The sequence below is a fragment of the Amphiura filiformis genome, chromosome 5 (assembly GCF_039555335.1).
Source record: "Amphiura filiformis chromosome 5, Afil_fr2py, whole genome shotgun sequence".
Classification (NCBI taxonomy): domain Eukaryota; kingdom Metazoa; phylum Echinodermata; class Ophiuroidea; order Amphilepidida; family Amphiuridae; genus Amphiura; species Amphiura filiformis.
Window position 1 is genome coordinate 78088303 of NC_092632.1, and position 144179 is coordinate 78232481.

At 36.8% G+C, this 144179-nt stretch overlaps 5 protein-coding genes across 7 annotated transcripts; 3 read left to right on the forward strand and 2 right to left on the reverse strand.

Annotated features, from left to right (window-relative positions):
* The first annotated feature begins 6507 nt into the window (after window positions 1–6507).
* LOC140153767 (putative lipid scramblase CLPTM1) lies at window positions 6508–29071 on the forward strand. Its single transcript, XM_072176620.1, has 14 exons — window positions 6508–6633; window positions 8699–8917; window positions 9370–9528; window positions 10874–10991; window positions 11549–11634; window positions 14151–14271; window positions 15549–15648; window positions 15963–16104; window positions 16998–17091; window positions 19323–19513; window positions 19906–20001; window positions 22818–22953; window positions 24251–24418; window positions 24904–29071. Exons 1-14 carry the CDS (start codon window positions 6550–6552, stop codon window positions 25155–25157), a joined length of 1968 nt encoding a protein of 655 aa, XP_072032721.1. The 5' UTR covers window positions 6508–6549; the 3' UTR covers window positions 25158–29071.
* An 8922-nt stretch (window positions 29072–37993) lies between these two features.
* On the reverse strand, window positions 37994–72226 carry LOC140153770 (3'(2'),5'-bisphosphate nucleotidase 1-like). 3 transcript variants are annotated; one of them, XM_072176623.1, is made up of 8 exons: window positions 71935–72226; window positions 55777–55881; window positions 53178–53285; window positions 52237–52285; window positions 46092–46205; window positions 41357–41550; window positions 40403–40508; window positions 37994–39428 (listed from the first exon to the last, which is right to left on the reverse strand). In XM_072176623.1, the coding sequence occupies exons 1-8, from the start codon at window positions 72067–72069 to the stop codon at window positions 39280–39282; spliced, it is 960 nt and encodes a 319-aa protein (XP_072032724.1). In that variant the 5' UTR covers window positions 72070–72226; the 3' UTR covers window positions 37994–39279. The 3 variants fall into 3 exon arrangements, with proteins under 3 accessions (XP_072032724.1, XP_072032723.1, XP_072032726.1); XM_072176622.1 differs by having other exon boundaries at window positions 41357–41553; XM_072176625.1 differs by having other exon boundaries at window positions 41357–41526; window positions 71935–72223.
* A 93-nt stretch (window positions 72227–72319) lies between these two features.
* LOC140153769 (protein FAM98A-like) lies at window positions 72320–91833 on the forward strand. Its single transcript, XM_072176621.1, is given in 13 exon segments — window positions 72320–72512; window positions 76013–76161; window positions 76574–76708; window positions 77908–77984; window positions 80239–80430; window positions 81204–81231; window positions 81234–81319; window positions 82970–83044; window positions 83046–83070; window positions 84200–84282; window positions 87182–87314; window positions 88817–88834; window positions 91146–91833. Coding segments are annotated over 13 exon segments (1434 nt in total). The 5' UTR covers window positions 72320–72456; the 3' UTR covers window positions 91523–91833.
* Window positions 91834–97613: 5780 nt separating this feature from the next.
* Window positions 97614–103299, reverse strand: LOC140153771 (uncharacterized). The gene is made up of 5 exons (XM_072176626.1): window positions 103053–103299; window positions 101877–101964; window positions 100825–100951; window positions 99714–99875; window positions 97614–98156 (listed from the first exon to the last, which is right to left on the reverse strand). The coding sequence occupies exons 1-5, from the start codon at window positions 103109–103111 to the stop codon at window positions 98089–98091; spliced, it is 504 nt and encodes a 167-aa protein (XP_072032727.1). The 5' UTR covers window positions 103112–103299; the 3' UTR covers window positions 97614–98088.
* A 14495-nt stretch (window positions 103300–117794) lies between these two features.
* LOC140153783 (uncharacterized) lies at window positions 117795–118852 on the forward strand (the record flags this gene model as incomplete). The annotated part of the gene is given in 1 exon segment (XM_072176637.1): window positions 117795–118852. A coding segment is annotated over 1 exon segment (960 nt), but the record flags the coding sequence as incomplete, so codon positions are not given.
* Window positions 118853–144179: the final 25327 nt, after the last annotated feature.

Below are 144179 nucleotides of genomic sequence, written 5' to 3' on the forward strand. Positions count from 1 at the left end.
CCTGAAGATGAAAACAGTCTGTCTCTTATAACTTTTCCATATATTGTGTTTTTTGTTAATATCTCAAAAAAAGTGTTGATGGAGTTGGGCCCTTCTTCCACTCAGGTATTCAATTATATTTATGAAAGTAAAAGTAAAGTATACGTAGTCGACAAGTCGTAGGCTTATATTATTGAATGCAACATATCATATTACGGCAGTACATGTAAGCCGCAAGAGACGCAGAATCGCAAATTAACACACCAAGAACGCCAGAATGTTAATTTCTCAAACTGAAGGACGGCTGTATGCAAGTAGACCTAAAGTTAATTCTTTATTACTTCCGTGGTCCGAGCTCTGCGCCAAGCGTACATGTAGATGAGCGTACACACAGACATGACAGAAGAAATAAACAATCACGCTGATTGGCTGATCAACGGACTTGACAACAAGCCGGTTGACCCTATATTCAGGCTGGACACATCACACGTCACTGTGTGATGTGTCCAGTTCATCGCCGAACTTACAGATAAGATGGACAGTTTAGCATAACGGTCTGCCTATTTACGCTTCCTGAAAACACTCTTGCACATAACATACAAAACCACAAATTCACTAACTTCAACTTGCACTACCGACACAATGAAAAATATTTTAATTATTACCGATCCTTTAGAATACTTGCAAATATTGGCAGTTTCATAAAATCCTGCTGCTGAAAATCGTAAATTCCACAATCTTCTGTCAGATCCAGGTCAGTAATCACAGATGGGCGAATCTACCAGCGTGACAAGACCAGAGATAATAAAGGATGAGAGGCCACGCCGCACAAATAGCCTGATTCGCAAGCCGCCGCCGCTGGCCAGATCTTCACGGTCGTGTATGATGAGTAGAGACCATAGAGCCCTACATGTATATAGGGCTCTGTGGAAGATACGGTTCCTAATTTTGAAGCCATGGATAATATTCATTTATACGAGAACCATATTTTTGTACCAATCACAGAACAGAATTTCACCTACTCACAGCTGTCAATCATTCTTGTGAAACGTAAGCTCCGCCTAGTATCAAGGTCTTCTTCTGCGCATTGGTTGTGCGCATTAACTAGCCTCCAGCACAAATCCTGTGCACACGATGGTTAGATGGGCAGTTTACATGTACACAATAGGAACTGCGATGCATCCTAAACTGGATCGTTTCCGTGTATTCGCATTGCATGGTGGGTAATCGCCTGCCAGTTTGCGTAGCTCCACGTTCACAACAGTTTTAATTCAACACAGGTAAATCCATATAAAAATTAACATGGACACAAAATTGACATAGCTTATGTAATTCAAATAATAAAATAATAAAATGTAATATTATCATGATAGATGCACGTTTTATTAAAACTTGAAAAGATTATTTATAAGTCCAATAATTTGTTTGTGTTAATTATTGCACGAGTCACAAAATGGCAAACCATCACACATTTTCTGCATGACATTAGTAACTCACTGTAACTGTCCTCAAACTAGCGCCAGTGTGTCTCAGGCCTGATAACGACCCCAGGTAATTGTATGCAGAAAGTTTTCTTGCGAACAGCTGCAGGTGACAATTAAACAATGAACACGGCTTGTTTATGTACATGCGTGTGGAGGCTTGTACGTCAGCTGACGTGTTTTGGACATGTTCCGGCGTAAAAAGTGTCGTTTTTCTTCATGAAAAATACCAGCGATGACCAGTTTTTTGCGGGCAATTCGATTTACAGGTATGTCGGTTCGTCATAGGGTAGAAATGATAGCTGTACAATTTGTTAACATACAGTTTAACATAGGCCTAAACATTAAATGGGCACAAATCGACCTTCCGTATTATGCACAAGTATGTGGATGTGGCAGGCATAGCCTATAGTTTAGGTATGCTATAGGTGAATTCAAATTTGCCATCAAACTGCATCATTTTACATATCAAATTGAAGCCCTTGAGTAAAGAAAGCCAAAACTGAAAACATTTTTGTCATTTCTATTTCCGTAACAAAGTTACATCTTGTCAAAGATTGACTTTCATCAAAAAGATTCTGCTAGCAAAATTCCCCAAAACGGCAGTTAGGGGTGTTTCTAGATCTTAGTCTCATGGCGATAGCAGCTTTTTTAATGGAACTGCTATCAAAATCCTCTAAAATTCCATGTGCAACTTGATTATCACCATAAAAAATCATATATTTGGGTCAAGTGAAGTATAGAACACATATTTATGTAGGTTTCCTTCACCGACCTATCCTCGAAAAAAAAATCAAATTTCTATGTAAATATGCGTTGTGTTTGGGCCCCGGTCTCGGCGAATTTCGCTGACTAGCAAATGTGTTAACTAAGGTTTGCCTGGGATACCTATATAGTTGACCCATTGTCGTCGGGCGCCGCACGTAGTAGGCGATTTTGTCACTTCTACGCCGATCGCAATTCACCAGCGCTGCACCGGACCACGGAAGTAATAAAAATTAACTTTATATAGCCTTTCACGCTCACATGCACATGTTCACTAGTATTAGTACTAGTATAGGTATACTAGGTGAATTCAAATTTGACATCAAATTGCATCGTTTTATATATCAAATTAAAGCCCTTGAGTAAACTAAGCCAAAACTGAAAACCTTTTTTTCATAGCACTTTCCGTAGCAAAGTTACATCTTGTCAAAGATTGACTTTCATCAAAAAGATTCAGCTGGCAAAATTCCAAAAAAAAAGCATTTCGGTGGTGTCCCTAGATCTTAGTCCCATGGCGATAGCAGCTTTTTTAATGGAACTGCTATCAAAATCCCTCTAAAATTCCATGTGCGACTTGATTATCACCATAAAAAATCATATGTAAATGTAAATATGCATTGTGTTGGGGCCCCGGTCTCGGCGAATTCGCTGACTAGTAAATGTGTTAACTAAGGTTTGCCTAGGTTACATGTACCTAACTAGTAATAGTATTTTAATAAGCTTATCATCTTTGCATGCATGATGTATGTACATGTATGATACACAATGTTTACATGAGTGTAAAACACTCCAATTCTATTATTGTAAGATACCTTAATAAAACAAAACTTCAACTCACCACTTTGGGTCCTTAAAGTGGTTATAACAATGCAAACTCGTGTTTGCAGTGAGTAGTACACTTCAACTCGAAATCATTCCATGTGTGGGCTGACATAACAATCTGTACTTGGGTGAAGGATTAATTCCCGTCATTAAGCAGGAGCACCACTTAGTGGCCTCAACATAATCAGGAGTGTGAAAGTGCATAGGACAGGGAGGTAAATAAGGGTAATTTACTGGGTGGGCAATTTAATTTATTTTTGCCCTCAAATTAGGGAAAATAATTTACTGGGTGGGCAGCGATAATTAATGGCATCCAGGCGTTTGGATTTTTGAAAATGTAGGCCTGGTTTTATGTGGAAGTTGGTTTTGATTTTTAAAAAAAGTGGACTTTACCCTCCCCCTATAAAATGCATCTTATATAGACATTAGCATATTTGCAACTGGATATCTACACTAATTATCACTCACCATTACTCCTAGTTAGGGAAAGAGCAGTAAAGTTAGGTGGGAAGGGTAATGCTTTAATTTATTTGGTATTAACAGTGAAATAATGTTTTGACTTTTACTCTGTAACTTCTTGTCACAGACACACATCACTCACAGAATTAAAGAAATGTAAATTTAATTATACCTGTTTTGGACGAGTGAAATTATGAAAATGTGTTTCAAACATGAACAAAACTATACATGTATTTCTAAAATTGATAGAAGATTATTGCCAAACCAGTATTTGACCAGGTATTACTAGTAATTTTAATGGTTACAAGTATTTCCCAGTAATTTCCGTATCAGAGATGCGACTTTTCCTATTCATGGCTGAATTCCTTCTTTATTAAGTGTAAATGTTTGCACTTTTAATTAATTTCAGCCCATTATTTGGGACTTTTTATCCAAATTCACACATTATTCAACAGGTGTTTTTCACAAAGTTTCAGGGTTTTTGAGTGGCTCAAAGTGGCGTTCCAGCGGTATATGTTGGTATTCCCCGGTATTTTCCACCGAAAACCGGTAAATGAATTTACTAGAATTTGGCAATTTGCATGGACAACCCTGAATTATATATTGACCTATTTCCCAACTTTATTTTATTTTGCCAATTCTTATCATTCTTATAACATATATTAGGCTCCAAAAAAAATGTTGCACAAAATAATAAGGACCGATGTAAAATCACAGTCGACGCGAAAGGTGTAAAAAGTTATAAAATGTAAAATAAAAGTTTAGCGTGGAAAAAATTAAAGTTTAGAGTGATTGCAGGAAATCATTTTCGTAATACTAAATATGAGTTTCAAAATAATGTTTCAAGTCTATTTAATAAAAGCATGGCTTATTCAAGAATATCCAAATTTATGGGCTCGTAAGAATTCTGCCAGGTTTTGTGTTAAAATTGCTCAAAATAATAGGCCTATGTGTGATAATTATTCTTAGTCCTAAGGTGTAAACATGGTAAATGAATTGGCAGATGTTAAGAAAATATACATCACAATCAAAATGCAAGTTGATTTCAAGAGATGCACATTAGTACTCAGTTTTATGATAATTATTATATGGTGCCCAATTTTTTGTGGGCAAGATAATTTACTTGGTGGGCACTTTTGGGCAATGGGCAAGGTGAATTTACTGGGTGGGCAAAATAATTTACTGGGTGGGCATTTGTCCACCCAGTTAACATGTTATTTACCTCCCTGGCATAGTAAGGAACAATGCCGAACTACGTCACGCTATTAAGCTACTTGCGGTTCCGCCATTACGCACTATGTGGGGAGAGCCTCGAACTGGCAGCATACATGAATGGGAATTGAACTAGTCATAACGCTCTGTGTAAGGTTACATAATTCTTCCTTTCATGTATGCTGCCAGTTCGAGGCTCTCCCGCACATAGTGCATAATGGCGGAACCGTAAGTAGCTTAATTGTTCAAGGCTACATCATTTTTAACGCATAGTCTCCTCCACCTTCGCAACACGGTACGTGGAGTGACTGGAATCACACTGACGGCGGAGGAGAATACTAACTGGTCAGACAATTTAATTCTATCAAGCATATAATACCTGAACAATCACCGTCATTTGATCGATTTACTACAGAATATATTGTATACACAAAATATAATTTTAAAATTGTAAACCTGTTAACTTATATATTTGTGTACTAAAGTATAAGGACACGTGAATAAAATCATGTAGAAGACAAAATGGCCGCTAATCCGCCTATTGTCTAGACTTAGACTACATCTTCCGGTTTGTTATGTAATACTAGGATGTCTATCCCTTTGTATCGATCCCTGACATAATTTATCATAATGTCATAATGGTACTTCAATATTGAACAATTCTAATTTTAGAAAGCCCGAGTTAAAAATCGACTATGTACTTTGAATTTTAAACGGGACTTTAACGGGCAAAGTCCCTATAAACACACACACACTGTCAATCATACTTGTTTATCAATCCAATTAAACCGCAAGCAAGTACAAGACGCGCTCATGCACCTACTGCAAGTTTAATGTTCCTGCCAACACAAAGGGCGGTATAGTTGTGTACCATGTAGTTATTAATAGTAATGGCAGGTGCCCGGAGGATTTAAACCATAACAATATATGGGCGACCAATCACAAGCCAGATCCATTTAAAGATGCATTACATCATGGCCAAAATAACTCTCCATAGAGTCCCGTGTTAAGAATCTTAACCGCAACCCAAAGTAAGTTTAAGTCCACTTGGGAAGCTAACAAACAGAGGGAGTACGGTGACTGAAAAGATCAGATGTGAAAATCTATCAATTGTGCACAAATTAATTGAATCAGAGTTTTAAAGCTTTTAAGCTTAAAAATGCAACAGCCAGAGTATGCACAATTGGCAAGTGGACTACGGAGAAGTCTAGCCTAATAGTAGTAGGCCTACCACGGATACCAGGTATAGGCCTACTTTGATATAAAATTGGATCGATTGAGCCCAAATTTGTGATGCGATCAAGCAAATTCAGTCGGAACGCGGAAATATTGATTTTGAGATATAGCCAAACAAAGGAAATATTTCCTTTTGTTTCCTATTGTTTTGGAAACACTTTATTAAATTGCTCATATCTTTGGAATTGGTTGTTCAATTTCAATGGAGTTTTCTGCAAAATCCAGCTTTGTAAATGCTTTTTGTTATCCTATGAGAAACTGAAAATTTAATATTTCCGAGTTCCGAGTGATTTTGCTTGATCGCGTCACATTTGTTGGTCGAGCTATGAGTTTAAAAATATTGGACCGTTGGACGAGACATAGTCGAGTCCAATATTTTAAAAATCATAGCGAGACCAATAAACATTGGGCGTAAAGCATCCAATTTTATCATTATTATGTTTTGGATCCAATATTTTCACACACTTGGACTCATCAAAACATAATGTTTTTTAGTATGGGAGTTTTGTGAACTCTCATTGATTTTACTCCGTGATTTATTGGTGTGCTCCTACACAAAAAGAGGAATTTCATAAATTTTCATTAAAAAATTGAAATGAACATGGCCGACAATAGTAGTGCCGGTGATGCAGCTGCAGCTGTAAATCAAAGCGGAGATATACAGGCTCAAAATGGACAAGTAAGTAATTTAGGTCATCACTGACCAACTATTATTCTTGAACATGATCCAGGCTAGATAGAAAGGCTTTTTCGCGTAAGTCAAAGATGCCTTTTAAGCTTACTGCTCGCGATCAAAAATGCAATGAATCATTCATTCATCACGGAATCGTGACGCGATGACACAGCATCAGCCATGCAGCACAATGAAAAATTGAAATGAGTGGTATTTCACATGTTCATCAGGCGATAAATGAAGTAACAAATCATTTTGGCCTTTGATACATGGATATAGTTGATGTGAAATCCGATTCAATGATTGGCCCGCCGATAGTTGATGTACAATTTACAAATTACAATGTAGGGGTTCATTCATATATTTTCATGACTGAACGGTTGTTCATACATACATGCTATGTAACGGCGCGCGTGGGTGGCCCGGATGTGCGATCACGGGGTAGGGAAAACGAAGGAAATTTATGGTTTTTAATGATGTTACTTGGCATTTTTTGTTATTATTTTGATGAAATAAGAAGCACAAAATGTTCTGGTATGTATGAGCGGGTTCATTCATATATTTTCATGACTAAACGGTTGTTTATGCCCTCGGGCCGCAAGAGGCCCATTCTGGCATAAACAACCGTTTAGTCATGAAAATATATGAATGAACCCCTAATTTATGCCGGAGGGGCCGCTTATGCCCGAGGACATAAACAACCGCTTAGTCATGAAAATATATGAATGAACGGTTATGAACCCCGTTCATACATACAAGAACATTTTATAATTCTTATTTCATCAAAATATAACAAAAAATTACAAGTAACATTAATAAAAGTCATGATTTTCCTTCATTTTTCCTACCCGGCGATCGCACATCCGGGACACCGGGCATAAACGCTGTTTATGCCCGGCTCTCGACCAATCTCGCGTGCCGTTACATAGCGTGTATGTATGAACTACCGGTACGGTACCTTATTTTTTTATCGGAATGATTTGCAAATTTTCATCGATACCACATTACTAATCATAGACTAGTCTACATACTGTACAGCAAATTAAAATATTGTGTAATAATTTTAGTCTGCAATTTCAGTGCAGAATTTTGTTTCCTCTATGGTGATGCCTGCTGTGATATTACTCGAGTAAACACTCTACATTTTGTACATGTAGCAACAGATTTGCTCACGGACGGATGCCCTCACCTCGCATTCAAGTGTTCGTTCATATTGGGGGGGGGGCAGTTAGAAAATCATTATGGCTAGTGCTGAAAGCAGCCTCTTGTTTTATCGGATTTTTCATTGAAAATGAAATAAATTTGGAAAACTGATGCAGCATACAACTTCTTACAGTTCTTAGGTACGTGTACATACTCATATATTATGACATATTGTATTGAATCTGTTGAGTTATGCTGCGGAAAAGTTTGTTTCCGCAATCCATTGAATTGTGTGGAACGGTCTCGCTATCGGGGAAATGACTGTAGGCCTATGTTAGCAATCCCCACTGTATCGCGATAGACACCCATATGATAAAGGACGCAAAGGTGGAGTGTTCCTCACTACATGTAGTTCGAAATACCACATGCATGATGCATACATGCACAGATGCATGTAACTTTGACTCTGTGCATGTAGAATTTATTTTTATTGGATAGTCGATTAGTCATATATATCAGGGCCTCGGACTCGTTGAAGCTCAGAAGAATCAAAGTTGATTCGCCTCACCCAATTCTGCAAGAATCAATTCTGCCGGAGCTCTGTTGTTCTAGATGTTCTCTGGTGCAATCTGAACCTTATTTGGAGCTTCTTTTTCATAAAATGTATGACCAATATTTCAAAAATGTCAGGCCTTGTCTTTTGAAATTCTAGGAGTGCTAAATAGAAATACTTGTTGGATAAAGTTGTACATTTTAATTACTGTTGCCTCTATTGAACAACCAGGGACACAATGACTTAGTATGCAGTTTTTGTCACACAAATCAATTCTGATTCAGGTATATCTGTCATCCAGTTTTGATGATTCGCGTCCAAATCGTGCCCCTGATTAATTACAAATTTATTGTCGTTTTATTTTGTATCACACAGGCAGTAGCAGGTGACGGGACTAATCAACAGCCACAGCAACCCCCAAGGCAAGGAACATGGCAGGTGCTAAAGGGGGTGGCATTTCGAATGTTTGTCATCTACATGATCATGAGTTTCTTCAGAGGGCGCTCTTCGGATAAGACGGCAGATACGACAGAATCACAGAGTGTTAACAGCGGGAAATTTGCTGAAAATCTCTTTGCAAAAGGCACACAACTGGTAAGGAACTAAAAAAGCTAAAAAAGATTTTATTCCTGTTTATTCTCAAAATTCTTAAGCATTGGACCCTACAATGTAAATGTAGTCAGAAATGATAAAAGCTATGACTCGATCTGATCCAAACAGACCAAAGTTGGCAATAATGAAATTGACATGTTACAATGTATTGTAGGCAAAATAAGGAGCACAAAATAGTACAGATATCAGGAAGTGGACAAGTGCATAATTTGTCCTCCAGAAGTTTCACAATATGAAAAGTGTTGCTATGTCTAATTATTTTATTTCAGTTAACGAAATGAAAACAATATAAATGCATGTTCTCATCAGCATAGAAATCTCATTCACTTTTTGTTGTTGTTGTTGTTGTTGTTTTTGTTGTTGTTGTTGTTGTTGTTGTTGTTGTTGTTGTTGTTGTAGCACCATAACAAAACTCTTTTTTTTCCTTGCTGCAGGATATGCGTATTTATATTTCAGAGGATGAATTTTTCTCTGATTTCAACAACTCCAAAAGTCTATTCTGGGAATTAAACCATGTGGAATATGGCGACTGGGAAATGGGTGAATTAGGGGATGGAACGTTTACACATACAGCTCATATAGAAGCTACAGAGGTATGTAATGTATAATTTGGTGGGGATAGCTAAATGGCGAGTTGTACTTTGGCGAGTTGTGGGGTGAGTTGTAGGGTGACTTGTGAAGCGAGTTGTGATTGCTGTTGTCTGCTGAATATCTGTTTTACTATCCTCTATCATAGGGGATGAAAACATTGATTCCTTTTGTTTATTCTCTAATATGAGGGTGAGTCCATTGGTTCATATTCACAGGAGCAAGGGAAAATTTGTCCCCTGATGAACTTGAAATGCTCCTGGTTTTCATTATAAATTTCATGGCTAGAGGAGTATTCTTTGTTGAACATTGATCTTGGTTAATCTAATGCAATCAATTTCAGAAAAGAATATTGTTCATGTTTGTCCTTGAGTAGCTCTGATTGCTTCGAAATTGCTCCATGTCCAAAAATGAACATCACTGAACAGTGAACCAGGGGCTTTAGTAAAAGTACATGTAGTCCCTGGTTTTGAAACCAGATGGGATGGCATCAGAGAATGAATGAGCGTAACAATGACCTGACTCGGGAGGGTAGAAAGTAAATCAGTGAGCAATATGATGTTTTCATGGGGTTATTGATTGTTGGACTGTGTTCAGAACAAATCACAGAAGAAAAAAACAAATAATCAGAGCACCTGTGTTTCCAGAAGCATGTATATTAGGCAGCAGTTAAAATATTCAAAAACTATAGTTTGATCAGCTTGTAATTGGCTGGCCTTATAAATATCCCGGATTAATATCAAGATATTTTATTTGGAGAATTGTCTTGTGACATCTCGCCATAAGTATTACAAATTATTATTTGAAGTCCTATACTTTGTCTACTTTCTTTAACACGCAAAATATAGAGGATGCAGATCAATTATATCCTTCTTAATGTGGGTCTACTCTAGCCGTGTAGGGAGTGTTTTACACACCCAAATTTTTAAATACACACCCTGTTTATGCCCACATGGCCTATACTTTGTACACAAATCTTAAATTTACACACCCCGGTTTTTGAATTTACACACCCAAACCTTCAAATCTTGCCTAAGACCCCGACATGTATCTCTGTTTACCATGGAAGTTGGCAGGGCCTAGATTTCAACGAGAATCACAGAATCGATTCTCGTAATGATTCTCATAAGATTAGGTTAGTAGAATCAACTTCTCTCATTGTATCATACAGTAAGTGCAGTGACTCTGATGGATTTTGATTCTCGCAAACCAAGACGAAATCTAGGCCCTGGTTGGGTTTGAAATTGATTAATTTCTTACCTTTATTTATTCTTTATTTATTTATTTACTTTTTAAGGTCATGCACTCATGCTTTAATTTATTTGCTTATATGTCAATTTGTTTGCACAGGGTATGATGAACAATGGGTCAATCTACATGCATGTATATTTTACAAAACATGGTTACTCACCAGACCCGTCTAAAAGAGGAAGATTCGCTAGAAAACACACAGTGAAAGCCACTAAAAGTAAGTACTCTCATTTACATGCAAAGTTTTAGACTGAGTTTTTTATTTTTACTTTTTAACCAATATCATACTTGCCAACTGGGATTGCCCTGTTTTCTGTGTCCCAAAACACTGTTTTTCAGGAAAATGAAGGTTAGGTTATCTATTTTTTCGGGTTTGGAGTGTCCCTGGACCCAAAGCTAAATGCTAGGATCATTTAAAAAGTTAAGTGTTTTAATATGCAAAGTGATAATTTGTGTTCATGTCATCATACTCTTGACCCCCGACCATGACAAGTGAGAGCTTCGCTTCGCATAAGATTGTCCCTGTTTTTGATTTTCCAATGTTGGCAAGTATGCAATATTGTCACATTAAAATGATTTTTTATTCTCTTGTCTCTTTCTTGAAATTTAATTTATGAAATATTAAGCTACTTATTGATTGTGATGTTGAAAGTATTTACAATTTGGTGGAGTCTAAAAGTTAACATAATATTTATATTTAAGGCAGCAGGGTAGGCCCATTACAGTCTGATGTACATATTTATTAAATGTTTGTTTATTTAATTTCATTTACAGTGATCAATAGGTTTAAGAAGAGAAAGTTTTCCAGGACAAAGAATTTATTAACAGGTGCAACAGATGCTACTCCTGAAATGTTAAAGGTATGTGTATAGTGAAGCTGATTTCATGTGTAGAGGTTAAGTTAGTGTGTAGAATATTGGCAATGGGCCATTTCAGTTAGTATTCCATACCCCTATGGAAGATGTGACCTTAATCTCCCCACGGGGTGTAAATTTCAAATGGAGTTGCCCAGTCAGGCAACCCCATTTGAAAATTCACACTCCCTGTGTGGACGCAGGGCTTGAAAACATGTTAATTTCCCGGGAAGTGAGCTAAATTTCCCACAATTTATAGCAGTATATAGCACATTTTTATAAATATGCAAGCTTGTTCATGCAATAAATCTTGTAAACTGCTTGAGAGCATTAATGTGAAAGGGAAAAACAACCCTATTGTGACGCTGGTATTGAATTGCCGCTGGTGATTCATAAATTTCAGTCATTAGGAACACGATACAACGTCTCAGTAGGACCCCTGTTGGTGGTAAGAATGCATACCTGCCAACTACTCCGATTTTCGCGGAGTTACTCCGATTTCGAGTTTTAAACCCCGAAAATCGGAGTACTCGATTTTCTGGAAAAAAAATTTAAATTTTTTTTTTTTTTTTTTTTTTTTTTAATAATTTTTTTGAATTTTTTTCCAAAGTTTTGGCGACTTTGAGAACCACTGGACCTATTCTGAAGTGCTAGGATCATTCACAGTTAATTTGAAAACAATTGAAAAAATTACAAAAAATAACAGTTTGTTATCCTTAATATGTAAACCACTAACTAATGTTTACCTCTTCATCTAGCATATATTATAAAATGCATGGAAAAGCAATGCATGTATAATATTGTGCTAGATGAAGAGGTAAACATTAGTTAGTGGTTTCCATATTAAAGATAACAAACTGTAATTTTTTTGTAATGTTTTCCAATCATCTGTGAATGATCCTAGCACTTCAGAATACGTCTAGTGTTTCTCCAAAGTCAACAAAAACTTTGACATGTTTGTTGTTAAATGTTTTTTTTTTCTGAATTTTTAACTTTGTATTGTGCATCATATCAGTGTCCCATCAGTCACGTAGGCCCTGTTATAAAGCAAAAAAATTGCTTCAACGAATGATCGTTATGTACAAAAGTATAGGAAACTGCATTTTTAAAAGCACATTTTCTATGTGAAGGAAGCATATTTTTCAAACTTGTAAAAACAAGTCCCAGAATGTTTTTTCAAAGGTTGCAGTCATCAAATATGTGTTGAAATTGTTGCCAGATATGGAGTATAAATCCCTCCTCAAATGCAACTGTCAGAATAGGTCTAGAGGTTCTCAAGTTGCCAAAAACTTTGAAAAAATTGATTAAAAAAAAAAAATTTCACCTTTGTATTGTGCATCATATCAATGTCTTATCAGTCACATAGGCCTTGTCATAAAGCCAAAAATCGCTTCAACAAATGATCGTTATGTACAAAAGTATAGGAAACTGCATTTTTAAAAGCACATTTTCTGTGTGAAGGAAGCATATTTTTCAAACTTATAAAAACAGGTCCCAGAATGTTTTTTCACATTTTTTTCAAAGGTTGTAATTATCAAATATGTGTTGAAATTGTTGCTAGATATGGAGTATAAATCCCTCCTCAAAGTGTATAAAAGCCTAGGGCTTCATTTTCACCTTGTTGTTTTTCTATAAAATGTGTCTAATGTGAAGGGGCTTATAAGAGTTTTTACAGTGTAGAAACCCTCTAGCTTTGGGGGGCTTCGCCCCCTCAACCCCCACCGGGGCTTGGCCCCTGGACCCCACCAAGGGCCCTTAAGCGGGCCCCTGGACCCCCAGCCGTCAGAGGCGATACTACGGGCGCTTCGCGCCCTACGTTCGCCATGTACTCTGTTTTCTAGGTTTTCAATGTTGGCAGGTATGAGAATGTCAAGCAAGTTTCTCTAAATGATTATTAAACAGCATATGTAATTTGTTGCAACAAAAGACCACCTTATGGCAGCAGTGACAGTTCTGAGATAATGGTGATTGGGAGACTGCCCAGATGGTAAAATTCACATGAGCACATAGATAGTCTTACAATCAGGGTCTGATTATCCCTTAAGTCACCCAATATGCCCTACATAGTAGGACTACAACTGCTCAGTTAGGCTCTCACGTCCACATTTGTTTTTTCAAGTGATGCATGTAAAAAAATAACTTGATTTTCTTTTCTACATATATCTTCACAACACAAACCTTTATCTTTAAATATGAGTGGTATCATTTTAAAGCACAATTTATTTTTTATCAATTACAAGATTGGGCTTGGAGGTACCAATTGATTGTGGCATACACTGTATATGCTTTGTAAAAGGTGCAGAAATGGGATACATTGATAACATGTGACATGAATGAATAATGAGCAATACTCATTAAGACCATAAGGGATCTTTCAACATACAGGTTTGTAGAAAGGTATCAACTATAAGCTTAATGCAGGACTCGCATATCTTCATTTTCTATGACATTACAAAGCTGATTCTAGTACTATTGGATATTTATTCTATAATTGGACATATTTATGTATTTGATTTGTACAGATTGCAGAGAATGAAGGTTCAGTAGAGATATTATCCCATTGGCATCCTAATTTAACAGTCAATTTAGTAGATGATCATACACCATGGCGGGAAGGAAGTGTACCACAACCATTGGATCAATGTAAGTAACAAATACTGAACTAGCGGTATTCTGGACAAGGCCTTTTCTGAGACCCAGTATGTAGTCGCAAGTCTTTGTTTCTGTTGCTACGAACATTGCATTTTTCTTTTCCCTGTTGTGAATTACAGTTGTCTGCTGTGATATTTGGTACTCGAATGTGTTTTTTATTAATATCAGGAGAAAGGCTTGTGCGACTGTTAAAAATGATCAATTTCGATAATTTTTTTTAAAATAGATTATTTTCTATGTATTGAACATCGTGTGACTTATAGATTTCAATGAGCATCAGTTGTTGCATAGAATCCCACTATTAAACATTGCTGTGCATTTTAAGTGGATAAAGGTGTGTTTAACAGTTGTTTCATTTGTTATTCTGGTTGTCGTTTCAACTAATAATCACCTATATGGATCCAACTATTTTAAAAACGTATTTTCAACACATATCAGTCGAAAACATTACTTAAAAATTTTTATTTGCTTAGAAAAATAATAAATTATTTTCCATGGAATCAAACTGTTGATACTATTGATTACAGTGTTTTTTTAAATAGTCAAGTACCCAATTTTAAAAAAAAAGATTATTTAGATTAATCAAAATATCACCAAAGCCTGTTTGAAAAATTTTTACACAAAGAATAATCCTAAATGTGTGTACTTTCAGTGGATAAGAAATAAGTTTTGGCAATTCAATAGTTTGTCCCACATAGGCACAGGTTTCTTGGCGTTTAGAAGGACAAAAGTCATATGGCCCAAGACAGTGTTAGTTACTTCAAAAAGGTTTAACCCTTTTACATAATAATAATAACAGCACTTAATATAGCGCTTTTCCAACCTGATCAAAGCACTTTACAAAGATACAAAATATATACAAAAACATATAATACCTGAGAAAGGCTTAAAAACAGCAACAATCAGTACAAGTGAGTTTTTAGGTTACTCTTGAAACTATCTACAATGGGGGAAACTCTGATGTTTAAAGGGATGTTGTTCCACAGTTTGGGTCCCTGTACACTGAAAGACCTATCACCAATTAATCTGTTGCTCCTGGGGACAACTAGACAAGTTGCATCTAACGCCGAGCGTAAACCCTCTCTGGTTGGGATATAGATCGTCAAACAATCAGACAGGTAGATTGGTAACAGATCATTCAGTGACTTGTAGATGTATATTATACATTGTATAAGAGGATTTTGAACATGATGCGTTTTTCGATGGGTAGCCAGTGGAGGGAGTCAAGAAGCTTGGATATTAGAGTATTTTTTCTTGTTTAATTTCAGATGTTGTGTTCCATGCATCAGGAGGCTACTTTCCTATCGTGTACATTAATGATTACTGGAATCTTGCAAGTGAATATACGCCTATAAATGACACTACTCCGTAAGTAGAGATAAAGCTGTAAAACATGAAAATACAAGGCTGATGTAGAATGTTTTACTACAATTAGTTGCATCGCAAACATGCTATGCATTATATAAATTTGATTTGCAGAAGTACATATTTGTGTCGCAAACTGCGATGCGAACACGGCTATCATGAGCCCTGCATGCGATAAAAGGCACATACCTTTGTAAGATACGTTTAAGTTGGTAATACACCCCCTGATAAATTTTGTGACTAATTTTGCTTTTTTCTCAAAAAATAACTACACACTGGTAACAAATTCATTATTATCTTTTCATTATAATTTACAGGCAACTCCTTCTGACGCTCACGTACACTCCTATCTCATTGCTTAAGCTCCAATTCTATGCAGCACAGAATATGCGCAATCAGTGGACAATGTTGCTAGGGGACGAAGCGCCGGATGACGACGAGGAACAAGATACACTCAAGGTGAGGTCAGATTGGCCACAATTCTTGTGACCACAGGTGCGGCAAGCACCCTGTCAAGGTGGCGACATGGGGCTGCTCATGTAGCCCAATTTCAATGTTCAAGCAAAAGGAGCCTTGCATATTTGGGTGGTGTTACTAATTCTAGCTGAGAAGTCACCCAATTGGGTGGATAACCACTCCCTTTACACACTGATTATCTATCAAGTTCAAGCGGCCATAAAACACTTGACAATTTTAATTTTGTAGAGAAACAAAATGCTGCGAAAATTGGCAGAATGAAGAGAAATTATTATTGAAAACGGCAACACCTTAATAAGTAGCCAAATGGTTAACAAGATGTGGCAACATTTCACAAGTTCTGATGCAAAGCGTGATAAACAAGAGCTTTTAATCAACAAAAAATCCAATGTTTACAATTACCGAATAGGGTACAACTTGCTAGACTTGAGTCCAGTCCTCGTTTACGTTTAGGGTTAGGGTAGGGCAGTCTTGTAACAAGACTAGTAGAGTTGCACCCTCCCTATTCAGTAATCGCTCCAATCCAATGTATATTTTTGAAAGTATGATCAAAACAGCACATATTTTCTTATTATGTATTTTTGCTAAACAAATTAATCTGCAAGAAATTTTTGGTACATAAACATTATGTAGCCAGAGGTTTGCAGTGGTATAAAAATCTCAACTTTTTTTGAAAAAAGTTGGGGGGGGGGGGAGATGAGGCTGTGGATCACGAAATGCCCTTTTAAGGGTTTAATTCAGTTTAAATGTGGGGTGCACATAATTGGACATAGAGAACGTTAACTGTTTAGACAGAATTGATAAAACTATATCATGGCCTAGTAGATTTTTATGTTGTCTTAATGTTTGAAATTTAAATATATTTTTATCCACAGCGTGCCATGTTGGAAACCAACCCATATTTACTTGGCCTCACATTTGTTGTATCAATTGTGCACAGTGTGTTTGAATTTTTGGCATTTAAAAATGGTAAGTAGTTCAAGCTATTAGTAGTACACATGGCACCCAACTCATTGTCATTATTACCAATTTGTATTCAGTTATGCAGGTGGTGAGAATTGCAATATATATTCATGTGAATGTTTATTGGTTTTTCAAAATGTATGAATAATTTCCATAAATTATGTGTTTTTCACGTAACAGAGTCAATATATATCTGAAAGTATTGTAAAATTGCTGTTTTTCCTTGCATGCAAGTTACTCCAAATTCCAGACAAATGTGGAACCAATTTTTCCAAATAATTTGTTGTTGTTAAAGACTTAAACGTATTTCACATATTGTTTTATACACCTTTATTGGGGCCTTACTGCAAATGTAACAAGTTATCCCATTTTGAAATTAAGGTCCAAAAATAAATTGATTATACTGATTCTTTTATACACAGCCACAAGTGGCTCCTGTAAACTGTATGAGTCTAGGACAGTATGTTTATTAGGTTTCTCTCGATATTGATTTCTTTTATTATGTATTAGTTATTTACCTTAAAAATGTAAGTAATGACTTTAATTTGGACTGGCCTTGAAACTAGTGTCTTGTACATTCTGCCTGTTTACACTTTTGCCTATTGAAACATGTGTAGTAAAACACTATTTGGACCTCCTCAGATAGTTGGAAAAGGTTTAGACTTCTCCGTAGTCCACTTGCCAATTGTGCACTACTCTGGCTATTACATTTAAGCTTAAAACTCTGATTTAATTAATGAGTGCACAATTGATAGATTTTCACAACTGATCTTTTCAGTCACCGTACGCCCTCTGTTTGTAATAGCTTCCCAAGTGGACTACTGACTTTGCCTTGAGAGTTAGGCCAATTTCTGGCCTAACTAAAATTGGTGATGATGTAATGCATCTTTAAAAATGAATCTGGCTTGTGATTGGTCGCCCAGATCTCGTTATTCTTTAAATCCTCCCGACGTGTCCTGGTACCATTATAACTATACATGGTATACAACTATCTAGGGAATGCGGCGCTTTTGTGCTGGTGGATGAACGTATGCATCTAGCGCGTATTGTACCACCACGCTTAGTCTTGTGGTTAGTTTTTATTGATAAACAAGTATGATTGACAGTGTGTGAGTCCCGGGGTAAAGTTCTGCGTGAAAGTCCATAGTCGGTTTTTCGGATAATAAACTGGCAGATTCTAAAATTAGAATTGTTCAGTATTGAAGTGTCATTATAATTATGGCATTATGATATGTTGCATTCAATAATATAAGCCTACGTAGGGCCTATACTTTACTTTTACTGTCACAAATATAATTATATAGCCTAAACTTTTTCATAACCATTTTATACTATAGTATTTTGATGTAGGCCTACTAAATATCAGTATAATTTCGAGTTCAACTGAATGCGTTCATCATGATTAATAACATTTTTATTTATCAAAAATCGACTATGGCATAGTCTAGAAAAGGTTATGATGTACAATCTAAGTTCTTAACAAAGGTTTACAATTGTATCCCATTTTAAAAAACTTCCCCGCTCGATCAGAAACAATATTTACAAAAACTAGTTCAGCAATCGGGGGCATTAGCCAGGGGGGCAGGGCATTAGCCAGGGGGTGGCCAGGTGTCATTTGGACACCCTGTTTTCAATTTGGACACCCTAAAATTCTGATTTTTATAATGGAGTGAATAGGAAGTGGACACCCAGATTTTGTAGAATAAGGTATTTTTGACCATTTTGGACACCCTAAAGACACCCCTCTGGCTAATGCCTGGGGGGCTTAGTATATAGTACTGGCTGTATTCATTGTGTGTACACATTGTCATAACATTGACATGGATTGTCTTTAAGGGTAGACGAGGTATTGTTGGTCGAAGCAACCTAAAAATCGATTTTCATTATCTAGATGAATATATTATTGAAAATTAACACCTTGATGTTTTGCAAAAGTTCATTCTACAAATCGTATACTTTGCAAACTTGCTTAATTTATTGTTGTTAATGAGTTATGTACGTTTTACAAAAGTGTTGTTGTTTCAGCCCTCTTTACAACATAACTCAAGAACCACAGGACCTATAAAAGTATATCTGTGATATTTTAATTCTTCTACACGCTCGCTATGAATTGAGCAATGCAGTTTTTGCCAAAGCTCACTACCATTCGTAAGATGCTGTGAACTACCAAATCACAACCGTTTAAAATAAATAATAACCTTAATAACATGACATCCATCCATGTCCCTTACTTGTAGATATTCAATTCTGGAACAACCGTAAGTCATTAGAAGGCCTCTCTGTACGGTCAGTATTCTTTGGTGTGTTCCAGTCTCTCGTGGTGCTATTGTACATATTGGACAACGAAACCAATTTTGTGGTCAAAGTTAGTGTGTTTATAGGTCTACTTATTGACTGCTGGAAAATTACCAAGGTTACTACTATACAAGTAAGTGCAATTATAGTTGATTTTTAATTCAGTGAATCAATAATATTTATAACATTCAGCCAAAGCCAGAGGCTACTAAATTAAAGAGATGTCAAATGAAAATGATAGGACGGGATATAGGAAGAGGAAGAAGCAGGAGGAATACCGGAGCACCCAGTGAAAAACCTGCAAGGACGAGCATGGATCGGCAACCAAACTCACATGTGGCAATGCGTGGAATTGAACCCGGACCGCAGCAGTGAGAAGCGAGTGAGAAGACCTCCATTGCTCTAACCTGTCCTCTCGTTTTGTATCTTAAGTTGCCTTTGGTTCCACTGTCTTTATCAAGTTGTGTGAAGTGATCATTCTTTATTTGATTTAATAAAACGAAGCTGTTTTTGATTGTTTTGTAGTTTGATCGAGATAATATGATTTTGGGGATTATACCAAAACTAAAATTTCAAGACAAAGCCTCCTACACAGAGTCAGCTACCAAGCATTATGACATGGTGAGTAATTTAGAAATCTGTACCAATACAATTTCATTTGATTTGCTTTATACTTGCTTATTTCGAGTGGTTTTCCCAAACCACAACAGCTTTCCATATCCTCCTGTCCTGCATCGCCGTTCCCAGGTCAGATGCTTCCAGTCCGGTGTCTTGCTTGAGTACAGCTACATATGTAAGGGGTGGTCTACCAGGGTTTCTTGTTCCATGTTTGGGTGCCCAGTTTATCAGGTTGGCGACAGGTTCACACTTGCTGCTCCTGAAGCAGTTGCCAGCGAAGCGAGTTCCCCTTTCTCTGATATTCTCTGAGAGTCTTGGAAGGTCTCCATACAGATCTTTGTTGCTAATGTGCTGCTTCCAATGGATGGATGTTGTATACTGCCTTGAGCATTCGGGTGTAACAGCCGTCCAGCTCTTTGGATAGTTTGGGAGTTATGGTCCAAGCTTCATACCCGTATGTTAATACAGACTCCACTGGTGCACTGAAGACCCGCAGTTTGAGGTAGAGCAGACTTCCAGATCTTGCTTAGGCTGTTGCATGCTCTCCAAGCTGCTGCCTTGCGTGTTTTGACATCATTTAATATAGGTCATTTGGTTGCAAGCTTCAAATGCAGGGGTGTGCCCGTACAGGGATTCAAATTAGAGGAGAACTCGAGAACCGGTTCTCCTGAAGGTTCTCGCTGGGAAGCTTCCTAGTCTCAGATCGCATGTTGTGTTATATTTTACCTTTCTGCAACAGAAATATGATTTAATAATCTCATTAATCCAAAAATGTAACTCTGAAATGTTGGGAAAAAGGCAAAGTGTGATTCATTTTAGCTGTCAATTTATTGTACGATCACGAACAGAAATCCATGGCCCATGCATGCATGTACTTTCAATGTTTGTATAGATGTGACTTTGCTAGCGTAGTAATGAAAGCGTCTCCTTTGGTTGTATTCGCCGTAGAAGTGATGATGTAACAGGATTGCTACCATAACAATTATAGATGAATACAATTTCTGAATATATCGCCCTGCACTACAACGCTTAGAACCGAAGGTTCTCGCAAAAGCCCTTTGCAAGAACCTAAACAGGTTCATATTGCAAACAATATAACATACTGTGTTGCATTGCATTCATATGATTTATGCATGGGGAAAGGGCTAAGGTGGATGCCGTCGCTTATTGTATTCCATAGGTTTCTGAAAGAGAAACATGGGAGGAAGTTGAAGTTGAAGTTGTTGTCATTCATTGTGATTTTGTTCAGCTTAATATTAACAATTATAATTATTTCCTAGTAGTATTATATTTCAACCGGGGTTGATGATCAAAATTATCGTTTAGATGCCGAGTTATTTTTACTAGAAATTTCGAAGTCAACATATCATTTAAGAAAATGTTTATTTGAGCTATCATAATAATCATTCAAAGAATTTTTGGTTCTGATTTGAGACAGGACTATAGTTTGATCAGCTCATAATCGGCGAGAATTGTTAAGCTTATACCATTACGACGCAAAGAAATCCCATGTTAAGACTGATATAGTTAAGGGCTGGGGTATGAACGTTTGGACAGTATTTATTGTGGGACATTAGAGCACATCAGACATATCGAATTGCATTCTAAATACGAAGAATGTCATTCTGATATCAAACAATTTTGATTTTTGAAATTCGCAATTTAATACACATTTTGGCAAATCATTAAAATTGATATTTTTGATATTTAACAGTACTTGAAGTAAACTTTATAAATCTGATGATTTATACTTAAAGTGTATGTAGGTGGGATGAAAAGCCGACGATCAATTGAAAATTTTGATTTTTCGTATTGAAGATATGGATTTTTTCCCAAAACACCAAAAAAAATTAGGTCTTTGGGGAAAAAATCCATATCTTCAATATGAAAGGTCAAAATTTTCAATTGACCGTCGGCTTTTCCTCCCTGCTACATACACTTTAAGAATATGTCATTAGATTTATATAATTTACTTTGAGGACTGTTATATATCAAAAATTTGAAAAATATCAAATTTTTATAATTTGTCATAAAATTTGTATTATATTGTGATTTTGAAAAATGAAAATTATTTGATATCAGAAAGACACGCTTCAGATTTAGAATGCAATTCGATAGGTCTGAGGTGCTCTCATGTCCCATAAAAAATACTGTCGAAACGCAATAAACGCTCATTTTAGATCCCTTAAGAGTGATAAAGTAGACTGAAGTATGACTTGAATTAATCATTTGTGATGCTTCTGGCGAGGTGTCAGAAGACAGTTCTCGGAAATACAATATATTGATATTAATCCGTCATGTTATAAGGCCCGCCGATTACGAGCTGATCAATCTATAGTGTGGTTTTTTGTGGAAGGATTTTTCTTTTGTTTTTCATTCATGTAAAGGAAAAAAGGAGAAATGTAATTCATTTCATGTTTTATTAATGTAGGCCTTGTCTGATTTGGTTATTCCAGTTGAAATCTACATCCCCTATGGAAGACATGACCTTAATCTCTACACAGGGGTGTTGATAGAGTCACCCATTCAGGTAACCCAATTTGAAATTCATAACCTCCATGTGTGGGAGGGAGATTAAGGTCATGTCTTCCATAGGGTGAATGTATTTCAACTGGAATAGCCCATTAGCCTTATCGAAACATGGCATACACAATAGGAGGGCAGTATTCAATATGGGTAAAACTCGCCAAATTCAAAAGCCTTTCCCATTTCATGCAGCGCCATCCTATTGTGTCCGCCATATCTCGAAAAGGCTTATAGCATCTTTGTACGTACTGTGGTATATGCAATAATAATATTTTGTATGATTATGATTTCAGTTGGCATTCAAGTACCTGTCATGGTTGTTATTCCCACTTCTGATTACTTATGGCATCTACTCAGTCATATACCAGGAGCACAAAGGATGGTACTCTTGGGTTCTTAATATGCTCTATGGGTTCTTACTAACATTTGGTGAGTATAAATAAAAGCACAGTGAATTATAGTGCGCTACGCACAGGCACAACGCCTAGACGTTGATCCACAAGCCTCGGCACACTTTACAGGTGACACACAAGGCTAAAAAAAATAATTGTTTGTTTGTCCTCCACAGCTTTGAAAGAGGACGTGCGGGTGGGCTGATTTTTTTTTTTTGTAATTTTTTTTTTGATTTGGCGTATTCCTGGACCTAGCTAGAGCTAAATGCTACAATCAGTCATGGTGACCTAAAAAACCCAACATTATGTGTCTTTAATATGCAGTTAAAGTTATAATTTGTGTTCATGTCATAGTCTTTTAATGATTTCAAATCTAATGTATTTTGAAGTCACTAAAAATAATAGACTATGACATGAACACAAGTTATAACTTTACATATTGAAGACACAAAATGTTTTTGGGGGGCTTTTTTTACTTTCAACCATGAAAGATCTTAGTATTTAGCTCTAGCTTAAGGCCAGAGATACTCCAAATCTGAAAAAAATTTAATTTTACTTATTTTTATTGGAAAAAAAAATTTGAAAAAAAAAATTGGTCAGGCCTTAATCTGAGGAGCGGGCGGTGAAGGACAAACAAACAACTTTTTTTTTTTTGGCCCGAGGGACACACAAGGGACGGGTGGGTCGCTTGTTTGCTTGAATGTTTAATGAATGTATACAGACCATTTTATATGATACCTGTAAATTGAAGAGTACTGTGTACTTGCTATGTACTTTGTCCAAAATGAATGCGGTTGAAATATTTTCTTTTTACAGGCAGCCATTCAATCATACTGTTTAAAATTATTTGAAGTCCAATTTTATTTGTGCCATTCTCATACAACAATAAGAAGATATAGAAAACAAACACGCACGCAAATAATTTAATGTCGTAAAAGAAAATTCAATACATGAATTTTCGGGCCTTGCCCTTCATCAGGTGACAGTATGTGTTGTGAGGCCTACATGATAGAAACATGTAAAACATGCCCTCACATTTTGAAGAGCTTTTCCATTAAAATCTAAGGAGAGAATGGTCAACTATGGAGAGTTAAAAATCACTCGCCTATATCTGATTCAAGGAGAGCAGTAGAGAGCGATTGTTTTTGCTCTCCTCAAAAGGCAGTCCCTGTTGGTGGCATCCCTGAATTTCGAGGCTTTTTACTTTATTAGTACTGATTTGTCCCCCTTCTTGTTTTGTACATGAGCTCTCCAAGTTTTTTACCAGATTTTTGTCAGATTTTTGACCCAAGTTTTTTACCATGAAATGTTTGGATACTTTTGTTTTATCTCAGGTTTTATAATGATGACACCGCAGTTATTCATCAACTACAAGTTAAAGTCTGTAGCGCATCTTCCATGGCGTATGTTGACCTACAAGGCCCTGAATACCTTCATCGATGACATTTTCGCCTTTGTCATCAAAATGCCCACCTTGTATCGTATAGGATGCTTAAGAGATGGTGAGTACTGAAAAGGATTTTTGTTTTGTGGTAAAATTTATCAAAAGGATCTTGTTTTTGAGCCTTTGAAGTAAAATGCTTGTTGACATAATTACTTCTTGATCAGTCAGACCAAACTGGTCTTGTTCAGGTGGACTTTGATTTCATATTGAATGACATTAATGTGTTTCCAAAATTATTTGAAATGTGCCAAGTTTCCTATGTTTAAAAAAAATTCTAGTTTGTCAATTTTGACATATACTTCTTCACCAAAAAAAACAACAACAAAAAAACATCTCTGTTTGAATTTGAAACTAGAGTATAGATAAATTTGATTCATAAATTATTAGAATACTGATTCATTTTAAATTTACAACAGGTTTTTAATTTTATACAAACATTTTTGTGTAAATGTGAGATAAAGTAACATAAGTAGATCAAGAATCATGCATTTTGTTGAATGCCCCCAAATAATGTAATTTTGTCAATTGTTTTTTTTTTTGCAGATGTCATCTTTATGATATTTCTCTACCAAAAATACATATACCCTGTGGACTATAAACGAGTGAACGAGTTTGGTACGACAGGGGAGATGCATATAGGAACCAAAGATGATGAGCAGAAGGGAGATGGCGATGCTAGTCCACCCGCTGTTACAGATGGTGATGCTACTCCACCAGCCGTTACAGACAGCAAGACGCAAGAAGAGGTTCAGACGCCCGTAGAACCCAAATCGGCTGCCGACAAAAAGGAGGATTGATTAATTAGTCCGAGTCGTTTAAAACTGTTTTTTCAATTAAATGTGTGCATGAACCGGTTAGCTCTTGGCTGTTACTCATTAATCTCATATAGTCATGTTGCTACATAGCACAGGTGATGTTACTTTGTATAGTGTACTAGAACTTTGTATTTGGGTATGATGGTTTATAACAGCCATGATATAGGGGTTAGTATAACTATACATAAATTCACTTGTTGAACTGTGCCCTGTAAGGATGATCAGTATCTTAAATTTGCAGCACATTATACCATGAACTTTATCGTCAAAGCTTTTTAAATGGACTGTACAGTAGTACAAAGGTGACTCGTGAAGGAGTAAAATATAAACAACTCTTTGAAGAGTACTATATGGTTCTTTGAAGGAGTAACATTGTAATATGCATGTATGCATCTTTTTAATTGGTGTTCAATACAGTATTTATTGTTTCAATACAGTATTTATTGGGTAGGGCAAAATGTGCAGTAAAGAGCACAATAATTGTATTGTGGCCCCTAAGTAGTTTGTGAAATGTACCCCTGCGAATGTGCCCCATAATATACATCCAGTTGATAAAAAGTAGGGAGAAAAGTTGCTAAGATTTAACACTCTGAAATTATAGCAAAATTTAGACCTAACATGTAAGTAAACAGCTTTTGTGTTCGTCTGTGCTCTCTATCAAATGGTTACAGGTCAACGGTCCGAAGGGTTGTTAGTCTGAAAATTCAAAAACTTAGTTATAAACCTGAACCCTAAACATAACCCTTACCCAAAACTCTAATCCTAATACTTACTTACACTTACCCTAGCCTGACACTAACCCTAATGTTAACCTTAACCCCTAACATAGAATGCTCTTAACCGGTGTATGACCAGATGGTCATTTAGTTATAGGACATAGTGGTGTATGATGACCAAATGGAATGGTTTATGAAAGAGGTCTTCCTTTTAACCCTTAATGGACTAATGACCCTTTGGACTAATGGACTGTTTCCTATCAGACTAATTTCTTTGGCAGAGTTGTATCGCGAGTATAAGAGCAATGTATCAGAATTGTTTGGAACTAATTTTGTGCAGTTGTGTCCAGCTTAAATTTTTTTTTTTTTGGTGACATTTTTAGAACATTCATTCTGTCAAAAAGGTATGGTAGGACACGGGGTATCGGAAGTCGTACTATGGATTGCGACAAAAGTCTTGCGCGAATATTTGCTCAAGTCCAGCACTCTTTTGGAAGCTGTTTTCAGTTGTAACTATCCAGTGCAGCACAATAAACGTGATTCAATCTATACTCTATTTCACTACCTCCTGTTCTGTGTTAGCTTATCGTTACTTGGTGCGTATATATACTTTTGCGTACGCAATCAAAGTGTCGCATACAGGTTTGTAGATGGAATTCCACAGTATTGGTATTATTTCTAGGCGTGCCACTGCATGCAGTTTTCTTCATTCCCCTTTGCATATCAGTTTGCTGAATCATTTTCCTAACTGACAATTAATTGTATCAGAACAAAGATTTTTGTTTTCCTGCCAAGTTATATGACATTCTCAAATTTTGCATGGTAAAAAGAAAGTCAATGAAGTCGGAAAGTCTGATCAAATTAATTTCCAGTGTGAAAGGTATTTGGTAATTTGGTGATGGCTTGATATCACAAAGACTTCTCACTGTATCCTAAGGATCCAATCTGATTGTATGATGGTGGTAGGATTAGTGACTGGGAGCAAGTGTTGCAAGTTTCATTTATTCAAACTGGGTCCATGTGTCTCGTATAACATTCAATTCCGGGTTAAAACAGTTTGAAATTATTGTTTGATAGGTTTTTGTAAAATGTCACTTAATAGTGAATTGAATTAATGTGTTTTTGTAAGAAGTCCAGTGCACAATTTTCTTAAGGTTGTGGATTTATTTGTGTCGTGTTTTTAAGTGTTTTAAGGTATGAAATTAATTGAAGGGATATTTAAAGCGTGTGTGAAGATTTGTCAATTGGGGTTTCAGGTTTATCATAATTATATGAGGTTTCTAGATGTAACCTAAGAGAAGTTGATTGCTCGGCTATAGAAAGATATATGTCCATCGCCTGCTGTATATAATGATTGTCAGCGATTCCTATTCGCTGTCGTAGTGCACGTTAGTAACCATTGGTTACTGCTCCAAGCTAGGCTCATACACCTGTTCCGAATTTTGATATGCCATAGGCTTTGCGTTGTGATCATTTTGATCAGTGGTTCGTAACAAAGAAAGCGTGATCCAGTTGACAGTCATATTCTAATGTGCACTACGACAGCGATATACAGGGTATATTCCGAGTATGAGTGAACTCATGCGTATCATTCACATATCTGCATACAGCAGCTCATTGTCTTTGTGCTACTGAGCCATCAAGTAAGAGGGGCTATCAAAAAGTTTTTGAAATCGTCTTATGTACACTATGGTGCAAAAATGGTCTCATAAGTATGTTTACTTTTTTTACAGGCGCTAGATGTCAGTACCTGCCTATGTAACCGCATTACCAGCAAAATGGAGAAAATTAAGGCATGTAGCATGATTAAGTTCCATTTTAAGGGTTAATCCAGAAAATCCTTTTCCAAAAAGCAACAGTGACATATCACAATCACCACCGAAGGTAACTTTCATTTCATCATCGATTTCTAGGCACTGCAACCCTTCAAAAGCAGGATCTTAATAATGCTGCTTGCCTCAATTTTCTCAATCTTGCAGTTTATGCGCAGTAACTGGGGTTGCAGGTTATTGGCATCTAGCGCCACCTGTAAAAAAAGTAAACATACTTATGAGACCATTTTTGCACCATAGTATACATAAGGACCAGTGATTGCACTGACAAAATTTCATTGATATTGCTCTTTCACTTCTGGGCGATTTCAAAAACTATTTGATACCCCCTCGTATACTAGCTACTCTGGATTTTATATACATCCATTCCCATTGTGATGAACTCGCCTGAGGTAACATTAAGTCAATCATGCTGTACTTGCTCCAAACAAAAGGAAGGTATTAATAATTTTTGACTCCCTCAATATTTTGATCAGAAGAGAATTCTTGTTTGTTTGGATTTTCCCACTCTTTGTTACTTCTCAAGTTAATGAATGAAATGAATGAATTTAATGAATGAATTTAATTATTATTATTTTCCAAAACATGAGGTCCATTTCACTAACATTTACGATACTTTGTAAGCATCAAATCCATTTCTTTCAAATGGTTTGCTGATTTGCTGATCAACGGCCTTAACAACGGCACTTACAGGGAAAGAGACCTCACCTTCTATGTGATCACCAATCTCCAGCGCGTACCCGGACCACGGAAGTATTAAAACAATTACTTTACACCAAGGATACACCAAAACTGTTCTCTATGAATGACGGCCCAACTAAAAGTTGATGTATTTTGCCTGTGTTCTATTGGGCCATTCCATTTAAAATCCACACTACCCCTCTATAAGATTTTAAAAATATCTGCCACAGTGGTAGTATGAATTTCAAATGGAATGAACACATTAGCAGCTCCATTTGAAACTCCTCCTCCCTCAGTGGAAGATTCAGGTTGAATCTTTCTCAGAGAGTGTATGAAATTCAAATGGAAGTGCCTAATGTGTTCATTCCATTTGAAATTCATACTCCCCCTGTGGCAGATATTTCCAAAATCTTCCACATGGGTAGTGTGGATTTTAAATGGGATAGCCCATTTGTATTGTTTTCAATATTTTCAATATATGACTGATCAAACTAGAGTTAGTGGGTGAAACAGGTTTTTTTTCGTATTGAAATGAAGCCAAGTTCCATCCTAGCCATTGTGATTATTGTGAAGTTTGCAGCTTATATGTTGAATCATGATAAATTATGGTTAATTGAAACTTTAATAAATTCAGTGTTACAATAAATAAACAATTGTTTGAAATTTATTTACATGCTTGAACTATTTCTTTTATAGTCGTGTGTGGATTTGTGCAGCTATTCAGGGGTAGAAAGAAATTGCAGGGATGTAAGTTTTCAGGATTTTACAGAATTCAGGGTTTTTGTAGTCCACAGATTTACATAATTTCTTTTATTTTCATCCCTTTTGAGACTTTTTAGCCAGAATTTACGTGCTTTTTCCTGAAATTGTAATTGTGAGACTGAATTTTGAACTCTTTGTCACTCAATGACTTTGTATGCCTGTTGTTTCAAGGCTTCATCAGAAGTGTCCCCCATAATATGTGATGCGATCAAGCAAAATCAGTCGGAACTCGGAAATATTGATATTGAGATATAGCCAAACAAAGGAAACATACGTTTCTTGTGTTTGTGAAGAGGTTCATGGGGTTTGTAGAGACTCGTATACATTTCATCTTGTCAAAACCAAAAGTTATTTACTAAATTACTAACCTGACAGTTCCAACTATCTTCAGGCTGATGTTTGTCGTTAGTGCATGCTCTGTTCGTGTACAGAAGGTGCATTAACAAACATCACTCTGAAGATGGCCATTGCCCAAGATGGTCGAAACTGACGGGTCAGTATTTTATATCTTTTGGTTTTGACAAGATGAAATGTATATTATGAATATCTTATAACGATATCTCTACTCATGACAACAGGTTGTCCAACCAATTCACAGATTACAACAAATAAGGAACACACTACAAATTGTACCATTTTTTGCATCTTTAATATTAATTCCAATTTTCATAATCGCATTCTTCGCGTTGTACATTTTCATTTTCTTAACAAATTTAAGCTGCCCTATTAATAGATATCCATTGCCAATATACATTGTAAAAATAACTACTCATTTATTTGTTGCACATCATTATTTTGGAATTCTTAATTCATTTGCTCTTTGGAAAGAGATGGTCTAAATTCAACACACGTGGTAGATAATCTAGTTTTGGAGTTAAATTTATGGTGGTTCATTCTAAAAGTTTCATTCTGGAATGAAAGGTAACCACGGTAACAATAGAACATGGACATTGTTTTGGGATTTGTACAATACAGACATGTAAATCTACATTATTTAGATTAGTCATTTAAAACTATTTGGGTTAGAACATTGATGTTGCAACTCTTTTAAAGGTAGATGACTCTTTTAAAGGTGGGTGACCCAATTGACAGCCTCATCCATCACTTTACCACATCAAAGTTTTGGCATCGGTAGGAAGCTCATATTTTTCTTATATCCCGTTTTAGACCCGAAATATTTCCTTAGATGATATGAACAAATATGTGGTAGCCTCATACCAACACATATGTGACCCCTCAGCACAACTGAGCCCGGAAGTCGCCAATCATCATTTTTGAGATATTCAACCAAAATATTCTGCTTGAAATTAGCTTTAAAATGATGTATATCATGTCTATAGTAATTGACATTTAAGTAGTGAAAAATCAATAAAACAGTCAATAAATCCTTTGTTTCCTATTGTTTATTGTTAAGTTCGATGGAGCATATCTCAATAGTGGCACTGGCGACATCCGGGCTCAGTTGTGGAGGATGGTCACATATGTACTTTCCTGTCGGCCACTGCTAGGTGATACTAATATCTGAACCATTGAGCAAATTAACTCAAAACTTGGTTCAGATTATTTTTGGCAATGACTCCAATAGAGGTCGTCAGTGTGATGTCATTTTCGTCCATCTTGTGGGTAAATCATTATAATTATCATTTCAAGTGTAAAATAAATCACATGATAACCTACACGGATGGTACACGGATTGCATCAATGACAATATTAAGGGAAATGCAACTGTATTGATTTACCAGCTTTTCGGACAAGATGTCAAAAGAGCGACAGCGTCTATTGGATTACCCACCTTCATCCATATTTTACTCCTGCCCAATCCTAAGGAATTACACAGCACTTGGAGTGTGTGTACTATGTACCGTATTCGTTCCATTGACCGCCCATGCTCCAATAAGCACCCATAAAGTGACTTTTCAACAAGCAAACTGAGCTGATATCAGTTTATTAACTGCCCATGCAAATATGAATGTTTGGGCTTTTTAAAAGTCTTGTTAGCCTAAACAATGTAAAAAATAAGCGCCTGCCCAAAATGATTTTGTTAAGCGCCCTTGGCGGTCAATGGAACAAATACGGTCAGAAGCAAACTAGAAACTTTCCAATGCAACATCAGTTTCTCATTCAAAATGAATTTTGAAAATCAAGTTATTTTATATGGAATTTTTGTGTATTATTACAAGGCTTACATTGGTTTACAGATTACAGAGGTGTTTGGTTCTTTTTTGGCAGTTGTGCTATATTGATGCAAATTTTAGTACATTTTCAATTTTTACAAATATGGCCAATAAATTGTATTCGATGGTTAACAATACTACAAAAAATGGAAATATTCATCCATTGAAGTATTTATATTGAGCTATAAATAAATTCATTTCCAAACGGTTGTGCACCGATTAGTAGAATCAACAGCTGCCGTGTAGTATGACAACAGCTGCCATGAGTTACATTATAAAAGATATAGGTATTAAATTACAAGTAAATTAAGTAATTCTTGGCCAAGCTCGAACATACCTGTTGCGTCCATGTAGCGTGTACGCAATGTAAGGCGCATGCATGCTCTCTTCTGTGCGTGTGTTTAGCATAATCTGAGTGTTAGAGCTTGGCCAAGAATTACCTAATTTACCTGTAGTGAAGCTGAATTTACACTCGTTTACTGAACCATGAGTGACTTATTTTGATCAGTTTCCAAAGCAGCAAAATGCGATCTACCTTGTTGGTAAAAAAATCAATCGCTTGGTGCTCAGCCACTGAGTGTAAACTCAGAGAACATTCATATATGAATATGGCATGACTGGTTCTTAGAAATCTGATTGAAGTTAAAGTTTGGTTTAAAAGAAACCAAAGTTATTATTACATGATCCAAATGGCAGCTTTGACAGTGAAAAGAATTTTCTTCTTCATACTTAGGCCCAAAAAAATTGTTTGTTTGCCCACAAAAAAAAAAAAAAAAAAACACAAAAATCCTAGGTCACTGTTTTGGCTGTTTTTAAATAAAAAATCTTTTTGTAAACTCATAAAATTTCATAATTTTGCACATTTTCTCTTCGAAAAGTGTAGTAATAATTCTAAGTTTATATTTTCAGTGTTTTGAAACCACATCAGGTGTTCAATAACTTAAGATGTGGATTCATTTGAGAGGAATGAGAGGGAGAGCATATGAAAAAAGAAAAAAAAAAGATTGACCTACCGACCCTCCAAATTTTTGTCTCTTGAGAACAAACAAACAATTTTTTGTTTGCCTTATGATCAGACAGACTACAGCTACAGCACATTTCAGTATTGATTGTCTATCATACCTAAATAGTCCTAAGCCTGAAATTCAAATAACTTTTCTTTGGTAAAGCCATTGGAATAAAAAAAATAATTGAGGTTAAATGTGTAAAGCATTCAGAGCCTCATCCATACTGAGGCTCAGCATAAAACAAGGGCTAAAAAAATAATTTTGTTTTCATGATCAGCAGATTCAAACTAACATAAAATATTTGAACATTTCTATTCATAGCATCACATTTGAGATGTTAATTTTGTGAACAACTGATTTGGTAAGATATCGCTTGCCATTTTATTATTTACTCTTGCTTTTTATTAATTTACATTACCTTTGTATCTCCTCTGCTAGCTCTGCAAACTGTACTGGCTTTAGAAATACAAATTTGAGGTATGCCAAAATAGGGACGGCGGTCCCAGATAGGTCATCCGAAGATATGAGACATACAAATTTTCAGCCTATTTTACAAGTTTACCTCAAATGACCTTTGACCTTAGTGTGTCACCTTGAACATTACATGAAAGTTCCCATAGTGTAGCTATTGCCGAGGTTATCATTATTATGTTTTGGATCCAATATTTTCACACACTTGGATTCATCAAAACATAATAATAGTTGCAATTGGATTTGAACTGTTCATGTGAGTCCATATCTATCATTTTCAGCCTTTTAACAAGTTGACCTCAAATGACTTTTGACCTCTGTATATGATCTTGAACACCGCCAGTACATGAAGGATCCCAGTGTATTAATGCCCCAAGTTTGGTTGCAATAAAATTTGAACTGTTCATGTGAAACCAAATTTTAACCAAAAGCCTTACATAATTGTTGACGGACACCGTACACCGGTAACTGACGGGACACACAAGTCCTGATGCCATAAGGTCTTTCCTTTGAACGACCTTAAAATAGCCTACAAACTTTAATGACTTTCCCACGATTAACTTGGCAGCCTTTCTTTTTATGGCAATGATTTATCATTACATTTTCATTTTTCACCCATCTCTAAATATTTTATAAAATGTTCACCGTAACAAGAACAGAAATTTTAAATTTTAAATTATCAAGCACTTCTACAACAGAAAATAAACTAATAATTTACCACTATTTCAGACAAGAATCTTCTTCATATCAGTTCTCCTCAGCAGAGCCTGTAATCTCCCGGACAATCAATTTCAAATACCATCATTCAACATACTACTACGTTAATGTTTAATAGAAAAAACATATTTTAAATACAAAAGGGAGAGCCTTATTGTATAGCAAGTTATTTTTGTAGATTTTAACAGAAGTTGCTTCATCAATAACGTAAAAGCTTGAAATTTAATATTTAAGAAGTACTTGGCATAATTATCAAGTCTACTTTTGAAAAGTAGTCACAAACAAGATGGCCAAAAAGTCATACAAAACCAACAAAAATCCACCCAAAATGAAACTTCTCAGCAAACAAGTTTGAAGGGCATTTTGAGTCACTTTTTGGTCAGCAAAATTTAATCAATTTCTGTGTATCTTGTTTTCAAAAACTTATTGTCACAAAAGCCACTGAAAAAAAAGAGCTTAAATAAAAAGCTCTAAAGTTGCACAAAGTAGCTAAAAGTCACAAAATTACTGTGATCACATTTGAGTTGAGGGACAAAACTGGCTACCAAATCGTGACCATGCTTGAGTTGAGGAATAAAACTGGCTACCAAATTGCTGATATGTCATCCCTGATCACAAATAAAATCCCAGCAGTATTTAATTTTACAAAAATAGGCTTGCTATAGTCTAAACGGTGATGATGCCTTAATATTTCATACTTTAAGACATGATGATCAACATCAACGTTAACCTATTACCAAAAATAAATTTTATTGTCATATAATTATACACATGATATCAAGAAAAATAACTGTCTTCTGTGGAATTTCACTTCTATTTTTTTTAAATACAATATAGAATTGCCTGGCCAGCAGTTGTGCAGTCAAGTATGTTTCAGCATCAGCCATGGCAATAACCCTTCGTACCTCAAGTAACCATTCGTAAAGTTGTGAATACCCAATACTAGACGAAGGGTCATGAAGTGTACCATTCGTAAGTTTAGTGAGATGGAATTTACGACTCGTCGTAAGTTACAAACGATTTTGAGACTAACGAAGCTTCGTAAAGTTGAGTGAAATGGACCCTTGATGCGCTGCACTGCAGCATGCATATGATAACACAACGTATAGTGTACTTTTGTAAGTTATTCCAAGCAAGTTGTTTTACTACACTAGCTTCCAGAGAAGAACAGCCCTCTTTTACGCCCATTGATGGGTGCGCCTAGTTAAAGAGCGACATAGATGGGGCTTTGTATTCCTTTGCTACCCTTCATGAGCGCCAAACGCAGCTTTGACATGTAATCGGCCAATCAGATTACACGTCTGTTGTCACGATTGAAGGATGATTCAATCAGTCAGTCGGGACCTAACTTCCGTGTTTACGCTACGTACACGGTAAATAGGTCAACCAAGGCTGTTCTTCTCTGAAAACAATTGTACAAGAAGTTCATAAACATGGAAGTTATATTATGGATAAATCTTATACTTTTATACATGGATAATATTTTTTCAACAATAGAATCATTAGGTTGTATATTATATTCATACAGGGAAATATTTTGTACTTTTGACAAATAAACAAGCGTAAAAAGGTGGTACATTACTGACTGTGTCAAATGAGGTATATTGCTGATAGCGATCGATAGGCAAGTGATGTATGCTGGGAAGGAAAAGGGCTCAAATTTGCGATCTCGGGCGACAAATTTGAGAGCTTTTGAGCCCTTTTCATTCCCAGCATGCATCACATTTGCTCATCGATCTCGATCAGCAATATACCTTATGAATGCACAATCATATAATTATTACATAGAAACAACTGAAAAGTGTTTTTGTTTCATAAAATAAGTAAATAAATTTGACTGAACAGATTGATCCCTGAGTAATCTGATTGATCAGTGACTTGCAGTGGTTTACTGACAGGGGGGATGGGGGGAGGAAACAAGTTTTGTGGGATAAACTGATCAAAATTGCCATTTTCATCGATCCATTGGTCATATAACCGATCAAAATTACAATAATTTTGGGTCATTTTAGCTTAAAAATTGCAAATTTTGTGTGCGTTTGTCCCGCCAAGATCATTATGGGAGCAAATCAGCAGGAACATTTTGCAATATTTCCTCCTTTGGACGTTTCAGCTGGTGCACTTCTGATCAATTGATAATGAATTTAGATTAAGAGGGGAGAGTAGTTGTGATCATGGCTGTACCTTAATACTGCTAAGAATACAGTGGTAGTTAACTTTGCTGTAGGATGGGGAAAAATTTGCTCCTGTGGAAAAAAAAATTAGCCAGCTCATAATTTCTGGACAAAGAAGTCACTGCTAATTGTTCTGGTTTACCCGAACAAAAAGTGGACAAGCTGATCTTGGCTACTCTATGGGGTGTCTTTGGCCACCATGGTTAGGAATTCTCTGTGAAGTGCAATGATCACATGTAACTGTGCTGTAAATCGATGGCATTTAAAACAAACCAATAATGATCCAACTGGCTGGCTAGTCAGAACTGGGGAGTAAGAGAAGAGAGAGAAAAAGCTACAGCCCTGGTAGTCACCTTGTGATGTTCCCATTTTCACATATCATTGGGCAATTCCAGCTGAAATCCATGCACCCCCTATGAAAGACATGACCTTAATCTCCTATACAGTGGGTGCAGATTTCAAACGGAGTCACCAATTCATGTAACCCCACTTGAAATTCAATTTAACTGGAATAGCCCATTATATTGATTAGTCAGATGGGGTCACCCCATCAGTCTGAAACACTGTCAGTCTGAACCACCGCTAGTCCGAATTTTTAGGGTTAGGTTTAGGGTTAGCGTTAGGTAAGCTTAAATTCGGACTAGTGGTGGTTCGGACTGACAGGGTGTGCCCATTCAGATGGAAGCGATGTGAAGGAGGCCGGGGGTACTCAAGTTTGGTTTTGGTAGGGACGTGCGCTGAGATTTTGGAAGTAGACCCATAAATATACCAATTTTTCAAGAAATTTGGACCCATTGATATACCAAAAGTCAAAATTTTCGGCCGAATTTACCCAAAATTGTCTTAGTTTTTACAAATTTTCCCAAAATTTTGGGAAAATTTTGAACATTTTGGCTAGATTAAGGAAAAATTGGGCTGTTTTCCCAAAAAAATTGAGAAACTTTGAAAAAAGGACCCATTCATATACCAAAATAAGCTTTGAAAAAGGGGCCATTGATATACCAGAAGGCTGAAAATGCTACCCATGTTTGCGGCACGTCCCCGTATGGTCATTTGTACTGAGTACCCCCCCACCCCGGGAAGGAGGCACAGGAAATATAAAATCACTTGTAATGGGTAGAATGAGCAATGTTCATTCACAAAGCCGACAAACCTCTCACTCATTTTTCTTTGGTTTCAAAATGTGGGAAATGTTTTGTTATAAGTTTCAAGTTTCGGAATAATTGTGGAATACGTTGCGCACTACCCAACTATAACCTGAACCCTAGAGTATGTGCATGCGGTAAATATAGCATTAAATTAATCAAATTAATTAACAGACATTTTGATTTCAAACTTAATTACAATCATTCAATTATAATTATTATTTTTGTAATCACACCATTTAATTGTCAGCTCTTATTTTAGATTATTAGGTTGACCTTTCAGCAAATTCCCATCTACAATTATATTATATAAAGACAAAATGTGGGATTAGCCACCCAAAAATTACTCATTAATTCACATGTAAACCCAGGCCCGTATAGCCAGGGGTGCATGGGGCGCAACACAAATGCTAATGGCTCACTTTTTGATGGACATTTGCTAATATAAGCCCTATTCACCCATTGCATGGTTCCGCCATGTGCAAGGAGAGCCTCAATCAGGCAGCATGCATGAATGGGAATTGAATCATTCATATAACACTGTGTAAAGTTATGTAATTCTTCCTTTCATGTCATGCCAGTTTGAGGCTCTCCTTGCATCATGGCGGAACCATGCAATAGGCGAATTGGTTCCACTAGCTGTCATAAGTCAAAATGTTCAAAAACAGACACAAAAGAACAATTTTGACGGTAACAGTCAAAAAAGTCCACTTTGTTTTAATGCAAAATTCTTTATTACATAAAAAAATCCTCTTTTTGGAAGTTCCACATTCCCCAATATCTCCTGGCTATGGGCCTGTGTACGATTGTGTTCAATTTTCAAGATACTCTACACCACTGGCCTGTAGCAAAATTACAGATACATCATAGTCATAATTTGCTTGTCATAACAATTGAATATAAAATCTAGAAACACTGATGAAACTAGTAGTTTCATCAGTTTCTTTGTTTGTACTGATCAAAACTTTGAGATATACAGCTGGATACATTATATAAAAAGTAGAGCCCAATGAGTTTGCTGACAAGTATAACAATAGTCTATTGTACTACCGTAATAAAAACTTGATAGTTAGCATATGTGCTTACTATCGAGCGCTTTTGAAAATTGTACCAATGGCACGACGCTTAGCCTCACTGAGCTAATGGGGTTGAGACACAAATTTGCAGGTTTACTTGTTCGAAAATAGCTATGTGTATGAATTATTAGCTCAAAACCCTTTATACTTTTGTGGATGGGGCACTTCATGTTTGCATGTTTTAAAAGCGCTCAATAGTAAGCACATATGCTAACTATCGAGTTTTTACGGTATTGCGTTCAAACACAATTAGTTCAGGGTGCTAAAAATATACCATTTTGGAGGCAAAAATGCAACTTGATTTTAAATAAAAATCACAAAAATATGGGTTTTTTCCCTGCAGATTTGATCTATTTTTCCCAGCAGATTTGGAGAATCCCTGAACCTACCAACAATCATTTGTGGTTGATTATGTATATATTTTTTAATGAAAAACATTGTCAAAAATGACTCTTCAGTAGAGTCCAAAGGGCAAAGTGTATTTGATACTCAATTAAAATGGTACAAAATATATTGGTTTAGGATGCATCTCTACCATTTACATAGAGTAAGGAGTAAATATAAATTTAATGCAACTTTACCTTTTTTGAATCCAGCTTAAAAATTGTTTTGTAATGTTTTTCCACTTTGGAAAAAAATGGTCCTAGCATTTGACTCTAGATCCAGGGACTCATCGAATCCATGCAAAGTAATGTAAATCACAAAAAAGAAATAAATATAAATTTTTTTTTTTGATTTGGCCCCAAAGATAAAAAAAAATTGGGAGCCAAAATTTGTGATTTACTATGCAAATAACACAACTGCGTATTTGCAGTAGGCCTAAATTAGTTCCACCAAATTATTGAGCCTAATGTGTACAGGGAAAATACTATAAATTTGGGAACAATGCCACCTTGATACATCCCATTATATTAAGAATGTACATTTTTTGATGCATATAAAGAACGCATTGGCTGCATAGAAGGTAAAAACTAGTACAATAACCTATGGAGATAATAACTTATCATCCCTGGGCAGGAAAAACCTCTTATGTGTCACTGGCCCCTGAACATGTTTAAAGCAAAACCTCCTATATAACCTTTTGGCAGTTTTGTTTTAAACATGTTCAGAGGCCACAATCACATAGGAGGTTTTTCCTGCCCAACGACGTTATCTCACTCTACCAGTCATTCATATCGGAATGGTATCCAAGTCTTACATAGAAAACAGAACAGACATTTCTTTGGGGGGAAAAAAATCAACATTCATTGGCCTTCATTATTTAAAAAAATATCCATATTTGACAGCTACTTTCAAAAAAATGTCCATTCTGGAGACTTGGGTAACCATGGTGACGAAGTTGTCTATAGCTAGCTAGGCAGCACATCCTTGACGGCTTTTGGAACTTGTGAGAGGAAGAATTGATGATTGCGATATGCAGCAATCACACCACCGGTGTTCATGTGTTTGACGTCTTTGTGATAGATGTAAGTGTTGCCATGTACATCTGTTAATTTACCTGGGCAGAAAATCAAAGCAAAAAAAAAATGGATTTGAATAAACAGAAATACTCATTTAGTGGGTTTTTAGCGGGTTCGCCGTCGGACAAGTTTAGAACTGTCAAGCTTTCGTCAGGAGTAGCTCTGACTTCTTCAGGACAAAGTACCTAAGAATGAGACATGTAGACCGCCCTTGCCCATTGATGACTCTGAAAAGAGCCGTTCAATGAAGACTGCCCCTTGTCAACAGAGAACAAGCAGATCTCGCCTATCTGCTAATATAAAGATTTTGGTGGCTCTGAAAAAAGTTGTTCACTGAAGACTGCCCCTTGTCAACAGAAAACAAGCAGACCTCGCCTAACACAATTCTCTTTACTCACTTAAATTCATTTAGAAGCAGCATTGTGCATTCACTTGGATCAAAGTACATTGTCTGTGTAATCCATGTGGGTGGGAAAGTAGGTTCAGACCTGCCAACCTACCAAAGTCAGGAAAGAGGGACATTGAGGCCAAAACCTTGTACATGTACACAAACCAGGTACCAACAAATTCAAAGACTTGAGGTGTGTAATACTTTCAGAATTCAGAGAAGGTTTTACAGGTCTAAATTAATCACAATAGACTAAAGAGAATGCTATAGCAAAATTTTAAAGAGAAATTTGCATCATTTTCTGCTGTTCTTAAATTTAAATTTGCCATCACCGAAATTTTCAGAAAGCAGGACTGTCCCTCTTTTTCACTTTGGAAAACCCCAAATGAGGGACAGTTGGCAGGTCTGTAGAATCAGGGCAAGATGCCTTAGCATGATTAGTCAATCAATTACTGTAGCAGGGCAATTAACATCCATTTCACCTAAGCATTTATAATCACCAATAAACACTTATTAGCATCTCTCACTATTTTCAATATGTCTACTAAACAAAAGTAGTACTGCTAACTTTGGTTAAGCATATCTCTTGTTATAACGATTCCTATAAATTATTGTTGTACTTACCTCCAACAGCATGCAGAAGAGCTTCCGGTGCACAAGTATCCCACTTCTTACACCCTTTACTTGCAAAAATGTATGCAGTAGCTCTACCCTCGAGTAGCAATAATACCTGTGATCATAGGAAAATATGTGTACCTTTATTACTAACACCAAATAAAACACATCATGGACTTCATAAAAATGCATTATATTTAAACACTTTCTGAAACTCCAATTGGTCCTGGTGGTACCACATGAAACAGTGTAATTTTAGTTGTTGTTTGCTTTTTTCATGGTTTTAGCCAAATTTGTAAAAAACTCAATTTCAGCGTTAGTGGTCTATTCCAGTTGAAATCCACACTACCACTGTGGAAGATTTTGGAAATATCTTCCACTGTAGGGAGTATGCTTTTCAAATGTAATTGGTCAAGGTGAATCATTTTGTAACCCATATTCCCCCTGTATTATGGCTTTACCTATATCTTCCACAACTGGAGTGAATGTTTCAAATGGATGTTAATTTGAAACTCATATAATAATTATAAATAAATAAATATAGATATTTATACAGCGCTTTATGCTGTAAACAGCCTCAAAGCGCTTTACATTTCTGCCATCATTAGAATATGTCGGAACAACGTTTGCAGCCTACAAATGGCGCAAGGTTCATCAGTACAACGACTGTGACTACCCCTAACAGCTTCCTATTGCACCTGGGTGGGGTGAGGCAAGCGAGGCAAAGCACTTTGCCCAAGGGTGTAACACGGTGGTGGGACGGAGACTCGAACCCACGCACATCGAGCAAACTCTCAGATTATGAGTCCAAGGCTGCAACCACTGAGCCACCGTGTCCATATTCCCTCTGTGGAAATCTTTGCGTAAAACCTTCCACAGGGGTATTGTGGATTTTAAATGGAAATACCCCCAACTACCTTCAGGTTCATTCTACCATCACAAGCAACTACAAACAAAACTTACCTTATGTCCAGCACCACCGACACGTAACACCTCGTCCGGTTTCATCGCATCAATGGCGTCCTGTACTTCTTTGGTTCCATGCGATCTCGTTGTTGTGATCACACGCTTTGGATTCTCTTTGTGTTCATAACCGAAAGCTCCTAGTTCCAGCATACCCCACATGGTGCGACCTATACAAGAAGAGCTTGGGTTAACTGCTGACGGATATTAAGAGTTGATGTAATGGCCAGGTGCAGATGAATGGAAAGATGGAAGAAATAAAGAGTATGGAAAGGCAGCTGTTAATGCGCGCATGAGGTAGTACAGATGTATGTTATAGTAATTTGCTGTAAACCTCTGAAGAGAGCGTACTTCCGCGATTTTGACCAGGCATAACTCATGACGAGTACGGTGGCGGAATTAGCAACGCGTAAATCACACATACTACGTTTCAGAGGATTACAGCAAAATACTTGAGATAGATTATTTCAGGGACTGCCTTTTGGCATTATATAGTTCTCCTGGAGACTTCAAGGAGAGCTGTTTGGAGCTTTTACAATAGAATGTAAGGAGAGAATGGTCAACTTAGGAGAGCTAAAAATTACTCTCCTATATCAGATTTAATGAGAGCAGTAGAGAGCGATTGCTCTCACTCTCCTCAAAAGGCAGTCCCTGTTATTTGGATGAGCAGTAATTTCAATTTTGCTAAGAAACAGGATTGTTATGCAGGAAATGTTAGTGTTTGCTCTTTCAATCATTACCAATACCATGTACTGTTCAGCAATAGAAAGGACAAATGTTGTTACACTAGCACACTCGTTTAAGGTAATTCCAAGGGTGTGCCTGCTCGTAAACCTTCAAACACACAGAGCTGCCAACCTTCTAAAACACTTTTCAGTATTTCAAAGACATAAAATCAGTATTTTCCATACACAATCAGATTTTCATACTTTCATAAGTATTTGAAAAGAGCATTCTTTATTATTTTCAGTAAAATCAGTACACAACACTGAAAATGAGTTCAATTTGCATCTTGGAGACGGAGTGGCTGAAATGTTCCAAAAAAATATGCTGTTTACATGTTTTTGGTGTAAAGCTGTTGGTTTTGAGCTCCCAAAGTTCCCACCTTGTTGAGCATACCAATCCCTCTGCAAAGAGTTTAGAATAGTCCACATATTGCTTGTAGATTAGTTGCATTTATTTAATTCATCCTTTCATTTCTGAACCAAAACTAAGCTCTACTTAGTGAGATTTATGGTATTGGCACTTTGAATTTTATGAAATGCAATGTAAAATGAGTTGTTAGTTACACACAGACATGTTCAATTCTCCTGTACCATATTCATTCCATTAAGCATCTTGGATGCTTCAGCAAGTCATTTTTGGTGGGTGCTTATTTTGCTGAATCATAAAACCTACTGAATTTCAGACACTTATTTTCAACATCAATTAAGCATTATTACGAATAGTTATTAGTGGACAGTTTTGAAATTTTTTCATACTGAATTACTTTAACTCGACTCGGAATTAATTAATTGGGCGAGTGCTAAACATTTTTTGTTTTGCAAGATGAAAAGCCACTGGGTGGATGCTTATAAAGGCATTTTATTTTTTCTCATTCATAGGATTTGATTTGTTCGAAATTGACAACCCTGGATAACCCAAGAAAGCCTCTTGTAAAGCTTATTTCTGTTGAGGTCCATTCGAACACCGGGATGGGTTGGAACAGTCTGGAGTTAACACAATATTCTCTCCTGGTTCTTTTCCCTGCTCTAAATGTACCACAGGAGAGCGGAAAATTGAGACTTTTCTTTTCCTAGTTACCCCAGTAAGTTTTCCACTGCTGGAAATCAAACCTGGAACCAATGGAATGAATACAGTACTTCCGTTTTCTGTAGCATGAAAATATTATTTTGATGGATTTTTAGCATATCATAGCCAAAGCCAACTGATTGGCATCGTCTTAAAAATGTCCAATTCTGCCATTTTATCACATCATATATTTAGGTGCTGAAATCACAAACTGTGAACATGTAGTGGCAATACCTTAAGGGATCTAAAATGAGCGTTTATTGCGTTTCGACAGTATTTTTTGTGCGGGACATGAGAGCACCTCGGACCTATCGAATTGCATTTTGAATACGAAGCATGTCTTTCTGATATCAAATAATTTTCATTTTTGAAAATCACAATATAATACAAATTTTATGACAAATTATAAAATTTGATATTTTTCAAATTTTTGATATATAACAGTCCTCGAAGTAAATTATATAAATCTAATGATATATTCTTAAAGTGTATGTAGCAGGGAGGAAAAGCCGACGGTCAATTGAAAATTTTGACCTTTCATATTGAAGATATGGATTTTTTTCCCCAAAAGACCTAATTTTTTTTGGTGTTTTGGGAAAAAAAATCCATATCTTCAATACGAAAGGTCAAAATTTTCAATTGATCGTCGGCTTTTCATCCCACCTACATACACTTTAAGTATAAATCATCAGATTTATAAAGTTTACTTCAAGTACTGTTAAATATCAAAAATATCAATTTTAATGATTAAAATGTGTATTAAATTGCGAATTTCAAAAAATCAAAATTATTTGATATCAGAATGACATTCTTCGTATTCAGAATGCAATTCGATATGTCTGATGTGCTCTGATGTCCCAAAATAAATACTGTCCAAACGTTCATACCCCAGTTTTAAGGGTATTACACCCTCGATAAATTTGTGTCTATTTTGGCATTTTTCTCAAAAACTAATAACACAGTGGTAACAAAAGTTATATATATCATAGGGCAAGGAATCCAATTACTACAGTGGAATTTGAGTGACCCAAGACAATCGCGTCGTTATTTATGATACAAAATAATGTACCGCTAGGATGTACTTTTATTTCCTATTATATATACTGAACCGCTTGTCTTGAGTCACTGAAATTTCAGTGTAGTAATTGGATTCCTTGCCCCAATAATATACATAACTTTTGTTACCAGTGTGTTATTATTTTTGAGAAAAATGCAAAAATAGTCACAATTTACCACAGGGGTGTAGTACCCCCTTAAAATGTGAAAATACATGACCTAATGATGTAAATAAACACAAGTTTGATATTGTCAAAATTAGTTTTCAGATATATTAGTAAATGTAGTCAGGAAAGCATCAAACCATGACCCATAGAAGTTTATTAGTGAGTATTTAGTGGACGGTAAATAACCAAGGCACTCAATTATAGCTTTCAAATGAGCCTGTAGCAAAGTAATGGTTTATTACTTGGTTCATCAGCTCTGCTTTGGCTTCAATTTAGTTTTTGTCTCAAATGCAGATCTGCCAACATTGGAATATGTAAATGCAGATGATTTCTGCGAAGTGTAAAAAAAGCTTAGGATGTGGCACTCTTGCGCTAAGGGTAGCGCGGCCCTTGCGTGGGATCAGCACCCCCGAAAGCTCCTGGATGTTAGCTTTTTGAGACCCTTAAAAATGCCTTTCCAAGGCTATTCAACCTTATTTTTTTGCAAAAGGACAGGACAGTGGGCGTAAACTTGATTTTGTTTTGAATTTTTAGCTGTAAATGCAGAAAATTTAGCCAGATGGCTGTAAATGCAGAAGATTTAATATGTTTTGCAGAAGACAGAAGATTGTCAGCAAATGAGGAAGTCTTCTGCAGGATCAAGAAGGGTTGGCAGCTCTGCAAATGCTACACCAGGCATATTCTCCAAAGCCACTACAAGCTATGTAATTGCCCACACAGAATGCAACATAACTCTGATTGGTTTGGCACCCACAACCTCTTGAACAGGAGTGTTTCATTTCAACTACTCCACCAGCCATACTGCTGCAAGGCTTTACAATGCAATTTAATGCCCAACCAGAAAGCAACCCAGCTTGGGTTGGAACCCACCACCTCTTGAGCATGGGTGTTTGGTCTAATCTGCTCAACCAATTATCATTATAAATGATTCTAAGTACATGTAAGTTGATATTCATTAAATAAAATAATTGGGGTATTCCATTTAAAATCCACACTACCCCTGTGGAAGAATTGGGAAATATCTTCAACAGGGGGAGTATGGATTTCAAATGAAATTAACATATCAGGCAGCTCTGTTTCAATTTCATACACCACCTTAGAAAGATTAGACCTGAATTTTCCACAGAGGGAGGGTGGGTTTCAAATGGAATTGCCTAATATGTTCATTCCATTTGAAACCCATACTCCCCCTGTGGAAGATATTTCCCAAATCTTCCACAGGGGTAGCGAGGATTTCAAATGCAACAGCCCAATGGACAAACTTTGGTGTTTGAGCACCGCAACCACAGAATTAACGACAGAGAATCCGGACTCGACCACCATCTTGATACAGGCATGGAGCAAAAATTGGGGTATTCGATTTCCCTTGGAATGCACTTGAGGCATTCGTTGTCATGCAAGCGCGACATGGATGAAGGGCGCATTTGAGAGATGCTCTTGATGCGACCTGCATGCGAGTACCAAGATGCTTCAGATGAGACGCAGAATTGTTTTCGTTCGTCTCCGCGCACCGTCGGCAAGGACCTGAATACCCCAATTTTTCTCCCCATAGCTGACGGCGCGATATTACGTGGCAGTATAGGGAGTTCCGGTTCTCCTTCTATAATTCTGTGACCGCAACCCAGAACCGTAAGTAGGGGTGGCTTTACAACTGCATAGGAATATAATGCAACCCAAGTGCATTTGTCCTTTCAAATTTTGAATCAAGAATCCGTATTTACCTTGAGGTGCATCAGGACCAGCCTGATAATTATAATATGGTTGATGTATTACTCCTGCTACTGCAGTGCCATTCACTGCAATACCTATAAGTACTGTCACATGATCATACAATCCTGTAAACATACAAAACAGACAAAAACACTTGATGAATAAAATATCAATGTTTATTTTCCATAAAATTTTAAAAAACATCAACAAATAACAGCACAATAATATCGCCTCATGTGAAGCGCATTTTGCTGCTTTGAACCTGGTCAGTCTTACTTCAGTCACAACTGAGTGCAAATTCCAAAACAAACAATTTGATGTATGCTATCACTTGTTATACAGGGTGTATCAAAATAACGCATACAGAGTTTGACAAAATGCCACTTAGAATTAGATTAAAAAGTATGAGGTATTTACTAAATTATTTTGACCAAATACCTCATGCTTTTTAATCTAGTGGCATTTTTGAAACTGTATACTTTATTTTGATACACCCTGTATATTCCATCCTATGTCCTCACTCTATCACTGCCTCTAACAGTTTGTTAGAGTTGGCGACTATTTGTCGCCAATAGTCGTTAGTCGCGACTATTACTGATAGTCGCGACTACGACTATTGAAAACCAAAAGTCGACTAATGCAAGTATATTTTTGTGTTAAAAAATTACTTTAAAAGTGCCAGTTATTCGCACCAAAACCAACCAAATACTAACATATAAACTGCGTAAAAATGTGAAAAATGTTAGTCATTGTCTTACCAATAGTAACACTAACCAACAAGTAATCATAATGTCCATAAATCATCATTAAATTGGTGTTATTGACTTGTTGTCGAACTACTTTCCCACAAGATAAAAGCCGTTAAAAACTCAAATTACTTAGAACTGTCGAACATCTCATTATGATTATAATTTATGCAGCGATAACAGGTGTAGCAGCGTCATAGCGTGCATGTACAGACCCAGGTTGGGTGTTTGTACCAACTACTGAAGGTATGAGATTATTTCAACTTTGGAAAGAAACAGCGAGAACTTCCGAGAAGTGTTTTCCAAAAGGGAAAATTTAGAAAAATATTATTAGATTAGAAGTACTTTTCACGTAATTTCAAAAAGCTATGTTTATTGTGGTAACAGAATATTTAGAAAGCAACAGGAAAATAAACAAATTAGCTGACAAACAGTCGTAATGTTGCAATGCCACCCCTGTAGCGACAAATGCAGTAGTCTAGATGAGGTCAGGTGACGTAGGTCGGAGGTGAAAGTTAATCGGACATGCACGATGCAACACGTTCATGGTCATACCATGGAAAATATGCACTGCCGTGCCGGCATGTTTACATATTTTCATGCACAGCAAAACATGGAAACGAGCGAAGATCGCTATTGGAATATTGAAGGTTTGAGAAATTATATGAAGTTTCTTGTGCTGTTGCTGGAAAGTGGCAAGTGAATTTAATTGAACAGAAAAGTTAGGCCTATATTACAGCATTTTACAGTCAAATATTTGCATCGCAAAGCGTGCGATACAGTGTAGCAATTTGTATCGCAACAGTGCTGGTTTGTGTAGCAAACTGTGATGCGATGCCGGCAATCACGGGTCCTGTAATCATGCATTATAAATACTAAATTGCCACCAATCTTTCACCCGATTTTTCAGTCCAATTTTAACCACAGATAGTCGCGACTATAGTCGTAGTCGCGACTATTTGCTGCCGACTAGTCGACTAGGAAAAAAGTGATAGTCGCCCAACTCTACAGTTTGTCACTTTTCATTCCTGCAATAGGCCAATCAATTAAGACTTCCTTGGACTAGGGCTGTAAGTTGTTTCAAATCAAAATTTATGGTCCAATTAGTGATGAGGTCACCTTTGCATACTGTACCTATAGGTTATTGCAATCTATCATTATGCTAAATTCACTTGTGAAAGAAGCATGTGGACTGCTCAGTGTAACAAGTGGGTAAGTGCAATAGCTGCCATGTGTAGATGAGTACAATGAATATACTGTGTGTCAATTGCCAAATGTTCACAGGGCAGCTATTGCACTTACCTACTTCTGGCACTGAGCAGTCGATGTATTCACACCTACTCTAATAACTACATATATGTACAGCCCAATTCCGCAATTCAGAGACAAGGGTATCTTTGAACTGAAAATCTGGGGATCAACAAACAAACTACAAACAAATTTTAGATGTGAAATTAGACATTTCTTAGCTATATGTACTGACTAAAAAGACATGCCCTAACCCCTACTCCCTATGCAATGTGTAAATTGACTATAATCCCATCTTATTCTTGTATATGTTTTCTATTATTAAATACAAAGATGAGATTTTAGATGAATGACGTAGGTGACTTTTACCAGTTATGCAGCTCAGTGGAGAGTTGATTTACACGCTATAGCCTGTAGCTATAAAATAAAAGTCAGCTTAGTATGACGCGTTTACTGCTATCAACAGTGAAGCTGATTCTAAAATACCATACGAATCTCACTTACACATAAAACACTTTTGTTAACAGAGGTATTGTTAGCCTAAGGGACCATTCACAAACACTTGTTAGGGGGGGCCTGATGCAAAAAGGGGGGCCCTGAAAATTTGTGACCCTCTTAAGGGGAGCCCTAGCCTTTTGGAAACGCTCACTTCATTGGACATTAATGATGATGAATGCTCCTGACATCTTCTCACAACCCAAATCATTGTAGCTATACCAGGGTATGTGTTCCCTTTATAGCTTTAAAATTATAGTAGTATATCTTCCCTAGTTGATGATGAATCAATTTGACATTCTTTTATCCTCATAACTATTGACATGATGACATCTATTGCACAAATATTTTGTGATTTAGGATCTTGAGTTTATCTTATCAATGGCTGAGTATGCATCACTGAAAATTATTGTTGCTTATTTTTGTAACGCAATGCTCAAATGGTTACATTACGAACAGCAATGACAGAAATGGTAAACACCACTTAATTTGCAGATGCCGTTGTTGGACTGCTAACTTGCATTTCCTTCCTATATACAGGCTGTACCTCAATGACTCAATATGAACACAGGCTTAGGCCAAAAAGAAAAAAGTTGTTTGCTTGCCCTCATCCGACTGACCGTCTCGGCAGTCCCGACCGTAGAACTTTTTTTTTTGAAAAAGTTTTTTTTGCAATTTTCTCAAAAATGTCATGTATTTTTCGTCTGAAAAACTGATGATTTAAAAGAAACGTTGTAAAATACTATTTCCTGCATGTTTACGTGTCCGGCTGTACCTGACTGTCGGGTTCCGCAATTTCGTATACCACCTCAGCGTCTAAGCTCTAATACAACTTGCTATCCACATCTGCACATTTCGGACGGCGCATCTAGGGATGAGTTTATTTACAGGCAAAATATAACCGTGCATATCGTGCAAGAATGGATACAATATAGCAGATGTTAAAATATGGTTAAAGTAGATCAAATTTGAAAACAGTTGTACCAGATATTCATTTCTTGTTTATAAATATTTAAATTCATGATTTGTTCAGATCGACAAGGAAGTAACATTGCACTATTTTTTTCCCAACTTTTATTAAGAGCACAAATCGCTCGGTATAAATATGATTTCACTTTAAACATGGCGGACACAACACGAGTAGCGCTATAGCTGTACTGGTGAAGCAATGGACCGAACACGCTGATTAATATGATAGGAAGTTTTGAAAAGCAGAAAACACTAGGAGAATTGTACACTTCATTAAACGTAGGCCTACATGTAGAAGAGCTACAATTGTTTAAGGTGCAAGTGGCGAGCACAGATGCTGGACCATGGCTTGATGTTGGTATTCGCCATGTCTGTTTCTGGGAAACAGGGAAAGAAAAAAAGAAAAAAAACTTTTCCCGACCGACCAACCCAATTTTTAAAATCCATTCGAGGGCAAGCAAACAAATTTTTTTTGGCCTTAACGCGCACAGCCACTATGTACTATGCACGATCCTGGAACCTAGGATTGAGAGCAGATATCAGGCCCGGGGATGATCCCCCTTTTTTTTTAAATAGCTCTGACATTTACTGTGCACAGGGTTGACTCTTCTGTGCATGAGACCACCAGCTTCATCTAAGGACCAAGGAAGACACCATCATCTGTCAGACGTCTATCGGCCGCTCATCGGGTCACATAATTGGGGTCTATTCCCTGGGTCATGTGACCGGTCAAACAACGTCCCCGATAACAACTGAAGAAGAGTTTCACTGATGTGACTCAAAAATTTTTGTTAGTAGAAACTTTGCTTGTGTGAATGCCTTACCTGTAATTGTAAAATCTAGTTTTTTGACATATTTCAAGTAAAACATGTTGAGAACAATTTTTCAATTACAGTGACAACAGGAAATGGGACACACTCCGAGAAGATATCTTACGCTTCCCACAATGCATTTCTTCTATTTCAATTTTCTGTACTGATTTGCAATCTAGTGCAACATGAGGAGATGTACCTCAATGAACAGAACACATCCAGATATGGTAAAATATGTTTATTTTTTGACTATCGACCCATGTTTAGCCAGTCTATTCTCAACATCAAAACAAAAGGAACCTATTGGTACAAAGTAATAGCAGATTTGATGTAATGAGGTGATGCATCATTTTGCAAAGGATTCTGGGATGGGTAAGATATCTTCTCGGGGACACATTTACAACATGCAATCGTGACATGAACAATACATACAGTCAGACACCTTTGGGATACAAGCTCTTTATGCATCCACTAACAATTTCTTGATTGATGAAATTTGTATATTCATATATGTATCTGTACTATAAAATGAAGACTTGTCTGGATGACGACAATCAATAATATTGTGAGATTGGATTTGGATTTGAAACACACCAACTGGGCTATTCCATTTGAAATCCACACTACCCCTGTGGAAGATTTAGCTAAAGTCTTCCACAGATGGAGTAAAAATTTCCAATAGAATAGATAGTTGGGTAGCTTCCATTTGAAATACTCACTCCAGTTGTGGAAGATATAGGTAAAGCCATAATACAGGAGGAGTATGGGTTTCAAAATGATTAACTCTGACCAATTACATTTGAAAAACATAATGCCCTTGTGGAAGTAGTGTGGATAACAATTGGAATAAACCAATTCACCTGTTCTAATTTTGGAACAAAAACTCAAGCTGTCTGGATGACAAGATCCCATAACCAATATTATGAATTTGGGTTTGGATTAGAAATACACCAATTTTATGTCTGTTTTAATTCAAAATGAAAACTTTTCTGGATGACACGTTCGGATAATCAACATTTTGAGCTCGTATTTCGATTTGAAACATCCAAGTTTTAAAATTTGTATGGTAGTTCAACTCCTAGATTTTATCAAGGGGATTTCTGGTACAGAATATGAGATAACGAAATGCTGGTATAGAATAGAGCCTAATAAAGATCTCACCTTCTCTTCTTAGGATCTTGATCATCTTATTCTCTACTGTTGTCTTGGTAACATAAAACTTTGAGTCTTCTGTATACATCCCAGGGCTGCCAATAAGCCACACATGGCAGGGGTGGTGTTTACTTGTTTAGTTCCTTGACTAACTATAATATTTTGCTGTAAACCTTTAACGAGCACATGCTACCATGATGTTGCAAAGTCTGAGTTAACAATGCGTATGGTGCAAAGTTGATTCATAAATTTCCACTCAGCAATACCAGATCGCCTCAGCAGCCAATCAGAGACAAGTGTGTTTCAATACAGTAAATATGCGATACACGCTTAAAATAGCTCTCGTCCAAAGTTTACAGGAAAAGAGTACAGTATATCTCTTACTAGAATTTATAAGTGCTGTATAATCTTGACAAGATCTCTTTGAACCCCTTTTCTTTGCACTATTCATGATGTGGCAACTTACTGCTCTGCGTACTGGTCATAGGCTTCATAATTAAAAGTCTTTCAAGATTTAAAAATATAAAAATTTTGAGATATTTTCTCAAAATACCAAGAGCTATCATAAGAACCGCTGAACCAATACTAGGCTTGTTTGTACTCATTTTAATGCATTTTTCATGCTCATTCCAAATATGGTCATGAAAATTGAAAACTTTGTTGTCTGCATTCGACACCCGAGTTAATGAAGAATTCAGAGTGATGATGCTCAAAATTATATGCCATTATCTTACCTTGTGTATATTCTTTTGTACCATCCACTGGATCAACCCAAACTACCACCTACAGAGGTAATAATAATATGTAAGTAAGATTAAATGTAACAATTCATTGTGCTTGTTTTTCTTTTACCCTTTACAACGCCACTGTAATTGGTATTTTGAGCAGCACAATGGTCGATTAAAAGTGACTATAAAATATCCTGAACACTACGCAGACTCACTAATACATGGTAAGTGCTTAACATACTGTATACTCAGTTACTCTGATATAATATTAAACAGTACATGACTTCAAGGTGCATGGTCCGATTGTATAGTGTTTTCTATCTCACATTGAGGCCCATCACCCAAACATTCTCATTCCAGGTTTTGAGATAAATTTGTCCAACGGTTAGAGAATAAACGATAGGAATTTTTATTTTGACTATCCTCTACCGTGTGATAGACGACAGGCTGCGCCGGCATCCACTACTCAAAATATTGGACCTGCCTGTCGTCTATCATAGGTAGAGGATAGTCAAAATAAAAATTCCTATCATTTATTCTCATTCTTAGTCAGTTAAATATTATTTTAATAACTGTAAACTATTTTTTAAAGCAAAAATTAAGTTACCGTCATAAAACTCCCCTTTTTCTAAAATGAACGAAACTTGTTTACAACTTCACATCTTTTGTTGCGCGTACTGCTAGCGCGTGAGAGTATTCCACACTGCGTCTACGCATACAACGCGATACATACGCGCACCTCTATTAGCATGTTACGCGTTATCAACACTCATGATGACGTGGGGTCGTCTACAGCCTGATAGACGACACCCAAAATTATCCAATCAGATTATGTGTCTACGTAATAGACCACTCCCACTGACTAAGAATGTGGAATCTAGATGCAAAAATGGTTAGGAACATTGTACATTGATATTATGAAAAGATAATAAAAATCTGTTGCTTACATCTTCCAGTTTGACATCTTTATATTTATCAGGACACTGAGCCTTCAACACATCTGCAAAATCACCCATTTCTAACAGATCCTCTGGCACTTGTTCCTTTTCTGATTCCTATAGAAAAAGAAAATATACGATTAAAAATCACAATTCTAAAAAATCTAAATCAAAATGAAATTGTCGCCTGCATAAATATCGTAAGTTACAGATAGAAATTATATGCTACACACACCCCCACCGATACTTGTCAAATGTGTACATCGGGGACATCTGTGTGTAGCATCTGTCTGGGACTATCCAACCACAACTATGATATGTTGCTATGCATGTGTGGATATCCCCCACTTTGCTGGGAAAAAATATGTGTGTATCCCCAGTTAGAAAGTATGGAATCATGTGTGTATTCATCTGATTCTGTACTATAGGGGATCTTGCCACCCATATGTCTAACTAATGCCTTTAGCGCCCTTTTTAGGGGTTATATATCCCCATTAGCATAGTAAGAAAATCAGAGATATCCCCGTTTGCAGGCATATCCCCAGTTTATCGGATGGGATGGAAATGTATCCCCGTATCACACATTTTACAAACGCTCAAGTTTAACCTCAAATTGACCAAAATTTAGTTTTCCTTTTTTAATTTAGCAATATATAAAATCTTTGCTCAAGTTACTCTTTGAATATATAGTTTTAACTTTTCTACAGATAATACTACATTGTACATGAAGTGTACACATGTTAACCTGTGCTATTATCTGAGGTCAGCTTTGAGTTTTCATACATTTCAGAGCAGGTACATTATAATAATACTTGAAGAAAACACAAATTACAACCAAATATAAATTGACCAAGCACCAAGAACATGGGATGCAGTGTTAACAACCCAGCTTGTTGTAAACCCGCATTATTGCGGAATTCAATGGAAGTCAAGAACATCAAAATTAAAACTCGGCAACAATAATTGGCAATGTACTACGTTACGTATAATAACAGTCATTGGTTGCAAAAGTTCGATAGAAAAGACAATTTATAACATCATTAATTCTTGGGATTATAATAACATAACTTTCAATTTTAATAAATCTGTATTCATATTAGTATTCACAGGCTCAGAGCATATAGCATTTCAGGCTTTTTGAGCAAAGACACCTGTTCACAATGACAAAAGTAAATTCGTAGTCACATTTCATTTCATTTTGTTGTTTTTTGTTGACAGAAACAGGTGCATGTAAATTATGTTTGTGATGCTGGTAATGTTGTGGCATATCATATGGGTATGTGCAGGGGGGGCCGGCCAAGATTGGCTCAATTTTGACGTTGTCATTGGTTTTACACGTAAACACAAAAATGTCTCAAATTATTCGAAAACTGTATGTATGTTATTAAGCACTATTTTATCAGTCTAAATCCGTTGAGGTTCGCCAGTGAACCTCATTGTAAGTACTGTTTTTTTTGATTTTTTTGTATGAATAACGCGATATGTTACGATATATACTAAAAATTTCCCCCCACATGTATCAATGAGTTTACGTGGTGTAGTGGTTACGGATCTCGCCCCACACGCAAAGGGTCCCAAGATCGATTCCCATCCCCGGCGATGAATAAAAAATTTTCTTCTTCTTTTTTCTTTGAATTTAAAATTATTTATTTTCATGTGAAAATGTATATATTGCACTGGGAAAAATAATTTGTGCATTTTTTTTTTTCTGTAATGGTCCACCCGGCCAATAGAGCTAAAAGCGGATCTTGGCTCCGGGAAAAAATAATTAAATCCATCGTGCAGGCAGTGTTGCCGTCATATTGTCTGTTTTGTTTACGCTTTTGGCTGTTGCCACATTGAATAATGTAGTCCACCGTCGTCTGGGTATGTGTTCCCTTTTGAATGAAAAACAAAAGCATGAGCGGAGTGCACAAGAAAAATTCAGGGGGTATTGGTACAAATTACCATACAGAGACATGCTGAAAAAATGGGTAGCATTTTCGGCCTTTGGTATACTAGTATATCAATGACTTCTTTTTCTAGGCCAAATTTGGTACATACATTTACATTATGGGTGCATCCATATGCCAATTTTTTTACAAAATTTCTCAATTTGTTCCAAAAATAGCCAAATTTTGTATCCTTTTAGCTAAAATGTTTTGAAATTTCCCCCAAATTTGGGGGAAACTTGAAAAAGCTTAGAAAATATGTGTTAAATGTGGTAGAAAATTTTGACTTTTGTTATATCGATGGGTCCATTTTTTAAATTGGTATATTGATGGCCCACTTTTAAATTGTCAGTGATATACCCCTAGTCCCCCAACCCAAACCAAACTTGAGTACTCCCTGGGAAAAAATATATGCCAGACACACAAGTTTCCATGAAAGAAACAAGCAAAAACACAAACAAGTCAACTGACAAGAAAGTAAACAGTTTACTTCTATCAGCACAAATGTTGTAAATTCACTTTCATTCCTGATATTTGTGTAATCAATAATTTACTGGTTCCAGATTTTTCACTGGGGAAAGGGGGAATAATTTAGGGAGGAGTTATCAGTCTCTTTCTAGGAAGGGGAAATCAATCAAAATAATTTTGTTTATTTGGCCCACTTTTGATTATCTCACCTCTTCTTCTCCTATGACTGTGATACCACTAAAGCGTCTACGAAGTGACCAAACAATGCATTTCTGTGCCTTACGATCTGCTTCTGTTTGAGGATCAGTCTTGGCCTGCAAACAAACAAAAGAAATAAGAAATAGATAAAAAAATACCAGCAGTCATGAATATTGTATACTTGATATGATTCCTGTGAAAGGAATTGGACTTTTAATGGAGAAGGGGGAGGGTATCCGAGGGTTAGAGACAAATTATGATCAGGGCTAATCAAGGCAGACAATGTGTACCATGCTCAACCTAACACAATAATTCAATCTCATTTTAAGGTGGTACTACATTTTGCATTTTTCTCCAAAAATAACTACACACTGGTATCAACAGTTATGTATATTATAGGGGCAAGGAATCCAATTACTTTTCTGAAATTTCAGTGATTCAAGACAAGTGGTTCATTTTATATTTTAAGAAATGATGTACATGTAAATTCTAGCGGTACCTCTTTTCTTATCATAAATAACGTAATGTACCACTTGTCTTGAGTCACAGTGTAGTAACTGGATTCCCTGCCCCTATAATATACGTAACTTTTGTTACCAGTGTGTTATTATTTTTTGAGAAAAATGCAAAAATAGTCACAAATTTATCAAGGGGTGTAGTACCACATTAAGGGATGCTTGTTAAAATATACCAAAACATTTGACCTGTAAAACAATGGAACTATACATAATTTAAAACTAGGAACTCTGCAAGATAGATCACAATCATTGACAGGTTTCTTTAAAATAGGTTTGAAAGTTATAGGGGGCACTAATTCAGGCATGAGAATGAGCATCCATGAAAAAACCTAAAGTGTTTGAAAAAAGCCAGAAAAAGTGTGTGAAAAGGCTAACAATGGGCTGAAATTAAAAGCAAGTGCGGAAAATTTGGACAACAAAAAAGCCTGAATTCAAGTTTAAACCTAAAAATTCTCATGCCTGCTAATTATGGGAGGGTCAGGTGTTAATCAGGTCAGGTACAATTTACTAACAATCATGGATGTTCTGCCATTTTCAATGCAATACAATGATGTGATGAAAGTCCATGGTTGGATAATGTGTCCACAGTACCCATGAACACTGTCCATAGTTGTAGATGTGGAAACACATGCTCTCTTTATTTGATCATGTTGATGGCGAATACCGTATTCATTCCAGTGCGCTAGCGCTTAACGAAGTCATTTTGGGTGGACGCTTATTTTTGACCCAATTTTTTCGTAAGGGGTGTTTATTAGAGACAAATTTATGTAAGAGACAAATTTATGTACATTATCAAAGTGTCCTGAGACGTTGTAGACTTAGTTTTTCTGAATGCAGAAAATATAACTAAATATTGCAAATTTACACAGGACTTTTAATGTCCCAGCTATTTCACTGTATCGACATCTATCTGTCACTTCCCCTTTAGCAAATTGACAATACCCTGGGTGTGTGCCTATTGGGGCATGGCCTAATAATTCAGATACTGGTACCAAAGTACTGTATGAATGAAACAAGTAAAATAAATAAGTTAAGAAAAGTGGTGTATCCTAGGTGTAAGATATTCATGAGTTGACTAGTGTAAAGACTCCATTGAGGAATTAAGCAGCTTAGGAATAAAGCTGTACATATACAGTAATACTCCAATAGAAGATTTGTGAGACTAATTCCATGCAGTCTTACAAGAAGGATAAACCAGAAAAGAGACCTAGTCATTTAAAAGCTGGTTCATATCTGGGTTACCAACAGAGGAACTTCTTTTATGCAATATTTTTAGTTTCATATTTATAGAGTCCAACCAGGAGGATGAGACTACATACATGTAGGGTTAAATGTCGGGACCTAGGTCATAATTTGAGAAGAGATGAGGTCCGACCAACAGCCATTTGCGGAAGTAAAAAGTCACGTCTATGACATGTACCATAGTCTGCCTATTAGGAAGATGATTAATATCCTGCATATTTAATGCCTCATCAGTTACTTGGTATAACTGATTTACTATAGAATAGTTCTTATACGATGTTTTAATATTTTTTCAACAACTCTTCCTATACCTTTGTACAGGAGACAACCGTTGTTAAACCGTGATGAACCCACACTTTTACTGAAGCGTATCTGTGAACGCGAAGCGAGACTACGCGTTCTGCGAGAGCGCGTAAAATTCGTCATGCCTGGAACCTTTGTGCGTATGCCAGCTTACAAGTTGAATTCAGTATTTTTCAGGTAGCGGCTAAACATTGCCGTTTTATTCTGTAGTTTTATTGCTGATATCAAAAGAGAAATCATCGAAGTTTTTGTAAGGCTGAGTGGCAATGATTAACTGGCATTCCTCGTAAAATAATCGTGAATTATACGATATTTAGCTTCTTTTCGTTGTTGAAAGGATTCAATCATGTTTCACCGTTGTTCATCACCGTTTAACAACTCGCGTCGGTGTGTCTGCGTGGTTTACTTAGCCGGGCAGCTAAAGCTGCCCTCGCGAAATAAACCACGCAGACGACGCTTGTCGCATCGTTGATAAACGGTGATGAACAACGGTGAAACATGATTGAATCCCTAAATCATACATGTATTGATAAATTGTGGAGCAAATATTTATTAAATATCTTCCAGGGTCTATGGTAAGACCGATGTGCCTACTAAGCATGCCGGGAAACAAATTGACCTATAGATGTCAATTCAGATTGTAGAGATGAGGTCCGACTTGTGTGAATCCTGACCTTTTTCAGTGGCAATTCTCGGAGAAGTTGCCTGGTCCAACTTCAATTATGTTTTCTATTGTGCATTCAATGACCACATCAATGTGTGTGACCCTAGTGATTGTGACCATACAGGGTCTCTGGTGTGATGTAGAGCACACACAAAACATTTATTTTATTGCATTGCTTGGATAAAAGTTAACTTGCATTACCCCACACTATACATAGCCACCTGATAGTACTTTGGACCACAATAGCCTCATCCCAATGGCATAGTTCAATAATCTCAATTAAACAAATTGCAAAATTTGACCTCAAGTTGCAGGGTATGAGTTTTTGTACCAAAATTTTCAAAGGTCGTTCAATGAATGTACAAATGTATTGGGGCTAAAAAACTGTGCCCTGATAGATGAACAATTGAACATGTTGGTGGGCAAGGGTTGCAAATTGAGTTCACATCAAGTTCAATGTCCAAGTGGACATAGCCATCTGACAAGCAGAGTTCACAAAATGACTACCATGGATGTTATTTCCATAATAATGATGATTTGAAGTCAGTTACTGGATGTTGAACTTAATGTACTTTATGTACATCTGATCATGACCTTAAAAACCGCTTGCAGGTCAGGAAAACACAGGTACACACCTGTAACACCACAACCTTATATGCATCAGTATCATGGGTTGCCTGATAAATTGTATACATAATGCACAGGTATCTTGTTGGTAATGAAGACCTGTATTGGTACTGCACTGATTACAAAGTATAATGTTTAAGTTCTCCCATTACACCACCTCCTGTAAACACATGTATGTAGACCAGTCCCATTTATAATAGTATGATAACCATCTATAATACATACATGTAGTATGGTATCCCTGAGTGCCAGTATCCAAGTGAACCAGGTAGATATACATGTATGGAGAAGTCTGAAAAAAAATGCATTTCCTGGGAAGCTAAATTTCTCACATTGAAGATTACAAACATTCTCACATTGTGCTGTCTACTGAAGATAGCAATACTATTAGTTCCCCCCTGTTTGTTCACAAAATACGGGAAAATATCTACCGTCTGGTGCCGTATGCCATGAAGCCGAAGGAAGTTCTTCCTTGCTTTTTAACAGTGCAGCAATCCCGTGCAAGTCATGTTACAAAGACGTGTGCGTGTAGGACTACGCAGGTAATACAGGAAATATTACCTGCCTGTATATATGAGTACGCAGGTAATACGGATTTTTATCCAAGTGGTGTTTGACCAATGAACATTCTTATTCTTATATTATTTTTTTTTTTTTATCTAAAGAGGACCCTCCCCCCCCCCCACCCCAGATTTCCAAGGAAGAAGCTCTCTGGATCATGTGGATACCCCACTTTTTCCAGCACTTGATGTGGATTTGATTTAGTTTACATCCATGTGACATTACAGAATAAGATAGAAATCAGAAAAAGAAAGATTGCATATCAGGGCTACAATGTAAGTGCATAATTTTCCTGGCTTGTTTCCACAATTCTCAAAAATGTTAATAAAATATCTAATTCGAAGTAAATCATGAATTTTGAAAACAGAGTCAGTTTCACTTTTTGTTTAAGATTCCAGTTTGACAAAATTTTACACCATAGTGAAGAAACAAAATGAAGCATAAAGGACAAATATGTAGATCAGTCATTCAATAGTGAAAGTCACTTTGGTGCATTTGACAAAATTATACAGAGCTACAAATGTATATATGTACTACTCCCCATTCCAGAAAATACAGTACTAATTTTTTGAGATTAAAAAAATATTATCAACTTCTGCCAAATGAGCAGTATTGGTCACAAAACAAGCCCCCCCCCCCCCAGTAAAAGAAATCCTACATACGGCCCTGTATACATTTGTAGCACTGCAAAACTGTAAGCATGATAGCATTAGTCTCAGAACTATATCAACACTTAGCAAATTAACAACACAAAATTATTGAAGGAATGAGAAATGTTTGCAATTGATAGCTGAATTTATGCAAATGGGCTCAATAACTCTTTGGTACATGCTGCCCTATGGCATTGCTACAATGCAGTCAAAAGGTGTACCTACATTGTGTAGCTGTCCGTGTGTTTAGTTTACTTAAAATTATATAATCTATATATTTGAACACACTTTGTACATTTCTTTTGGAAACATTTCCTCATCAATATGCATTCATAATTCTTGCATTTTTTAGCCCCAATGGAATAAGAACATCATAGTTTTTTCAGCACCTACGATACATCACCATGATCACTACATGACGTACGTCACACCACAGACCTGGGGAAACTCTTTCTTATCGGATCCTCATCTACACATTAACTGGGTGCAATCACTTTTGTCAACTCAATATGCAATTTTTATGGAAAAATAAATTGAAAGAGATATGCATGTTCATTTTAAGGAGGGAAAAGAAAGAGGAATGATTTGTGACTTTGTGAATCAATCCAACCGTTTGTAAAATTGTAAGTCAATAGCGGCTTGGGGCCATCTATGTATTTGCTTGTTTCAGCTAGCCGAGCCCATACAGTACCCTCGGAATGTGTGGGCGGAGGGTTGCAGGCATACCGCAGCCAGTGAAAGACATTTGGAATTAAAGTCAGATATACATGCAGTGTGCGCACGATTGTATTTTCCTATTTTGTGGAAAAATCAATACAATAGCACCAGTAGTGAATTTCCAATTGTCAATTTACCGAAATATATTTCACAAACTTATAGATTTACTATCTAAAATGTACCATATTTGTGTCTTGTAATACACAATGTCATCAAAAACGAACGTTCCGGTAATTAACAAATTGAGACAGATTTGGAGGGTCGTGATTTACCACCTCCTCGCTTCAAAAACCTATTATTCCAATTAGTTGCATGGAAGTTAATTATTCTGAGCTTTGTTCAGGGTGGGTTTTAAGTAAACAGAGCATTTTGCCACCAGCACTGACCTGATCAAGTTATAAAGTGAGAAAATATGGAATAATTGGGCTATTCCATTTAAAATCCACACTACCCTATAAAAGATTTTGGAAATATCTTCCACAGAGGGAGTATGAATTTCAAATGGAATTAGCATATAAGGCAGCTCCATTTGAATTTCATATACCCTCTGAAAGATTCAACCTGAATCTTCCACAGAGGTAGTGTGAGTTTAAAAGGGAGCTGCCTAATGTGCTAATTCCATTTGAAATTATACTCCCTGTGGAAGGTATTTCAAAATCTTCCACAGAGGTAGTGTGGATTTTAATGGAAGAGCCCATTAAATAGAAAGAGCCTCTGGTTGAAGGAAGGCCCAGACAAAAATGACCCATCTGCCTCCATTCCTCCACTTGGCTATTTAGAGCACTCTCATCTCCCCTGGCAAATAAATATACCTGACACGAAGAGGAGTAGTACTCGGGTAATTTTAGCACGGTGGCCAGCTATATTTGGGCATTTACGTCAGGGATGGTTGCCATGGCAACACACATTAGCCATTGATGAGAGGGGTTTTGACATCCAGGGTAAAGGCTAGATCTTGTTAGCAAGAACCGAGAGTCTCAAGATTGTATGCCTCCGCCAGAACAATGTGAAATTTCATTGAGATCCTACATGTATACAAGCAGGCAAAGAATTCTCGGCTTTTCCGCTTCTTCTCACAGTCAGGGCTAAAATGGGGACAAGGATATTTCATCAATATCATGTTATGTAACACCACTCCCCTAATGAATAGTTACTATTTTACAGGCTTTCCAATTATTGTCGATATTGGTGAAATATTTGTAATCTCATGCAGCAAAGATTCATAGGGCAATCATGCAGGTCAACTCCAGTGATAATAGACTGCATTGATAAGCAACTATTTGACAACCTTTGATTGCACAGCTATTTTAAGACTTCATTCAATGATTAAGTGTTACTATAATAATATAATAATTTATCTATAATATAATTTATCTACATCAGTTTGAGAACACTCTTACTGAAATTGCACTATGCAGTGTTCTGTATCCAAAAGCTTGTTGAAAGGCCTGTCTGGACTTTATCTCGATGGTAACCTGCTCCCACAAAATCACCAGGGCACTACAGAATACAGTCCATGACCATTAGCCCTAATGCCCAGTTGCTTTTTGGCAAGGGGGAAGGAAAGAAGGAGGAAAGAAAGAAGAAGAGAAAACTTTTTTTCTTGGGTGCCATGCCGTGCACGGCCTACCTTGCCACGGGGTGTAGCTTGCCCGACCATGCTTTCTGTTGCCATATTACTGTTCGCATGATGACGCAATAGCATCACATGGGATACCTGCTTGTGCCTACGCCCTCTGAATTGAGGTTTTTTGATGTTTGGTACGGTTATGACAAAATTCAATAGAAAATAAAAGAAATCCTCGAGGAAATATTGATGTTTGCAGACCAAAGTGAGCCATCCTAACATGTTTGGTATGATTTCAAAGAATATAAAAGAAGGATTTCAAATCTGGAATATCTCAAAGTTATTTTGTCAACTTCATGCTCATTTTGTGAGAGCCGGTCATTGTGAGTTTAGGCTTTCTGATTCTCAACCCTGGACCTGTTAATATGTACCGTACTGACGCGAGTATAGTCCCACCTTCGAGTAAAGTCCCACCCCAAATTTTCGAAAAAATTTCAGAAATTATATAAAAATCGGCTTTGGAGTGTCCCTGGACCTAGACCTAAATTGTAGGCCATGTGTGTTTAAATAATACTCTATTAATGATTTCAAAATGCATTTTTTTTTAAATCAACCATGAATGATCCTAGCATTTAGGTCTAGGTCCAGGGACACTCCAAAGCCGAAAAAATAAATAACTTAAAAAATAAAATAAAAAGGGATTTACATTTTCTTGGGCAGAGTAACTGAGACAATATCAAACTGGACAATATTTTATAAAAAGTTGTAATTTTTCATAAAAGATTTAGGATGTTGTTTCAACTTTCACATTCACCACAACAGCAATCATTCATTTCAGTGCACAGAGGGAGGTTAAGAAATATCCACCGAATAGCAAAGTCAGGAGCTAAAGCTATCATGTTATGAAGCTTTCCGACTGACCGAATAGGAAGTCCTCATGTACCGGTACATGTACAGTGTATTTCTACACGTATGTACATTGACCTATGTACATTTCCTGGCAGTGGCGGTGGAAGCATTAAAATTTAGGGGGAGGAGGGTAGGGGTCTGGGGACAAGCATATTATGGTCCTGTTCTACAGGGACCTTAAATGACCCCTAAATGTTGTTTAACCTCGCATCTTTTGATATACACATATACCCAATGGTCACTGTGTCCAAGACCCAATGAAATCCATCAAAGTACATCAAAGTACGACAAAGAGAAATCATCAGAAGATGTAACAGTTAACATTTTTGTCACACACATACGCAATGCACACAGACAGTGCTCATTTCATACTCCCTGTCGCACTTGTTCCTCATCAGCGGGTAATAAGGATGAGGTACCAAGACCTATTCTTAAGCTGGTTTTTAAATCTTTGAAAAAGAGACAATATGTGACCGTACCACGACGACTGAGCCGTAAATTCCTCCCCCGGTCAATTTTGTTTTATTTTGTGTTTAGAAAATATATATCATAAGCTTTAAAATGGTATATCATTTGATATCCAGAAGCGGGGTTATGGTTTGTTGAACTTTGCTCCTTCAACAAAATGATACCTTTTTCCGTTTCTACATGTGTCTCTTTTTCCACACTGCTGGTAATTAATATCAAACAGTCATAATTGGCAGTCATTTCAAATCATCCCCAAGTCAACAAGGTCAGGAATGTCCTCTCATTGTTAATCGTTGCTGGTTAAACCAGAGAAGATGTAAAGAAAGGAGGGAGAACGGAATTATATCCTTGAGATAATCCTGTAGGTAATCCTGTCGCACCTATTCATTGTCCTTTATTCTCAAGTAGTTACACATCTACTTGAAAGTAGCCTTTGATGTGATGTGATGTGTGTTGGCGACTACGATTGATAAATTTTTTTATCCAGAATTGAAACCATATCCAATGTTTCTATAGAGAATTCCTTGAAAGTATGACATGTGTGTGTTAAGTACCTGATGTTGATCTGAAGGGATACCACAGGTGGAATCGTGGATACTATAGAAAGAAATGTAGTTTTGTAAAGATTCCAAAATAAAAATCCCTTTAAAGGGAATACCCAGGCCGTACGGAGGTCACATGACTGCACAACCCCGGACTGCCCCACCTTGGCTCCACATAGCTGCAAAGAGGTAGGCAGTGTATGCAGTAAGCCTATATAAAACACAGGTCTTCTGATCAGTCAAGAAGGTGGTGATTCAACCAAAGAACTAGTACTCCACAACTGAGCTATGATTGCTGAATAAGTATATGAACTACCTGTATGCTACTACTAGCCTACTGCAGTCAGAGAACATCAATCCCCATTATGCCAATATGTTTTTATATAAATGTATATGAATGCATGTGGTGTTACTATGCTATAGAACATTTGGCTCAGAGGTCACAGCTAGGATATCAATTTAAAGTAAATGATTTGGTACATGAAGATCAATCAAAACTAATTATGAACTTGAGACAGCCAGATTTAGTGACCTTCTCTGTCAAACATTGCACAGATTCTCATGTTGAGTATCTGTGATTTTTGTGAGTGAGAATGTTTCACTGGCAAATGCTTAATCAATGCCTAATTATTTTGATAAAAGTAGGCCTATATCAAACAGTCTAAGTGGAATAACTTGCATGATGGGAGCAGGAGGATTTTTTACAATTAATTTAGTGTTCGATTATAATAGCAGACTTTAATAGTAGTAGTTTAATGGTTCCTTCTAATTCAGTCTGTGATGAGAACAACAATGCAATTCAAATCATAGATGTTTAAGAAGTGTGACCTCAGACCTGGGCCTCAGACCAGCCAGCCAGCTAGCCAAGTTCATGAATTAGTGGCCATGGCCATTCACCAGTCAACTTTCATATTGCAACATCATCCCTATATGTCAAAAAATAACTTCATAGGCTACAGAACAGCTGTACGAATAATTGTCATGGGGACTTGAATGAGGTTAATATTCCATCTATTCCTGGGTAAAGTCAAGCACTACTGAATATAGTTTTATGAATTTTGTCATGGGGAGTGAGGTTAGTTTAGTAGCCTGCAGATCCATTAGATACTCTGCATTATCCTGTAAAATAATTTTAATGAGGACGAAGCAAATGCATTTGGCTACTTCGTTTCAAAGTAGCCAATTTGGGTTCAAAGGACAAGGTCTAAACTGAATGTAATATCACCAGGCTGAAGCCTGGGTGAAAATCCGGCCATTTTGGAACATATATTAATTATTTAGGAGAGTATTTTAGGATTTTGTTAGAAAAGGGATGATTTTTGATCATATTTTATTGTTTTATGTATTTTCCTGCCATTCCATGATTTCCTGCAAACCCAATAAAGATATTTTGATAATTGAAAATAGTGTGTATCATAAATCGTAGAGGTTGAAAGTGTAACCAAGCGTGCAAAATTATTATTTGCCATGAACTTCGGTCATATTTTATTTGAAATAAACTGGATGTTAGGATCTGCATGCATGGTATGCATAGCAGAGATGTATCGTTCGAGTCCGGACTCGGACTCGAGTCCGGACTCGAGTCCACTTTTTGTTGGACTCGGACTTGGCTCGGACTCGGACACGAAAAGACTCGGCTCGGCCTCGGACACAAAAGGACTCTGACTTGAAGCCGAGTCCGGTCCGAGTCCAGTCCAATTAAATCCATGTAAAATGTGAAATGATAAATCTAAAAATGTCAAAATAGATCTCAAATTTGTTGACTTTACTTATTTGAACATTTTCCAAATTAATTGGGGCTGTCAAATCTGTGATCTGTCATATATCCTACATATCCAGCAAATTATTTAGATTTATCTGTCACTTAGCAGAACCATAATTATTATTGTTATCATTAATTTAGTAATGAAATAATTGATAAAAATGCATACTTTGAATATTTGGACTATAAAAAATATCTAAGAGTTTTTTCATGGAACTTTCCAATCCATTAAAATTTAAGAGAGAAACATGCACATGCACTGGACCCTACATCTCAGCTCCCACTCAGTAAATTGGCCCGGGTAAATTGGTAGGTCCATGACAGGGCTACGGTGTCTGTAGTTTGTGTGTGCTCACTACTCACAGCACATTTGTGTGGGACAATTTTGAAAAGATGTTTAGAGTTAAAGGTGAATTTCTGTTAGTATGATTATTATTATTCTGATGTTAGAGATGATGGCGATGATGATGCAGAGATGCCAACATTAACATCCAGAAAATAGAGAGGATTCAAACAAAAAATAGGGAGACTTTCTAAATTACATGCAACTTCAAGGGCACAAAATTTGCCAGAAATAGGGTTGCCAAATTTGGGTATCAAAATGGATAAAAATGTTTACAATAATAGGGAGCCTCCCTCTAAAATGTATTTGAATACATTGCAATTCATTTACACATCTTTATGCTTCACACAGCCTCGTGACATTTCTCTAGTCCTGAGTTTCAGACATGTAGTGTGCCACACACACACACAAATACCCCCACATGACTGCTGTCTGATACAGGTGTTCTGATACATGTAGTTTTTACCTTCAGGAGTTACATGTAGCTGCTCATGGGTATGGGTCTTTGAAGTATACATGTCACATTCAAGTTGAATGACCCCCCCCCACCTCCGGTCATGGACCGAGTCCGGACTCGAGCCGGACTCGAGTCTGGACTCGAGCCGGACTCGAGTCTGGACTCGGGTCTTATTTTTGTTGGACTCGGACTTGGCTCGGACTCGGCACCCCCGGACTTGGACTCGAGTCTGGACTCGGACACAAAAGGACTCGGACTTGGCTCGGACTCGGATACAAATGGACTCGGCTCGGCTCGGACTCGGACAAGCTGGACTCGGGTACAAGTCTGATGCATAGTATTGATGGTATACAGACACCCTTTTGTTGTATTTTATTGTTAAACCTAAATAGCGTGATTGATTTTGAATGAGCGGCAACACGCATATTTTGTTTGAGGATAGCTGGATCTATCTCCTTTTCTTTACATCTTCTCTGATTAAACATACCTAGACAAAATACAACGGTTTGTAACCCATCATTTGAACAGGATTTAGCCAAAGCAAACAAACACCAGAGCTATCAAAAATTCTATAGACATCTAAGGTAGAAGCTTATTATCCTCTTCAACAATAGGATTATTGATTAGTTTAAAATGAGATAAATATCGCAACAACTTGAGGTACCAATGAATACGACCTTCATGCACATTTTACACTGTAACTCAGAATACAATATATTTATATATAGAACATTTATGGCTCATTTGTGCTACATGTACGGCCACATATTACTAGTAAATAATACAATGTAGCGAACAAAAAACTCCTTACACTTACAAACTCTCTGCAAGAATTATGCACACATAAAATTTACATAGCAGGTGTTTTCACCAATGGATTTTACGGTCACTCGGTTCATTTATACCTTGATTTTATAGCATCCAGCTGCATGCTTAAGAATGGTACGGATGTCTCAGGTGGGAGAAGAATTCTTGTAACATGATGTTGGTAATGCATAATCATGTGTGGATTTGCATACACCTGTATGTATTCTAGTGGTGCAGGCGTGCAGCTCCTGGGGGAGGGCAGAGTGTGATCAAAATCCGCCCTTCACACGAGGGACTACATTATCCCTTGTCAAAATTTATTCCTTTTTGTGTGAGGGATGGAAATAAACAAAATAATAAGCAACCACCATCATAAGTTACATCTTCAGTTTTTGTATTGAAACGTACGTACATATTTATGCTTTTCATGAAAGTGTAATGTAAAAAAATTTTGTTTTCAAGGAATCTATGAAGCACAGCTAAAGTTTATGCGAGGGATGGACATGTTCTAGGTGAGGGATGGACAAAATGTCCAAAGTCACCACTAATGCAATCCTTGACAGCTAAATGAAATGAAGTTGTCAAATTAATTAAAGTTCATTTGATATACCCCCTAAATACTTGTGAGGGACCTAGACAGATTGTCTGTGAGGGACATATGGTCGACTAAAGATCTTATTCAGTGTGTATTTCACTTTTAATTTCAAATTACACAGAAGTTTTATTTCATGCTGTTTGTTTGCAATACAAAATTGTAGTTTTGATAAAGAAGCTGTAATTAACAATTTAATAATTAATAAGTTGGTGTTTGTCCCTCACATTAATTAAGGACTACTAACTCTCTTTTAAAAGCAACAGGACCTTCAATTCCAAATATTTTGGATAAATAATTAATAAGTTGAATTAAAGTTTTAACTTCAACACTACACTATTTTTCGCTCACCTGGAACGTTTTCACTAGTCCGACTAGCGTCTTCAGCAGATGGTGATGCTGTCTCATCAGTGAGTGATATCCCGATTGTACATTGTAGACAAGATATCAACACAGCATCACCATCTGCTGAGGACGCTAGTCGGACTAGTGAAAACGTTCCAGGTGAGCGACAAAATAGTGTTTTTGTTGAAGTTATAACTATAATTCATTTTATCTACCACTACGTATGAATATCCACTCGTATAATTAATAAGTTGGTGTCTGTCCCTCACATTAAAAAGGACTACTAATACTAACTCTCTTTTTAAAGCAACCGGACCTTCAATTCCAAACATTTTGGAGCATGACCGACTGGCCTAGTTAATGTTTAAAGACATACTCTTTGACTGGGTAGAAGAATTGGGCTAAATTCAAATAAACTTAAGAATCAACTTTTAACCCATATACCAAACCCCCCCCCCACACACACACATCATGTTTGCGAATTACATCTCTATAGAATATGAACCGAGCAACAAGTAATACCACGTTCTGATTGGTCACTGTGTTCTGGTCTTGCTGTCATCATGTGCCTGTCTCAGGAAAGTTGGAAACACAATAGCAATATTAGCGACTTGGACGCAGGGATTGAGTTTTAAGGTGTGCGAGTGCGATTCGATTACACGCGCCGCACGCCTGAAAATACGCCGAGGTGCGATTTTTAGCACACCTAAAAAAAAAAAAAAAAAAAAAAAAAAAAAATTTTTTTTTTTTTTTTTTTAGTTTTTAATTTTTATTTAGAATGTCCCTGGAACTTAAAAATGTCCCTGAAATATTTTTTTTTTTTTTAAACTTCAAAAAAAAAAATTACAAAAGATTTTAAAAATTATAAATTCATGTTCAAAATAGGCAAATTTATAATTGATGTTCACATTACAACCTATTTATGAAGTAAAGAAGCATACAAAACAAATGCATTTTAAAATCATTCATAGAATATTATGTGAACATAATTTACAAATTTGCCTATTTTAAACAAGAATTTATAATTTTTTTAAATCTTTTTGTAATTTTTTTTTTTTAAATTAAAAAAAAATTCCAGGGACATTTTTAAGTTCCAGGGACATTCTAGGGACATTCTAAATCCAAAAAAAAAAACTAATTAAAAAAAAAAAAAAAAATGACACTAGCAATAAGTCCAAAGTCCAGGGACATCTATGCAGTATACACCATTCATTACCCCAGAGCTTTTACCATGGCAATTTAAAAAAAGTACATACATGTATGTTGTCACAATTGCTAAGTTTTAGCTGAAAATGAAATCATAGTCATACACCAGTTTTGAAAAAGCACACCTTGGTTTATTTAGGTGTGCGATTTGCAGCACACCTAAAAGCACACCTCGGGTTATCCAGGCGTGCGATTTACAGCACACCTGTCACATTGCAAAACTCAATGCCTGTGGACGATTATTGGACAGTTAAAATTTTGTTCGGACCACTAATAAGTTCAGTTCTATCTGAATGTGGTACTGCAAAACTTTCTTCAAACAGGGACAGTCTGTTTTAATTTGTTGTTGAACTTGAAGTCTTGAACCCTGATGTCTACATAACAAAAGAAAAGACATTGTTGGACAAACAATTTAAAGAATAATATGTAAAACAATTTAACTTCCACTTTTTAAGTACAACAACATTCAGATTTTTTTAAAATTAAGTTACATATGTAATTTAAAACCTTTTAATTGTCTTACCATATAATGCGAGTGCAGCGAGCAAGAAATTTTGCATACCGTATTTCGTCAAATAGCGCCCCCTCTCAAATAAACGCCCCCACCACTTTTTTCAACCAAGATGTTTAAAAAATGCCGATATTTCCATGCTATCTTGTGTAGTAAGCTTACCAAGTCGCCCACATGGTCGATAATAGCGTCAATAATTGGCGAAAATCTTGATTGGAAACCCGAAGTGAACCAGAAGTCCGTGTTTGAGTTCATAGTTCGTCAATTTAGCGTGAGTTTTAAGTTTACCTAATGATTTTAACGGGAATTATTGTTCTAAAATTGACCTTGAATAAACGCCCCCATTGGGCAAATGTAACGCCCCCGGGGGCGTTTATTTGACGATATTTGAACATGTTCCTAACGTTTTCCTACGCCTTTTTAGGGCATAATATAGAAACGCGTGCCCAAAATATCTGTGCCAAAAATTGCTTGCCCCCTTTCGACCTGCCAAAAATCGCTTAACCCCCTTTTGACCTGCCAAAAATGCTTGCCCCCCCTTTGGCCTTCCAAAAATCTTTGCCCCCCTATAATTCACCATCCGGGGTACACATAATTATTGCACCACCCTAGTGAAACAATCATACCTTGTATACCTTGGTGTACATGTACATTTGAAATGTAATTTCTAGTCTTTGTACATCCATGGACTTGTACAGTGTACATGTATGCCTATTCCAATCCACACACACATATCATCGCCCCAAGTGCGTTACAACGCAGTTTATATGCGATATATGCTTAGAATACGCAAAGGTTTACTGCAAAATATATTATACAACAACTTCAACAAGCCATCGCATTGGTTGTTCATTACTATTGTTGTTAGAACCTTTCAAACAAACAAGAATCAAGATCCAGGACTGGAGTCTTAAAAACTTTTTCACTTTTTAATATGAGATCACCGACACCGACTATTAAGGGACCATTCACAAACACTTGTTAGGGGGCCTGATGCAAAAAGGGGGGCCTTGAAAATTTTGACCCTCCTAAGCTAAGGGGGCCCTGAAAAAAATGACCACAAATTTTCCTGGGAGAATTATTATTGAATAACTTTATTTTATATGCTTTTCTATGGGGTTGACCGATAATTTTCATGTTAAAAAAATGTTTGCGATGAAATTTGTTTGCATCAGCCACCCCCCCCCACAAGTGTTTGTGAACGGTCCCTAAACAGCACAGTCGAGTCATGACAGTCAATATGTCAATTGAAATTTTAAGTGTATGGTTAGGGTGTCAGACAATCAAATTCTTTTGATTGGATCATATTTATTTGCTGAGCTGCATATATTCATGAGGTTATGAATTATGATTTAACTTATAAAAGCTTCATACATACCAAGTCCTTGTGCACAACGCCAAGATCCCCAGCCTTCATGATATCTCGAATGATAGAACCAGCTCTGTTTGCAACTGCAACAGATGCAGACATCACTCGTAATATCAGTGATGGATTGCTCACCGCACCAGCCATTATTGCAATCTCCACAGCTACTCAAACTTATACTGCAAATAACAGAGCTTTGCTTCACTCTTTTGTCGCTTAATTTGTTTTCTTAGATGCCAATAAGAATGGTCATACAGAGAAATTCAAACAGCAAGTTGATGCACGCACTTCTCCCACTGCAATCACACACCAAATGAATAGATTTACAAACAGGTCAAAGGGCAATTCAGGGAACCTAGGTACTCCACGTGCTAAGGCTCCCACTTATTTCAAAACGTGGGAAAATCTTGCTGGTTTCAATTATCTTTCACAAAACATGCACCTGTACATTGTACAACAACAACGTGGACTGGTGGTGCAATGTCCTGAATGTAAAATTTTAATGCAGGCAGATCCTATACAAAATTGATAGAAATGGCCAAGTCTAGTCTTCAACAGAGTGATGTACTTGATAGCCTTGAAGACCTCAGGTAAGCTAGCATTACATGTGGTACACTGACTTCCTGGACCTGGTTTTCAGCTAGCCAGCAAAAATATAAATAAGATTTTAAATTTAATTTTAAGCTTACTTAAATTTTATGCATGGTATCATTGTATGTACATTAACATGATTAATTGCAATGTATATTAACATGAATACTTTGGTGATATCGTGCCCAAATATACAAATTCGTAGTTAACGTCAATGTTTTCAGTGTTGTAGTAGTATTTACTATAGCCTATAATTAAAGAGTCAGAGATCTGAATCTGATAGGTACTCTCAACACCTCCTTCGGAGGTCAGACGAGAGGATGTTGAGGGGTGCTTTCGGTTACTTATTCTCGTTGGGTGCTTTCTTCCTGGCTGAAGATGTGCTCAGCTACGGCTGTCTTGAATTGTGTAGATAGTTTAATGTCCACTAGTTCTTGCGGCAGGTTGTTCCAACTCTTGGTTGTGAGTGGGAAATATGAGTTCATGTATTGATCAGTTCTTCCTGTTAGTCTACTGTAAGATAAAGAGAATTTATCACATCTGACGTCATCTGTCAATCAAATTCGAGCACGGTTTGTTTACAAGTGTTGTGATGATGACTTGCTGAACGCGGATTTATAAGCGGGTGCCTTATTGTTAATTTTGCACCTTTCGACATGCAAACCATCTCAAAAGTTAGGTCTTTATAGTAGGAAACTTTCTTTGGCGAAGGCACCATGTCAACAATGCCTAGAAAAGCTGCTTTTTGCCTTGTAAAAGTACGTAATTTTTCGCCATTTGCTGCTATTCCTTTTCTCCGATCAGCACCAGATAGATTGGTCTTCCTTTTACGCGCTGATTAACCTGTGTAAACCAATCAAGGATCGTAATTGTCAGTGACATCAGACGCGATAAATTGTTTTTATCTCTGTCTTTAATTATAGTACAGTGGTGGTTGGCACCGCGCCGCCGCCGCATGACCGGTGGATTTCTTTGGAATATACCCTACCACTGTTAATTTTCAATGGCGTCTTTTATGAACGACCCATACACATAAACTGTAAATATATATGTATATAAAAAATGGTAGGGTATTCTAAAAGATAGCCAAATGTCCCTATAGTCTAAAATTTTGTTGAAGTGCAAGTTTACTAGTTAAGCAACATTTTTGATGTGATCGCCCATCGTGACCGGCTGTGTTTGCTTCTGAACTTCTTTACACGGTGTCATGCTCTAGAGAATCTGACTAGATTTTGAATGCAAAGATCTTAAGCCGCGAATGTTAATAAGCTGTCGGTGAGCAAATTTGTGGCTAGACTTCTCGAGCAATCATGTACCAGCCGGCAATTTCAGTCTTCAGTGGGTGGCTTCCTAACAGCTTGTTGAGCTAAACTGGAAGTGGGTTGATTGGACCTACAGTCGGTGCGGTGCTAAAAACATAAATTTGGTGCTATACATCAGAAGGTGTGAGTAAAAAGCACCCGAGACTATCACTCAATCAGGCTGTCTATGACTATGTGGTGCACTGGGCTGTGCAATAATTATGAGCCCTGGGGGAGGGTAAAATTGGGGGGGAGACATTTTTGACGAGCCACAAGAGGGGGGCAAGAAATTTTTGGCAAGCCAAGAGGGGGGGCAAGCAATTTTGGCACGCATTCATGGGGCGCCTTTTTAATAAAACGCTCTAAAATGGCTTAGGAAAACGGTATGGAAACGCTTAAATATGCACATTTTCCTGCTCGCTGCTCGCTGCGCTTGCATACATACATCTAGAGATCATTTAAAGTTTGGAAATTAGGATCCCAAACATTTGGCATGTTCAAGGGGGTGGGGGCAAAGAATTTTTGGCGGGCCGAGAGGGGGGGGGGCAATCGATTTTTGGCGGGCCGAGAGGGGGGGGCAAGCGATTTTTGGCGAGCCATTCGAAATTTTACCCCCGAGGGGGCTCATAATTATTGCACAGCCCTAATCATGTGACCCGGTTCACGGGTGGTCAATTATAGTGGGGGGGGGAAGAAAGAGAAAGCAATTTTGGCACAAATGTTTTGGGGATACCATTGCTATATTATGCCCTAAAAAGGTGTAGGAAAACATTTAGCAACATCATGCACACTATGGCTGGTATGTTCAAATATGCACAATTTCATGCTAGCTGTACTCGCACAATATCAATTATCATGATAAGATAATTCAAGGTTTTAAATTTGGGTTCCCCAAAATCTTGCTTGTAACATGTAAAGGGGGCAAATATTTTTGGCATGTCAAAAGGGGGGGCAAAGATTTTCTGGCACTGCCAAAGGGCGGGGGGAGCAATTTCTGAGGGCCATTTGAGCCCTTGATCTTAACTGTTTGAGGGCCCTCACTCATTTTTGTGGGCCCGAATTTGGGCCATTGTTTTTAACATGACCCTACAAAAAATAGAGTAAAAATTGTAACTTTGCAAGTGACTGAGTGATGGGAGCCAACTAACCCATGATTTATTAACATTCAAATGAATAGATTATTTAAAATAAGTAGGAGTAATTGGGGAGCACGGTGGCCTAGCGGAACGGGCACTGACTATAATCGGAAGGTTGCGGGTTCGAGCCCCGGCGACGCCATCGTGTTGTGCCCTTGAGTAAGGCACTTTATCTCGATTTCTCCTCTCCACCCAGGTGTTTAAATGGGTACCGGCATTCTTAAATGCTGGGAAGGTAACAGACTCGCTGTAGAGGAGGTGTAGCGATCCCCCTAGCAACATTACATGGAGGAATCTGGCCCAATCGCCAATGAAAGAGAGATGGGCACTCCGATCACTGTTTATACAGATCGTCTCCTTTACCTTTACCTTAGGAGTAATTATGTAATTAGGTAATTAATTAATACCTAAAGTCTTAAAGAAGTGAAAGAAAGAATTCCAACAAAGAACAAAGAAATCAGGGCAAGCAGCCTTTTTTAGAAGATGCTTTTTTTTTTTCAAAACAAGAACTTTTTTATTTTTAAGATGTATCTTTTGGGCCCTCACTGATATTTGCGATATTTGATCAAGGGCCTGCCTTATTTTTAGCCCTGATGAGTGCACATTATTATTACACCTCATACTTGTTCAATCTTCCTCTCAAGAACATCCTCCATGGGAGTATCACTGGAGGTTTTTAACCAGGAACCTAGGATCGAGTAGAGATATCAGAACCAGGGATTGTTCCCCTCAGGCCTTGAATTTTAATTTTTTTTGTGGCACCCATTTTCAAGACCACAGGGCAAAGACAAAGAAGGACACCAATGAAGAATGCCTTGGATTTGACAAAGATCTGGGGCACCAAGACCAAAACTGAGATGGCATGCAATGGCCTTGGTGGCTTCCCTGAAATTTGAGTACCTGGTCCCCCTTATCTTTTCGAATAGCTCGACACTTCAACGTGCACAGGGATGACTCTTTTTTTCACATTTTCCTTTGTTGCCTACATGTAATTCCATTGATGTAGTTTATTAAATAACAAATGTAAAAATATATTTACTTCTTCTATCTTCTCAATTTTAGGTATGATGGGCCATTGCTTCAAGATGACAAGTTTGCTCAAGCGTTAGAGGGTGGACCAACTTCCCCAGATTTTACAGGTCTAGTGTCATGGCTAGCCAAACAGTTAGCTGTGTTTTGTGAACTGGATGTCAAAATCACACCAACTACATGTAAGTTTTGTTGTTGTTGTTGTTGTTGTTGTTGTTGTTGTTGTTGTTGTTGTTGTTGTTGTTGTTGCAAAATAGGTTACCAATAAATGTTTCTCGATTTACTTAAAAAAGTCTTAGGGGAACTTAGGACTTATAAAACCTGAGGCTGTACACTGATTATATGGTCATGTGTAGGCAGTGTGGTAAATGACTTGAGAGGTCAAAATAGTCAAATGTTAAGGTTGGAAATTCTAAATGTTAGATGCGAGTGCTCGACTGAGGGGTTGGAGGAATTGTATTATTTCAACCCTAATCTCCCTTTAAGAAAGACCACACTGAGTCAGTGCTTTTTGGTTTAGATTTTAGTCTTAAGATACATGCATGTACATGTGATTTGTGAAATAACCTGGTAATGGCCATGGTTGATTTACAGCTGCTGATGAAGCCGAGATGTTTGAGCTGGAGTTGAGTGGTTTGCTGACAGAACTGCAATGTCCGTACAAGACATTAACACAAGGTGATATGACCATCAGATTTGGTGACAAAACCAATAGGCTGCATTTACTAGGTGAGTATATCAGTAGTGTTACACCCATGATATGTAAGCAAACCATACCCATAACCTATTCCAGAAAAATACAGTACCGGTACTAATTTTTTGGAATTAGAAAAATATTATCTTGTTTTGCCAATTAAAACATGTAGCTAAATCCTAATCCTTTAGTTAGTTCTAACTGGCAATAAAAGTTAATTTTTAATATTTTTGCAATTTGAGGGAAAATGGACCAAAAACATGCAAAAAAAATGTAGTCACAAAATTCTAAGACTTGTCAAGTCTGAGCATTACAACATTTTGAGTATAGGCTATAAAAGATTAGAAAATGTATTTTTCAAAAATTAGAATGTTTAACTTGAAATTAGTCTTTGTACAAATCTTTAGGCTTGATTGTCACACCATACAAAAAACATCCTTAAAATGTATGTTTTTGGCCCTTATTTCCAAAAAATGACCAAATATTAAAATTTGACTTTTATTGCCAGTTCGAACTAACAAAAGGATTAGTAAGCTATATTTCATTTGGCAAAACAGGATAATATTTTAGTATCCAAAAAAATTGGTGCTGTATTTTTCTGGAATAGCCATGGGAGCTAGTCATTTTTGAGTATTACAAATATGAATTGAAATGGGAATTTTCATGCATATACATTCAGCATTCAGGGTATCTGAAAGTAAAACTATCATAATCGGACGTAAACTTGAATGTTTAGAAGCAGGGCTCGAATTTAGTGACAGTCTGTCGGCAAAATCCAGCTTGTAAATGCACCTCTGGCAAGCTGTAAATAATAATAATAATAATAAAACGGCATTTATCCACGCTTTCTGAATACTCAGATTCCTCAATCCCCTGCTCTTAACGAAAAGGCCTGCAACTTTTACATGTCCAGATATTGCTCTTCTGGTACATGGGACCACCATTTTACATGACTCTCCGAACCACGGCATGCTATGCGCCCTGTGGTGTCTGCACGTTTAGGGCCACAATGAGTGGGATAGAGGATAAATACTGGTCAAAGCTGAAATAGTGGACCAGTTGTTTGAGAAAAAAAGTTCAACACAACCCCTGTTTAAAAAGGTATTATTTGATTCGGACATTTGATGGAATTCAGTTGTATGTATATTGAAAAGGGGCTTTTTAAGACCCTGAATGTGTCATTTGGAAAATACGATGGTTAATCCTTTGTTACTCTGTTTTTGTATATTTTTAGATTTCCTAACAAGTGAGCTGGAAGCTGCAAAGATGGTAGCTAGTAAACCCAAAGCCACAGATGGATCTGGGGACAAGGTAATCTAAACACAAACTCAATGGGATTTCTTGCTATATAATAAAGTTAATTTCACCATTCCATTACTTCACCAAATAGTGAAGACATCGGAGAAGGGTCAGTTGTGTGTGCATATATTACGCCAAATACGGAGACATGCAATATTGTTCACCTTCCACCATGGACATTTCTACAACAGAGGACCACCACGGTTTCAAACTGCTGCAATAGACCGCAAATGCATGCTAAATGCTTTAGAGCGATACTTCCTCAAGACTGCGGACCAAATGTGTAAAAAAATATGGTCAACAGTTGATGAGTCAAATTCCGTTTCGTATCATACACAACAAAAATCCCCAATTTTAGTACACGGTTAGGCGATGAAATCATCATACACATGTCCACTGTTGAATAGCAATACATGTACATGATGTCCACGGTTGGCAGTGAACACATACAGGGTGTGTGTGTGTGTAGTCTACTGTAGTAGACCACTTTAATTTATCATCCCCTCCCACTGACCATGGAAAATCAATCCTGTTCTGATCCAACAGCTCGGCCATCCATGAGAAAAGTGGTCTACTATATTTAGAATACACAATGAACTATGCACTCTAATACTGGGTATGATGTTACCTCATAAAAAAATGCAGTCTTGGTTGTTTATGTACAGATTTTGTGGTTTATGTTACCTGACCCAGATAGAGCTACCCCACGTGGGTTGGGTTCAGTGAACACAGTGGGTTGGGCTAATGCATAAACATGTATGCTTGCCTATCTGTTATTGGTTAAGATATACCACCCACATTGATTTTTACTTCATTAACATTCATCTCAGATTTGAGATGAAAGAGGTTGAGTCGATGTAAAAGATATGGTGGGTCACACAGGTCATATTCAACTAGAGCAGTCCCTCTTTTCTCTGGGCAGGGCAGTCACTGGAGATGTATTATGTTTTATGCATGGTAAGGTATGAATTGTTTATCAAAAATAAGGGGGAATGCAGAGCAGTCTAGTGTATGTGCGATATGCGTCAGTGTTTGCCTGTAAAGAAGGACACACACAAGACTTTTTACATTTTAACCATGGGCCAACCTGCAAACGAGCAGTCCTCGGTTTGCGGAGGTCAGACGGTCGCAATAAAAGCATGCCAAATACATTTTAGAGATATGTCTTTACTATGTGCGTGGTTGATAGCTGTGCCGAACTATAGAGATGCGACAGCTATTGTGCATTCAAAATACTTACCGCAGACGGTAGGCTTATTTTATACTGTGTATCATACTGTTCATGAACAGCTGTACATCATGTACATACAAAAAATCCGTCATTTTGGTCCTTGGTATGCCAATTAAACATTATTTCAGATATCCTTGTTTTGATAGCAACACAAGAGTTCCATTATTGCCGGCGCAGGATGGTAGGGAGGTGTGTACGTGTGGTTAGGGGCTGCCCTCTTGGGAAAATATTTACACAAGAGTTCCATTATTGCCGGCGCAGGATGGTAGGGAGGTGTGTACGTGTGGTTAGGGGCTGCCCTCTTGGGAAAATATTTACACAAGAGTTCCATTATTGCCGGCGCAGGATGGTAGGGAGGTGTGTACGTGTGGTTAGGGGCTGCCCTCTTGGGAAAATATTTACACAAGAGTTCCATTATTGCCGGCGCAGGATGGTAGGGAGGTGTGTACGTGTGGTTAGGGGCTGCCCTCTTGGGAAAATATTTACACAAGAGTTCCATTATTGCCGGCGCAGGATGGTAGGGAGGTGTGTGCGTGTGGTTAGGGGCTGCCCTCTTGGGAAAATATTTACACAAGAGTTCCATTATTGCCGGCGCATGATGGTAGGGAGGTGTGTACGTGTGGTTAGGGGGCTGATGGTAGGGAGGTGTGTACGTGTGGTTAGGGGGCGCTGCCCTCTTGGGAAAATATTTTTGTGTGAAATCAAAAGGGAAGGAATGAGTGTTAATTTTAAATTTGCTCTTTTTGGATTCCCTCCAACCAAGACAAATGTGTAAATAATCCATACTTGGAATGGCCAGGCTGATTAATGTTTAGGCCTGCACATTATCGTCTCAAGTATGTCGAGCGAGATGACATTGTACCAGAATTTGTTTAGGCCAATATCAACCTTGTGTCTCATCTTCTGTATCTGCAACCACCAGTATGACCCAATGAAGTGAGATATTGTGATAAAACTAAAGATCCTCTCAGATTTTCTTCTGCATTATTTTATAGATTACTTGCAGCTAACTTTCTATTCTTATATCAATTTCAGAGTGGTTGGTACGCATCAAGCACATATTTGAAGTCCATCTGTATTGGTTTAAAACTAGCCAAACCACCACCAAATGTCACAGAGGTACAACTGTTTAATAAACTTGAATCGCAAGTAAGAACTGTGATGACTGAAAAGCCGGGGGCATTCAAGAAGCCCATGTTTGACAAACCTCTTTCAGAGCTACAGTGGGTAAGTTGTATTATGAGAACGCCTAAAAAATATTAAATATTTCATTCAATACCTTTAGATAATATTAAAAGTATTGAAGCTATGTATCTATTGTACCATTACAACCTCAGAATGGATTCTTGGTATAAATTCTATTATGATATGCATAATTTGTGAAGAGAGCTATATAGATGATCACTGCAACGCGTTGAAGCAACTGTTCTGCATGCATCTATGCGTATACATCAGATTTATCTTCCACGGGGTTGTAAATTTCAAATAGAACAGCTAAATGTTGGTAACACCATAATGTGGTGTGCAGTTAAAGAATTCATCATGGAATGTCCACCAAATAAGTATTGCAATCTTGTGCAATGGTCCTTTTAAGCGTTAACCGTCGCGTATACGTGCGCGATGTTGAACATGTGCACAGGACATTGTGCAAAATAATACACGCTACAAGCAGACACCTAATTTGTAAAAGGAGATCTGCAAAACATTATGCTTCTTGTTAACTTGGAACAAGTTCAAGTTCAAAATTTAATATAATTAATCACATTTTGTCTTATGTTATGCTATTTCTATGAGTCCGCTGTCGGTTATCACAGAACCGGTGCAACCGGTCCCTGTGATAACTGATGGCTTACTCATTGAAGACTACTCACAAAGGAACCGGCTGCACCGGTATTGTGATAACCGATGGCGGACTTGTAGCGATACTAAATTACGAATTCCTGTCAAGAAAGCATATCTACTTACATTTTGTCATGTTGTATTTTGTTTTATGCCAACAGGCTAAACTGGAAAAGATCAATGAGAGGCTGAAAAGCAGTATGCACTACGACGCCAGATGTTGTTAAAACGGTTGGATGTGACAGTACAGTCGTTTAAATGGTCTGATAGATTAAAGGTAGGAATCAAAAGTTTCAAATAGTTTTTTTTACTAATTATTTAATGTCGTCATTGAAGCAGACCAAGCAAACACAAATGTTTTCGACATTATTCGCAATTTGCCAGAAAACATTTAAATGTTGGTTTTAAAAAGGGTATATAAAGGGTATAAAACGTTTTCATAACATTTAAAAACATTTTTTTTGATGACATACTGCAAATATTCTAATAAAATGTTATTTAAGTGTTGACAAATTATTTGGCAAAAAAGTATTTACCAAAAATATTGTACGATAACATTTTGAAAACATTTTAAAAATATTGTTGTTGTGTGTTTTCATACAAAACGTTTTAAAATGTTTTCATGACGTTTATATAACCCGACATTTAACGTTATTAAAATGTTTTTACCAAAAGACAAACCCCAACATACAACCTGTTGAAAACGTTTTTAAAATAAATGTTTTGTGTTTATTGGGGACAGGGAGATCCATACTTGTCAATATTAAGGCTTGCATTTTCGGGCGAGCTCGCTGGTACCTGCCCGAGATTACATTACCCGGCAGGAAATACCCTGCCCGGTACCAAAAAAAAATTTTTTACGCTTTTTTTTTTTTTGGTTTTGTAGTGTCCCTGGACCTAGACCTAAATACTAGGATCATTCATGGTTGACCTATAAAAAAAATTGCACAATGTTTTGTGTTTTTAATATGAAAATTGATACTTTGTTTTCATGTCATGATATCAAATTATATCTCTATTAATGATATCAAAATGCATTCAAATTCAATGCGTCGGGTACCCGGGCACAAAATTACCCGAAAATGCCAGGCCTAGTCAATATGCACCACCTGGAATTGTGGAGAAAATTTTAAAATTTGAAGTTGAATGTACAACAAAGTGGATGTATTTGAGTCCTTTCACAACTTATACATCAAACACAATTGAGTTGGTGACCTTTCTGGGGCTAAAAGAATAAATGAGCTCTCTGATGCAGTGGGTTCATTGCACTTACTGTTCCTTAAATCCTCCCCTCTGCCTCTCAAAATATGACTCCAGTTTAACATTCACTCAGAATGTACAAGAAAATCTGATCCAACCATTAAGGCTTTTACTGAAATGTTAATGCATAAAGTTTGTTTGGCTCATATAAGGCCAAAATTATTCAGCTTTTGTTGCTACACAAGTCAATAAAGTCCCAACTCATGCTCGCGGAAATTCACATAAGCGTGCGCTAGTCACACATTACGCAACACACTACTAGTGTAAGGACTGTGCCAAACTATGCATGTCATTATGGATCTTATTTTATTCGCCTTATATAAGCTGAACAAACTTTAGGAAGGTGCCAGAAATACCTACTCTAAGCTTCCTTGATTGATAATTCTTTTGTTTATTTGAGTAATAGACTAATGTTATATACCCATTTAGCATGAAAGTTCAGCTGTATTGGTAATCTATATATAGAGATATATTGGTAACTCTTTGATCTCAATACAAAAATATTTACCTCCGTGATTTTCAGCTGTTATCTTAAGAAAGCTTGACCACGCGCACAGGAACCGGCTGCACTGGTACTGTGATAAGTGACGGCATACTCATAAAAATTCTAAAACTTGTTATGAATGAATTCCTACTTATTTATGATTCTCATTTGATCATAATGTAGGGCAAGTCTGATGATATGGCAGCAGCATACCAACCAATAAGAAGAACGCTGGGTGCAGAAAGTAATGTGTCTATAAGCGTCGTTATTAGCTGCTAGGGAGGGTAAGTAGAGATACAGTAAAGTAACAATTAAGAAAACTAAAATAAAAAATACAGCTTAGAATTTAAGACAAAGTCTGTAGAAACTTTGTCTTTGAGGGCAGAGAACATTGCATTTATATAAGGCTTTAAATTCATTAAGGCCATATCGTATTTGCCGAGGAAGACGCACTCAGTGATTGTCATGTACTTCAGTAGACAAACATACCTTGCAAAAACCAAGGCAGCAGGTGCTGTAGTTGTGACAGAATCTGAGATTTTGAAGAAAAAAACGACAGAATACATCATATAATTATCAAGATTGAAGGATTATTAAACGCTTTCGTGATGTTCATAACACTCTACGTATGTGACATGCAGGAAGATTGTTATGCATCAAAAGGACTGACCTCGGTCACTATAGGCAGATAAGCCAACTCGGCATTGGAAGTTTGCAATGCATTGTGGGACAGAGAATATACACAAATATATGCATTGTGGGACAGTTTTTGCAGTTTTGGGACACTTTGTCCTTTGACCTTTGACCTATTGGGAAAATTCAGAAATATTGGGTTTTAGTACATACAAAATATAATCTAAAATGTTTTACAATAATTAAATAATTAAACAATATTATTATTTTATAAATTAATTATTTAAGTATTTTAAATGATAACATTATGACAATAATAAGTAAATTAATAATAATTACGTCAATTTCCCCGATATGTCAGAGGTCAAAGTGTCCCAAAACTTCTCTCAAAAACCGGAAGTTAGAATGGCGATTGGGCTTATTGACATGCATTGGTGACATGTTCTGGAATTAACTAGTGATTTTCTTTGCTTTGCCTCATCTGTTTGGGTCAAAATTAAGAGGGGACATATCTGACAGTTAGACTAACATTTTGTGGAAAGAAATACAATTCTATTTTTTATGAAAATTTTACAATATTTTGTTTTTTAGGGTATATTCTGATTTATCATTTATTAGTAAAAGTTGTTGTACAAAATTCAAAAATGTTTTATAGCAGTGATGTTTCACTTGGTTTCAAAGATTTATGTTTTCTGATGTATGCAATGACTTCACTTGACTTCCATTTCTTAATATAATCACTAAGTATATTAAACCAAATATCTTAATTTTTTCCCTCAGATTTAGCTTTATTAAAGAAGACCAGTTCAGGATCAGTACGGAAACATACACAATGTGCTATCAACAAAGTCATGATGGGAAGGGTAAGTAATCATGCAACAAGTTTATTTATTTAAAAGGGCATTTTGTGATCCACAGCCTCATCCCCCACTTTTCTCAAAAAAAGTTGAGATTTTTATACCACTGGAAACCTCTGGCTACATAATGTTTATGTACCAAAAATTTCTTGCAGATTAAGGCGATATAATACCCCGATTTTCATCAGTACCCCTCTTCTTTTTTTTCTTGCAAATTTATTAAGTACATATATATGTTTATCACCTCATGTCCTTAACTTATAAAATATATCTACATATAAAGTGACTTTCAACCATTTTAGTAAGTAATTTTAACCCTATATATTTTTTGTTTACTGTAACCTAGTAACTCAGATCTGTGTTTCATAACAAACCATAATTTATTCTTTTCAAAATGTTCAAGTAGGGTACATGAATAGAATACATTAAATCCTTTGTTATACTCTCTATAGAAAATCTATAGTGGTGCATGCAAAATACCTACCATGATATAACACTGAATAAATTAAATACACACTTATACAATAGATGCATAGTCATTAGTTGTTAGGAGAAGAAAAGGCTATTAGGTCACCGTATGTCAGGTTATAGGTCAATTGGTTCAGGTCAAATTTAAGCATCAATTTTGAATACACATGTGAGAGTCTGTGATATCATATGAGGCATAATTTTGATATTCTGTCTTTAACTGGATATATATCGAGAAGTGCATGGTGGATATACTAATTTACCTTGGGATGTAAATGGTGAGTACAATTTAGAATGCCTAGTTGAGACGGATTTCACAAATAAATATAAAATAGTTACCAAAATCACAAAAGGTAAGCTTACGGAAAACTACCCAATATGGTTGTATAGGTGACAAGAAATACAATTTTTTTCATCATTGCTGTAGTATGGTTGTTGTAACCTGTTACCTATGGCTTAATTAAGTTTCAGTGCAATAATGTCGCAAGTTAAAAATACAAAATATAGCTCAACATTGAAAATAGAAGCATTTTAACCAGTTCCTTTTTTGATAGTTGTGGAGCACCAAGTTCATGAAGTCATAAAAGAAATCAGGAACCACTTATTCCCATTTTACATATCAACTTTATTTCCCTAATGTGTTAGCAACACATATCCAAAATTTTAACGAAATCCGTTGATAGTAAGCTTTCCAAAATGAAGTGAATTTAAATCATCAGTGATGTACCTCCTTTTGGCTTCTATCTGTAAAAGCATGTAAGCTACATTGATACCGATACCACCAATAAAACGAGAAGATTTGCCCCTTCATTTTGCATACCACTTTGTCCAATTTTTTTTTGTAATTTCTTCACAAAATGCAAAAAAATGCACAAAAAAAATCAATGGGTGTAGTACCCCCTTAAGGGATCTAGAATGAGCGTTTATGGCGTTTCGACAGTATTTTTTTGTGGGACATGAGAGCACCTCAGGCGTGTCGAATTGCATTCTGAATACGAAGAATGTCTTTCTGATATCAAATAATTTTCATTTTTGAAAATCACAATATAATACAAATTTTATGACAAATTATAAAAATTTGATATTTTTCAAATTTTTGATATATAACAGTCCTCGAAAGTAAATTATATAAATCTAATGATATATTCTTAAAGTGTATGTAGCAGGGAGGAAAAGCCGACGGTCAATTGAAAATGTTGACCTTTCATATTGAAGATATGGATTTTTTTTCCCCAAAAGACCTCATTTTTTTTGGTGTTTTGGGGAAAAAATCCATATCTTCAATACGAAAGGTCAAAATTTTTCAATTGATCGTCGGTTTTTCATCCCACCTACATACACTTTAAGTATAAATCATCAGATTTATAAAGTTTGCTTCAAGTACTGTTAAATATCAAAAATATCAATTTTAATGATTTGCCATAAAATGTGTATTAAATTGCGAATTTCAAAAATCAAAATTATTTGATATCAGAATGACATTCTTCGTATTCAGAATGCAATTCGATATGTCTGATGTGCTCTAATGTCCCAAAATAAATACTGTCCAAACGCTCATACCCCAGCCCTTAAGCGATCTGAAATTGTTTTTATGAATTAATTTGTTTTATTCCATAAGCTGTGTAATTCCTCAGCGGAGTCTTTACACTCTCTCTGCTGATACCTTTTACATGCCTGCCAACCGTTCCGATTTAATCGGATTCGTTCCGATTTTTGAGGTCAAAGGTCACAACAAATCCTTTTTTTTTTTTTTAAGATTTTTTTTTTGAAAGTATTTGGCGACTTTAGAGAACCACTGGACCTATTCTGAAGGGCTAGGATCATAAGGATCATTAGCAGTAAAAAAAAAAAAAATTGGAAGAAATTACGAACAAATTACAGTTTGTTATTTTTAATATGCAAACCATTAAACCAATATTTACCACTTCATGTAGCACATATTATAAATGCATGGAAAACCAATGCATCTATAATATGTGATACATGAAGAGGTAAATACCAGTTAATGGTTTACATATTAAGGATAACAAACTGTAATTTTTTCGTAATTTTGTTTTCAAATTTTTTTCAAATTACCTGTGAATGATGTTAGCACTTCAGAATAGGTCCAGTGGTTCTCTAAAGTTGCCAAAAACTTTGAAATTTTAAAAAAAAAAATTAAGAAAAAAAATTTAATTTAAAAAAAAGAAAATTAATTTTTTTTGAACCTTGAATAGCAAGTAATTATGGGTCTATAACTTCTTTTTTCCAAAGTTTTGTTTCGCTTCTCGCTTCACTCTAATTAGACACCAACCTTAGTTCCAAAGGTTGGCAAGTATGCGCCGTTACGGGTAAGCGCGTGCTTCGCGCGCTCCGGGTCGCGCGCACCCTGTACAGATTTTTATTTTTACAATGTTGGCAGGTATGCTTTTAGTTTGCATTCTCTGTATATCCATAGGTGCCAGATAGGGGAGGACGTCCACAAGAAGCAACTCCACCACCTCCAGAGATGCCGTCGTTTAAACAAAGAACAGAAGGTTCAAGAGGAGGCGGAAGAGGAGGTAGAGGAGGAGGCGGCAGAGGAGGAGGAGGTGAGTATTTCAAGACACATTAGATACATCTTGTTGATGTCAATTCAGGCAGGTCTCACAACAAGAAGGGATATTGACTTCCTCAATTTTCCACCTGTCATCCAGCACAACTTGTTCAAGAGTGGCTGATTGGAGGGGAATTTTGGTCATGTAACTTAGGTATGACGTCAGAGTCACATGACATGATGACAGGTTGGTGACGGCTGTGTCCTTATTGAGATCTGGATTATGAGCAGCAAATATATGGATTCTTTTACCCTGCATTGGAACCAGCAGGTTTAAGATGTCCACTCCTGGTTAAATTGGTGAATGTTAAGGAATAAAGCAAAAGTTTGATAAGCAAAAGTCCTTTAGTTGGGGGAGGGGTCAAAAAGTTTTGATTATGCTTGTTAAAAACTAGCTGAAATATTGGTCAAAGATATTTTGGGTTGGAATTGTCAACATTTCATACTTAAGTTTCCGGGAGGAAGGGGGGCCAGCTTCCTAAAAAAAGCACAAGTCGTTTATAGGATGTCATTAAACGTTTAGTTTGTTCCTTAAATCTTACTGTACTTGAATCATCATCTAATTTGAAGTTGTCTTGATGTATTATGTTTTTGTGAGTACATAAGTCAAGAGGTTTATAGCAATTGTGCATTTGTTTCTTCTCTTTCCACTTGTGTTTGAAATAAGAAAAAAAATAATGCGGTTGTAACAAACGAGCAGGAAATGGTTGGTTATTCATCACAATTTTTAATTGTCCATATTTTGTCCAAACTTCTTTTGTTCAAGATTTTACATTCACAAAGAACAGGTGCAAAATTTGAGAGAGTTCAAAGTGTATGTAAGCTTCCTGATTTGTTGTATCCAGGCTTTTGGTTGTCCACTGGACAGATTAACCCTAAAAGTACTACAAAATACTACTTGATATATGCGCTGTTCGTGCGTGCATCCCACGTGGTGTGATGACGCAATCGCCCTAAGTGATATAAAGGCACAGTTTCGCTGGCCAGCGAAGCCCAAGACCCGTGGCAAGGTGTCGCCAACCCAGTGCTTGGTATGCGAGGGGTCTCGGGTTTGAATCCCACCCAGAGCAAACAACTTCTTTCTTTCTTTTCTCTCTTTATTCCTTCCTTCTTTCCCTTCCTGTCGCGAAAAAGCCCTGAGGGGGTTAGGGTTAAAGAAAGGTTGCCTCAATGCTATTTTAAGTTGGTTTGAACACCTGGTTTATCACTATTTCAAAGGTTGCTGACTACCATTATGTCTTAATTATTTGAACATGGTTTGAGATTACTGCCTAAGGAATAGTGACACACAAAACACACAGTTAAATTTAATAATATGTCAATTAGTTCTTGACTTCTGTTATGCCATTTTGGCCAGTTTTTGCTTGCGCAGTGTTGTTTACTAGCATAAGAAAGCTTATTTATTCTGAGTATGTTCAAATTAAAGATCATATATTAATTCCAATTTTTTCTTTATTTTGTGTAATTAATTCCAATTTTTTCTTATTTTTGTTTCAGGTGGTCGTGTTCAAGGAGGTAAGTTAGTCCATGGGGAATGGTGATTTTCCAAAGAGTTTGTCTGAACACGCTTTTCTATGGAAAGACACAACCCAAAAGGTTTTTGATCCAAAGGGTCATTTATCCAAATGTTATTTAGTCCAAAAGGTTGTCTGTGGGCAATGTTGGCCATTACTCTGAAGAGTGTTGGTTTCGAAAGATTTTTTCTCTGAAAATTTGTTACTTTTTTTATCCTGATGGGGCATTTGTCTGAAAATGGTATAAGGATCATCACTCAAAAAGGTAATTACTCCAAAGGAGCATTAGTCTGAAAATGTTATTCTAACAGCAAAACCCTTCTGAATGACATTTTCAGAGAAACAATACTTTAGAGCAAAAACACAATTGTCTTTTTCAGAGCAACGATGGAAATAAAAATTGTCCAGAGTACAAATCTGTCGGGGAGGAAGACCTTTCAGAGACATTGCTGTCTGGATCAAAGACTGTTCGGATTTTCTGAGAAAAAACCATTAGAACAAGCAAAACCCTTCTGAATGACGTTTTCAGAGAAACAACACTTTTGAGCAAAAACACAATTGTCTTTTTCAGAGCAACGATGGAAATAATAATTGTTCCGAGTAAAAATCTGTCGGGGAGGAAGACCTTTTTGAGAAATTGCTGTCTGGTTCAAAGACTGTTTGGATTTTCTGAGAAAAAACCATTAGAACAACAACCATTTGAAAAAAAAAAAAAGATACAACTATGACAAATAATTGTGTATTATCAAGCAATGTGTTACTAGTCTAAATCCATTGGGGTAAAGTATATAAAGTATGGTTTTTTACTCTTTTTCATGTATAGCTGAAATATGTTATGATATAGACTTTAAGGTGGTTATGGAGGCATTATAAAAGTGTTCTAAGCATGTTTTAAACAGATTAATTGAGTAGAGCAAAGTACACTGATCAACATGCCTTTTGTTTGGAGTCAATCGGACATACGGTTTTCAAAATATATCAATTTATATTTTCTTTGTATCTTATTGTTTTTATCAATAATCAATAAAGTTAATGAGCTAAAATGACTGGAGAAGCTCATTAACATATAATTTTGCTAATATTTTGCTAAAATCCATGCATAAATGTTCAGGGTACTTTTATTTTGCATACTTTTGCCCTGAAACTTGGTCAAAGTGTTTCTAATATGTCCTAATGTATTATATAGTGAAGCCGCCCCCTAATTTGCATATTTGCATAATTAATTAGCATTTATGCAAATTAGTTCGTTAATTATGCAAATATGCAAATTAGAGGGCGGCTTCACTATATAATACATTAGGACATATTAGAAACACTTTGACCAAGTTTCAGGGCAAAATTGTGTAAAATAAAAGTACCCTGAACATTTATGCATTGATTTTTAGCAGAATATTGGCTAAAATTACATATTCATGAGCCTTTGCAGTCATTTTAGCTCATTAACTACATTGATTATTGACAAAAACAATAGGATACAAAGAAAATATAAATTGATGTATTATGGAAACCGTATGTCCGATTTGTCTCAAACAAAAGGCATATTGATCAGTGTACTTTTACCCTAATCAATTAATCTGTTAAAAACATGCTCAAAGCATTTTCTAATTTCTAGAAAATGCATCCAATACCACCTTAAAATTATGCTTATCTGTGCATTGGACATATGGCTCAGTGGTTGCCATCACATTGTCTGTTTTTGCTTACGATATTGGCTGTTGCCACATCAAAATGATGTAGGCCACCATCGTCTGAATAAACATTCATAAACCAAAGTAAACGATCAACAAAAATAGTTGTGACTTGAAATTTTATATTGGTTTATGAGTTAATGGAGCACTTACATGTATTGATATTAATGTTCTTGAAAGGGCTCACAAAGATTTTTTGGGAAAATCAAATCAGAAAATTTCACTTATTTTGTCGGATTGAATACTCAGAGAGACTACTGAGCAGTAATTTAAAATAAGAGACATATTGCGAGTATCTTCTTTTGAACTGTGGGGGAATTAATCACCTGATTCAGACAGTAATTACTAAATATTATAAGATGCTGATTTAAGCTACATTTCAGATACTGATTATATATGGGTAAGTGGGTATGGGTATAGTGGGTAAGTGTAATAGCTGCCATGTGAAGATGAGTACAATATACTGTGTGTAAATTGCCAAATGTTCACAGGGCAGCTATTGCACTTACCCACTTTTGGCACTAAGCAGTTTTATAACATGTTAAAAACTGGACTTTTACCAAAATAGCAATTTTTGTGAAATCTCACAATGCCTGTTTAATCTTTTGTTTCCTTATTTTACAGGTTGGTCAGGTGGTGGTGGAGGAAGGGGTGGTGGTAGTTTCCAGGGTCAGCAGCAAGGTTACCAGGGTCAACAGCAAGGAGGATATGGAGGTTATCAAGGTCAACAGCAAGGTGGAGGAGGTCAAGGCTGGTATCAAAATACACAACAAGGTGGAGGAGGAGGGGTGGCAATTATCAAGGGGGAGGATACCAAGCGAGTGGTGGAGGCTATGGAGGAGGAGGAGGGGGAGGGAGGGGTGGTGGAAGGGGAGGAGGGAGAGGGCGGGACAGAAGAGGACGAGGTGGACAAAGATATTGATGAATGTAATACTCCATTGTTTGTTGAATGGAAGCCCAGGTTATGTATTCTGTGGTATGTGACATTTTTCAATGGATGAAACTCTCATAAATGTCTTATTTGCTCTTCAAATTCAATATCACGATGGAGAGGAGATATGGATTGAATTTCACCACATACTATTATGGGCATGTGAGCTGTAGACTTCAAATGAAATGTATTTAAAACCCTGTCATAGATACATAATATCCATAACTAAGGGTGTACTTGATCAAAAAGCCATGAAATACTCAAAAGCAAAAACTATGTATATAAAAAAACAGTACTATTGTTTACGAAGTTGTTAGGCTAAATAAAAAAATAGATTTGTCTCATGTCCCCCGCACGCATTAGATTTATGCTGCGCTTTTGCTTGTGAAAAATTGCAGAAGTTGAATTTTATTTATTTTTTATTTTATTTTTTATTTTAACGAAAATTTTGCTGAAAATCTAACAATAATATTATAATATTCAGTTTCAATTTTGCTTCCGATCAAAACGGCAACTTCAAAAATGTTTTATATACAACTTAAAACTCAACCTGAATACTTCAAATCCATGAAATTGCAGTAGTGTAGGGTGAAATGCCATTTCATTACTATTCTGTAGGCCCTACTGTAACCTAGGGGTGTGCTATATGATGTATGACAACACTTTAGAATTGCATTTGGGATATAGTATAATACCCCAAATTGGCATTGTTGAATTATAAAAAATAAAATAAACCACATACCGCATTAGATTTTCAATTTCCATGGGACAAGAGACAAATCAATTTTTTGTTTGGCCTTATATTGTCTACATTAACTGTATGAAAACCAAAATGTTACAGTAATATAAAGTGAGAGGCATGCATAGAGGTAGTCATAATCACAACACAACGAATATCTTCACCTTGTCTTGGCTCAGTGCAGCCCCAAACATGTCCACCACATTTTCAAGCTGAAATACCCAAAATAATCCCAAGTGTGCTCTTATGTTTTGAACATTTTGACACCTCATTTGTTTCAGCCCCTAATATTGCTGTCCAAAATGAGATGCGGTTTCCAAAGTTGTCCTCGGGTCAATGGGCTATTCCAGTTGAAATCCACACACCCCCTGTGGAAGACATGACCTTCCACACAGGGAGTGTGAATTTCAAACAGGGTTACTTGCTTGGGTAATTCTATTGAAATCTACACCCCCTGTGTGGGAGATTAAGGTCATGTCTTCCATAGGGGGTGTATGGGTTTCAACTGGTATAGGCCAATGCCATATGACAATCACTTTTCATTCATATATTCAAAATGGCAGCAATGAAGTACCAAATTATGCAAACCGAACATAATTTTTCAGTTTTGAAAAGTTGATGTACATGATATCACCCGTGGTCTTAAGGTTGGTCTTAACCCTGGAATTATGGAAACTTTCGGGCCTCGTAACTGCTAAATTGTTGGTCTAAAGTATATTAAAGTATACATATTTAGAATGGCAAAGACTAGATAAATTCATCTGTGAGGTCAAATTTGCTAATTTGTAGTCCAAAATCTCCAAAAATGTTTCTTCGGCCCACTTCTTTTTCATGTTAAATATACACAAAGACCATTGATGGGGATTTGTCTTGTGCTTTCACCAGCGGGATCATCAGTTGATTGCCACCTGTCTTGGGGAGTTTCGGCCCTCTTATAATCAAGACTCCCTCGAGGTGGGGGCTGGCAGTGAAAGAAACACCACCTCCCGCTGGTGAGCTACTAATAAAACTAAAACTATGCTTCTAGCATCTGTTGCTAAGTAAACAATCTGCTTGGATTCGTGTATAATACATGTAGACATGATGTGGTGTGATACCTCACAACGTTGCTCTCACTCACATGAAACTACTGATCATTAACCCTACATCCCACATGGTGAGATGATCCAGGCACCCTAAGTCATATATATGCACGGTTTCGTGGCCAGTGAAACACCTTTGGCTCCCGATCAGCGATACACTGCTTGGTAGGCAAGGGGGCGACACCCGGGGGTACCAAGCAACTTCTTTGTTCATCTCCTCTCCGTTTTTGTTCCTTCTTTCCTTTCCAATAGCCAAAAACACTTGGATGGTTAGTTAATTTAGAGTCATCATTCTAGAGAACTATTCAAGCTCTCAGAAACACTTATTTAGTGCAATTATGATGTCAAGTTCAAACATTCATATCATCAGCCTACTGCGCTACAATTGCTTAAGTTATTTTTTGTACATTTGAGAACGAAGTACAAAATATGGTTCAAGCATGCATTTAAACATATGTATTCACCAATCTTTGCACAAAAACAGATGATAATGATATAAATTTAAAAGTAATTTTTAAGTATTATCGTAGTAGGGTGAAGATATGTGATGCAACATTTGCATGAAAATTAATGAGGTACATACCTTACATTGGTCTGCTTTTTATATAGCCTTCCATATCAAATGGCATATATTTGTCTACTGAATTGTCTCAAAAATGGTTACAAGTGTTTGTTTGTTTGGTTACGCAGACATATGCAATATGCCAGGCCAGATTAGCTTAGCCTATTAAAAAAAGTATGCTAATCCATATAAACTGAGCTCAAAAAGAAACTTATATTTTTTACAACTTGTGAATCACAAGGTCATATCTTAAAATACTGTCAATCAAAATGAACCACAATTACACACAGGATTACTTTAATACTCTACTCAAAACACATGTCAGTAACCAAGCAGTTGTCCAACTGACACAACAGCAAAATGCACTGTCATGGGACAGCTTCCTGGACTTCCTCCACTTCCACAGCCCAACATTTGGCACCCAGCACAAAAAATCTGTGAGAATGCACACAAGATCCTTGCACAGATGATAAAACGGTGCTGCTTTCTGATTTTCACACACTTTTTTCATGAAACAGGGCTGGGCTGTGAATGTGTTCCAGGAAGCTGTTCCATGTCAGTGCATTTTGCTGTTGTGTCAGTTGGATAACTGCTTGGTTACTGACATGTGTTAAGAGTAGAGTATTGAAGTAAACCTGTGTGTAAGTTTGGTTCAATTTGATGGACAGGATTTCAAGATATGACCTTGTGATTCACAAGTTTCTTTTTGAGCTCAGTTTAGTTATCAGGAAGAAAACTATGAGATGAGACACGACTGTAGTATCCCTTGCATACCCATTCATAGGTACTATTACTAGCATTCAAATGGATGTTGCTTGTATTCCCAACCTGTGTGTAAAGGCTTACAAAATGTTTATTTGCACGTCTTTTTGCATTCTGATCTGATGCATTCTTTGGGATGTTGATTGCATTTTCCAGACAATGTATATTTGTTGTAACTTTTATTTTAACTGTTGCTATTGTTAGCAAGGATTCAGAATTGTCTTGAAATATTTTCTTGTGGTCCTCAAGAGTATGGACAATTAATAGCAAATGCATCATGAAAATAAATTTTGTATCGTAAAAACATGTTGATGATTTGTTATGTGAATGAATTTGTTAGATGTTGTTAAAACATTTGACTTATCCTTTGTATAATAGAGCAGGGAATTAGCCTGGCACAGAAATCTGCCATAATACCGTAAAAATTTAATAGTTAGCATATGTGCTTACTATTGAGCTCTTTTAAAACATGCCCCATCCACAAAGGTGTAAAGGGTTTTGAGCAACTTATATACGAACAATAAACCTGCACATTTGTGTTTCAAGTTTCAACCCCTTAGCTCAGTTTGTAAAGCGCCGGACTATGGTACAATTTCATGTTTTCAAAAGCCCTTGATAGTAAGCACCAGACCTGCCAACTGTCCCTCATTTTGAGGGACTCCCTCATTTGGGGTTTTCCAAAGTGAAAAAGAGGGACAGTCCTGCTTTGTAAAAAATTTCAGTAATGGCAAATTTAAATGTAAGAACAGCAGAAAATTATGTAAATTTTTAAAATGTTGCTATAGCATTCTCCTAAGTTTATTGTGATAAATTTAGACCTGCAAAACCTTCCCTGAATTCTGAAAGTATTGCACACCTCAAGTCTTTGAATTTGTCGGTACCTGGTTTGCGTACATGTACAAGATTTTGGCCTCAATGTCCCTCTTTCTGACTTTGGTAGGTTGGCAGGTCTGAAGCTGTCACGTCAGATTTGAGTTTCGTGAAAATATTTAGCCATTAAATAATAGTTCCCGCGATTGGTGATGTACGTTCACAAGAGTTGTATAGATTCAATGCCCATTGACCGTGTTCAGTCAAAAGCGAAATCGGAGCAACGAAACGGCGATCGGTAAAACTTCAGAACAATAAAAAGTAGATGTTCGGATGTGAATACCAATTGTTTAGTTTTGTACGTATGCTAACTATCGAGTTTTATACCGTACCAATATTTGTCATAACATACGAGTTAAAATGAACATGTTAAAAACAAAGGTCATGTTCAACATGTGTGCAGATAATAAGGAAATCAAAATTAGAACTTTTATAGAAGTGAAACACTGGAGCATGTATCGACATACACATACCTAGGACAAGACATTTGGCCAGACGGGAACCAGTCGCAGGAAAAAGAGAAAAACACAAGCAGGATGGGCAGCTTTCAGCAGATACAAAGACATACTAACAGACAAAACCATGCCAAATTGTCTGAAAAGGAAGCTTTTCAATCATTGCATCTTACCTGCCATAACATATGGAAGTGAAACATGCACATTAAACAAAGATATAGAAAAGAAACTTCAGACTACACAACGAAGTATGGAAAGGATGATGCTGGGGAGACCGGAAAAAGAACATGTGGAACAGGGAACAAACAAAGAGTTAAGGGTGTGTTAACAACAGTAAAAAGAATTAAATGGAGGTGGTCTGGACTCAAGTTACTGTGGTCGGACTGTACATTGTAGTTAGTACAAACAACCAACCGTATGACCCGCACAATGCGCCATCCGATCATGCATTTCAGCGTGAAATCAAGCTCTTAGTAAACATTATCCGATTATAGTACACTGCCGTTTGTTCGTACGTTGGTTAGTCAACCATTATATAGTCGGATCATGGTAAAGAAAACGATGGTGGGAGTGACGCAATTATGTCCATCTGACCAGTGTCATAAACATACATTTATATACCAAACATAAATGGGGCAGGAAATAAGACACATGCTGTGTTAATTTTTGTTATCAATTCTTGACCTGCAAGAACACTTTATTGTCTTAAGTTTACCCAGTAAACAAAATACAGAGATGGCCACTAGGTGTATATGTATTGTATCTAATACACTTTGCTTTTTAAATTCCATGTGAAATTCAAGGTACATGTAATCCTGAAGGATTTTTGTTTATCCCATGCAATAATGTAAAGAAAACTATATGGTATACAGCTGATGAGTTTCAATGTTAAAATTATTGTACTAAAAAGTAAAAGAGCCCACTTTTAATATGATGTACATTATGTAGAGCATAAACAAAACAATATTTACACCAATTAGTACAAAAATGTAAGATACAAAATCACCCCCACACAAACATTTCACACACAGTTTTGGAAACTATGATACACAAGTACATGAACTACCAATAAAAATAGTAATTTCAAATTACATTAGCACTATATGATACATTGCATAGAAGTGTTGAATGAAAGTATCCACATGTACTGTATTTGTTCCATATACCGCCATATACATGTAGCACCCACTCAACATATGATCCTTCATTGTTATATTATGCAGAATCCAACTACACATGATCCAGTGGTCCTTCATTATCATGCACAGGGTCCAACTACCCATGTATCAAACCACCTACACATAAAATCCATTTTTATGTAAGCAATTATGTAAACAGTATAAAAAATAGGCACCCACTCGAAAGGGACCGTTCACAAGCACTTCTAACGGGAAGGAAAGCAGATGAAAAAACGGGGTCCCTGGAAATTGTTATTCCTCTGAAGGGGGCCTTAAAAATATCACCTTAATTTTTCTCATAGAACATGAGTTTTCACTATTTTCTATGAGGTTGATGTTCATTTTTCATGGCCAAAAGCCCTGAAAATAATTTTAGGTCCAATAATTTTAGGCCCTGAAAAAATGAGAATTTTTCTTTTTGCATCAGGCCCCCTGTTACAAGTGTTTGTGAACAGTCCCAAATGACTTTGCTAAGTGCCCTGGAACAACTTTGTATGATAAAAACCTAAAGAATTTGTACATCAAATTGATTGCATATATATATTGCTTTGATTGCTAAAAGCAGTAAAATACCTTTCTTCATATTTCCATGTAATTTGTACATGTCAGAACAAACACAAACTTGCCCCAGAAATAGGTTTAGATCATTTGAGTTTGTGCACATGCTTACAACTTGCACATACGCAAGGCACAAAGATATTCTTGTACAGATTATACTGAAGTTCATCCATTTGAAAAGTTGACATCAAATCACAACCATGTGTCATTAGATATGTTACTATAATGGTTCAGACACATGGATATTTGAAACGCTCCTGGCATCCATTTATTGCTTCCCGGTTGCCGTCCGTCCTTACTTGAACTAACTTTGCTTCTTTGTGTAGCATGTACATAGTAAGTTTTATAGGAATCAGTCTTATTGTTTATGATGAAGCTGAATTTCATTCAATCATGAGGCAGTTCCCGTAATGATATTGAATCTTCCCCATCAATTCCTTGGTGCATCACCTAATCCATGGAATGTCTTGGTTGATCCAAATGTATACTTCTGAGATTCTAAAAAAGAAGAAACAATGTAGAGGTATAGGTTAGTGAGGAGTAATTACTAATTGTACTTAGTATTCAAAATATCTCAAGGGGTGTACATTCACATGTGTACCAGATCTACAAAAGGATTCAATTAGGCCAACTGAAAATGCCGCTCCTGTCACAATTCTGATGGAAGTCCCACAGATGTGGTGATGAAATATTAAAAGCAAGTCACTATTTTGTTGAGAGAACTGTTTAAAATATTCATTCTGACATGCCCCAAATATGTTTCTTTTGATTTTTTGCTGAATATGTCATCGCAAAAAAAGGATGTGTAAGGGCGTAAAGTCCCCTAAATAGTTGTTTTGGTGGGGTGGGGGACAGAGTGTCCCCTTGGAAAATATATTTAACATGAAATTTGGACAGAAATAACGAACATCAATGCTACTATGTTAAGTTCTCTCTTTTGAGGTCTTGTTTCTCGGCCAAATGGGCAGTGGACCTAGACCTAGATGCTAGGATCATTCATGGTTGACTAAAAAAAAATTCAAAAAAATTCAAGATATTTTGTATTTTTAATATGAAAATTGATAATTTGTATTCATGACATACTCTATTAATGATTTCAAAATGCATTGAATTTGAATGCATTTTGAAATCATTAATAGAGTATGGCATGAAAACAAAGTATAAATTTTCATATTAAAAATACAAGACATCTTGAATTTTTTTTTTTTTTAATTCGAGTATAATCCCACCCCCCAATTGTGAAAAATTTTCACCTAAAAAACGGGTGGGACTATACTCGGACCAATACGGTATGTTTTAGGGTGAAAGCTGAGACTATACTAGTCTCCGGGTGAAAGGGTTGGCTTGTGATGTCTCATTAAGGCGGTACAACAGCCCCTTATCAATTTTGTGACTAATTTTGCATTTTTCTCAAAAAATAAAACAAAAGTTACAAAAGGCACAAGAATCCAATTACTTCACTGAAATTTCAGTGATTCAAGACAAGTGGTTCATTATATATTTTAAGAAATGGGGCACATCCTATTGAATGGGCAAAAAAAATCTTTTCAGGCCGCATTATTGTTATTTGCTCTTTCTTTTTAACAGATAAATATCAAGACAAGTGGTTCATTTTATATGTTAAGAAATGACGTACAATCTAGCGGTACCTCTTTTCTTATCATAAATAATGTACCGCTTGTGAGTCACTGAAATTCCAATGTAGTAACTGGATTCATTGCCCCTATTATTTGCGTAACTTTTGTTACCAGTGTGTTATTATTTTTTGAGAAAAATGCAAAAATAGTCACAGATTTATCTTCAAGGGGTGTAGTACATTCGAGCAGTACCTCTTTTCTTATCATAAATAATGTACTGCTTGTCTTGAGTCACTGAAATTCCAGTGTAAACTGGATCTCTTACCCCTATAATATACATAACTTTTGTTACCAGCGTGTTATTATTTTGTGAGAAAAATGCAAAAAATAGTCGCAGATTTATCAGGGGGTGTAGTACCACCTTAAATGAATACAGAGTTCTGATTTCAGAGGAAGAAAAAAATTAAGTTTGACTTACTTGTCATTGGTTTCTTTTCGTCCATCCAGAATTTGAATCCAGATTTTGCATGTGTGTTATATACATTATATTTCCATGATCTCTTCGGTATTTGTTGTGGGTTCATTACTGCTGGCGTTGAATATACATAGGGGTTATCCTTCAGCTCAGTATCTTTGGGAGCTACAAATTAACAAGATTCAAATATTTATGATAAATACATAAAGCAATGCATATAGGTAAAAATACGCTGGATATTTTCATACAACCGATTTACTGCCAACCTGGGCTGCCAGCTGAAACATTTTCCTCAAAGCTTTATCGTTTATAATAGATATTTGATTGTAGTGATACAAACCAGTAAAAGGGGACCTCAATCAGGCCCATAACCAGGACTTATCTTGGGGGCTGATTTTGAAAAAGGGGACCTTTTTTTCCATCAAATTTTGGACTGGGTGGATTTTGACAAATTTGGACCTTTTTTGACCAAAAAGGCATAAAAAAAGCCATATTTTTTCGCTCGCAAATGGAACTATTTGGGATTGGGGGGCTCCCCCAGCCCCCTGGTCAATTTACTAAGGCATAATTTATTGAGACACTTTGTCCTGGTACTACATGTATAATGGCAGTACGCTAACATCTTCTTTGGTCTTTAGGGAAAGTTGAATTCTAGTTGTTGAAAAGATTAACAGATTCCTTTTCTGGGGATGTATCATTTCTGATATTTTCTTAATTTAATTGGGTGCGCTGTTGCTATTCGCTGACATAGTGCACATTAGTATCCATTGGTTACTGGTTCAAGCCTAGGCTCATACATTGTACATCTATTCCGAATTATGATTTGCCAGAAGCTTTATGTTGTGATCATTTTGATCAGTGGTGGTGGTTCGTAATAAAGAAAGTGCCAGTCAGTTGACCTACATGTAGCAACCGTCATATTCTAACATGAATTATGCCAGCAAATTAATTGTTCTATTGTCCTGCTTAATTGTTAGCTAAAATATCTTCAAAATCATAGTTATGCATTATTATTCTAAACTTCAATGTCAAAATTTTTGGGTTTGCAACATATACATTTGTACTGCTATGATCCATCACATTTGTTATATTAATTTCATAATTGCATCCTTACCATAAGAGGTCATTTGCTTGTCTGTCTTCCATGGTGACTTGGTAGCATGAGCTGTTAAATTTGGATCTTGTCTTGGTACAGAGCCGTATCTAAGTATACCTGTGCTATAACCAGCAAAGAGTGGTGGCTGCAAAGAAATTAAATTGGAAAAAAAAAGTGTGTTATGTTCTAATTCGTCTACAACTTTCAGGTACTACCCAGGTACAAATTTGGTACAGATTTATGCAAAACAAGTTGGGAAAGATGTGAAGTACTATAATTGAGGTACATGTACAATATTGATATATTTTCTATATATTTAAATGAAGGCAAAATAAATTATTTGACACTCATCCTCCATTTTGCTTGCAAAAACATCTTTGTCCAATGAATATAAACATTAAGAATATCATGAATGTTTTTCTATAAAGACCTGTGACATTAAGGTTATAATGATGTATTGTTGGTCGAAGCAGCAGAAAAAAAATAGTTCACAGCATCTTGCGAATGGTAGTGAGCTTTAGCAAAAATTGCATTGCTCAATTCATAGCGAGCGTGTAGAAGAATTCCAATATCACAGATATACTTTTGTAGGTCCTGTGGTTCTTGAGTTATGTTGTAAAGTGGGATGAAACAACAACACTTTTGTAAAACGTACATAACTCATTAACAACAATAAATTAACAATGAATGAACTTTTGCAAAACACCAAAACGTTATTTTCAATAATATATGATACTGGGGTACCCAAAAAGGTGGCTTTGTTACATTTTGATGTGCAGTTTGGATTTCAAAACACTGTCTCTTGAGTATTCCTTCACTTAGAAGATTCAATTAGGTCTTAAATTAAGGCTAATTTATTCTATATTACTCAAGTTTTTATCCTGTTTTAAAATATTTTTCAATTATTTTCTTATGACGTTTGGCATGAAATGTGCCAAGGGTGGCTGAGGATTAGGGGGAGGAGGATTAGGGAGAGGGATTCATATTGTAAATTTGATTTAAAACCCCCTTTAAAAATTTGAATTTGAAGTTATGGACATAACAAAGAAGGCAACATTGTATTGACTTACTTGATTGAGTTGCTGTTGGTTTGGTATATTTAATCCTCGAACTGGTACGCCTTCAACAATCCATTTTGGAAGATTACCATATGCTATTCTGTTAAATTGAAATTTAAAAAAATACATTAATTCATTATTAATGATCTAATTATGGTTAGTCCTATACTTTCTTTGCACCAACACCAAGGATATTATTACAAATAGTAAAGAGCATCATCAATAGTTAATTCCCCCACTTTTCTCCAAAAAAAGTTGAGATTTTTATACCACTGGAAACCTCTGGCTACATAATGTTTATGTACAAAAAAGTTCTTGCAGATTAATTCGTTTAGCAATGTTATCGTGAAATTTGAATTTTGTTCTGGTATACCAGAACGAAATTACAACACATTGTCTACGGAGCAGTAGTGTAATAGTACATAAATCATGCATAACTAGCAAACGCAAAATCGGAATCAACTGAAATTTTGGGAATAACTTTTTTTCGTGGATATCTACTGAAAAATGTCATAAAAAGAGGATGCTAGGATCACGAAATACTCCTTTAAACAATACAAATAATTTTAAGAGCAAAATGTTCTCTGTCATCCAGTCTTGAATTCAATCTGTATGTGTTATTGTTGTTGTAGCAACGATCGAGAATATACTTTTACAACAAGGGAGTTATAATAAAAGTAAGTTGCATCAGTAAAAGATTTCATTCAAAACTTTAGTGATTTCAACGGATAGAGGACTGAGAACATACGGTATTCATTAGTTCTTACGAATAAAATCTATTACCATGATTACCCTTATTTTAAAACTTCGTGTGTAATTCTGAATTGAGTACTTCAAACAGACAATAATAATTAATATGATATGATTCCATATGAATATAAAATATTATAGGCATATACAAATACTACTCTCTAGCATAATGTGAAATAATATAATATAATATAACATGATAATTGATATGATATAATAATGTGATATAATTGATTCTTCTGCACAAAAAAACGGGTGTTCATTTTCTGGTGCGAATTTGACGTATGGAAAGACGCGTTAATATTTTTCAGAGCTTTGGAAAGGCCATAATATATGACTTTAGTATTTCAATTCAAGCGAATTGAAAAACAGTTTATACAAGTCGGTAAACATAGTAAAGATACCATATCAATCTTATCAAGTCGTGTAGCAACTTACCTCTCGTCCAATCTAGGACCTAAGTCCCGAACTTGTGGTACTGCCATGTTGGTAGTCATTTTGAACTTTTCTAAAAGAGACCAAATCTACTTTAAATGATGAATGTTTGCAAAATGTAGAATGACTGACTGTACACTTTAGAAAGCTTTCTGAGTTGTAGGCCTTATCTGTTTACAAACAACGTGTTTTCTTCCAGGGAGATGGAAGTCAATTGACTGCTTTCATCAGTGCCCAGTCATCAACAATGCATTTGATCGAAGTGGAAGTTTGGTAACTAAGCGACGTGACGCCACATCAAGCAAGGTTATTGATCTTTGCAAAGCCTATTACCTCCAAGCTCCAATTGAGTTTGTTTGGGTCTCTCATGATTCTCCTACCAAGAATACAATATACTAAACCAATAATTGCTTTGTTAGAATTATTTTGATTCAGGATGAATTTGGTCTCAGATATATGTAAATATTGATTTTGAGCGAAACGATGCAACAAAAGCAGGCCCGTAGCCAGGGTTTATTTGGGGGTGTGGGGGGTGCTGATTTTGAAACCTTTTTTTTCAAAATTTGGACATTTTGGGACCAAAAGGCATTTAAAAAGCCTCTATTTTTTCGCTCGCTACGCTCGCAAATGGGACTTTTGGGTCAAAAATGGAACTTTGGGGGGGCTATAGGCCTGAACAAAAGTTAATTTACTGTGAAACATTGGGAAAGAAAAAAGCAAGGTACACCAACTTGATGTGGGGAAACAAGTAAAATGCAGACTAGACAGTATGCAGGGGGGCAAATGTAGGCAGAAGAAGTAGGCAAAGTTCGATAGCCAAAATTTTGTTCCAAGGCCCACAGAAGTAAGTGCTGAACCTGCAAAAACAACAAGGATCAATGGTAATACAAAACTGCACTAGAACAAGTGATGAAAATCACTGTGCATATAAACAGACACGCTATAACCAAACATCCAGAGTAGGCACAAAACAGGCAAAGTTCGATGGCCAAAAATTGCCAATTCCAGAGCCCACAAAAGTGTCAGGAAAACAGTACACTGGAAGTGATGAAAATCACTGTGTACATAGCAGTCAAACACTGAACAGACAAAAAATAACCGACGTTTCGAGCAGATAAACTGCTCTTCTTCAGGGACAGACAACAAAATATAAAGCAAACAACAAAAACTACATGCTGTAGTTTAAAAACAAATTAAAGTCAAAAATTGAAGGCAAGTTCAAATTGAAGACTATAAATTCAATTGGCTTCAGAACATGCCATGTGCGCTTTATTTTTATGATTTATATTTTTATAGGCCTATTGAATGAGCAAAAAAATCTTTTCAGGCCGCATTATTGTTATTTGCTCTTTCTTTTTAACAGATGAATATTTTTTTTTCAAACTTCACTTGTAAGCCTTGCTTTGTACCATTCATTTCATTTTCTATTATATCCAATTCACCATGTCATCACATTTGTCTTTTCATCCAACTTCCTGCCCCATTGTTATAAGAACCACTAGATCCATTGTTATAAGAACCACTTGATCTTTCCTTCATCTGCATTCACCATTCATTTCTATTTCTATTCATCTTTTGCATCCATTGATCATTTCATATCGGTCTTATTTCCTACCCCTTTATCTATGTATGGTATTGTCAATTTGTCTTTGATAAAGATCCTGCTAGGATTGAAAGCTCAGGCCATTAACCAAATTTGAAGATAAAACCCTTACACAACCCTATACGTAATCCCCAACCCCAAACCGACCCAGTCCAAATAAACGCCTCTTTCTAACCTTTATAATGCCCTAAATCAGAACCCCAAAACAGGGGGGCTTGATACCTGAAGTGTAATAGTAGGCCTAATTCGGCATGATTATGTTTTATTTACTACATTCTGCCTCATTTCATTTAATTTTATTTCATTGCTATTGTTATATATTGCTAATAAAATAAAAAGGATAACTTCCACAGAAGTTTTGGAGATACCAAACAAGGTTTCGGTACTACGACCTATTCACTCAGAACGCTACTGACCATCATGTCTATTATTATCCATAGTCGTGCTGGAAGTCGAACAAGTTTCTGAGGTAGGCCTACACCTTTTTACTGTGAAATTAATTTTCTCGGTCGAATAAAAAGAAATAATTGTATTTTTTCAGTAATGTCAGATAAAACCATAGTGCTTCGGTATATAGGCCTACTTTTCTTTTTTTTTAACCCTGATGTTAAAATTAGGCATGAAATCGTGTCTTTTATATCAAGATTATTGAATTTTACAGCCCTGAACTTCGCCAATGAGTTTTTTTTGGTCTTCACTTTTTCGCGTTTCAAACTAATATAGTTCGCTAAAGAAAGATTTTTTCCACCTCTGTAAGGCATATCATACGGGTCTATAGTTTTGTTAGAATTTCAGTTTTGATTTCACCCTTTTTCACTTCGAATCAGTCCAAAAACGGAAATTCTGACAAAACTTTGATATACGAGGGGCGGTCAAAAAGTTCGTAGAACTCGCTATGCTATACTTTGACGAACGGTATTGATTTTGAAAGCTTATTCCTTCAAACTGAGACTAGTAAACCAATATACTAGTCTCAGCTTCAAAACATTACTGCAAAGATATTAGATTTTTGCTTCACTGTATATCGGCAGGACATTCTTCAGGGGAAGCCTACCTCCATGAATTCACATGTAGGCCCTACTACCAGAACACAGGGTCATCATAGAAATTTTTCCCGACGGTGGTGAAAACTCAAATGTACAGTTTAACCATATAGGCCTACAGTTGCTGTAAATGGTAATGAAGTCCTTGTCAGCAACGAAATGGTAATTCTTAGAGTTCAAGAATGGAATGAGCATCCTTGAAGATCATCGAAGGTCCAAAGAACTTGCTGACGTCACTACTAATGATATACGTGCTGGTACAGTGGCATGGAAGTGTTTTCAACATAAATTCATTAACATTTTGGGTAATGGGTATTCCAGTGTGTCTTCTATGAAGTCACAGAATCTTCATGCACAAAATTGATACCAGTTGACATAATCAGGTCCAAACCTTCTATACACTTAGAATGAGGACCGAGACCAGTTTCCTCTATATTTGGCTGAAGGTGATATGACTGGAATTATGAGTCCATTCAGTGGAAGCACCTGGATCTCCCACCCTAAAGAAGATCGTCACGCCATAGTGGAAGATTTTCATCGCTGTTTTCTGAGATTCAGAGAAAGTCTTGATGACAGATGATTTGCCAAATGAAAGTACAATCATATGCATATATATCATACAATTTTGATGGCAAAATTGAGGTAAGCCATCATCAAGTATAAAGAAGGTTGGTGGTAGGAATGGGACTGTTCTCGGATTGTATCCTGCTGAGACGAAAATACCTAGGTATTTTCGTCTCAGGTATCCTGTACCCTTTTGTCAGTTTGCCAATATCTGCCATTCACGATAGAGGGGTCAGTTAACTAAATCAACCATATTGTGGTCCAGGCATAGCCTCTAGTTAGTGAAGCATATTTTAGAGTTTCAAGTCCTACCTTCATACCATCAGGTTTGCTGGTGATCAATGCTGGTGAGCCTTCACTGAAGTGTGGCTCATGGAGCTATCGGAAGACTTCCATTTTGTTGAGATAGAAGGTTTCAAAAAAAATCGCGACGGGTGCAGTGACCATGTTCAAGAGTGAGATAGAAAGAATTTAGCTATAGTCCTCTTTCAAGTACCTTGTTCTACGAACTTATTGACGGCCCCTCGTATAACCCTCGATGATGTGCGTTAGAGAGAGTTGGGAAAAATCCTTCATTAGCGAACTATATTTAGTTTGAAAAGCTAAAAAGTTGATCCAAAAAAGCTCATGGGCCAAGTTGAAGCATGTTAAAATCGAAAATCTTACACAATATAGCAGGCAACATTTCACGCCTAAGTTTAACACCAGGATTTAAAAAAAAAGAAGTAATATATTTACTGAAAAAACGAACATTAGGCATATTTTAACGTCAAAAGGTGTACCCCGAAATCGATCGCTTCCAGTGCCTACTCCCTATTCCAGAAAAAATACAGCACTAATTTTTTGGAATTAAAAAAATATTATCCTGTTTTGCCAAATGAAACATAGCTAAATCCTAATCCTTTAGTTAGTCCTAACTGGCAATAAAAGTCAAATTTTAATATTTTTGCAATTTGAGGTAAAATGGTCCAAAAACATGCAATTTTGCATGTTTTCTTACAATTGCAGTGACCAAATTGTAAGACTTGGCACAAGTCTAAGCATTCAAAATCTTGAATATGGGCTAAGAGTTAGCTCATAATTTTAATATTATGTTATTTTTGCTAATTGGTTATGAAAAAGATTGGAAAATGTGTTTTCCAAAAATTAGAATGCATAAATTGAAATTAGGCTTTGTTCAGGTCGTTGGGCCTGATTGTCACAAAATACGAAAAAGGCAGTTGAAAACACCCTAAAAATGCCTGTTTTGGCCCTTATTTCCAAAAATTGACACAATATTAAAATTTGACTTTTATTGCCAGTTAGGACTACCTAAAGGATTAGGATTAAGCTATGTTTCATTTGGCAAAACCGGATAATATTTTTTTAATCCAAAAAAATTACCGTAGTTCTGTATTTTTCTGGAATGGGGAGTAATGACCGTGTGGTCTTGTATAACAATAGCCAGGGAGTGACTAGCGTTCTGAGTGTATTGACTATTAAGGGGCCGTCCATAATTTTCGCCATTTTCACTTACGTACAAAGCGTACGTAAGAGGGAGGGAGGAGGTAAAAATCCTGGACATGTGTACGTAAGAAAAATGGCGATTTATTTGAGCAATAATAAAAAATGAAACTGAAAAATTATGGTATTTTCCATTATTTTATTCATACGTTATAACCAATTGACCTAAAATTGTTCAATTCGTTTTAACAATTTCTATAACATCATCATGCCATGCAAACAATGATGAGTATACACATCGAGATAATGGTATACAGCCGCGTTAATATCGCAACTATGAATGAACCAGGGTGGCTGGGTAAAGCACGCCATCTCAAGTTGGTGATATTTTAACACAATGCTATTGTTGTGTTCCTCCATCCAGTTTCTGAATGAAATGTTCAGTTTGCTATCGGGTATTTAGATCGAATATTTTAGTGTTTGGGCAAAACATCTATAAAACAGTGTGTGGGAAGTGGTATAAATGTGTTGAGTCAACTGTCAAATGACGTGAATGAATGAAATCCGCAGTGGTAATAGAATTCTTAATATAGAGTCATATGGAATCACTGTGGTCTTTGTCAAAATTATTTTTGGGGTCTAGTAAATTTACATGTTCAGTGACGTATCTGACTGACTCTCAGGCAAAAAGTTCAATATGACTATTTTTAGCTCAAAGTGAATTAAAGGTGACCAAAGTGTATAATGCTATTGGGGGGTAGCAAACCAAATCATTTGGGGTTAGGTTATCCCTAAAGACCACACTGAATAGAATGGGAGATATTGGGGCAACGGATTTATTGACTAGTGTCTCTGAATCTGAACTTAACAAATAAAAGATACGTACCAATTAATACCTGTCTAAAAATTAGAAAAAAAATATGCATAGGGTGAGTCAAAAAAAGTGCAATAGAGAAAAGAATCCATTTTTATTTAAGAACCAAGTTGAACCTTTTAGGTTTTAAAACATTTTATTAGCATTTACCGTTTTGTTTTTATGACACATTTTATAGCGATACCCAATTTTAATGTTCGTCCAAGAGACAGCTAAAATTTGAATGTTAGCTCACTCTGTGTAAGGTAGATTTGGAACAACTGCCATTTTCTTACTGCCTCATTGCAGTGAAATAAAATGGAGCACCCAAAGTGTTATTGTCCTTGGTCTTGTTTAAGGAGAAGAAACATTATTTGTTGTTATTTTCATTTTCCCATTACTTTAAAGATGTTTATTCTCTATCAAAAACATAAATTTGTAGGCGGGTTTTTCAAATGGCGAAATGAAATGCGCGCAAATTGAAGTGGAGTGAATTACAAAATATCCAGTTGGATTATTGGGTTAAAAAACTGAGTTGGAGTCGAGTGCGGTATGAAGGACTTAAAGTATTGTTAGAAAGTTTGTTTGAACAGAAAAAAATTAAAGTAACGCAAAAATCAACCTTATTTAAGTTAAAGTTAGTTTTAGAGCTGGTGCTTTTATCGTGCATTGTGTGCTCTCATTCAAAATACATGGTAGGCCTACCTCGTGGACAAATAATGAAATTGGGTATATCGCAGCAAAAGGTAGTACTAGCGAGTCACCTCATCATGACTATTGAGTGTGACATTTATAAAAACTTTCAATAATGGAAAAGTTCAACTTGGTTCTTACATAAATATTGATTCTTTGCTCTATTGCACTTTTTGACTCGCCCTGTATTTGTGATTATTTTTTTTTTATCTGGGCCTTTTGTTAGAAGTTTATCAGGCAAAAATTCAAGCTCATGCAGTTTTCAAGTAGATTTCAATTCATCATCTTTTAATTAAGTATCTTTAATTTTCAATGGGTCTAATTATGACAATGTCATCATGTTGTGGCGGTGGTCATGAACAGGATGCTCCTGACAGGAGCGAAGACAGGGTAGGGCCTATTTTGTTAAGTGGTGGGGCCGGGGCTCTCTTGAAGTTGGAATCATTTTGGGGCCAGTTCAACTTTTTTATGGTTATGTTCTGACCTAATGGTCAACGCATTTCCGAGGCATCGATCATTAGGGGTGTGGCTGAAATTTAGCTCCACCTTGAGTCTAGCTTTCCCCCTTCCCAATAGGCCGTAGGCTTGTATAAATGCCCAGTTGGAAAAAATTTGAAATTGATCTGGTGCTGCCACTGCTTCTTCTCCTTTTTCTTCTACCTTCTTATTTTACTTCTTAAGTTCCTTTTTTGCAAATGAAAGGGCCGCCCATGCCCCCCCCCTCATGGCGCCGCGCCGCCCCCTGGGCTCCTGGGATGTTTATGAATGATATAATTTGCTATCTTCAGTAGATAGCTATATCGCTGATCATGATCGAGAAATCAATTGAATTCCATTCTACATTTGCTCTGCATTTTATTTTTCATTATTTTAATACATTTTTGCAATTATTTTAAAACCCAGACCTGTTACATATTTCTGTAATTTTTTTTTTACATAATCATGCACAATTATAAAAAAAAAAAACACACTGAAAGTTCAGCTGATGAATCTGATGATATCATTGATTGGAATGGGTGTTTTCTATGTCATATATTGATCAAGTTGCTTTGTTATTAAATATTGATATTTCACAACCAATTCTATTTTTATCTTTTTAATCATAGGCCTACCTTTGTTTTAAATTATGAATGAATTGTTAAATGAATTTTGCCAACAAGGGTTCAATTCTGTCTATTTTATACATATTTCCTGTTCTTTCGTTATATTGCAAAATGTAATAACCATGCCACATATTATATTTAAGAGTGACTGAGAGTGGCCTATGTGAATTAATATTTCCTTCCTAAAATTTGGGATTTTTTTGTGAAAATAAAAAAACCCATCATGACTTCCCGGGACTTTCCCTCCTCAAATCCTTTTCGATCTTTTTGATTGTCGAATATACTGCATGTGCTTCTACGCAAGGTTAAGCAAAGCTCATTAATATGTAAATGAGTTTACGGCGATTAATAAATTGAGAGAGGTCGAGACCGGAAGTAACAACAACACATATCAGGCATCAGTGAAACATGTTGGCGAAATAACTACAGAGAAGTGTCAGTGGTAAGTAACACATTTTGATGAAAATTGGATATAAATTTGTACTCAAAATTGTTTGAGATATCGACGGTTAGTACATTTGTATATTTTGTTGTTAATTTGGTCGCTTGTTCTGTGACAAACAAACATGACAAAAGGATCCGAATTCCGAAAGTGGTTCACGCCTTGTGCTATTTTCAATGCATGTTGATGCATGCAAATATACATTGTACATTCACATGCATGCATGACAGGCTTAAGCTTATCTGTCAAGAGTGACATTGGCATTGTTGTGTTTTTCTTGATTCGAACATGGACAGTCGGATTGAGAAAGGGACCCAACAGATGGGTTCCCTGTATTACTTCAGTCCTGCAAGCAAGACTTTAGTCTTTCTGTCATCCATAAATTGCATAGCTATTATACTAAAATGCAGTAAACCTTTGACGAGCGCGTATTGTAAGGATACATCGCGTATTTACTGCGTTGCACGCACTTGTCTCTGATTGGCTGCTGAGGCGATCTGTTGTTGCCGAGTGGAAATTTATGAATGAACTGTGCGCCGTACGTGTTGTTAGCGCCGAATTTGCAATATCACGGTAGTCGCGCTCGTCAAAGGTTTGGTGCATTTTAGTATAGTACAGAGGCTGAAATCTTGCAGCGGTATACTACATACACATGTAGGGATGCACTGTACGTTTTAAGTCATAATGTACGATCTTATAATATGAATTTGGTTAATTTTTTTCAAACCTGATTTTTTGGCATATTTGTAATGTTTACACATGTCACAACTTGCACCTAAATGGAATCAGCCAAATTTGTTGTGTTTGTAGGTAAACAGAGTAAAGTTCGACATAAAGTCATAATTCAAGAAATTATGACTTTATGTCCGCCCATAGAACTGCGTGTTAAACGGCCAAAATAACAAGCAGTGTTTCTTTCACGTTACCTCGTTATTTCAGCTCAAAATGGAAACCATTCCCGATCATTATTACTAGTATTATTTCAGCATTTTGAGTATATAATGACAAATTTAAAATTTGAAGGAAATCGTACATTAAGCCTTTAAGAAATCCAAAGTTCGAGCATCAAGAAATATACCTACAGTCTGTCCACATAGTACAAACCAAATCTGTGGCATCTGGGGTCGATGCTTTGCGTCACGCGCGACGCGACGCGTAAAGAGCGTGGTGCACAAATCGCGCAGCAGTTGGCATGCCAAAGAAGCATTGCACTGAAATAATTATTCTCATACCTCCAGTTTCCGAAGTCTATTTACTGTGTACTGCTATGTGGACAGACTATAGTATTTGTCAGTTTTACCTCAGAGTCAGTTGTAGTAACTACAAATTTTGAACGTTTGAAGACATGTTCTCAAGTTGTAGGAAGTGACATAGCCAAGGTGTCTTCCGTGTTTAATGTTTTCAATTTTATGTCGCAAAATAATATTAATATTGACAATAATTTTTAAACAACCTGTTTGACCTGTAGATAATATAATTATATTCATTTCATACACTCCTATATCAAAGCAGCCGATCAGAAAAGCTGTTAGAAAAGTACGAAACATGCATTGATTGTGTATATATTGTGTACTACGCGCAGTGTTTCACGCATGTTCGCGTAGGATTGATTCATTTTTCGGGCGGGTTGATGCATTTATATTTGCTTCTGTTTTCCAACATTTTTAGTGATAATTCAATAACAAAAGTAAAAATCGCATGTTTTTTTTCTTCTCGTGTATAAAATAGATTAATAAACTTGTATTACTTATTGCTTGTGAAGTTAGACAAAATAATGCACTTGCGCTGATGTTGAGGCGTCTAATGCACTCCCCCTTCGGGGCTCGTGCATTAGATGCATCAACATCAGCGTGTGTCATTATTTTGTCTAATCTTCTCTCCCAATAAGTAATACGCTGCGTTCATTAACCAATCATTACAGTCATTGCTCACCTGTGTTTTATATTTTGTGATGAAAAATAATTACAAATGTGTAATTTGCAATCATTTGTAGAGCAAATATTTCCTCATTCATACTGCTAAGTGTGCATGTGAATGCACATTAAACCGCGACGTAACATACACAGCACCTCTTGGAACTCCTGGTCGAAGCCCAGGAGTTTCAATTATTGGAACGGCTTCAGAGTTGTTGTAGGCTCTCTCTACACAGTGTAGAAACAGCGGAGAATACTGCTCAATACAGGGGCGGCGCCAGGGTATTTTGATAGGGGGGGCAAAACATTTTTGGAATTTTTTTATGCTGCGCGACAGCGCTGCCCGTCGCGCTTGCGCAACGCAGGGGGGTGTCTGAGGGGGGATGTGCCCCCCTCAGAATTTAGAAAATTTTCAAAATGAAAGCACAAATGAAGCCATTTGATGCACCATTTTCACCCTTCAGGGTTATTTATAATTTGTTTATTTTCCAACCGCATATTTTTATGGATTTCATTCATGGGCCCCGACTTTCAGCCCGCTGGTTTTAGGCATGGACCTACTCAATTAGTAAATCCAGCACCTTTTGGTAACAAAATAAGTTCATGGTACAAATGTGCACAAATTGAAATATGGTGGAAACGTTAAGTCGCACGTTAAAATTTGGCACTTTTTAGGCTAAAATGGCCAAATATGAGGTTACTTTGGTCAGAAAGCCACATACAGGCGTCAACATTGGGTAATGATTGTATGGACCATCTACCCGAGTATCAAAATATTGGGGGGATTTGGGTCAGATGATGTGTGATCTACGCCTCTGGTCGCAATGCGGTGTGTGTTGAGTCGGTTGCATTGTATATGATATGCCGGTTTTATTTTAATATAAATTGGCACGATAAAAGGATATGAATGGGGGGTGTCTTGAGGTTGGAAATATTTCAAATTGAAAGCCGCAATCAAGAGCATAGGCGGGAGGTAGTCGCCCCATATGATCACTAAAACCCGAAAATGTCCACTTTATGAAGCGTGAAGTAAAAAAACCCCACCTTTTATGCTTTTTCAGTCAGAAAAGGACAAAATTTGCCCATTCGCGAGTGCAGCGAGCGAAAGTAGTTGGGAGAAGGCAAGAGAGGCCCATGTGACTTTTATGGGGGAAAATTTGCCGAAAACGGGCCCAAAATATAAAAACCAACAACTTTAAAACCGCGTAGGTCAGCATTCCACAAGGGGCAAGATGTCCGAAGGGGGAGTTTCCTCCTTTCTACAATGTTCTAACCATGGCCAGGGAGGGGAATGGCTCCTTTTCTTCTTCTCCCTCCTCTCTTCTCTCCCCTCCTTTTTCTCTCTTTTTCTTCTCTTTCTCTTTTTCCTTCCTTTTACCTCTTTTTGAAAATCATAGGGGGCAATTGCCCCCCCCCCCCCTAATGGCGCCGCCCTGGCTCAATATGATAAATCCAAATCATGAAAATTAAGAAATTTTGCAGAGCAATATTTTGACTACTTTGCACTAGAAGTAAATTACTCCCATGAAGATTGCAGGTTTTGCCAACTCAGGGAATGTTGAACCCGCCCAAAAATACGAGATTATGTCCTGATTTCCAGGTATTTCCCCAATGCATACGCTATACCACACATGAAATATCTCGATCAACATACTCGACAACTCAATTGATGGTAACAATCGAGTTTATGATCATAAGTTTTCCATCTTTAATATGGCATCAAATTCATATTTGGAATTTCAGAGTAAATCATAAAAACTCGCTTTTGCCAGTTTGCTTTCTAATTTCATTGCATGGCTGGCTGTTAGGTAGGTACGCTGGGATAATAGATAATCAGCCATGTTATGGATGTGACGTTGATGTATGGGGATTTTTGTACTTTGAAGTGGAAGAGGGTCTTCTCTTCTGGGTTGAACAAAATTTGGGTATGGCATGTTATGTTGATGTATAGTGGATGTTTGAACTTGAAGATGGCCATGGCACCCATGTGGAGAGTTAAAATGTGGCGAGTTGTCACAAGCTATTGTCTTTTTATTTATGTTGTCCCAAAAATGTATGATATTTTTGCATGCAAAAAAATCATATTTGTTTGATGTTTTTTTTTGTGTTGACAATCTGTGGAATTCAGGAACCTGTTCAAGCTTCCGAATTCACCATTTCTGATCATTCATTGGCACCATTGGTTAACTTGGTGTAATGGAACATTTGGAGAGATCTTGTTCAAATACAGTGAGTTGAGTTGTCACCTACAGCATATAAATTGAAAAGTTATCTTTGGTAGTTCGCTGTTTTGTAATGTGGCCTGTAAATTTGATGTATTGGGAATGCTACAAGCTTTGAACTTGGAAGTGATTTAGCATTTAAACCCAAAATATTTGTGATTTTTTAAAATACAATTTACAAATAAAACCTGCGAAAAGAAGGCATTCCTTCCCCCAGGTATGTGTAAGTCCATATGCGATAGTTTGCAGATCGGCCAGTCTGGTGTGCAAAAAATTTGAATCGGGTGGGTTCCAAATTTTTCAGGACGGGTCAGGTTGGTATGAATTGAATTGGTATGAATTGGGAAATGCCAGGATCGGGGTGGAAAAAAATCTTTTCCTGCAGGGTATATAAGAATAAGATCTTTTCTTTAGGTACCCCCGGTACTTGTATTGACTAGTAACTGCTGACTGAGACTGAGCACAGTTGTTTGATGGCATGTAGAGCTGTATTCATTTAAAAAAAAAAAAGCAAAGTTGAACACTGATGGCGCTATTTATATTAAATCTTAACTAGTAACAAACGCAGGGCGCATGCGCGAGCCGGGAAGTTCAAGCTTGCTGTAGAATCGGTCCCTACACATGTACGACACGTTTGCAACGCCCCGACTCAGGTTTCAATTTGTGGATTAAATTAAATAAAATTAAATATCTTTTTTTCTATATGTCCGTTTCTCCGTCTCCCGGGGAATTGACTTGAAAACACTATGAGGATTACTCAGTTAATTTTTGAGGACAAAAATCATGAAATTGGTGGTGTACGGGAATTTTTTATGACCAAGTTTTAAGGCCAAAAAATATGATTTTTTTCGAAATTTTTTTGACCGAAAATTGACCCTTTCTCGCTTATCTGATGAATTTTCAACTTCTTTTTGACATATGTGCTAGATATGACTTTGGTATTTATATTCCCTAAAGTAATTGTTGTAATTTTGCTTAGTTTTATAAAAAGAAGTGATTTTCTGCATGGAGTCGTTTTGATATTCAGCTTTGTTTACGTTTCAAAACCAAAACTGAATTTCCTGGCTCGCGCATGCGCCATGCGTTTGTTACTAGTTAAATTAAATCGTGTTTGCATCTTTTCAAGGGGTAGACACTTGTATTGGCATTAAAACATCCTAAAATGAGTAATATACATATGTACTACTTTATATAGTAAGGAAATTATCAAACTAATTTTGATCATGAAATGAAAGGAATATAAACTCATATTATTGGGCTGAATTATATTTCAAATATATGCAAATAGTGCCCTCAATTTGCACACAAATGTACAGTTTATAGAATAATAAAAATTGCCACAAAAAGGCAGAAAAAGAAAACAATTTGATAAAGAAAAGAAAGTCTTGGAAGTTAAAAATAGCTAAAAGATATGTATTAGTGTGATAGCTATTGGTATTGTAAAGGTCTAGTACGGTATTTATAATTTAACATTAAAATTATGTAATATTTTGTTACAAACATTATAAATGATCAGTTGATCACATCAAACAACCCTGTGAGAAAGTATTCAGTCACATCACTATACCGAGCATAAATCCTTAATAAAAGATGTTTAAAACATTCAAGAAGACATTTTTACATACCGTACACGTTAATGCGGGCGTTAATGACAATGACATTATTAATATTTCAGAAAAAAATTGCTGTTTCAATATCATTTGCTGGATGGACCTAATTTAAATCGTTGTAGCGTAAAATATTTCTTGTTGTCCTTGATGGGTGTTATTAATGTCATACTCACAGGAAACAGAGTGACATAATGAACTCTCACAAGGTGCTTGCCTTCACAGGTACATTGTAGATCTTAGTAATACTATATGCTGCCTATTGTTATATGTACTATAATTGACGGGGTTATTTTACATTAGTGAGTACTTGAATAAAAAATATTTTTGACTCCTTTTGTTCATTCCAAAATAAGTGGCATTATTACGATATAAACATGAAAAACATTGAGTACAACTTTTTAGATATCTCATGAGTCATCCTAAAATAATGTTACACATCATATTGGTACATTACGTTTTGCATAAATGTATGTACAAATTTAGCAGTAGATTGTCATAGTGAGTTAGTGGCTGTAATTCCGCTGTATTGTCATCGCTTCATTCATTACGATATGATTTTTCTTTTGTCATTTGCAGAGTCTCCATGATATTTTAACCAGATTGTTAGCATTCATGTTGTACGGAGACATTTAGATGATCTTTACTGATGCCAGTCGGTCAAATGGATGATAATAATAATAGTGTTTTGATGAATTAATGCCTGGTGATCACACCGATGTCAGTGATGGGGATGAAGAACCCCGGCTTCAGTTAACCGAGTGGATTTACTACCTAGCAACCAAGATAAACTTGAGCTGTCACTGCTGTCTTGACCATCATGATCTCAGAGTATAAACATTGGATGCAAATTCAATCAAGATAAAAAATGAATTTTCTACGAAACACCTTGATGATTTTTCTGATGATGAAAGGAGGCAGAACTTCAGCAGCCTCCTGTGTATGCAGTTAGATATTTTAAATGTGTATATTTCATTGTGTGAGTAATCTCACAGTTCATGTGCAATTATGTCCTCACCAAAACTCAACATTGTTGAGAGGACATCGCCTGTAGAAATCCCAGGAGGTGGCGTCAAATCCATGAGGAGACATTTTCTCGAATTGGAAAACCATAAAGATCTGACACCCTCCTCCTCCAGACCATCTGCCTTTCAACCCCATCTCCACGGGAGAGGGTCACCGGTGCAATTGTGGCAGAAGAAAGCCGTACATTCAGTTGATGCAGTGCAAAGGGAAGGACATAAGCGTGCAGTGCCTGATTCAGGAGTCCTCAAAGACAACAATCAAAACATAAGCAAACCGATTCGTCGATATCTACGCAAGGCTCTTGGCCCCCTCCTCATAAGAGACCTACCTCACCCGTAACAGTAAGATCAGTTTCTCCTAGAATTTTAAGTCTTTGTAATAAATTTGCTTCTACGGAAAGTGCAGAAAAGGTCTCGTTAGAGCAATCTGTGCCAACTCTTACTAGATCTGTATCAACTCCTGACATATCAGATGAGAAATCAGATGATGAGGAAATATCTTCATTGCTGAATAGACGGTCAGGAAGCTCAAAGAATTTACGTTTAAATCTAGCTCCCAGTGACTCGATATCGTCAGAATCAACCAAACACATGTTGCTTTCTCCCGGTACAGTCCAAGCAGCGGCTATTGTAGCGGAGTTTGAATAGTCCGTATGCCTTAGTCCTAGAAGCCAATCGCCCACGATGAGTGAAATGCCCGAGAAAGTTCGATCAAATTCACTGTGTTTGCCAGACACTGGACACATGAAGACTTTAAGAACACACAGTCAGGACAGTGGAGTGTCGAGTATTGCTCAAGAATCACCAAGAACTTTGAGGAAGACTCTGAGCGCTGGTCACAGAAGCGACTCGGATGAGTTTGTATTGAGTGTGCCTAAGCTGCACAGGCAGAGAGCGCTTAGGAGATCCAATAACATCACTAGCTCTGATAGTATAGAATCGGATAGTTCGACATTAGCTTGTGCTATCAGTAAGGAATCTTTACTCTCTCCTGATGAAGGCTATCAAGAGGTAGAGAAGTTAGCAGCTGAATTTGCATCTTCAGAACATATCTCAAGAGTCATTGATAATGAAAAGAGTTCAGTGAGTAGACTCCATCAACTCAAGCAAGACTCTAGAGACTCTGACATTTCTATTAATCCTCATCAGTCGGTATCTCAGAGGAATTCTTTGGATGTCGAGGCTGCACTTTAGAGACTATTGGGCAAGATCGGATACGCTTTCAACGATACAGTCCAGTTTTGATTGCATGCCTCCTGCTGTCATCGTTAGCGATCATTGCGACAGCATTGTGGAGGAAGAAAATGTGCAGATGTTTCCGCTCATTGCATCCCATTCAAATGTCCCGTCTTTGTATTTAACTATTGAAGACATTGATAGAACAAAGAAACTGTCGGCCAATAACAAGAACAGACATGAGGAACTGGTAAGGAAATTATCAACTACTAGCACAATATCAACCCTTAGTCGTGAGTCAAGCTTGTGTGTAGAGGAGGAGGAGTCAGCTGAGGCGACAACAGGCAATAATTCAGTGGATCCGAATAAAACGCCCAAATCCGTAAGTATATTTCGTTTGAATCCAGAGGTCAATTTCCATCAAAACTTTCAAGCCCATCATGAAGCAAGGAAGTCATGAAGTTCAAGGGGAGGGGGGAGGACTAAACCTAAATAGGCTAAGCCTAAAAGTGGCAGATTTTTGCACAATTTTACAGAATGCTAGTGAGTGAAGCTTCCAAACCACACCATGGGCAATTGGGTATGCTGGAAGCCACTGATGCTTGTAATTATCAATCTTCAAACTCTATGTGATATGGCTTGACTGGTTTGGTGAAAATGACCTCATATGTGTAATGTTTGTATGTTTTCTTGCAGATAGAACAGCCACAATTGTTGTGTCATATTTTGATGTGCTTTTAGCAATTTAGCCCCTGAACATGTTTAAAACAAAACTACCAACAGGTTCTCGAGTTTTACTTTAAAAACATGTTCAGGGGCCAATGACACATAGGAGGTTCCAATGACAAAATATTATTCATGCAAAGAGATGCTCCTTAGACAAGATCTCTGAAACGGTATTGGTTTGTAGAATTATTGCTCCAAGTTTTTATTTCCAAAAAAAGACATCCTGTATGGAAGACATTTCCATTTTTAGGCCTCAATAATCTTCCACACAAGGGGAAGGAGTGTGAATTCCAAATTTGGTGTCCTAAATGGGTGACTCCATTTGAAGTAGGCACCCCCTGTGTGGGAGATTAAAGGCATGTCTTCCATAGGGGGTGTATGAATTTCAAATGAAATGCCCAATTTCTTTCATAGCATTTACTTTGCCCATGTTATCATGGTTATGCAGGCACAATAATTTGCACTTAGTACTTAGTAGTACTGTTTGTGAAGTATTGTCTAGTCAACTCCTCACAATTCAATTTCACCCTTGAAAATGGCTTTTTATTTAATTCTGTTCAATTATTTAGCTACTCAAATCATTGGGCCTTGGCCCTTGGTGATGATGTTCTGCTTGGTTAATTTCAATCAATCATAAACAATGTTTGAAGAAATTGTCCTGACTTTTTGCTGCTTTTTGCTGTCACTAATTTGTAAGATATTCTGTTCAGAATGTTGAATAATTGGCAGCAATTGGTCAACATGGCAAAGCTGCTTTGATAATGGTTGTTTTATTAACTAGTGCACAAAGAGCGGTTCAGCCTTCAGGTATTTTCAATCTCTCACAGTGGCGTAATGTGGGTCATCACATGGGTGGGGGCACCGGGTCTGATTGGGGGGCACAAGCCGTTTTTCGGCAATTTTCGTATGGGATTTTTAAAAATTTCAGATCGATTGGGGGGCACGTGCCCCTATGATGCTACGCCACTGATCTCTCATGTATAAAAGCATGTATAAAATTGACTTATTGACAAGACTTAATTTCGAGGGATTAGACAGCCTTTTATCCAAAGATGTATTCCTCTCTTGAAACACCAAACTTAATTTGTTCTCTACTAAATTTTAGTCATGAATGCATCAATACAAATATTTGTGCGACAAAAAATAACAACCTGACAAGTGCAGGATGTGTCAACAATGGGCTATTCCATTTGAAATCCACACTACCCATGTGGAAGATTTTGGAAATATCTTCCAGGGGGTATGCTTTTCAAATATAACTGGTCAGGGTTAATCATTTTGAAACCCATACTCCCCCTGTAGTATAGCTTTACCTACATGTATGTATATCTTCCACAACTGGAGTGAGTATTTCAAATGGAATAGCTCATACTCCTCTGTTGAAGACTTTAGCTAAATCTTACGGGGAGTGTGCATTTTAAATGGAATAGCCCATTTCAAGCTTACAAGTGCAACCCACAGCAGCTGAAAGGAGTATCCCATCATGCATTGCAGTATATCTGCTTGCTCCATAGCAAATGTATACAAAATATCAACAAAAGTCACTTAGATATATTGAGAGCCATGGATAGTTTCATAATACTTCAGGACTCATACTTTTTCAAACAAAAATCTAAGCTTCCCTGATATAAGCGAGTAATTGAAAGTTGAAGTGAGGGATTTTGTGTACATTTTTTATGACACATTTAGTTCTATTATGGTACTGCAAAGCATAATGGGATACTCCCTTTAGCTGCTGTGAGTGCAACCTACAGAAAGAATATATTGCTCTTTACTGCTATTTCATTCAGATGATTAGACAGTCCTATAGTACATACAAATAAAGAGATATCAAATCAAAGGTCATCTTTCGTTCCAAACTAGTCATGTACTATACTGGTACTTTTATTACCTCAGGCTTTGTTGGATGACGTCATTTCTTATCAAGCCAATACAAACTAACATAATATGCAAGATTCTTATTAATACTAGTGAGGAGGGGAAAATAACATAAGGCAACATAAAGTAACGTACATAAGGCAATAATTGCCTTGGGTGCCCTTTGCCTTTGCCCCCCCCCCCCCATGTGTAAATTTGGACACATTTTTAGCAGAAGTGGAAGGTCCTTCCTTAGACGGATCAGCCCATACATTGTACTTGAACAATTTATGCATCACCATTGAGCACCAAAGAAAGAGAACCATAGAACCCTGTCCTCTCCTTGGCAGGATTCGTTGTCTGGGATTTTTGGTGGTAAAGTGAGGTGGTTTTTTTTCTTGATTTACCCAATGGTGGCAAAAATGGACAATTTTTGTTTGAAAATCATTTCTCTTGCACCAAGTTTCATTTCTACTGCACCAGACTTGCCATTTATGATCTCAGAGTGAAACTTTTTCCTATTGTTTATAATACAGTATAAGAACATGATGGGAAAAAAATAATGCAACAGATCAATTTTAAGCAGTCAGCAGAACTTTACTCGGCTCGTCAATAATTATTCATAGAAAAAACATGGTGGCAGCGCTGGTATAAAACGGGAAGTAACATTGTTAGATTAGCAAGCCTTATCTTTCTTAGTACATAACAAAGGCCACAACTGTTTTAATTATAGAAAGAACTTTGACATCACAATAAATTATATCACTTTTATGCCTGAATTCCGAAGTAAGGGGCTGTGCAATATTATGAGCACGGGGGGGGGATTTCCAAACGGATCACCAAAAATCGCTCTCGGCCTGCCAAAAAGTCTTTGCCTCCCCTTGCGCATGCCAAATTTTTGGGATCCCAATTTACAAACCTTAAATGGTCTACACATGTAGATACATGTTGCGAGTGCAGCAAGCAGGAAAATTTGCATAGCGTTTACGTACTGTTTTCCTAAGCCTTTTTAGAGCATTTTATTTAAAAGTTGCCCCATGAATGTTTACCAAAAATTGCTTGCCCACCCTCCTCTCTGTTTGCAAAAATTGCTTGCCCTCCCCCTTTTGGCTAGCCAAAAATTTCTTTCCCCCTAATTTTACCCTCCCCCAGGGCTTATAATTATTGCACAGCCCCTAATCAGCATTCTGCAAGTAATTTTATCAAATCCACTGTGTGTTTTCCTGGATGTTACCGACTGTATGTGGTGTATCTTGGATTCTTGGGCCATGGTGGTCTGCATCTAAACCAGAGTGGTACTCATGGCTCCATGTGGTAGCTTTACTGCTCTGTCATGTCACTCCTTTGAGCTCTGCTCGGATCTTCGCTGCTCGTCCACCCTCAATCGCGGTTGTCGCTCATCCAGTGGCGTAACTAGGGTTGGTAGCGCCGGGCAAAAAAACAAAATTGGCGCCCTACCCCCGATAATTTTTCATTCTTGAAAGAATTGCGCGCGTAGCGTGTGAAATTTTGGACAAATAACGCCTGCCACTAATTAATTTTGGTTACTAGAAGTTGAATATCGGTCATAAAATGTTCTTTCAATTGATTTTGTGTTGAAATCAGCATAAAGCGCTTGAAATTTTTGACTTTCATCACTTGAGAGGCAGAATCGATGCTGGCCCTGGCTGAATTGGTCAATTTGGCGCCCCCCTAACGGTAGCGCCCGGGGCATGTTGCCCCCCCTAGTTACGCCACTGCGCTCATCTTCCTTGATCATGAGTTGTCTTTGATAGTGAGACTTGTAGGCTTATGCCCAATGAGGAAGGGTCACATGTATTTTGAGGTGGATATCATGTTCGTGCAAAAGAAACCCCCCAAATGTAAAAAGGGTTTTTTAGCAGTCTTGAATCTTACGACTTGCCTTTCTAGATAGTATTTTTTTCTCAATATTTGCAATTTTCCTATAATATCATGAAAGTCCTGGTAATTGAGTCCTGGTCCTGGTACTGGCTCTATTCAGGTGAAACAGGACTTTCACCCTTGCAGATATGTACTGAATTTAATTTCACCCTTGCAAATATGTACTGGATATAAAAAGAGACTTATGAAAACAAAGACTTGAAACAACCCTCAACTATAGAAGTTACATTATGTTCTGTATAAACCAATAATAATATGTTATTCCTCCTCACAATAAAATGACACCTACATGTACAATGTAACCCACTATGATGCATTGCTTTTTGCAATCAGCATACTAAAACGCGTCACCTGCATTTGATGCCTCCCAATTCGTTCCAATTTGATACAAATTTCATTGTCAATGCCGTGATTCATTGCCTATACATGTATAGTGACTGAACATGTATTACCTGACCGGTCTACCCATAAATACTTTTCTGATTAGTATTCTTTTATTACTCGCGATATGTTCATGTATTCTGTAAACAAACCAATACCAAAACTTGTTAAGTTCCCTTTTATTCAGGATACATGTCATGTTCCAAGTTTTGTGACAGAAATATGGCAGAAGAACTCAGATTCAGAGTTGGAAGAGTATGACATGCATGAGGAGTTGTTTTGTGTAACTTAAATACCACCTCCTTTGTTGTTGTCTTATTGACGTCCTCGGCAAGTAAAATGGAAGGTCAAAAATCATAAAAAAAATTTAAATGTCAGAATGATAACTATAGGAAGTATGAAGTGTAAATTTAGTCACAGAAAATCTATTTGCATAACATAATCTACAGTTCATGAAGAAAGGCTTATAAATAAGTTGCATAAATATTATGAATATTTCTTTATATTTTGTTATTCTGGCAAAGTGTATATTATTGTGAATCTGTCATGAAATTCAATTATTGCAGTCGTTTTGGGATTCTCTTGCATTGTCCAACAACAATTGGCATGTTTCTACTGAGCAAGCAGTTGCAGGGTGATGCGACGTAATACACGATGATGGTCCCAGTAGAAACAGACCTATCAGATTGTCAGTGATGTATGGTGATGCTGATGTTGTTAATAGTAGGCGATATGGGGCAACGTTCACAGTAGAAACAGCACAAGGTGACAATTTACCTGATACATAAGTCACTTTTAAAAACAAAAGTTAAAGAATTCATGAACCAATTTACTTTGTTCATTTTCAGCGAGCTTAATCGGAATAACAACAGAAATGCTGCTACACTCTCAATTGCTTCAAATCGTTTGTTCATCTTGATTTGTTTTTGGCGACAAACTGGTATCACAATGCAGCGCACATGACCTATACCTGAATTTAGGCAGCTTTACCGGTCACAGAAAGTGCTTTAAAGCACCCAGTGACTCCTTACCATACATGAGAGTATGTGACCCAGTTGATGGTGGCACGGCAGCCATAAAAATATGGGGGAATAAAAGCATGATGATTTCAGTGTTCAGTAGAAACATGTTGATTGCAATGATATTTTCAGGCAACAAACCAATTATCGTTTGTATATATATTTTTAGGCATGAACATCCATGCATCCAGAACCTCTAGGCTTGTTGAGTACAAACGGGGTCTCCCGTCAGTCCGAAGCACCGTAAGTTCGAAACACTGCTGGTCCGAATTTTTAGGTTTAGGGTTAGCGTTACGTAAGCTTAAATTTCGGACTAGCAGTGGTTCGGACTGACTGGGTTTAGGACTGACGGGATGTACCCGTACAGTTCCTTTGAAGCAGAATATAGGTGTAACAAAGACCAGTAGTGAGCAGTATTTAAAGGTGCTTGCTCCAATTTGATCGCATGCTTTTCCCGTCTTTACATGATGTTCACCCCCACCCCACCCACACACACACACTTCTCACCTGTGGAATTTCATAGTTTAATGACCTTTTTTATGGATACCAAAATCTCAATTTTTAGGGAGACAAAGTTAGGATGCAGTTGTTGATCAGACCATAGATCAATGATCCGACCATCCTTTAAATTCCTCTTTCAGTTGTATGAATATGGGCATCGTGCATTTACATCATCAGGCCAACTCTATGATGTGTAGGCGTGAATCAATCCCACACGTACATGGATTTCAAGTTCAAGGATGCCCAAAGGTTGTGACAAGTGTGTGATGTAACTTTCTGATACAATGTTCAAACTAATCTCTAAATATTACACAAGAAGAATAAGAAAAAAGAGGAAATATTACATCGTCGGTTGCAACACAGAGTGGCCAGTGGCATAGATTTCTTTTTGACATGGGGGGGGGATGGGGTTGGAAAAAATTCTTGAAGTATAGTGAATCTAACACCTTTTAGTGACAGAATAAGGTTATGGTACAAATGCGCGAGCTAAACTGTTGAAATATGGTGCAAAAATGGAACAAATACCTGTGAAGCGAGCAAAAATTTGCACTTTTGGGCCTAAAATGGCCAAATATGAGGTTAATTTGGTCAGAATTCCACATACAAGCCATCAACATTGGGGGGGGGGGGATGACTGCATGGACCATCCCCCCTGGGAAAATATTGAGGAGGGATTTATCCCCATCCCCCCGGGTCGGTATCTATGCCTATGATAGTGGCGTATGTGAAGGACAAAATGTGTTTCTGAGAAAAATGTGTTTGAAGCAGTGGCTCAATGCCATTTGAAATTGAAGTTTAAGGTTCAAACTATTAAACTGTATCTTTAATAGCAAAAAACCTATTATATGATCTAGCTAGCTCTTAAACTTTAATTCTAATTTTTTCGTTTGCGAGTTTAATATGCATAATTACTTTGGCTCTAGACCACAACTATGATGTAATATCGTTCAGATTTAAAACATAACATAAATACTAATTTATTTTTGCCAAGCGAATGAAATATTTGCACACAAACATTTTGTAGCCAGAGCTGAGGTAACCTTTAAAAAAAAAAATGGAGCTCAAATAGAATGAAATCAGCTTTCCAGTGAAAGCTATAAAACAATCACATTTTTATATACTGTATTTCGTCAAATAGTCACTCCCCCCTCAAATAAACGCCCCCCACCACTTTTTTCAACCAAGATGTTTCAAAAATGCCGATATTTCCATGCTATCTTGTGTAGTAAGCTTACCAAGTTGCGCACATGGTCCATAATAGCGTCAATAATTGGCGAAAATCTGGATCAGAAACCCGGAAGTGAGCCAGAAGTCAGTGTTTCTAGTTCATAGTTCGTCATTTTAGCGTGTGTTTTTAGTTTACCTAATGATTTTAACAGGAATTATCGTTCTAAAATTGACCTTGAATAAACGCCCCCCCCCCTTGGGAAAATGTAATGCCCCGGGGGGCGTTTATTTGACGAAATACGGTACACATATTCCTGGAAATATATTCCTGGAATCCTGCTGAACAGTTTTTAATGACCAAATCAGATTTTGCTAATGTTTTGAGACATAAACATATGGTACATGTACATTGTAGGTGAAAAGAGCTAGTATATTTTGGAAGTTCTCTGTCTTTTTCATTGGCCCCAGTCATGATTATCTAACTGCGCATCTATTTGGTCATTGCTGGTTTTCATTCACCTGGTAGTTCCCTTGGCAAAATCTCATTAAAGGAATCAAAATAGGGGATTTCCCCATTTCTTTAAAAGTACATTGCAATAACTGCGCGTCTGTCTGGTCATTTCGCAGTGTTGGTTTTCATTCACCTGGTAGTTTCCTTGGCAAAATCTCATTAAGGAATCAAAATAGGGATTTCCCCATTTCTTTAAAAGTATATTGCAATAACTGCGCGTCTGTCTGGTCATTTCGCAGTGTTGGTTTTCATTCACCTGGTAGTTTCCTTGGCAAAATCTCATTAAGGAATCAAAATAGGGATTTCCCATTTCTTTAAAAGTACATTGCAATAACTGCGCATCTGTCTGGTCATTTCGCAGTGTTGGTTTTCATTCATGTGGTAGTTTCCTTTGCAAAATCTCATTGAAGGAATCGAAAATTTCAATTCCTTTAATGAGATTTAAATAGGGGATTTCCCCCATTTCTTTAAAAGGATATTGTAATGCATTGTTCTGTGACATTTTACGTGAGAGTCAAGTGCAGATGCAGTGATCAGTGCGCATCTATTAGGTCATTGCATTCCTACACCTCACTGGCGGCCATAGCTGGGGGCCTTCCATCCATTTTACGCGACGCCAGTATCATAGGCATGCAGCATTTACTGCTAAGTGCTACGCGCTCCGATGCGCTCGCGATAGTGGGCGTCTTGGATCGCACTCCAAACGAACTAAGCTAGTTTGACGCAGACTTCAGATTTTGATTGTTCGCACAGTATCGTGTAGTAACTTGTCACCCACTCAATCATCACCGAACTGTTTCTACTGCGAATGTCACCATGTACATGTATTTAACACTTTAAACAACCGTAAATGGTGGATGATGGTGAGGGACGGGGTACATGCCCCCCAATCGATGCCCCAATATAATGACCCACGTTACGCCACTGCCCTGCACCACTCTTCACCTAATCTGTTTCTACTGGGCCTTGCCGCATATCCTTGCATCGCCCCAAATTTGCTCAGTAGAAACACGCTGAACGTAATTATCTACATGTACAGCCCATTATTTGTTTTATTCATGAAGCACACGAAAGGAAACCCATTTTCCCACTTCATTCTGCTTTTTCACAATCAAACAGTGACCCTAATTTTATTAGCGTGATTTTATCTTTGATCGTTGCCCATAACAACGCAGTATCGTTCATGAAAGATGCATAGAGACCACACATTTTATATGGTTATTAACTTTAGCTTTCTAAACGTAAAAAACGCTTCGTTATAAGTGACAAAGAAATAGCCATACAGGAATTATTTTGATGACACCTCTTTTGAGAGCTGTTATCGCCATGGCAACAGTTAAATACAAATCATTGGTAGTTTTGAAACAATAGGAAAATCATGTACATAGTAACAATTCAATGCACCATACATTCAAGTCGTTAATTTAAAGGGCAAATTATTAAAGGTGGAATGAATTAGAAATCCATAAAAGCCAACATTAGTTTAAAAACTACTGTTAAAACAGATATTGGTATTGAATTTTGTTTGTTACTGTCAGATGTATTGTATCGTACAGCGTCAATATTGTCGTGTCGTTCACACAAAAGCGATTGATTGCTGGATGAAAGGACATTTGAGTAAATTTGTGTTAGCCTTGAGGATTTGCATTTGGAAAAGGTCTGAGATTACGGTAAATTGTATTATGACATAAGATGACGCGGTTATGACTTGGCAGTTTATACATGAAAGAGAAAATTGGTTTGGACTTCATATTAACTCCCACGGCAAGTAGTTGCGTCAATGGAATGCTTAAACCGATATCTCGGGCTTGGAAACTTTTCCAAGTGAGCATACACTGCAGTAAGTCTTCCCTGAAGTCTTCCCACTGATCAGCTGAGGTTACAAACTATGTAGCTAGGCCTTCGACCTGGCTGCTCAGCTTTGCCAAGCCTTCCCGATAGCAGTGGTTCCTCTTGAAAACCTGCCAGATATGCAACTGGAAATTATATTTTGTGATGGAAAAGTTTCATGTGATGACCACAAGAAATAAATATCATAAATATCCCCATACTGTAGTACCAGATAAAGGCAGATATGGTAAAATGGGACACATTTTTCAAACGAGGGTAAAGAAGTCAGTATAGTTGTATTCTTCCTAGCAAACAGAGGAGTTTGATAAAAAATGTCATAAATAAGGCTACATGCATGATATGATGCAGACATAATATGTTTATTACAGTCAAATGACCTGCCTGTTCTTAACCAAGCTGTCATCATGATGTGCAATATTTGACAGAAAAATGTCTAAATTTGGAAAATGCAAATGAACTAGAGTGATTATCGCATTGTAGCTAAACCATGGTGCTTCGACACAGAGACGTAACCAGGGGATGATGGGAGACCCCCCCCCCCAATTTGCAAAAGTATACAAAAAGTCCCCAAATTTAAGAATATGTGAGCGTAGCAAGCCAAAAAAGAATTTTTAAAGCTTATTTGGTCAAAAAAGGTCCAAATTTGGGGAAGAAAGTCCACTTTTCACAAAATTGCCCCCCCGGAAAAAAGTCCCCTTTTTCAAAATCAGCACCCTTCCACAAAAAATATTGGCTACATGCCTGCTTCGGCAGTATCACATTATTTGGGGGGACTTTAATGTATTTAAAATTGAAATGAAATTGCTCTACTTTAATTTCATGTAATTTTACTTTTGCCATAAGAAAGTATAAAGAGTTATGATATGCTTGGGTCAGTGTTTCTTCTGCCCAACTGTGTGCAAAATTCCAAGATTCTAGTACTATGCTATTTTCAACCCTGTTGTTGCAGTGATGTCAGTACGCATTTAATTAGGCGCAGCTACAAATTTGCTAGTGTTCACTCAAAGTGCTGGTGTACACACGCACATGCTTAAAGATGCCGCATAGATGTGCGCGCGAAAAAACAATGGTCGACTACAAGCAAGTCAGTATCACAGAGAATATTCTCGATTGGATGTAGACACTGATAACTATTTGACAAAACAAATTGACATTTGAACATTTAAAAAGAAATCGGGAAAACGGACATGGACTTTGTAAACCAATAGGTGTTTTGGGGGTTTTTTTGGTTTTTTTTTTTTCAATTTTGGCTGATTTAAGCGGCATTGACAAGCCAGTCAAATTCAAAAGCATTGAACTGCTGAAAATACGAAGCACAGTGGTTTGGTTAATTGCTTGCGAGTAATAAAGAAAGAATTGGTTGTCATGGCAATGTACAATCACTATTATTAAACTAAACAGTGGCATTGATAATTACAGTGAGCTACCAGATGAGTAGTAATTGTGATTAGCCTTATGCACTCATCTCTGTCATTACCATCTACATCAAGATTTTCATTGTGCAGTTCCATATTTCATACCAGTATACAGGATGTATCTAAATGTCGATTGGTACCGCGGTCCCTGCACTCCGTGCATCCGCATGTATTCATGCTCGTCGAAAATTTTGCGAAATAAAGGGTCAAGTGTTTTCAGATGAAGAAATGCAAAAAAGGGAGTGTTTTTTCAAACCACATGTTCGCGAAATTGAAAAAAAAAAAGGTTTTTCACAGAAATATCACTTCTCTTGATTTTACCAGAGAAGAGGTAATACCGTAAACGTTTGTCTAATGGCGCACCTGGGCTCCTTTGCCTTGGGGTAAATTTCATGTAATACTAATAGAGAGCTCCCTCCTCTAAAAATCCCAACAAGAATTAAGGGTATGCGCCCTTATTTGCTGGTGGGATTTTTATCATGGGAGGGCACTTTTAATTTGTGTCTAAAATTCCAGTTATGTCAAGGGGGCCTTTAGCGCCATTAGGCGAACGTTTACGGTATTTTATTATATCTTCTGAGGTTTTACAAAAATATTGCAGTTTCACAATTTTCTGTTTGGGGCATCCGGTGTGCACCCGGCCAGGTGATTGAAGTTCATACATTTTTAAACAGCTTGTATGAAATATTGGCAAATTTGAATAGAATTTTTTTATAATACAGTCTAACCTCTCTTATCTGGCCATGCTGGGACCAAGCATTGGCTGGATAAGTGAAAAATCCGAATTAGTGAATTACCGTATATATGTAATTCTGATTTGAATGTCTGAAGTACTAACATTGGGAGACCAAAAGGTTATAAATGCAGGGCTGTTCCTAGGGATTTTGCCGCTGTAGGCAAAGCCTCTCCATGCCGCCCCACCAAAGCATACCAAAAAAGTGTTGGGGGGAGGGGTAACCCCTTGAAAACTCATCAGTTTCGACTATTTGTAAACTACCCACAATTGTTTTTATTCTTTATCCGCCCTCATTTTTCTTCCCTTTTCTTTCTACATTCGCCCCTCTGCGTTTGCCGCCCTAGGTAACCGCCTTACCTGGCCTAATGGTCAGAACGGCCCTGAATGGGGTATACTGAAAGATGGTATTTGAGTGCTTTATGCCACTTAGTTATGGCGTTCTAAATGCTTCAGTGCATGAAATCAAGCTCTCAAAGTATTAAAAACATGTTTTTCTATGAAGATCACATGTCCGGATAATGAAGAGATCTGTATAAAAGACGTCCGGATCTCAAAATATAGGTCTTAGTAAGGCGACGAAAAAAGAAAACCCTGTTCTACGGGCCCGACCGACCCAGATTTTGAACAAAATTGGGAAAAAAATTTACTGTACAAATGAATGCCGACCCAAATTTCGGACATTTCAGGAACATTTTTTTTGTATTTTCTCAAATTGCAAATTATTTACAGATTTTGGTTATTTTTTGGGTCATTTCCAAAGACAAAAAAAACCAGGCCGACCGACCGACCCTACTTGAAAGGTCCGTCCGCCCGTAGAACAGCCTTTCTTTTTTTCGTCGCCTAATGGGAATCTATCTTTCCTGAAGGCACCATTTCAACAATGCCAAGAAACAAACTTGCTTTTTGTATCAACCTTTCCTTTTACGTGCTACTAGCCAATCAAATGTCGTGGTAGTCTTTTTAATTCTGTCTCCGATTATAGCCTATAATCGGAGACAATTATAGCAGGTTTTTACTGCCTAAATTATTGCAAGTTCAGGAATATAGCATGGAAATTAAAAAAGAAATAAACTTGTATTTTTGCACAAATATTGATCTGTTTACAAGCTTTTAAATGTGTGGGCATTTGAAATTGATCTCAATATACATGTACATGCTATTTGTAATCTATACAGATAAAGTAAAGTGGTTGCCTAAACTAAGTAGGTGTCCTCCCCCAGCTTTTAAAATCCATAAAATATGTTATTTTTGAGAGAAAGCCAAAAAAAATGTTTTAATGTCAACATAATAAAAAAAAATTGAAATGTCAAATTAGCTCATTTGTCAATATCTGTGTACAGCATTTGACTACACCAGGCACAAAAAGAAACTCGTCAGTTATATTCATCCTTGCTGTTCAACAACCTGATAATTTTGGATTATTCTGAAATATACATTTTGTTAATTGGACTTTGCTTTCTCATTTGACACCCTGTTCGAGAAAAACGAACAAGAATTGACCAAGATATGCTCCTCCAAAGCCTCAAACCCCAAAAAGAAAGGTTGCATTTTCAACGGTTTTCAATGGGAGCGTATCGTTGTATTGCACACAAGCACCACGGGCCAATTAATAACGCACACAGTGTAACAGGCACAATTGAATCATTAAAATTGCAACTTTTCATTTTGGGGTTTGAGAGTTTGGAGGCGCATATCTTGGTCAATTCTTGCTCAATGTTCACGAACAGGGTGTCAAATGAGAAAGAAATGTCCAATGAACAAAATGTATATTTCAGAATAATCTAAAATTATCAAGTTATTGAACAGCAAGGATGAATATAACTGACGAGTTTCTTTTTGTGCCTGGTGTAGTACCAAATTGTGTTTAACAGATGGATCATAACTTTCTCCAGACAGAGGTGCTAAAGAGCTTTGGTTGAACGCCTCATGCAAGCGCTTGGCTGCTTGCACTTCATGCTCGCTAAGTCCATGAAGGGCCACAAATTACGGCTAAGGGTTCCACTGTCTTGTGGTACATTAAAAAAATAATTTATCACATGTCTTCATTGGCCATACGTTGCCACTGCAAAGGCTGTAGACTTCAGTAGCCTGACTTTGGGGGTATTGTGAAATGTTTTGTACAGTCCTTTTTAGGCTAGTCCTCGCGACGTCAAGCGTGTGCACTATGCATAGGACCTTGTGCAAAATAATATGCTCTGAAAAAGTTAGCAGTATAAGGAAATCTGCAAAACATTTGAGTAGTTTGCTCTTTCAGAGCTTTGCATGTTCTGAATAACATTCCTAGTGATAGTCAGTTGATGCATGATCTCTTGGATACAGTCCTCTCTAGTGTCCATTATAGACCCAAAGAAGCTTTCCATCTCCTTGATGACATTGAAACTTTACTGCAGTCCTTTCTATCCTTATCTATAACCATAACTTTGATCTTCTTGGTGTTTAACAACAGCCCCCTTTTCTCACTGGCTTGTTTTCTCCTTAAGAGTTCTAAAAGTTTGAATAGAGATGTACAACTTATAAATTTCCCTATGGCTGAGAGGCTTCAAAATTAGGCTTACCCTTGAATATGCTGATTTTGTAGATTTAACGGGGTAGAGGGGTGGGACTTGCAGAGTTGTGTCTCTTGGCTGCTCCCAGGTCTGCTGGTAGGTCTGTGCTGGTAGATTGTGTGCAAAATGTTAAAGATGTAGACCTATAATAAGCTTGGTTGGTCCAGGGATATGCATATGGGTGTAGTGGAAAACCTGATGCAACTACATACTTTACAGGGGCAAAGTGCATAGTGCATCAAGCATTATGTTCACCATGTAGCCCACAAAATAATGTTCAAAGATAATATTTATAACATTTGACCAAAGCCAGGCAAAGTCTAACGATAGTGTTCAGAGGTTACTAAATTAAAGGGATGTCAACTGAATATGACTGGACAAGGATATGGGAATTGGATTTTCCAAACCAATGCAGGGAATTGAACCCGGGCCGCAGCTGTGAGAAGCTAGTGAGAAGACCAACTACACTAACCTGTCCTCCCTATGTATGTCAGTGGTAGTAGTTCTTTGTCTTTTGATACTTTTGTGTTTTTTGAAAGCTGAAGTGGAAGATCATTCAAAATAATGTGAAGTGGTAAATTCTTCAAATGTCATTCATTTAAAAAAAGATTAGACAGTCTTAGTTCTCAGCAGTGGCGTAACTAGACATTTTCATTTGGTGGGCAAGCGGGGGCAAACATAATAAATGAGGGGGCAGGAATCCAGCACCTTTTGGCGACAAAAGAAGTGTTTGGTACAAATGCGCGCGAAGAGCGTGAAAATTTTTGGCATATTGAAGCTAAACTGGTGACATATGGTAAAAAAAGTGGAATAAATCTGGCGTGAAGCCGCAAAATTTGTGTTTTTAAGGTTAAAATGACCAGATATGAGGTTAATTAATAACTCTCAGAAGTAGGCCTACTTTAACTTTTTCATTTGGGGGGGCAAACAGGGGCAAGGGTTCTGCCTGGGGGCTCCAGCCCCCCGCTAGTTACGCCACTGGTTCTCAGGTTTTGAAGTATGATAACTTTACTTCTTTTCTTTTTTTATTATCTCAAAGTGAGTATTTTAGTGACTTTGATACATTTGTGTTTCTTGAAAGCTAAAGATCATTCAAAATAATGTGAAGTGGTAAATTCTTCAAATGTCATTCATTTAAAAAAAGAAAGATTAGACAGTCTTAGTTCTCAGGTTCTGAAGTATGATAACTTTTTTTTTATATATATCAAAGTGAGTATTTTAGTGACTTTAAAAGGGTTTCTATTTTCATAGTTTTTGAACTTTCTTATTAATTTTATTGATGTAAATCCATCTATAGTTTATGTAGTTGCATGAAATGGAATGTTTCAATGAAATTGCTCAATTTTAAAATTGTGACAACATTCCCAAATTCCCTTCCTGACATGCTCATCAGCACCTGTACCACACGTGTTCATCGTAAACCACAACACACAGTTTAACCTGTGTGCAGTGTTTGATGTAAGTCCACGCTCAATGCTGAGAACTGCTCCGATGGTTAGAGGTATAAGCTGACATTGATTTCTCTTGACCTGTATGCTGTGTAATAAACCTGATGTGTGCAGGAAGACCCACCTTTGTTGTATTGTCAAGAGACGGAAGTTTGTCTTCCTCATACGTTGTAAGATGGTGTCAATCGCATGTTACTACAATGTAAACAAGCGATCCATCTAACACACCTCAAGTGCAAGGATAAATTCAATTGACTTGCAGAGGCGTAAGTTTGTACAAATGAAACCATGTCGTATCATAGACAAGCACCGGAAATTAGTCGAGGGGTGAATAGGACACATTGATATAAAATTGGATCGATTGAGCCCATATTTATTGGTCGAGCTATGAGTTTTAAAAATATTGGACGAGACGCAGTCGAGTCCAATATTTTAAAACTCATAGCGAGACCAATAAATATTAGCGTAAAGCATCAATTTTATCAATATTATGTGTTGGATCCAATATTTTCACACACTTGGATTCATCAAAACATAATATTGTATGTAATTGGATTGTCAATAGGAACATACATCTTGACACTTTTTATGGCAATTCTTAAAGTTGCCATGGTTCGGGTGGAATCATTTAGAAGTTTATCACATCAAAGTGGTTTTTCATGATTTTAGCATCTCCTTTTCAGGGCATGGCTCAATAGATATCTATAAAAAAAAGCTTATTTGCAAATTAATGTTGATTCAGACAGTTGTACATAATTGCATGTATTCCAATTCCGCATAGGCCACTGTGTTGTAATTTCTAGCTGTCGACTGGGGGCGGTTACAAATTGGACGATGTCTTTGTTAAACAACCGAATCTGCAAGAAAGGTTATGCACACAAACATTATGTAAGTCATAGGTTTCTGATGGTATAAATATCCCCAACTTTTTTGGAATAAGTTGAGGGATAAGGCTATGGACCACGAAGTGCCCCTTTAACCCTCAATTCAAACCTGAGTACCCGGTGTTGTCACTTCCTATTCAAAGGCGTAACGCATGATCGTTCCCAAAGTCAAAAATACCCCCCTATTTTGCGCGGTTTCAAGAACATTTTCAGCATTTGTTACCCCTATTTTACACAAAATGGGTACAAATTAGCCTTAAAAATTACCCCTATTTTTTGCATTTCAAGTACACTTTTACAAAAGCACCCTTTTTAACATTTCTAGAACACATACCAAAGAACACAGCGGCCAAACTGGGAAGTGAGTTCCTGAATATTACTTGAATGCACAAAAGTTTCACAAAAGTGAAACCGGGAGTAAATTGAGCAAGAAATGGTATAATGATTTCAACATCAGGATTCACAAAATATACCTTACCCTATTTTTTAATTTCGAGTACACCGTCGTCAAAAACAACCCTATTTTTTAAATATCGCGAACATTTTATGTTCGCGAACATAGTTTAAACATAACCCCTTTTTTCTTGAAATTGGGAACGATCATGCGTACACATAGTCAATGTTAAGTGATAACACCGGGCCTGAGTACTACAGAACACTTCAAACAACTTCACTGCACATGCGTGCATCCCACGGGATGTGTGGATACAAACATTCTAAGTAATATATGGGCACAAATTTGCTGGCCTGGCCAGCGTAAGACCCGTGGCCAAGTGTCGGCGGCCTAATGCTTAGCATGCAGGGTCTCGGGTTCGAATCCACTCAGAGCAAACAACTTCTTTGTTTGTGTTCTCTCTTTATTCCGCCCTTCTTTCCCTGTCAGTTGCCAAAAAGCCCTCAGGGGTTAGGGTTAATATATTAGTATAAACTACACTTGCAAATAAGTGATGAACAAACAACATTTACATTAATAAAAAAACAATAGGCCAACTTGTTGGATCGATAAACAATAACGATACTCCTCAACATGCCACAGTCACATACTCTTGTAGCACAATGGAGACCTTTTGTTCCATAGTTTGTGGGAGAAGGACATTCACCTCATTTTACTCCAGCACATAATAAATTACTACATACCTGACTGGTAGTGTTTTTTTGCTGTAGCTCAACTAGAGCTACAGTCATGATTGATTTCCATGGCATTTTGATAAGAGATAGTCATTTTTGCGACTTTATCCATCTCATTTATCTTGCCACATCCTCTGTGAACGGATGTACGCTAAAAAATTATAAGTTGAACTCTTTGAAGCAACTGAAAAGATAACCTGCCTGATTAAGATATATATTTTGATGGAATATGTTTTTATGTGTCAACTTAAAAAGCTGTCTACTCTTTTAACTCTTAACAAAATATCATAATTAAGGAGCAGACCTTTGTTCGGGTATCTTATGTTGCTATGACAACGGATCTTGAAAGATGAAGCATTGAGAACAAAAAAGAGAAATATAGATGGGTACAAAGGTTAATGGTTTTGTTTTCTTTTACGACTACAAGTCAAGTATTGAACACCATCAATTATAAGTTGTGATACCAGGAATTGGTCTGTGTAAATAAGAAAGTATCATGTCATTCACATTGTTTGTGTTAAATTATGATGTGTACATGCATTCATGACGTACATAATATACGACATGTATCCACTGTGCGGGTTCAATGTGAATGTCTATCAGCTTACATAGATTTAAAGCTGACCAGTGTTTGGGCGAGGTTAGTAAAGTTTTGCTGAGCACTACATAAGTGAGCACACCCATTGAACACCCATGCTCTTGCAAAAATATGTTTGCCTTTGAAGAAAACAAAATCTGGACATAAACAAGTTTGGTACTCATACCTGACACTCCAGTATACATGTAGTGGATGTCTTTTGGAAAACTCTATTCCTCCCTCTTAAATCCATACTATTACCGTACTGACGCGAGTATAGTCCCACCCCGTTTTTGGGTGAACATTTTTCAAAATTGGGGGGTGGGACTCGAATTTAAAAAAAAATTTATTTTATTTTTTCGGTTTTGTAGTGTCCCTGGACCTAGACCTAAATGCTAGGATCATTCATGGTTGAAAAAAAAAAAAAATGAATTTTGCACGGTGTTTTGTGTTTTTAATATGAAAATTGATACTTTGTTTTCATGTCATACTCTATTAATGATATCAAAATGCATTGAATTTGAATGCATTTTTGTATCATTAATAGATAGTACAACATGGTTTGTACTACTCGCATTTTTAGTGACGTTACCTCGTTATTTTGGCTTAAAATGGACAGAAACCCTTCCTTACTTTATTTCATCATTTTGGGCAAAGAATTGACAAAATTAAAATGCAAATCGTATGGCTTGAATGCTGTAACATAGGAAACAAAACTGCACATAAAATACCTAGTACAATACATTGTAGACTACAAAAACAATTGTTATTGTGGTAAATGACTCCACCCTTCGGCTCATAAAATGCACAGTGCTTTATCAGACAATTATAGGAATGTTGAGCAGTTATTAATGACGTGATCAGTCCGGTGGGGTCACTCAACTTGCAATACTGACCGGCCGTGACCGCACAATCGTGACCAAAATCGAGAAAAAGGGGTCATTTTTAGGGCTTGTCCGCGGACAAAATTGTCTGTGAAATTGGAAAATAGGGGTGTTTTATCTCACAAAATGTCCACAAAAAAAAAAAAAAGGGGTTCTTAGTATTTTCTCCCGATCCAGCTGGCCAGATAAATGAGATAAATAAACCACAGAAATAAATTTGGTTTCCTACTTCGTACTCATCCGGTGATCAATATTGTTCTTGGTTCTATTTCGTGCGTAGCCTTTACATAAACTCCTCAAAAACAGTTTGGAAACTTACCAAAACGGCTTTATATCAGAAAAATTTGAAATCTATTTCCATATTATTTCATATCAATACAAGCGTTGTTCTTTCCTGTCAAAAATGACACCAAATTTGTGACCATAACTTATTTTATTGTTGAGTAACTGTCTTTGAAAGACAAGGAGGTCTAAAAAAAAATGTGCCAAATCTGTCATTGTCTGCACCATTTGCATCAGTAAACATGAATAAGGAATACCACACTGTTTCATTAAAAACGTTTTTTGTACTGTCAGTCTCACGTACCGGTCTTCTGCAGCCGTTGTTTTTCTTGGATGGCCACTTCTGGGGATGTCTTTGACATCTCCGGTCTGAAGAAACTTGACGTTTAGCTTGGAGATCATACTGCAGGAAAATCCAAATGTTGCCGTGATTCTGAGGTATGCCAGCCTCAAGCTGACCAATAGCGCGAGCCTTATCCAGGTCTGGTAATCAAACCATGTTTGCTTAGAAATTTCTTGCAAATGACCACTATGAAGAAGTGACCAGCAAGATAGGTTGACTTGCGTTGATCTGTTTGAATCCACAAGTAGTAGAACTGCTAATCCCATCCTAGCACTTTTCATTCAACATGATGTACTGCAAACAACTTTTCATTCATTCTTTTATTCATGCATTAAACCACTCGCTCATTCATTCAGAGCAATAAGATGAGCGCAGATAATGGCCAGTTTCGCACATTTTCTTTGAGACCTCTCTGTCTTTCAAAGCAAGTTACTCAGCCGTGGAATAAGCTATCGTCACAAATGAGGTATCATTGTTGACAGAAAAGAACAATGTTTTCGCTGGTATGAAACAATATGGAGATAGATTTCAAAATTTTCTGATATACAACCGCTTTTGAAAGTTTCCAAACTTTTTTTGAGGAGCTTAGATTCGCCGGGGGGGGGGGGTGAAAAATTTGCAATAGCCAATTTATATGCAAGGGGTACTACTTGAATTCTGTGATGCCCTTTTAATTACTGGAAAAAAAACATTCATAAAAGCCTGGTCCTTGAAATGTTGAAATAGGGTCAAAATTGCAAATGTGTCCTCGGAATCTAAAAAATAGGGGTGTTTCAGAGTACCATTTTGTCCTTGTTTTGGAGTAAAATTTCATGATTTGTCCTTGAAATCGACTGCGAAAGGGGGTAATTTGTACTTGTGGTAACGGTCCTACGCGTCCCCCCTGCCAGAGAGTGACCCCACCGGGGTGATCAATCCAAATGAGTCAGTTGATCAGATTCTGTTTAATTTCCTACATAATTCACATTCTGTTTAATTTCCTACATAATTCACATTGTGAAAAAAATGTAAATGATGCATTTTGCTGCAAGGAATCAGATAGCAACATTTGCACAGTATTTTTGTGTGGGACCTGAGAGCACATCAGACATATCGAATTGCATTCTGAATATGAGGAATGTCATTCTGATATCAAATAATTTTTGATTTTTTGAAATTTGCGATATATGGCAAATTATTAAAATTTGATATTTAACAGTCCTCAAAATTTCAATAAAAACAATCAAAATTATTTGATATCAGAAAGACATTCCTCATTTTCAAAATGCAATTTGATATGTCTGATGTGCTCTCAGGTCCCACAAAAATATATGAAAACGTCATTATCGGAGCCCTTGGAAAATTGATAATAAAACAGAGAAATTCGCTTGATCTCAATTTTCCTAATTAAAACACTTGTTTTGTGTAATTTTATGGTCTTATAGGTATTCATTTAATTAATCAGAAATACAAGACCAAATCCAAAAGTCATCCAAATCCAAATCCATATCATGCAGTGCTCCTTCACAAATCCAACCATATGTAAATAATCGTTGACCACATTTTGTCTTCTATCGTTAAGAGTGTCGGATTCGGAATATTTGATGAATACGTGGAAAGGCAGAATGTGAGTCAGATACGCATTTTAAGTTGATATCCATGGATACAAAAGTGAATAAACATAATATACCGGGCTGTGCGAGCCAAGCATAACAATACATTTACCGTAACCTTGACAGAGATGACATTTACCTCTTGTATAACTAAGGATTCTGTTATCTTTGGATGCACTAATTGAAGGCAAGTGGGGAATTTAATCATATATGCCATCAATTTCAGAGAAAGGGAGTTTTAGTATTTTAACAACAAAAGGTTGATTATTCATATAAAAAATGGAAGATATTTGATATAATACCTTCATGTAAAGTAGAATTTTATCAACTTTATTTTGAGACATCACTTGACAAAATTGATCAAGACGTTCAGATTTATTAGGGGCTGTGTAATTATTATTTCCAAACGGCTCACCAAAAATAGCTTGCCCTCTTTTTTTTGTTATTCAACAATTCGCAAAAATAACATTATCTGTAAGATTTTATACTTTCTAAGCCCTTAAAAACACATTTTAAAGGAATAAATTCAAGATTTTTGATGAAAATATGAAAAAAATTCAATTTTTTGAAAAAAAAGATTTACGATGGAAGTCCTGCTTCACACTTTTATATTTTGATCCTGGGATTTTGATGCAACAAGTATACATATTTGTTATTCAATTAATTTTTGTCTTCTAAGGAATGTTTTGTTACCTTAAATCAATTATCATCATCATCATCAGCAGCCAGTATTCAGCCCACTGCAGGGCGAAAGCCTCTCCAAGTTGGCACCAAAGTTTTCTGTCATTTGCTTTTGCCATCCACCTGATCCCTATGAAACTTGCTATCTCATCCCTCCATCTGACTTTCTGTCTGCCTTGGTGTCTTGAGCCCAACCAAGGCCTCCATTCTGTGACATTCTTTGTCCATCTATTGTCTGTTGATCTTGCAAGATGGCCAGCCCAATGCCACTTCTTCATCTTTATTGTGTGGATTATGTCTGTAACTTCTGTTTGGCCCCTGATCCATGCCACTGTTTTCCTGTCCCTTTTGGTGTAGCCCAGCATACGTCTTTCCATGCTATGCTGTGCAGTTTTCAGTTTTTGCTCCATCCTCTTAGTAAGTGACAATGTTTCAGCTCCATAGGTCATGGCTGGTAGTACACATTGGTTGAAAACCTTTCGTTTCAGACAAGTTGGCATCTTACTTCTCATGATGTCATTGAGCTTGCCAAATGCTCACCAAATACCAACAAGCCCTAGTCCTCCTCTTTACTTCATCCATGTGATTGTGAGTCATGTTGATTACAATGTAGTTGTCCTAAGTACACATATTGGTCCACCTTTTCTATTTCTGTGTTCCCTACCATGACCAGCTGTTCTGTGGCGAACTGGTTGAACATGACTTTTGTCTTTTTCATGTCTATCTTTAGTCCCACTTGCATTGATTGCTTCTCTGGTTGAGATCATTGATCATTTCTCTTAGGTCTTTAGCATTGTCTGTTATTATGACTATGTCATCTGCGAAGCGAAGGTGACTCAGGTTGTCTCCGTTTATGCTAATACCCTTACTTTCCCAGTCTTTCTTGAAGTGCCGCATTAAACAGTTTAGGTGAAATGGTATCACCTTGTCGCACCCTCGTTGGATAGATATCTTATCACTGTCCTTGTGGAGGCGGATTGTTGAAGTGCCCTTGCTGTAGATAGTATCTATTATCTGGATGTATCCAGGATGGACGCCTTGCTGTTTGAGGGCTGTGATGACTGCCTGGATCTCAATGCTATCAAAAGCTTTTTCGTAGTCAATGAATCCAAAAATCAATTATATTTGCCATCAAATATCTTGTGGAAATATATTATTGATTTTATGTTGGCAAACATTCTTTAGAAGATACAAATAATTGAATGATGAATGAATACTTGTTGCATCAAATGTCGGAATAAAAATATGAATCGGGCCTAGAAATAGTAATAATAAAATTGTAAACTGTCAAAGTGGTACCCAGTGTTCAAAGCTCCACAATTATCATTGGTTTGTGCAGCAGTTTAATATGGAGAAAAAAAAAGATTGTGCACATCATCAGGAAAAAGATACAAATCTGACAGATAATATTAAAACTGATAAACCTGGCTTTTTATGCCAATCAAGCATGGAAAATAAGAAATAAATGCTTTGTCATATCATGTGTGTCGGGTCTTTTATGCTGTCATGTTTTGTCAACAAAAATGTGACATGATCAAGGGAAGTGATTCACACTTCACAATATTGATTTTGAGGTACTGGAAAAAATAGCAATATCTTGGGTCTTGACCAACTTTGGTTTTTATTTTCTCAAATATCGATAAGTAGGCTTCTGGTTTTCATGGCGCTTTCTCAAAAATGTAGAATTTTATTATACAAGATTCAAATCAAGTGTTGCTGAAAAGTTACTTCAATTCCATTTAAAATCCACAGTACCCCTGTGGAAGATTTTGGAAATATCTGTGACAGGGGGAACATGAATTTCAAATGGAATGACCACATTAGGCAGCTCCATTTGAATTTGATACACCCTCTGAGAAAGATCCAACCTGAATCTTCCACAGAGGGAGGGTGAGTTTCAAATAGAGCTGCTAATGTGTTCATTCCATTTGAAATTCATGCTCCCACTATAGAAGATATTTCCAAAATCTTCCACAGGGGGAGCGTGGATTTTAAATGGAGCAGCCCAATATCCCTGACCTCAATTGAATATTTCTCTGGATGATCATGTCATAAGTTTGTGTATGATGGCAAATGTTGAATTTTGGTTGCAGTTTTCAAAACAAATGAGAAGAAATAAAAATAAAATGTGACAAAGCAGGAAAAAATAGGTGAAAAAATAGGGGAAAAAACCACCAGGTATTGGTTAAACTTAAGGTTGTCTCAAAAGAAGTTGTCTCAAAAATTGATTAAAAATAATAGGCCTATATTTTAAATGTTCATTTCCTTCACTATTTTTTTTAAATGAAAATTTGCATGTTGACAACCGGGGTTGACAATCTGCTGTCATATTCAAGCAGTTACGTATAAAACTTTATCAGACATGCTAACAACTTCCTTGCAACAAGGAAGGAAACTTCCCATATTATTATGACTTTAAACACGGCAGCAATATAGATACGTCAGTAAAATAGGTTTTTATTTCCATATATCTGGTTAATATCCTGAATGTCATACTCCATTGATTTGATTTCTATGCAACTTATACCCAGGATATTCCGGTTCCTAAATGACCTTCTGGTAGTCATAGGAATGCCCCAGTTGTGATGCCGGATATGATCCCTTTTGCACCATTTGTTGGTAAAATGGTATCTTGGAAGTTGTGACATCTTTGACCCAATTAGCTCATTGTTATCCCAGAATGCATGCGCTCTGGCACGTTTTACACATCACCACGTGTAAATCTGTGTAGTACTCGTCATAGAATAGGAGGCGTTGCTAATGATTTTAAACACTATAAGGCCAAATAAAAAAATAAACATGTTTCACGCCCCTCCCGCTTCCTTTTTGAGGTTTCCTCAATATATTTTTTTTTTTGAAATTCAGTTATAACTTTTCAAAAAATATGTCTAGGAAGTTGGGATGCATTCTATAGCCTTGTTAAGATACAAGAAACACTCTAGGAAGGTTTTGTGATCATTAGAGGGGGTGTAACTCTCAGAACAACAAATAAAAAAGGGCCTCCTCCTTTTT

Bases quoted from the DNA above. Each gene is read 5' to 3' on its own strand.
- LOC140153767 (XM_072176620.1), top strand. From the start codon at position 6,550: ATGAACATGGCCGACAATAGTAGTGCCGGTGATGCAGCTGCAGCTGTA. The intron at 8,918-9,369 runs GTAAGGAACTAA...TCCTTGCTGCAG, and splicing joins TTGCAAAAGGCACACAACTG to GATATGCGTATTTATATTTC. The intron at 16,105-16,997 runs GTGAGGTCAGAT...TTTTATCCACAG, and splicing joins AGGAACAAGATACACTCAAG to CGTGCCATGTTGGAAACCAA.
- LOC140153770 (XM_072176622.1), bottom strand. From the start codon at position 72,069: ATGGCTGGTGCGGTGAGCAATCCATCACTGATATTACGAGTGATGTCT. The intron at 41,554-46,091 runs GTAAATACGGAT...AATATCCGTCAG, and splicing joins TGGTCCTGATGCACCTCAAG to CAGTTAACCCAAGCTCTTCT. The intron at 40,509-41,356 runs GTAAGTTTTGTT...CTATGATCACAG, and splicing joins TCGGTGGTGCTGGACATAAG to GTATTATTGCTACTCGAGGG.
- LOC140153771 (XM_072176626.1), bottom strand. From the start codon at position 103,111: ATGACTACCAACATGGCAGTACCACAAGTTCGGGACTTAGGTCCTAGA. The intron at 100,952-101,876 runs GTAAGTCAATAC...ATTTCTTTGCAG, and splicing joins ACCAACAGCAACTCAATCAA to CCACCACTCTTTGCTGGTTA. The intron at 99,876-100,824 runs GTAAGGATGCAA...GTTAATTTGTAG, and splicing joins CAAGCAAATGACCTCTTATG to CTCCCAAAGATACTGAGCTG.